General features: G+C 43.4%; 3 protein-coding genes across 8 annotated transcripts; 2 read left to right on the forward strand and 1 right to left on the reverse strand.

Annotated features, from left to right (window-relative positions):
• The first annotated feature begins 8,276 nt into the window (after positions 1 to 8,276).
• On the forward strand, positions 8,277 to 14,118 carry LOC109895961 (C3a anaphylatoxin chemotactic receptor-like). Its single transcript, XM_020490101.2, has 2 exons — positions 8,277 to 8,367; positions 10,933 to 14,118. Exons 1-2 carry the CDS (start codon positions 8,326 to 8,328, stop codon positions 11,983 to 11,985), a joined length of 1,095 nt encoding a protein of 364 aa, XP_020345690.1. The 5' UTR covers positions 8,277 to 8,325; the 3' UTR covers positions 11,986 to 14,118.
• Positions 14,119 to 23,457: 9,339 nt separating this feature from the next.
• LOC109895959 (WSC domain-containing protein 2) lies at positions 23,458 to 115,700 on the reverse strand. 6 transcript variants are annotated; one of them, XM_020490092.2, is made up of 10 exons: positions 115,153 to 115,699; positions 114,782 to 114,798; positions 61,518 to 62,497; positions 52,066 to 52,180; positions 48,913 to 49,097; positions 43,795 to 43,916; positions 38,616 to 38,790; positions 27,886 to 28,050; positions 27,542 to 27,742; positions 23,458 to 24,329 (listed from the first exon to the last, which is right to left on the reverse strand). In XM_020490092.2, the coding sequence occupies exons 3-10, from the start codon at positions 61,912 to 61,914 to the stop codon at positions 23,971 to 23,973; spliced, it is 1,719 nt and encodes a 572-aa protein (XP_020345681.1). In that variant the 5' UTR covers positions 61,915 to 62,497; positions 114,782 to 114,798; positions 115,153 to 115,699; the 3' UTR covers positions 23,458 to 23,970. The 6 variants fall into 6 exon arrangements, with proteins under 6 accessions (XP_020345681.1, XP_020345684.1, XP_020345682.1 ...); XM_020490095.2 differs by having other exon boundaries at positions 114,782 to 114,891; XM_020490093.2 differs by having other exon boundaries at positions 114,782 to 114,896.
• LOC116374743 (extensin-like) lies at positions 97,361 to 101,146 on the forward strand. Its single transcript, XM_031829422.1, has 2 exons — positions 97,361 to 97,451; positions 100,236 to 101,146. The coding sequence occupies exons 1-2, from the start codon at positions 97,361 to 97,363 to the stop codon at positions 101,144 to 101,146; spliced, it is 1,002 nt and encodes a 333-aa protein (XP_031685282.1).
• Positions 115,701 to 142,904: the final 27,204 nt, after the last annotated feature.

Below are 142,904 nucleotides of genomic sequence, written 5' to 3' on the forward strand. Positions count from 1 at the left end.
ATTTCAAAGGGGGGCGGGGTTGTTGGGACATCTTTAGAGGTGCTGTAGCTCGTTGAAGGTTTTTATTTTAAAGCTTGAATCTGTTGACGAAGCTTATAGTTGGGTACCCCCTGAGAGGGGAATGTTGAGGATTGCCAGGGCCTTAAGAAACTGACGCCACCCGGGAGATCTTCTGTCATCGGCAACCTTGGAGGCAGCCGTGGTACTTTTAAGCAAGTCAAGCATATGTAAACCCCTGACAACAGAGCCCTGAAGAATAAACTCTCCTTTGTCATTCCAAGTAGCGGTCCCCTTTGAGTCTTTTATCTTGTTCATAATGTATCTAACATCTTTCCTGTTATGTGCCGGAACATGTGTCAACATGTCATGCATAACTTTATCTTCAACAGGCATTTGATCTTCAGCCGGTAAGCTCGCAGGTACAGGCATTACAGAGGCTTGGCTCTCGCTAGGCTCGTCATCTTTTAAAGGGTCCGGTAGGGAAAGCGTTAAATGGTTGGTCTCTCTCTCACCTTGTTTTACCAAGGCCAAATACCTTTGCAATAGGTTTGTGTATTTTTGGACCTTATCATAGGGGTTCAATCTTTTTCGGTTCAAAATCTCCGTCATGGCCGAATCCAAATAATTTTCTGCTGTTTGTCTGATATTTTCAGGACCCTGCATTTGTTTTTTTAAGTCTATCCAACTCTTGTTGAGGCACCAAATACATTTTATTGGCCATCATACTCTGTGTTCAAACCCCACGTTTGGCAGCAATAAGGCTGGTGATGAAGGGCACGGCTATACTTAGTAAAGGTAGAAGAAAACACTCAGACTGTTATATGCTATGACTTCTCTTTTGAAGACTGGCCCTTTTATTGGCAAAGAGTTTCATCGCTGTCTTTTGTCTCTTGAATTTTTTCAATTGGATCAGGGTGAGTGGAATGCGTCCTTTGAAAAGATTCATAGCAATCTCACATAGGGATAATATGAGATCTGAAGAACAGTGACCCAAGATGGCCTTCCTTTCTTTAGCTGTAGCCCCAACTAGGCTTCTCAAGAGGGGCAGGTTTCTTTTTAAACATAGAGACATAGCGGTTACTTTTTAGGAATGTACGCAGCCGGCCACTCCCATGGGAACAGACCTGTTCGTAGCCTCAGGTGTTCTGGAGTATTTGCTTTTATATCCACGATTAAATAAGAAAATGGTGCTTTGGTAGCGTCCTCGTAGCTCTCCATGAAGTAGGATTTCCTTCCCGGGTACGTCTGCTGAACTAGAGTGTTAATTCGTAGTTTGTCTTTAGGGTTTTTGAACAAAATCATGTAATTGGCATTCAAACTAATGGTGCGGCTATTTTTACCTTGGTGAAACACATTCTGCACCAAGTAAAGCACGGACAGGTTTCTATGATGAGTATATTGGGTAAAAGCTCATGCAATTTCGGGATGTTCGCTACCTGCAAATAGCATATCGTCCAAAACCAGCAGATTGTTTTTATGAGGAGGGAGAAGTTCATCATCAGACAGGGATTCAGGTATTCCTTCAACAATCTTGATTTTTATTTTCTTCAACAATTCATCATACAGAGGTTGATAACACAAATAACTCCACACAATATTATCAGGCTTTTGAGATAACACATGTTCAGAATTCTCTAAAATACTTTTTACAAAACAAGTTTTACCACTATTGGATGGGCCTGCGATTAAGGCTGAAAATGGTAGTTGCAACCGGGGGTCAAAACATTCTACAGCAGTCATTAAAGCTCTTGGAACTCCCTCTCCCGGATCCGGAAGAGAATTGTCATCAACTGACACTAATTAGCATAACGCAATGGACAAAAAATATTACAAGAAAATATTCATATTCATGAAATCACAAGTGAAATATATTGAAACAAAGCTTAGCCTTTTGTTAATCACCCTGTCACCTCAGATTTTGAAATGATGCTTTACAGCCAAAGCAAGATAAGCATTTGTGTAAGTTTATCGATAACCTAGCATAGCATTATGCCTAGCTAGCAGCAGGCAGCTTGGTCATGAAAATCAGAAAAGCAATCAAATTAAATTGTTTCCCTTTGATGAGCTTCGGATGTTTTCACTCACGAGACTCCCAGTTAGACAGAAAATGTTCATTTTGTCCCATAAAGATAATTTTTATAGCCGAAATACCTCCGTTTGTACTTCATGTTTGGTTGAGAAATCCACCGGAAACTGCGGTCACGACAACGCGGAAAAAGATTCCAAATTAGATCCATAATATCGACAGAAACATGGCAAACATTTTTTATAATCAATCCTCAAGGTGTTTTTCAAATATCTATTCGATAATATATCAACCGGGACTGGTGGCTTCTTAGTAGGAAAGAGAGAAACAATGGCCGCATTTGTCTATTACGCACAAAACACTCTGAGAGCCTCCAGCTGACCACTGACGCAATGTTGTCGTTTACTAAATAAAAGCCTGAAACTATGTATTGTGACACTTTCCGGCTACCCGGATAAAGCACTAAATAAACTTCAGTTGCTGCTAAATACGGCTGCTAGAATCCTGACTAGAACCAAAAAATGTGATCATATTACTCCAGTGCTAGCCTCTCTACACTGGCTTCCTGTCAAAGCAAGGGCTGATTTCAAGGTTTTACTGCTAACCTACAAAGCATTACATGGGCTTGCTCCTACCTATCTCTCTGATTTGGTCCGGCCGTACATACCTACACGTACGCTACGGTCACAAGACGCAGGCCTCCTAATTGTCCCTAGAATTTCTAAGCAAACAGCTGGAGGCAGGGCTTTCTCCTATAGAGCTCCATTTTTATGGAACGGTCTGCCTACCCATGTCAGAGACGCAAACTCGGTCTCAACCTTTAAGTCTTTACTGAAGACTCATCTCTTCAGTGGGTCATATGATTGAGTGTAGTCTGGCCCAGGAGTGGGAAGGTGAACGGAAAGGCTCTGGAGCAACGAACCGCCCTTGCTGTCTCTGCCTGGCCGGTTCCCCTCTTTCCACTGGGATTCTCTGCCTCTAACCCTTTTACAGGGGCTGAGTCACTGGCTTACTGGGGCTCTCTCATGCCGTCCCTGGAAGGGGTGCGTCACCTGAGTGGGTTGATTCACTGATGTGGTCATCCTGTCTGGGTTGGCGCCCCCCTTGGGTTGTGCCGTGGCGGAGATCTTTGTGGGCTATACTCAGCCTTGTCTCAGGATGGTAAGTTGGTGGTTGAAGATATCCCTCTAGTGGTGTGGGGGCTGTGCTTTGGCAAAGTGGGTGGGGTTATATCCTTCCTGTTTGGCCCTGTCCGGGGGTGTCCTCGGATGGGGCCACAGTGTCTCCTGACCCCTCCTGTCTCAGCCTCCAGTATTTATGCTGCAGTAGTTTATGTGTCGGGGGCTAGGGTCAGTTTGTTATATCTGGAGTACCTCTCCTGTCCTATTCGGTGTCCTGTGTGAATCTAAGTGTGCGTTCTCTAATTCTCGCTTTCTCTCTCTCTCTCGGAGGACCTGAGCCCTAGGACCATGCCCCAGGACTACCTGACATGGTGACTCCTTGCTGTCCCCAGTCCACCTGGCCATGCTGCTGCTCCAGTTTCAACTGTTCTGCCTTATTATTATTCGACCATGCTGGTCATTTATGAACATTTGAACATCTTGGCCATGTTCTGTTATAATCTCCACCCGGCACACCCACATAGCCTGGTTCCTCTCTAGGTTTCTTCCTAGGTTTTGGCCTTTCTAGGGAGTTTTTCCTAGCCACCGTGCTGCTACACCTGCATTGCTTGCTGTTTGGGGTTTTAGGCTGTACAGCACTTTGAGATATCAGCTCATGTACGAAGGGCTATATAAATACATTTGATTTGATTTTGACACTAGACACATTAGGGAAGCCATAGAAAAAGGAATCTGGTTGATATCCCATTCACTGCTCAATAGGGACGCATAGGAACGCAGAGCTCTCTAAATAAGAGTCACTTCCTGATTGGATTTTTCTCAGGCTTTCGCCTGCAATATCAGTTCTGTTATACTCACAGACAATATTATTACAGTTTTGGAAACTTTAGAGTGTTTTCTATCCTAAGCCGTCAATTATATGCATATTCTAGCATCTTGTCCTGACAAAAAAACAAATTCCTAAAATTCTTCAGGGTCTTTAATGATCGACGTTGTTAGCATATTGCATCTCTGCCGAAAGCTTGCCCCAAAGCGAGTTCAAGTACAATTGACACATTTCTTTTGGTTTTGTTGACCTCTAATCTGTCAGGGTCAAGAAGTATGCCTTCTCTGTCGTGATAGTCTTGAATGTACTTGTCTTTGCTCTCTTGATCTGTGACCGAAACAGGATAGCCTGAAGCCATTTGCTTGCATCTCAAGAAGGTCTTGATGTACTCATTAAAAAGAGTGTCTGATTTCCTGGAAAAGTTCCACACTTCAAAGAGTTTGGCCACACGATACCCCATCTCTAGAGCCTTAGAGAATTCAACTGTGACCCATACACCTGTCAGGGCTCTTTCTTGATCTGAGTGATCACAAGGGTTTTCCTGGTTGTTGTTTTCACTGCAGGTGCGACAAAGGGGAAAGAAAAGTTTTCCTTGAGGTCCCTTGTAAGGCAACACTGGTATAAACAAACCCCTAGGAGGGTAGACAGTTGCTTTGACCAGACCAAAATAGTTTTGGGGTAAGTCAAAGTCTCAGTGAATAATTTCAGGATGCCCCATGGGATAGCATGAGGAACTCATTACATGAGGATAAAGGGATGTAAAATCTACATATCCAATTGTCTCGACAGGGTTGCGCTCCACACCGCAATGTCAAAGCATTGGTACCGCCTCCATACAAGGCCTGTCGTGGTTCCAAGGGTTCTGGTGTGTCAAAGCTGGAAAGGAAGGCTCGAACATGAGGATCAGACTTTTTGAGTGTAATCCATTCACGATCCCACATCACATCCACTTTTAACCCGTAAGTAGCCTGTAAAGAATTCAATTTGTCTTGAAACTCTTGGTACATTTCCCCAAAAGTATTTTGGGTTAAGACACACATGGCCTGGGGCACAAAGCAAGATTTACAACCATGGAAGAAACAACCGTTGGTCTCAACCCCAACAACGTGGTCTCAACCCCGTCAATCTGTGTGTATCCATCTACACAGTAGGGTCCAATATTATTTTCTCCTTTATTCAAAGCATGTTGAATAAAAATGTCTTTATCCTCGGCCAAGTACTCCAACCATTGAATGGACACACTAGAGTATGACTTGAATTGGTGTCGGTAGTTGTCAGGCGAGGGGATAGCTATAGATGCTGTAGGTAGAAAGTGTGTATGATAGGTTTTCATGCATGCCGATGCAATATTTGTACAACTCCAGGGGTCAATGCCTGCATCTTTGATTACCTCTTCTCTGAATCTGAGGCATTCTTCATGAAGTTTAACCTCATCATTGTTACAGTATGATTCCATCTCTTTATGGAAATCAAAGTTGCTATGTCTTACTGTCTCATACCATGTCATGAATCTCTCACGCTCTTTGGGAGACATTTGATCACTCCCGTACATTTTCGGGGCTGGGATAAGATCCAATATAATGTAGATTCTCCTCAGATGTGAAGAAGTGGGGAAACCAGCCTTTCACAGAGTTTTCTCATGGGTAAGAAGCTTAAACTGTCAATGTATCTCTGGTTGAAGGCGGGGTCTACAAAACACACGATTTTACTACCTTGAGCTATGACACTGGATGCAATGCCTTGCTGTATCAAGGGGTTCAGAAGAAGGTAGGAGTCATAGGTTCTAGAATTGTGCACTATAAACGTGAAGGTTCTGTACTGGGGTTTTCTAAAGTGTTTTAGAAAGAGCCGTGCACAATTGGGTCCCTCTGCCGACCACTTTTCACCATTTCAAGTCATGGTAGATACAAAAATAGGCAAATGAACCCGATTGCTGATTTGTCTCAAAATCATAGAACACGTATTTCTCTGAATGTTCATCTTCAGCCAAGGGCTATATAACACTCGTGTGGCACTTCTTGAACCACTTCAGCGTCTCTGCTTTTCAAAGGCCCTTTACAGATTGGACAATGTATGATTCCACACACATGCGGTTTAGGGCTGTCTATTTTAAGGTTGTAATTGCATTGGCATTTTGGACATTTCTTGTTAATGTCACAACTGCTTACAGATTTACAGGCCTTGGGGTGCAATGTTTCAATGTTGTGTTTTTCGTAACAGTAGGCTGAACGACATGTGCGGTGGAAATCTGTACAGGGTGTCTGTCACGGCTGTTGGAAGGACTGGACCAAGGTGCAGCATGGTAAGCGTACATTTTCTCTTTATTCAAAATTGACGCCGACAAAACGAAGAACAAAAACCAAACCGTGAAGCTCGAGCGCAGAGCTGACCCCACCCGTTCTGGCTGGATGCCAGCTTCTCCCCGGCAATACCGGCCTGTGAATAATCAGCCTCGGAACCGTGGCCTGTGAATACTCAGCCTCGGTACCGTGCGCATCACCCATAGCACGGGGCCTGACCAGTCCCATGCTTGCCACGGTAAGCACGGGGAGTTGGCTCAGGTCTGCTTCCTGACTCTGCCACACTCCCCGGGGCTGCCTCTCGGGCTTCCTTGCCAGCAGTGTTCCCACATACCGCTGGTTCCTTTCTCCGGCTGCCTCTGCTCTCCTAGCTGCTTCCACCTGTTCCCATGGAAGGGAATCCCTTCCCGATCCCTTGATGTCACAAAGTTGTCCAGTACTTTAAAAATATCCTCTCCTGGTTTGCAGAAGAGGATGTCTTCCTTAATTGACCCCCTCATAAACGTAACGGGCATATACCAGGAGCTGTGCCAGGCCCGCCACGTCTGTTGACTCATCCAGCTGTAACGCATATAATTCATTGGCTTGTATGCGAAGCAGTAATTGTTTTAAAACATCTCCTGCCATGTCACTGATGCGTCGTGAAACAGTGTTGTTTGATGAAGACATTGTCTGTATAGTTTTTTTGTCCTTTTACCCCAGTATTGTCCCAGCCATATACGCGGCAACAGGAAGAATGAAGTCCTCCACAATAGTATGGGGCTTGCCTGTCTTAGCCACTCGGTAGCTCACCATATAAGATGCTTCTAGCCCCTTCTTATTAACTTTATCTGTTGCTTTTATACATGTCTTACTACTCAAAAGTCTTCTTTATTCTCGCTCAAACTCCTGTGGCTTATTTTTCAAATTGTCATGTATTGCGCGTACCCCTTGGGAATACCTGCTATAGAGGATCTGAGAATTCAGCCTGGTCTTATAGACTAGACATAACATATTAATCGTGAATCCGGTACACTCAAATTAGTATGATATATGTTACGTTTGGTATGGTTACATAGGAAAACGTCGAGCAAACCAAATGTTTGCGAGCTCGAATCTCATCATGGACATCTTTAGCAAATTAGCAACTTTTCAACAACTTACTACTTGTTCAACTACTTTGCATGTTAGCTAACCTTTGCCCTAATGCAAACGTCTAGCAAACCAGAGGTTGCGAGTTCAAATTTCATCACGGACAACTTTTGCATTTTTAGCTAATTAGCTACTTTGCAACTACTTAGCATGTTAGCTAACTCTTCCCCTAATGCAAACGTCTAGCAAACCAAAGGTTACGAGTTCGAATCTCATCACAGACAACTTTAGCATTTTACATAATTAGCATCTTTTATACTACTTACTTATTTTTGCTACTTTGAAACTACTTAGAATGTTAGCTAATTTAGCTAACCCTAACCCTAATTCTGTCCTTAACCATTTAACCTAACTCCTAAACTTAACCCTAACCCCTAGCCAAGCTAACGTTAGCCACCTAACTAAAATCCATAACATATCATGTGTTTTGCAAATTCATAACATATAATATAATAATATATAATTATCATTCGTAACATATCATACGAAATGGGTGATGGACATCCACAAATGAATACATACCATACGAAACGTAACATATCATACAAAATGGAGTATCTTAGATTTACATACAGAATTATACAATATGCTCTGAGACCAGGATGGAGAAAATAATTGGAGACTCCTGTGTTGATATTCAGGTTGAACAATACATGGAAAACACATTTCACACAACCGCTGTGAACTCATTGGAAGTTGGAATTGTTCATGTATTTGTAAAAACACAAGCATTGTGCTGTTCAATCTGCCTGTTTAATTTGTTTCTCTGAAGAAGTTGAATAAGCAACTTGTATTGTATTGCACAATGTTTGTGGTTATTTATGTAAATATTTGGTGTAAACCACAGAAAGAGAAGCTGCTTGTTAAAAGGAAATGAGTACAACAAGCAGAAAAAATATTGTCCCCTACTAAACTGCATTTATGATTCTGCAGCAGGCTGTTTCTGTTGTGTGTGTGTGTGTGGTGAGTGCCTTTTTCTGATTAAATCCAATGTTTTGAGGGACGGAATGTCAATTGATATACACTTATTAGGCTTTATGTTAACTTGGTTACAATATTGTTTATGTTTCATGCATTTTTTATTTATTTATATAATTAAAAGTCATAAATACCTGTAGTTGTGACAGAAACAAATTGTGTCCAACCATCTTTGTGTTGGACACACCAAAGTAAAATAAATAAATAAATCTGATAACTAAAAAGTTATTTTCAAAACATGAACAAACATTTGAAAAGTATTATTTCAAGCTGTGTGAATCCAGGGTGAACAGTGTTTTTGAAAAGTGAGTGTATTTACATTAGTTTATCAAGTTTATCGAGTTACAAAACGAGATTCAGAATATACAGTGCCTTGCGAAAGTATTCGGCCCCCTTGAACTTTGCAACCTTTTGCCACATTTCAGGCTTCAAACATAAAGATATAAAACTGTATTTTTTTGTGAAGAATCAACAACAAGTGGGACACAATCATGAAGTGGAACGACATTTATTGGATATTTCAAACTTTTTTAACAAATCAAAAACTGAAAAATTGGGCGTGCAAAATTATTCAGCCCCTTTACTTTCAGTGCAGCAAACTCTCCAGAAGTTCAGTGAGGATCTCTGAATGATCCAATGTTGACCTAAATGACTAATGATGATAAATACAATCCACCTGTGTGTAATCAAGTCTCCGTATGAATGCACCTGCACTGTGATAGTCTCAGAGGTCCGTTAAAAGCGCAGAGAGCATCATGAAGAACAAGGAACACACCAGGCAGGTCCGAGATACTGTTGTGAAGAAGTTTAAAGCCGGATTTGGATACAAAAAGATTTCCCAAGCTTTAAACATCCCAAGGAGCACTGTGCAAGCGATAATATTGAAATGGAAGGAGTATCAGACCACTGCAAATCTACCAAGACCTGGCCGTCCCTCTAAACTTTCAGCTCATACAAGGAGAAGACTGATCAGAGATGCAGCCAAGAGGCCCATGATCACTCTGGATGAACTGCAGAGATCTACAGCTGATGTGGGAGACTCTGTCCATAGGACAACAATCAGTCGTATATTGCAGAAATCTGGCCTTTATGGAAGAGTGGCAAGAAGAAAGCCATTTCTTAAAGATATCCATAAAAAGTGTTGTTTAAAGTTTGCCACAAGCCACCTGGGAGACACACCAAACATGTGGAAGAAGGTGCTCTGGTCAGATGAAACCAAAATTGAACTTTTTGGCAACAATGCAAAACGTTATGTTTGGCGTAAAAGCAACACAGCTCATCACCCTGAACACACCATCCCCACTGTCAAACATGGTGGTGGCAGCATCATGGTTTGGGCCTGCTTTTCTTCAGCAGGGACAGGGAAGATGGTTAAAATTGATGGGAAGATGGATGGAGCCAAATACAGGACCATTCTGGAAGAAAACCTGATGAAGTCTGCAAAAGACCTGAGACTGGGACGGAGATTTGTCTTCCAACAAGACAATGATCCAAAACATAAAGCAAAATCTACAATGGAATGGTTCAAAAATAAACATATCCAGGTGTTAGAATGGCCAAGTCAAAGTCCAGACCTGAATCCAATCGAGAATCTGCGGAAAGAACTGAAAACTGCTGTTCACAAATGCTCTCCATCCAACCTCACTGAGTTTGAGCTGTTTTGCAAGGAGGAATGGGAAAAAATTTCAGTCTCTCGATGTGCAAAACTGATAGAGACATACCCCAAGTGACTTACAGCTGTAATCACAGCAAAAGGTGGCGCTACAAAGTATTAACTTAAGGGTGCTGAATAATTTTGCACGCCCAATTTTTAAGTTTTTGATTTGTTAAAAAAGTTTGAAATATCCAATAAATGTCGTTCCACTTCATGATTGTGTCCCACTTGTTGTTGATTCTTCACAAAAAAATACAGTTTTATATCTTTATGTTTGAAGCCTGAAATGTGGCAAAAAGGTCGCAAAGTTCAAGGGGGCCGAATACTTTCGCAGGGCACTGTATGAACCTGCAGCCTCTGCAATATCCAAAGGGCCAAAGTCAGTGTTATATTATGGATGCTGTGCCTGACCAGGTTTAGGTGGAAGCTGCAATTCAAGTTGAGGTTTATTTTCGCTTCATTCAAGTTTTGAAATTGCATGTCAATTTCAGTTCCTAAATTTAAATAAATTATAAAGGAACTCCTAAAATAGGTCATTATAAAAGCATAGCTTAAAACAAAGTGCAGATAACTTGTACCTTCAAGTAAATCATGCATTTGTGTCAATGAGAGATTTTCATGACATAGTGTGCCATTTAATGGCACTGTGTTTTTTTATTTGTTTTACCTCACGGACATAAAATGGCATGAATATATTACAATGCAACTAATATTTTATCACTTAGTTAACTTAACAAAATGTTCTGAGTTGACACAGCATAAGCTTTTCAATAACATTCTAAATACTGACATTTCAAACTCAAATCTTAAATTAATGTATTGAATGAAATGATATTCAATGGTCCTGCTGTTTGTTTTCTCTGATGTAGCTGATTTTTATACTTGTGTTTGGACAGAACGAGAGAGCCATGGCAGCAGTGACATTAGAAACAATTCCAACTATTGATTATTATGATTATGATGATAGCAAAGCCCCTCCAACTCAGTCCTCATTTGGCCAACCACCGGATACATCACCCAGTTCACCATTGGACTACATACTCCTTGTGGTCAATGTGGTCATCTTACTGCTGGGGGTTTGTGGGAATGGGGTGGTCATCTGGATAGCTGGTCTCAAGGTGAAAAAGACGGTCAACACCACCTGGTACCTCAGCCTGGCCATCTCCGACTTCATATTTTGTGCCTGTCTCCCCTTCAACATAATCCACATGGTAACAAAGGAGTGGATCCTTGGGCTCTTCATGTGCAAGTTCACCTCTTTTGTGATGTTCCTCAACATGTTCAGTAGCATCTTCCTCCTGGTCGTCATCAGTGTTGACCGTTATCTACTTGTCGTATTCCCAGTTTGGGCCCAGAACCAGCGAACCGTGAGGAGGGCCTCTGCAGTTGTGTTTTTTGCCTGGGCCGTCTCTGTTGCACTGAGCATTCCCTCCACAGTGTTTCGTCAGGTATCCCCAGATGGCATAACGTGCTTTAATCAATACCCACACCTTAACAGTCACATAACTGTAGCTGTCAGTCGATTTATCAGTGGCTTTGTGCTCCCGGTCCTCATCATCATCTTCTGCTACTCTGTCCTCATCCTGCGACTGAGGACCAACAGGATGACCAGGTCCTCCAAAGCCTTCAAGGTCCTGACTGCACTGATAGCCATGTTTTTCATCAGCTGGCTTCCATACCATGTCTTCATCCTTCTGGAATTTAAAGCCGGTGATCAAACTTCTCTAACTGTTATTCATGAAGGGCTAAGAATATCTGCAACTCTGGCTAGTGCAAACAGTTGCCTGAACCCATTTCTGTATGCATTCATGGGCAAAGACTTCAAGCAGAAATTCTTTAACTCTTTCCTTTCTAAGATTGAAAATGCTTTTGATGAGGAGGAACGCTCTTCAAGGAGTAGAGGAACCTCTTTCTCCCAGGTTGATTCAAAAGTTTATACAAATGTCTGATTGCCTTTCAACAAATATTGTAAAACAGGGCAAACTTATGCCCCTTTTAAGTATATTTTATATACAATAACCCATTAAGTTCACATATTAAGGTCCATAGTTGTGACAATATAAGATTTGCTCTGTCTTAGCCAACTGTTATGCAAACTATGCAAATGTTTTAACCCTGAGGAAATAACTCATTTAAAGTTATTTCCTGTAACACACACACAATTGCTGTAACGGTATTGTTTAAATGTAGTTGAATGTCATTTTCATCACCACTCAAGTAACATAAGCAACAATATTGTACTGTATTGTTCTGCATTTCCTGCCATGCATCACCAATCTTTTGGTTGACAGGTTTTTGTGTAATCAGATTTGTACCATGAAATGTAATTCAGCCCACCGTGCCAACATTCATCTGTCAGGTCATCTGCTGTGACACTGAAAGGTCAAGTGTAATTCCATATCCTATAGAGGAGCTGAGAATCTTATTGAAGAGCCCTGTGTTTATACTTCACAAAACCGCTGTTTGTCAACAACTATTTTGGATGAACGTGAAGCCTTTTGGAACTTCATACTGTACTAATATCTCTTACAAATTGTGAAATAGCTTTTTTTCACATGTTAAGCTGAAACTTTCTCATGTGAATCTATATGTTCACATGTATTCAATTTAGAGTTAACAAGTTAACACCACCTTTCACATGTGAGGAGAATAATGTGTTTTCTCCTCCCATGAGTTGCAAGTTTACATGTAAAAAACATTAACATTTGCAGTTTCCCAGGTAAGAATCATTCACATTGTGTAATTGCAAGGTCACATATGGGTCTGAAATAGTGTTATTCTCCTCCCATGTGAAAAAGTGGTGTTAACAGTGGTGTTGCAGTAGCAATTTTTCCACATGGGGGAATTGCAAATTATGTAATGCCATTCTACTTTAATTAAGTAATAATTCAAGTGCATAAAAATTTATTATGGTGCCATCCACTTCATTTTTCCCCCTCCATAGTGTTGCATTGATACACGTATATTTAGTGCTACCACGAGGATGAGGCATGCAGGCGCATGCTCTCTTCATACGTTGGTCCGTGGCTGTTGAAAGTAGCCCGGTGAAAAGAACCGTGAAGCTAGTTAGCTAGCGGTGTCTCCTTATTTTTAATATCCTGTGTTCCGGTTTGTATGCATGGTTACGTTTTCAAAATCTCAAGATAAATTTTTTAACTGAACTGTAATGACTTTTTGGGTCATTTTGATGATTTAATTGTTTTGACAAAGTGAAAAACAAATTAGATTTTTTTCCGTGAACATAAGCATAGCGAGGCTAAGTAACTAGCTAGCTAAATCACTTTTGAATGAAAGTCAATGGTAACATGTTGGCATCTCAGATGATTTAAAACAAATATTTGATACTTTTCGGGTCTCTTAAATGGTAAAGATTTTTACAAACAAGGGCTCATATTGAGTGCATTTGCATGTGTACATATGAACCACGTTAATATGTATTTTAGAATGTAATTTTTTATTTAATCTATATCTAATAGCTGCATGCTAATTTCTAACTGCTAGCTTGCTAGATAGCTTAGTGCTAGGTGCTAGCTAGCCTGCCATTTCATCCCAGCTAGCTAGTTTTAGCTTCCATTACTGTTTGATGTCCATTTGGATTTTGTTAATTTTATGCCGCTGTATTAAATGTATTTGAAAAATTGTGAATGTGTTTGCTATTGGAATTCATGTTAACAGATGCTTTTCTACAAAGAGAGGATTTTGAATTTTAAGAGTCAAGGTTCCGAGATTGAGAGAAATTTGTAATAAATATACATTGGAAGAGAACCCCAGTGAAAATAAGCTTACTCCATGTCTCCTTATTGATCCTGGTTAACATGTTAAAATTGACATTAAAATAGTCACGTGATGAGGTATGCCCACCTGTGACTTCAGCATCAGTATTGACCCTCTTGGTCTGAATACTTTCTGATGGCACTGTATTCCTCACGTGACATTTTTCATGTGATTTGTTCACACGTGTCTGAAAACCACGTTTTTTTACATTTCTTTTTGTAAGGGTAGTCAAATGTGCAAAATGGGAATTAAATACATACTAAGCAACAACTTTGGTGAGTGATTCATAAAACTGGGAATGATGAATATATATGTGTTGTTGATCTCATTACTTTAAAACTGTATGTGTGTATTTAACTGATTAGAACAAACATCACAATCATCCTTCATTGGAGCATTAAGAAACATTTAATACCAGGAATATCCTGGGCATATATTCAGGTCAACATTACACAATATCATGTGTTCCTCATTGATCAACAAAGGAGGGGTGTCGCGCCCTGACCTTAGAGAGCTATTTTATTTCTCTATTTGGTTAGGTCAGGGTGTGATGTGGGGTGGGCATTCTATGTTTTGTTTTCTATGTTTCTTTATTTCTATGTTTTGGCCGGGTATGGTTCTCAATCAGGGACAGCTGTCTATCGTTGTCTCTGATTGGGAATCATACTTAGGTAGCCCTTTTTTTCCCCCCTCCTTTCAGTGTGGGTAGTTAACTTTGTTAGAGGCATTATAGCCGAAGTTAAGCTTCACGGTCGTTTCCTTGGCTGCATTTCTATAAACAAAAGGAATATGTATGCTCACTACGCTGCACTTCTTACGACGCCTGTGACAGGGGGTTTAATCTTTGTCCTTGTCGAGTTTGTACTTTTACTGTCATATTATATATTTTTTCAGATGTTTATTTGGAATCACTGTCCATTACTTCCATTGTATTACCTTATTTTTGGGGGGTGTAATCACATTACATTAATTCCATACAAAATGCATTCAAATGTGACACCCCCTTTCAGATAGTGCCAGCCTGTTAATGAAAGTCATAGCCACTTAAAGTTAAAGTCTGTCCAAAAATTGAAGTAATCATCTGTCCCATAATACTTGTTTGATTTTGTTGCACGTACTATAAAAATATGTGTATATGTATGTATGTATGTATGTGTGTGTGTGTGTGTGTGTATATATGTGTATATATATAATATATATAAATATATATATATACAGTGCCTTGCGAAAGTATTTGGCCCCCTTGAACTTTGCGACCTTTTGCCACATTTCAGGCTTCAAACATAAAGATATAAAACTGTATTTTTTTGTGAAGAATCAACAACAAGTGGGACACAATCATGAAGTGGAACGACATTTATTGGATATTTCAAACTTTTTTAACAAATCAAAAACTTAAAAATTGGGCGTGCAAAATTATTCAGCCCCCTTAAGTTAATACTTTGTAGCGCCACCTTTTGCTGCGATTACAGCTGTAAGTCGCTTGGGGTATGTCTCTATCAGTTTTGCACATCGAGAGACTGAAATGTTTTCCCATTCCTCCTTGCAAAACAGCTCAAACTCAGTGAGGTTGGATGGAGAGCATTTGTGAACAGCAGTTTTCAGTTCCTTCCACAGATTCTCGATTGGATTCAGGTCTGGACTTTGACTTGGCCATTCTAACACCTGGATATGTTTATTTTTGAACCATTCCATTGTAGATTTTGCTTTATGTTTTGGATCATTGTCTTGTTGGAAGACAAATCTCCGTCCCAGTCTCAGGTCTTTTGCAGACTTCATCAGGTTTTCTTCCAGAATGGTCCTGTATTTGGCTCCTTCCATCTTCCCATCAATTTTAACCATCTTCCCTGTCCCTGCTGAAGAAAAGCAGGCCCAAACCATGATGCTGCCACCACCATGTTTGACAGTGGGGATGGTGTGTTCAGGGTGATGAGCTGTGTTGCTTTTACGCCAAACATAACGTTTTGCATTGTTGCCAAAAAGTTCCATTTTGGTTTCATCTGACCAGAGCACCTTCTTCCACATGTTTGGTGTGTCTCCCAGGTGGCTTGTGGCAAACTTTAAACAACACTTTTTATGGATATCTTTAAGAAATGGCTTTCTTCTTGCCACTCTTCCATAAAGGCCAGATTTGTGCAATATACGACTGATTGTTGTCCTATGGACAGAGTCTCCCACCTCAGCTGTAGATCTCTGCAGTTCATCCAGAGTGATCATGGGCCTCTTGGCTGCATCTCTGATCAGTCTTCTCCTTGTATGAGCTGAAAGTTTAGAGGGACGGCCAGGTCTTGGTAGATTTGCAGTGGTCTGATACTCCTTCCATTTCAATATTATCGCTTGCACAGTGCTCCTTGGGATGTTTAAAGCTTGGGAAATCTTTTTGTATCCAAATCCGGCTTTAAACTTCTTCACAACAGTATCTCGGACCTGCCTGGTGTGTTCCTTGTTCTTCATGATGCTCTCTGCGCTTTTAACGGACCTCTGAGACTATCACAGTGCAGGTGCATTTATACGGAGACTTGATTACACACAGGTGGATTGTATTTATCATCATTAGTCATTTAGGTCAACATTGGATCATTCAGAGATCCTCGCTGAACTTCTGGAGAGAGTTTGCTGCACTGAAAGTAAAGGGGCTGAATAATTTTGCACGCCCAATTTTTCAGTTTTGGATTTGTTAAAAAAGTTTGAAATATCCAATAAATGTCGTTCCACTTCATGATTGTGTCCCACTTGTTGTTGATTCTTCACAAAAAAATACAGTTTTATATCTTTATGTTTGAAGCCTGAAATGTGGCAAAAGGTTGCAAAGTTCAAGGGGGCCGAATACTTTCGCAAGGCACTGTATATAGCAAGTAATCTTGTCTTTCATTGCTCTACAGTATGTCTACAATAGAGACATATGCACATTGATCATCAGTTAACATAAAGTGGTGGGTGTATAAAATTGAACCAGAATGCTTCACTTACAGATTATTTGGATTTATTTTAGTTTTTCTATGCTCTTGATGCACAGTACCTACAGTATGGGTGGGACTATTGTATAGCTTGTTCTTCGATACCAAAGCAATCTACAATAGAAAATGGGGTGTGTCACTCAGTATTACTCATAACAATAATCAAGGATCGTATATCAAGTCAAATTAAGTATAGTAGATAACTCTAATCTAAACTAATCTAAGAAAATGCCTTTTCATCCTTTGGAGTAGTAAGCTTTCAGTTACATAATTTACGGTGAAAGGCTTTTTGGGTCATATTCAAATTAAATATGTGAACAAAAATATTGAATCCTTAAGAGTATATTGATGCACCCAATCTAAGAAACATAACCCAAAATATTTCCTGAGCTTTCTTATATCTCCTAGATATAGGCAGTCGTGTGTATTCATGGATGCCAAGGGAAGCCAGGCTTCCCACAAAAAATGTACCAAGAACATTTAGCAAAAACATATCAAATGTAGCTTTCACCTCTCTGTGTTTCATCATTTTTCCTTCAATTCGAAAGAGGCTGAATGCATCTCACCGAAGAAAGCATCAGAGTGAGCAAAACAGCACCCCGCTCTCTCTCTATGTGTAGGCCATCTATCTAATGCTGTCTGGTCCAAACGAGTATGACATTGATACAGGCCATTGCATTGAATAGAGCATTCGTCATTGACAGAAACAACTTCAATTGTTGCATCTCATTGTGTTGTCCGCTGGTGGCTAGCTAGCTAAAATTGTCACTTTCCTAAATTAGCCATGGATGGAGATAGCGATTTTGACTTGTGATTTTACTTATTTCTCCGTACTGGCCAATGATTATAAGGGTGTTTCTGATCCAACCATTAATTCATACATTTTGTGCCCCTGACCTAAGAGGATGGATGTTCAATATGTACCTATAGATGTAGATATAGATTTTTTTTTATTTAAATGAATATTAAACTCCTTGCACACAGAACACCCAGCTAGTGATGGTGATAACTGAGTATACCAATCCTTGAATGGAAGTTCAGCTAGCTAGCAAGCATTTTAGACAGGTAGCCTTGGACAACAAAAAATAAAAGCGTGTACTTTATGACAGAGTGATAAACCGTTTCATCAACATGAAAGAGAGGAGGATGGCATCAGCATATTTCTCTACTTGCACAAACGCGCACACACAGAAATCAGAACCATGGACAGCCACATCATATTTAGTTTACGTAGATTGGACTTAATTGTTTTTGGTATCTTTTAGTTGTCACTGTATTAGACTAAGCAGAGGTGATTTGATGTTTGATTTGAAGTTGAAATGGTGCTGGAATAGTGGAGACAGTTCTTGTTTCCTTTGTAACTTGCTGTAACTCTCTGTGGTTCGAAATCAATAGTTGTTTAGTGGTCCGAAAATGGCGGAAACATGAACTTTCTTGACCATGCTGTCAAGAAGACCATGCTGTAGGTCATGTACTGCTTGTTACATGCAATATGCTCTGTTGACTAAACCGGACAGAGGTTGCTATCCGGTTTTGTGATAAAACAAAGGTGTGATTGAATTTATTCTGCCACTGTGTCTTCTTATTGTCTCAGCCTTTAGGCCTATATACTGTATCACGGTCGCAAGGCAAATGAATGAACAGGTTATAGAGCAAACAATGCAATTATCACATAACATTGGTTGTAATATGACTTTTTCTGGCTTCCACAGTGATTTTACCCACACACCGCTTCTGGATATGGGACAGATACTTCAAAACGTTATTCCTTTTTAGAATAATTCTGACTGTCTTTTTTTGCCGTTCATGAATGTGTTATTCAATGCATTTCTATGGGCTATAGTAGTAAAGGCCAAATTCAATACTTTTATCAAATAATGTCATATTTTCTGCTTATCTAAAGGGGTCCTAAAATGTTTAAACCAATAGCTAAATCATCCATGGTATGACCATCTTAAAACAATGCCATATGTTACAGTAGCTTAGTAGAACCCCTTCCCCCAACACCTTAGACTTTCAGTTAAATAATCAACCTACATTATCTCTTCATTATGAAGTCAATCATACAGACACAAAATGTAAAAATACAGTTACAGTATACTATGTGGGTATGCTTGAGAACTCAACGGCGTTGAATGACATTCCTCGGCAACAAAGTGAGGTGGCATACTATCATTGATTGTAAACCCCAGCCTGTATTGAAATCTACAGTTCTTTCAAAAAGGGGTAGGGTTAGTATTCAACCCATTTGTTATGGCAAGCCAAAATAAGTTCAGGGGTAAAAATGAGCTTAAGTCACTCTGTGTGCAATAATAGGGTTTAACATGATTTTTGAATGACTACATCATCTCTGTACCCCACACATACAATTGTCTGTAACTTAGTTGAGCAGTGAATTTCAAACAGATTCAACCACAAATACCAGGGAGGTGTTCCAATGCCTCGCTAAGGAAGGCACCTATTGGTAGATGGGTACAAAAAAGCAGACAATAGTTCTAAGTTTGAGCATGGTGACATTATTAATTACACTTTGGATGGTGCATCAATACACCCAGAAGATACAGGAGTCCTTCCTAACTCAGTCACCGGAGAGGAAGGAAACCGCTCAGGGATTTCACCATAAGGCCAATGGTGACTTTAAAACAGTTAGAGTTTAATGGCTGTGATAGGAGAAAACTGAGGATGGATCAAGAACATTGTAGTTACACCACAATACTAACCAAATTGGCATAGTGAAAATAAGGAAGCCTGTACAGAATACAAATATTCCAAAACATCCATCATGTTTGTAACAAGGCACTAAAGTAATACTACAAAACAATTGGCAAAGCAATTAACTTTTTATCCGGAATACAAAGTATTATTATTGTGGAAAATCAATACTACACATTACTGAGTACTACTCTCCATATCTTCAAGCATAGTGGTGGCTGCATCTTGTTAAGTGTATGCTTGTAATCGTTAAGGACAGGGGAGCTTTTCAGGATAAAAAGAAATGGAATGGAACTGAGCACATGCAAAATCCTAGAGGAAAACCTGGTTCAGTCTGGTTTCCACCCGACAATGGGAGATTAACTCACCTTTCACCAGGACAATAACCTAAAACTCAAGGCCAAATCTACAATGGAGTTGCTTTACCAAGAAAATAGTTCATGTTCCTGAGTGGCTGAGTTACAGTTTTGATTTAAATCTACTTAGGATCTATGGCAAGCCCTGAAAATGGTGGTCAAACAATGATCTACAACCAATTTGACTGAGCTTGAAGAATTAAAAAAATAATAATGGGCAAATGTTGCACAATCCAGGTGTGGAAAGCACTTAGAGACTTAACCAGGTGTAATTTCCACCAAAGTTGCAATCTACAAAGTGTGAATACTTATGTAAATGAGATATTTCTGTATTTCATTTTCAATAAATTTGCAAAAATTTCTAAAAGCATATTTTCAGTTTGTCATTATGGTGTATTGTGTGTAGATGGGTGAGAAATTAATGTAATCAATTTTGAATTCAGGCAGTAACACAACAAAATGTGGAACAAGTATTAATACTTTCTGAAGGCACTGTATTAGTCCAATGGAAATCTGTTTGAGTTCTCAAGCATTCTATCATTTCAGACACAGCAGTTGCATTAATTGTATAACTAGAACCTTGGTATTTTGTTTTCAGAAGTTAGAACACTCTCAACACTAGTGCGTCTGGTGATGCATTAAGTGACCAGTTTATTAAGCAATAAGGCCACCATTTTGAGAAAAAACTACTGGTTCTGCAGAGTCATTTAGCAGAAGTGGTAGATACGAAATAGAGCTGTTTACAGAAAATAACATTCAATGAATCCACAATAAATTCATTGTGCACAGTGTGGTTAGCTGACCAGCTCTGACGAGACGGATGAACAAGCATTCGATGAGTTGATCAGTAGAATCGAGGCTAGTTATTGAAAGGGCTGTCTTGACAAGAGGCAGTAATGTTCCATTGAGCCTGTTGGTCAAAACAAACTATAGAGGGTTTAATATTCAGTGTTCCAGAGCTGTTGTCAGTAACCAAAAGCACTTCTGTATAATACATCAGTAGGACTGATACAGCACAGTTTTATGTGAGGCCAATGCTCCAGAAAACTAGAGATGCTGTATGATCGAGCTGTATCACCTCAGGCTCTCCTCATAGGAATACTGCTGAAGAATGAGGAGAAGAGTGGGGAGACCTGTCCTCATGGTGTGTCCGCAGGGATGGATGGAGAGACGAGTGTTCAGTCCCATTCACTGCCTCTTCTTCTAGGTTGACTTGGCTCTATTCAATCAGATCCGCTTTAGCCAATATCCAATAGCGGTTAGAGCTGTCAAATCCACTCAGCCAACACAGCCACAAGTGGCTCCTGGCATTATACCTAACACAGACATTGCCATTGGATCGCACTGAGTTGCATTATCAGAAACCCTATGCAGCATTGTTCAAAATATTAGAACACTAATGTGAGATGTAATCTACACCTTCATTAGGATGATAGAAACCCTCAGTATTTTATTTAAAGATTTTTTTACATTTGAAGGTAATTATTTCTTATATAGCCTACACTTTCTCGTTCTGAACTTCTAACTTGAGTGGGGCGGGTGTTTGCTTCATGACAATGATCGCAAGAGCAGCTGCTCACCGATTTGAAGGCTCCAATGCAGTTCCACCTCTGACTTGCCAAATCATCCTCTATTTGGGTGTCTGCTATCACCAGTTAATTCTTTATCTGTTTCAATCTAGGCCTTGTTTGCTTTCGCAAACTTGGTTGGTTGCTTTCTCCAACCAAGTCACGGATCGGATCGGAGTGTTGCAGCCATCTAAGGCACTGGTTTGGACCACATCCTCATTTTAAGTTCAGTAGCTTTCAAATATACAGTATTCAGCAAATGGAAGTATACATATAGTACAGTGCCTTGTGAAAGTATTCGCCCCCCTTGAACTTTGCGACCTTTTGCCACATTTCAGGCTTCAAACATAAAGATATAAAACTGTATTTTTTTGTGAAGAATCAACAACAAGTGGGACACAATCATGAAGTGGAACGACATTTATTGGATATTTCAAACTTTTTTAACAAATCAAAAACTTAAAAATTGGGCGTGCAAAATTATTCAGCCCCCTTAAGTTAATACTTTGTAGCGCCACCTTTTGCTGCGATTACAGCTGTAAGTCACTTGGGGTATGTCTCTATCAGTTTTGCACATCGAGAGACTGACATTTTTTCCCATTCTTCCTTGCAAAACAGCTCGAGCTCAGTGAGGTTGGATGGAGAGGATTTGTGAACAGCAGTTTTCAGTTCTTTCCACAGATTCTCGATTGGATTCAGGTCTGGACTTTGACTTGGCCATTCTAACACCTGGATATGTTTATTTTTGAACCATTCCATTGTAGATTTTGCTTTATGTTTTGGATCATTGTCTTGTTGGAAGACAAATCTCCGTCCCAGTCTCAGGTCTTTTGCAGACTTCATCAGGTTTTCTTCCAGAATGGTCCTGTATTTGACTCCATCCATCTTCCCATCAATTTTAACCATCTTCCCTGTCCCTGCTGAAGAAAAGCAGGCCCAAACCATGATGCTGCCACCACCATGTTTGACAGTGGGGATGGTGTGTTCAGGGTGATGCGCTGTGTTGCTTTTACACCAAATATAACGTTTTGCATTGTTGCCAAAAAGTTCAATTTTGGTTTCATCTGACCAGAGCACCTTCTTCCACATGTTTGGTGTGTCTCCCAGGTGGCTTGTGGCAAACTTTAAACAACACTTTTTATGGATATCTTTAAGAAATGGCTTTCTTCTTGCCACTCTTCCATAAAGGCCAGATTTGTGCAATATACGACTGATTGTTGTCCTATGGACAGAGTCTCCCACCTCAGCTGTAGATCTCTGCAGTTCATCCAGAGTGATCATGGGCCTCTTGGCTGCATCTCTGATCAGTCTTCTCCTTGTATGAGCTGAAAGTTTAGAGGGACGGCCAGGTCTTGGTAGATTTGCAGTGGTCTGATACTCCTTCGATTTCAATATTATCGCTTGCACAGTGCTCCTTGGGATGTTTAAAGCTTGGGAAATATTTTTGTATCCAAATCCGGCTTTAAACTTCTTCACAACAGTATCTCGGACCTGCCTGGTGTGTTCCTTGTTCTTCTCTGCGCTTTTAACGGACCTCTGAGACTATCACAGTGCAGGTGCATTTATACGGAGACTTGATTACACACAGGTGGATTGTATTTATCATTATTAGTCATTTTGGTCAACATTGGATCATTCAGAGATCCTCACTGAACTTCTGGAGAGAGTTTGCTGCACTGAAAGTAAAGGGGCTGAATAATTTTGCACGCCCAATTTTTCAGTTTCTGATTTGTTAAAAAAGTTATCCAATAAATGTCGTTCCACTTCATGATTGTGTCCCACTTGTTGTTGATTCTTCACAAAAAAATACAGTTTTATATCTTTATGTTTGAAGCCTGAAATGTGGCAAAAGGTCGCAAAGTTCAAAGGGGCCGAATACTTTCGCAAGGCACTGTATATTTCAGCTCTAACAAAACAAAACATTTAGTCGGAAAATGACAGCCCATTAAAAGGTTTTGTGACCATTTTTAAACCATTTCATAAAAGAGTATTTGTTATTCTAATCTGTGATAGCAGCAGATCCTGTTCAATAACATACATTATGCATACACATAGACTTCTTACAGTTCTTTTTAATCATCACTTTCAGATTAACAGGAATTTGCTCCTTTTGGTCAGTTGACAGTAATCCAACCATTATGTACTTGGATGTGCTTCCAACACAGCTACTGTACCTTAATGTTAAGTCATAGTGCACAACACATACATGTGCATAGAGGGGGAAGTGCTTCTCATTGGTCCTTATTTGAGTTCCCCAATGAATCCATGTTCATCAGCCAAGTAGCTAAATGTCATTTCTAAAGCAGTATACATCTTGATGCTGTTGTCATAATCAGCCAGTTAAACTAATAAAGAAAAAGGGATGTGAGAAATAAGGAGACAAATAAAGAGGTGGAGGGGAATAGGGAAGTACTTTAAATACAAACGTATTTCCTACACATAGATTTTCAGGTCATGTGAATTTTTGGACATGGATGCCATTGATCCCAGAACAATATGTGCAAAGGGAAGAGATATTATAACAGAGTGAGAAAGAGAGAGAGAGAGGGAAAGGAAAGGAGATCATATCATCTCGAAGTTGGTCGGTACTCCTTGGGCACCCCGGCCATGTTCCTCTTCTTAAGGGCAGCGTCTACAGTCATGACCAGTTCGTCAATGCTAGCACGCATCTCGGGTGTGTACGGGTCGTACTCCAGCTTACGCAGGCCAGAGCGCTTGAAGTTGCCATCCTTCTGTCCCTCTACACAGAGCAGGCGGTCCTCGGCCACCTCCAGGCCCAGAAACAGGACCATGTCCTTGAGCTTGGAGAACAGCTCCCTCTTCAGCTCTTCAAAGTGGACCACGTGGACGTTCCTCCCATAACGCAGCCAGTCCAGTGTGTGGGATGCCCACCAAGGAGCATAGTTCTTCACAAACTCAGGCCACTCTGCAAAACAACACAGGACACAGATTGTTTTGTTTTTTAAGGGTACACAATTGTGCCCCGGATACATCAAAGTGTAAATTATCCTAATAAAAAAATGGAACACCCATAAATGGGGAACTATTGGCTGAATGAACAGCAGTAAAGAATACAATTTGAGAGAAGCAGGTAATTTCTGCAGCTCTAAACATCCCCAGGGATTCCTGGGTAGTGAATTCAACAGAGGAGGCCTCTCTTCTAGCAGGCACATCCTTTTTTTCTAGCAGGAAATTAAGCTGTGAAGAAAGGTACACACCCCCTTCCCCCATCTCCTTTCCCTGCAGAATAATCTTCAAACACTGATGTTATTTCATTTGAGAGGTCTGGTGCAATTCAACTAGTGTAATCACAGCACATTATGCATCCTCTGAGACACGGGCTTCGTTAAGGGGATTCAATTAATGACATGTAGCAAAGCCAGTTTTAGTCCTTTTAGTAGACAGACAGACCTGCTGCAGTCTGGGAGGCTCAGGATTTACCACCAGGGTCAATGGAGAGCTTCATGGGAAAACATACTGTTGAGCAGAGATCTCCTGTTGTGGCACCAGTAGGTCTACCAGCACCCCACAGTCTACACTGTTGTTCAATTGGCTGTTAAGACAGTTCACTTCACCATACAATTTTGGAATACTTTACTGGAGAAACTTTTCAATCATTTATAATCTACAGCTCATAAAGGAATTGGCAGCCAAAACACCACAGCTATTAAATCCCCCTTGAACAAACCTCATGTTTTGTATGCCAAGCCCAGGAAGGTTTGGTTAAATAACTACAGTAGACTCTCCTAATCAGAGCAGGATAGTACAATTCAACCATTTGAATGTAGTATGTGAATGGATAGACGTTTGTTTGCTTGTCAGCTAGTTGGGATTCAGTTAGAAGTCAGAATGTGCAGTTAATTTCTGGCCATTTCTGAGTGAATAACTGAATTATGTAGCCAAGGGACAATTGTTGGTTTTGAGAATGTCGGATAATCTTTTTGACAAATTCAATCATCCACATAATCATTCAGAGACCACTTCCGAATATGACACATAGCCTACTGATACTTATGCATGTGTAGCATTCAAACTCTGGCCAAAATAATTTATGCCCCCAAGGTAATTGTATAAGGCTACAGTGCGTTGAAAGGCAACAGTAACTCTAACGTTCTTACACAATGTCCTGCTGACTCAGATATTCCATCCCAAACTGCACCCTATTCCCTATTTAGTTCAATATGGGCTCTGGTATTGCACTTTATAGGTATTATGGTGTCATTTGGAGCATGCCAGGGACTCTTCTTCCCTCCAGATCACAACTGGCAGCTGTCAGAAAGTATTTTGTCTCTCTAACGCTCCTATCGCTACACCTACAAATAAAAGAGAAACAATCATGGCAGACAGCAGTCTGAATCTGCTGATGGTTTTGAATGCTGGGGTCTGCAAGTCTTCATCTCTCTCCCAGGACAATCTCACTGGAGATTTCAGATAGGAGCCGGTTGCCATGGTTACTGACACACTCGAGTGTATCGAGGGAAAAATACATAATGCGACAACACAACATTTAAAAAATCTGCCTGTTGGAGAAGCTGAAATTGAGAAAATCTTATAACACGATAATCTGTTCAAAAAATAAAATAAAAAAATATCAGAAGACAATTCAAATTGAAAAAGTGATTGTAGAGTCTAGAAAGTGTGCAGAGAAACTGATTACTCAAATTTGTATTTTGGAGAAAACATGCAAAGAGAAGTCTTCCCTCTGAAAGTCTCTTATCGTAAGCCTATTAACTTATCCCTTACTCTTACCAACATATACCAATGTTCATTTCTCAACATGCATACTGAAACAGTATTTAACCTGTCACCCCCCCTTCATCTACACTGATTGAAATGGATTTAACAAATGACATCAATAAGGGCTCATAGCTTTCACCTGGCCAGTCTATGTCATGGAAAGAGCAGGTGTCTTTAATGTTCTGTACACTCACACATGCATTGCACATCTGCTGTACTCATCTCACAAAACCAAGCATAGTTTCTCATATTGCCTAGGCTAAGGTTCACACATCCCAAAACTACATAGTGACAACATACTGGCACTTCCTCAAGGTCCTATCTGATTCTCTCTTAGTGTTAATGCAGAAGGCGAAGTCCAAAACGCCATTCTATCATTTAAATTTATTTTATTTTATTTTACTAGGCAAGTCAGTTAAGAACAAATTCTTATTTTCAACAACAGCCTAGGAACAGTGAGTTAGCTGCCTGTTCAGGGGCAGAAACACAGATATGTACCTTGTCAGCTCGGGGACTTGAACTTGCAACCTTTCGGTTACTAGTCTAACGCTCTAACCACTAGGCTACCCTGCTGCCCCATTACCAGTCAAAAGTTTGGACATGTCTACTCATTCAAGGGTATTTCTTTATTTTTACTTTTTTATACATTGTAGAATAATAGTGAAGACATCAAAACTATGAAATAACACATATGGTATCATGTAGTAACCAAAAAAGTGTTAAACAAATCAAAATAGATTTTAGAATTTTAGATTTTAGGCAAAGGGTGGCTACTTTGAAGAATCTCAAATATAAAATATGTTTTGATTTGTTTAACACTTTTTTGGTTACTACATGATACCATATGTGTTATTTCATAGTTTTGATGTCTTCACTATTATTCTACAATGTAGAAAATAGTAAAAATAAAGAAATACCCTTGAATGAGTAGACATGTCCAAACTTTTTCTGGTACTGTAAATTGAAATCCTCTGTGGTTTATCACATTAGTTGACAAGGAAAGAGCCACTGAACATTGTCACACAGTCGCATAATGGCGGAAGGGCACATCTACATTATACCAACCCTGTTCATATCTGTTGAGTTCACCTAGTCATGACTCATCAATAATGCAGACAATTGGGTAAAACTTTACATTACCCTTATTACTGTACAACTATACTCACGCAATTACTGTGTAACAGTATTGTAACTACACATTGTACTTACACTGTACTTATAGCAGTAACCCTATTAACCGTAGCCCATACCCTAGCCTCTTGTCCACATCCTGGCTCAACCCCAACCCTTAGTACAGTGTAAATAAAGTCATATAAAGAGCAATGACAATAGTTGTTACACTGTAATTACAGCAATAATTACATAGCAATAAGGGCACTGTATCATTGGCTGAAGTCTCACCTTTCCCTCTCCAGTGGGCCTGTGAGGCAAATCCAATATGGCCGCCGTATTTGCGGTTGAACTCAGCCATGAGGGCTTTATAAGGGTTGCGGATCATGACGATGCTGGCGTCAAAGGCTTCAATCTCCTTCTTGCCGCTCTCATGTGTTTTAATGCAGACGTTCCTACCACTCCGCCAATGGTCTCGCTCACCTTTGAAGCCTTTTAAAAGAAGAAACAACAACGACAAAACGTGAACATGCTTAATAGTGTAATTTTGGCTGTTTAAGTGACTGCATGACTTCCCAATGTATAACTATCCAGTTCCCATGTCACCTGTTACCTCCAGGATAGGTCTACAGTACCTTTGTTGTAGAGGGAGCCATCAAAGTAGTAGCTGCCTGTGTAGAAGCCAGTGGCCAGCTCTATGAGGTGGCGGGCCCAGGTGTTGCCAGCCCCGGGGAAGCTGGCCAGGGCCATCAGCTGCTTGGAGCGCGTGGGCAGGAAGTGCCGGTCCATACAACGGTTATCTGAGGAAACACAGGAAAGAACACAGGTCACACATGTGATACACAATAATACATGATACAGAATAATACATGATAATACATGAAATACTCAGAATTAGTTGCGTTCCTTCCAAAAAATGTATTATGAACCAGACACAAACTTGAAATACAATACTAGCTGGACAGTGAGTGAGAATGTCAAAGGGCCTATGTACTTTAGCATGACAGGTGAACATAGAAAGCTATTTCAGGGTCATACATCCTACATTTAACATTTTTTAGAAGGGGGATTATTTAAGATGTTCTTTGAGGAGGTAGGGTTTCAGGTGCTTTTGGAAGATGGACAGGGACTCTGCTGTCTTAGCTTCAGGAAGCTGGTTCTACCATTGGGGTGCCCGGACAGAGAAGAGCTTGGGCTGAGCTGAGTCGGAGCTGCGCTCCCCTCCCGTAAGGGTGGGAGGGCAAATAGACCAGAGGTGGCAGAATGGAGTGCTTGGGTTGGTGTGTAGGGTTTGATCATAGCCTGAAGGTAGGGAGGGTAGTTCCTCTTGCTGCTCCGTAGGCAAGATCCATGGTCTTATAGTGGATGCGCGCTTCGATTGGAAGCCAGTGGAGTGTGCAGAGGAGCGGGTTGACATGGGAGAACTTGTGAAGTTTGAAAACCAGGCGGGCTGCAGCGTTCTGGATAAGTTGCAGGGGTTTAATGGCATAAGCGGGGAGCCCAGCCAACAGCGAGTCGCAGTAGTCCAGGCGGGAGATGACAAGTGCCTAGACCTTGAGCAGACAGGTGCTTCTACTACAGAGAAAGAACTGGGCAAAGGTAATGTATATCGCCATTGAAATCCAGTCATTGCTTCAAATGTCCTGCACTATACAACACAATGACCCTCATGACCTAGAGACTGACTCAGTAGACGTGTAAGCTTTGTGAGTAATGTGGTTGGTGTGGGTGGAGCTCTGTGTAGATTATGATGTTGTAACTCTGGAGGCTGTGAACTCATATGGCAGGTGAAAACCTGAGACAAATCCAACCAGGAAGTGGGAAATCTGAGGTTTGTAGTTTCATTTAAGTGATTGCCTATCCAATATGTGTCTATGGGGCGCAGATTGCACTTCCCAAGGCTTCCAGCAGATGTCAACAGTCTTTAGAAAGTTGTTTGAGGCTTCTATTGTGGAAGGGTGTCGAATAAGAGCTGTTTCAACAAGTGGACTAGGCTGAGGCCAATCAGTTGTTTACTGCGCGGTCACGCGGGAGCGCCGTTCCTTCTTTTTCCTCTGTAATGGATACGCTATTGTCCTGTTGGATTATTATTGAAGATTTATTATAAAAAGACCCTAAGTCTTGATTGTAAACATCGTTTCACATGTTTCTACAAACTGTAATGGAACGCTTTTGACTTTTCGTCTGGATTTTGTGCTCGCGCATTGTGCCTTTGGAATAGTGAACTAAACACGCGAACACAGTGGAGGTATTTGGACATAAATATATATGCAATCAAACAAAACAAACATTTCTTTTGGAATTGGGAGTCCTGGGAGTGCATTCCGACGAAGATCAGCAAAGGTAAGTGAAGATTTATAATGCTATTTATGACTTTTGTTGACTCCACAATTTGGCGGGTAACTGTATGGCTTGCTATTGTGGCTGAACCTGTTCTCAGATTATTGAATATTGTGCTTTTGCCGTAAAGTTGTTTTGAAATCTGAAAATGGCTGAATTCTTTCTGTGACTAGTTTCTGACCTAACATAATGATATGTTCTGCTTTCGTCGAAAAGCCTTTTTGAAATCGGACACTGTGGTTGGATTAACGAGAAGTGTATCTTTAAAATGGTGTAAAATACCTGTATGGTTGAGGAATTTTAATTATGAGATTTCTGTTGTTTTGAATTTGGCGCCCTGCAATTTCACTGGCTGTTGGCGAAGTGGGACGCTAGCGTCCCGAACGATCCCAGAGAGGTCAACCCTTTACACTCGTGGGAATTGGCCTATATGGATAGGGATAAATGTAAATGTTGCATGGTAGCAACTGAAAGGGAACAGTTAGGAGATTATGGTGTTAGGTTCTAATTCTCAGAGTAAAAAACTCAACGGAGACTATGAAAGCTAAGTTAATTCTTCCCAGGGGGTCAATACAGCTGCATTCAGACAAAAACATTTTCACACAAGCACTGATATTTAACCCTTCCTCCTAGGCTGAGTCTCCTCCTACACATCTGAACAAACATTGTATCTTTACTGCTAGGCAGGAAACTAAGTAATAAGGCCATAAACTTTTTTAACATGACTTGAACTCGACCCCCTTCATCACTAATCCACGGCTCTCTCCCCTTATCAATGCCTGCCACATGTGATCGCTTCCCTGCACTCAGCACCTTACAAGTTTAATTGCACACACTATATACCTTCCTTCCACAGGTAACCATTAACTTCTGTTCCAGACCATCTAACCCTAAGTACTCAATCTTTCAATAGGATTCCTGATATAATGTAAATGTTATACATTACTCTCTCTCCCTCAGTGACATGAATAAGCATATTTCATGTTCTCAGAACGCAACAATGGGAAAGTTATAAGATCAAAGTTGAGGACACAACAGTTCACCTGACACAAGACTGAATCCAAACATGACCCTGTTGATTTTATGCATTTTATGTACTTTTCGCCGCCTGCTTTGATAACGAAATCTGAGAATACTCTGGATACATTCAGTAACATGATAAGAATATTCCTGGGAAAATGTGGGGTATGTACAACAAATAGACAAAAAAATGACAAAGGTCTGAGTGAGAGGACTAACTGGTGTCTCCACATGGCCACACATCTCTCCAAAGAGTGCACAGTTCTGCGATATTTGTAAATTATTTTGTACATAATGTTTCTGCAACCGTATCTTACGGCAGAAAAGAGCTTCTAGATATCAGGACAGCGATCATTCACCTCGGATAAGACAAAAAGAAAATCAACAACAACAACAGCAGCAAGCAGGACTCACACGATATTCTCCAAACACCCCACAGGGCAGACATCCCAATTATTCGCAAAAGGAAGCGACGCAGAGGAAGAAGTGCCAGATGCCTCGTCCGGACCCGCAGAAGGCAACTAGGAAAGCTGCCGTTACCATCAAAATGACTCGCCAACGTGCAATCATTGGACAATAAACTAGACGAGGTACGATCACAAATATCCAACCAACGGGACATCAAAACTGGATATTCAGCTAGCGGGATACACGCTGCACCGGCAGGATAGAACAGCACACTCTGGTAAGACGAGGTGGGGTAGTCTGTGCATATTTGTAAACAACAGCTGGTGCACGAAATCTAAGGAAGTCTCTAGATTTTGCTCGCCTGAAGTAGAGTATATTATGATAATTTGCAGGCCACACTACTTGCCTAGAAAGTTCTCAGCTATACTTTTCGTGGCTATTTATTTACCACCACAGACAGTTGCTGGCACTAAGACCGCACTCAGTCAGCTGTATAAAGAAATAAGCAAACAGGACACCACTCACCCAGAGGAGGCGCTCCTAGTGGCCGGAGACTTTAATGCAGGGAAACTTAAATCAGTTCTACCAAATCTCTATCAACATGTTAAATGTGCAACCAGAGGGGGAAAAAATCTAGATCAGCTGTACTCCACACACAGAGACACGTACAAAGCTCTCCCTCAACCTCCATTTGGAAAATCCGACCACAACTCTATCCTCCTGATTCCTGCTTACAAGTAAAAAATTTAAGCAGGAAGAACCAGTGACTCGGTATATAAAAAAATGGTCAGATGAAGCAGATGCTAAACTACAGGACTGTTTTGCTATCACAGACTGGAACATGTTCCGGGATTCTTCCGATGACATTGAGGAATACACCACATCAGTCACTGGCTTTATCAATAAGTGCATTGAGGACGTCGTCCCCACAGTGACTGTACGTACATACCCCAACCAGAAGCCATGGATTACAGGCAAAATTCGCACTGAGCTAAAGGGTAGAGCTGCCGCATTCAAGGTGCGGGACTCTAACCCGGAAGCTTACAAGAAATCCCGCTATACCCTGTGACGAAGGGCAAAGCGTCAATACAGGGCTAAGATTGAATCATACTACACCGGCTCTGATGCTCGTCGGATGTGGCAGGGCTTGCAAACTATTACAGACTACAAAGGGAAGCATAGCCGCGAGCTGCCCAGTGACACGAGCCTACCAGACGAGCTAAATCACTTCTATGCTCGCTTCGAGGCAAGCAACACTGAGGCATGCATGAGAGCATCAGCTGTTTCAGACGACTGTGTGATCCCTCTCTCCGTAGCTGACGTGAGTAAAACCTTTAAACAGTTCAACATTCACAAGGCTGCGGGGCCAGATGGATTACCAAGACGTGTGCTCCGGGCATGTGCTGACCAACTGGCAGGTGTCTTCACTGACATTTTCAACATGTCCCTGTTTGACTCTGTAATATCAACATGCTTCAAGCAGATCACCATAGTCCCTTTGCCCAAGAACACAAAGGCAACCTGCCTAAATGACTACAGACCCGTGGCACTCACGTCCGTAACCATGAAGTGCTTTGAAAGGCTGGTAATGTCTGTATTTTGCCTTGCTACTCTTATTTTCAAAATGTCTTTATACTGTTGTTTTATTTCTTTACTTACCTACACACACACACACACACACACACACACACACTTTTGTTCTCCGCACTATTGGTTAGAGCCTGTAAGTAAGCATTTCACTGTAAGGTCTACCTCTGTTGTATTCGGTGCATGTGACAAATAAACTTTGATTTGATTCCTAAGTCATTTCAAAGCACTCTTATGACTCAAAGAAGAGTCTTTAACTATACGGTTCTTTTTTGAGCTCTCCCAGCTGTGCCGTTGACCACACTTTTAGTTGTTTTGTTTGGAACACAACCCTCCTACCTGACAGTGGCCAATTTAAATCTGCTGTGAATAAGAGCAAATGTCCATTCCGAGAGCAACACTCACACACTATATATAGCAAGAGAGCAGGGAAGGGGTGAAAAAGTAGGCTGTGTCGTTTTGATAGTATCACTTTTACAGTATAGACTCATTTTCACCTCAACTACCTCTTACCCCCAGCACATTGACTTGGTACCGGTAATCCTTGTATATAGCCTCGTTATAGTTAATTTATTGTGTTACTATTTCCTTCTTACATTTTAACTCTGCATTGTTGGGAAAGGGCTCATGAGTAAGCATTTCACGGTAAAGTCTACACCTGTTGTACAGTACCTGTCGAAAGTTTGGACACCTACTCATTCCATGGTTTTTCTTAAGTTTTACTTTTTTCTACATTGTAGAATAATAGTGAAGATATCAAAACTATGAAATAACACATATGGAATCATAACAAAAAAAAGTGTTAAACAAATCAATATATTTTATATTTCAGATTCTTCAAAGCAGCCTTTCCATTGATGACAGCTTTGCACTCTTGGCTTTCTCTCAACCAGCTTCACGAGGTAGTCACTTGTAATAAATGTCAATTAACAGGAATTTCTTTCCTTCTTAAAACCTCTTGAAGCTAGGGGCCACTATTTTTATGTTAGGAAAAATAACGTTCCCAAAGTAAACAGCCTATTTCTCAGGACCAGATGCTAGAATATGCATATAAATGACAGATTAGGATAGAAAACACTCTGAAGTTTCCAAAACTGTCAAAATATTTTCTGTGAGTATAACAGAACTGATACTGCAGGTGAAACCCTGAGGAAAATCAAACCAGGAAGTGGCTTCTATTTCGAAAAATCCATGTTCCATAGCCTGCCTTTGCTCCATTTAAAGGGATATCAACCAGATTCCTTTTCCTATCGCTTCCTCAAGGTGTCAACAGTCTTCAGACATTTCAGGCCTTTTTTTAAAAATGATGGAGAAAGATAACATCGCGTCAGGTGTTCGCATGAGTTTTGCTCGCGCAACAGAGTTTGGGCAGCCATTGCCTCTCCCTCTCCTACTGATAAAGACAGTTGCTGTTTATATATTATCGATTATATATTTTAAAAACAACCTGAGAATTGATTATAAAAAACATTTTACATGTTTCTGTGGACATTGCGGACATTATTTGGAATTTTCATCTGTGTTGTCGTGACCGCTCTTTCCTGTGGATTTCTGAACATAACGCGCCAAACAAACGGAGGTATTTTGGATATAAAAATAATCTTTATGGAACAAAAGGAACATTTATTGTGTAACTGGGAGTCTCGTGAGTGAAAACATCTGAAGATCATCAAAGGTAAACGATTCATTTGATTGCTTTTCTGATTTTCGTGACTAAGCTACTTGATGCCAAGTGTACATAATGTTTTGTCGAGCGATCGATAAACTTACACAAAGGCTTGGATTGCTTTCGCTGTAAAGCATCTTTTCAAAATCTGAGACGACAGGTGGATTAACAAAAAGCTAGGCTGTGTTTTGCAATATTGCACTTGTGATTTCATGAATATAAATATTTTTAGTAATATTATTTGAATGTGGCGCTGTGCAATTCATTGGTTGTTGATGACAATTATCCTGCTAAAGGGATGGGTAGCATCAAGAAGTTGCGTTTGAGCTAATCAGTTGTGTTGTGACAAGGTAGGGGGGTATACAGAAGATAGCCCTATTTGATAAAAGACCACATCTATATTATGGTAAGAACAGCTCAAATAAGCAAAGAGAAACGATCCATCACTAGGTCAGTCAATCTGGAAAAGGTCAAGAACTTTGAAAGTTTCTTCAAGTGCAGTCGCAAAAACCATCAAGCGCTTTGATGAAACTGGATCTCATGAGGACTGTCAGAAAAGGAAGACCCAGAGTTACCTCTGCTGCAGAGGATACGTTCATTAGAGTTGACTGCACCTCAGATTGCATCCCAAATAAATGTTTCACAGAGTTCAAGTAACAGACACCTTTCAACATCAACTCTTCAGAGGAGACTGCCTGAATCAGGCCTTCGTGGTGCAAAGAAACCACTACTAAAGGACACCAATATAAAGAAGAGACTTGCTTGGGCCAAGAACCACGAGCAATGTTCAACTGTGTTGACACAGTTGTTGTTTACGCAATAATAAAAACAGCCCCTTATAAATGCAATCTTGGTCAGGTGGGCATAATTTGAAAGCTTGTTCTTTTGCCAACATGACTAAGTTATAAAATATTATCTTACAGTGTTAGGCTTTAACACATAGAAAGGAGTCATGAGCAATGTTCTCTCTAATTTTGGCGGGCACTGAGGGCATTTTTGGTCTTGTGAGCGGAAACTTGAAGATGTGAGAATTTTGTGCAACTTCCAGGCTGGGTTTACAGTGAACACTGAGGCTGTACCCTTACAGTTTTAGACAGTAGCCAATAGGCTATTGTGGCTATTTCGGTATAATGTAGCCCTACCAACAAAACCAATGGAGCAAATCCAATAATATGTTCACATGGAAATAGCTTTTGATTTCTATGAATAGCCTACAGTTGCCTATATGTGGTGTTCAATGCAGGCCTACATTGCATGACACTTTTAAAAAGGTTTTTACATTATGAAGGGCTTGACATTAATTCATGATTTTTTACTTGGTCTGTAACACCATAGGCCAAATAGTGTAGGTGACTGTAAATTGCATTGTATGGTGCAAGAAACCACTTTACAAACTACAATGAATTATTACTACCATACAGATAATTAGACAATGTAGGCTATCCCTCTACATATTGGCGTATTTGCATATTCAAGCCTGTCTCAAAATACAACACTGCCCCTTTAATTAAGACACAAGCTTTTTACCTGACTGGCTTTTCAAAGACAGCTTGAAATGCAGTCTACACGTTATGTGCTCTTGTAGGAAGAAGCAGTAACTCCCCATTACTGACCTATGCTTATCAAAACTGGGCTAAGAATATCACCCAATGTTCACACGCACCCGCCAATATAATTTTACTCCATTTCCCTCTGGCTCTGCCTACAACAAAAGTACAGACTCAAGCTTGCAAAGTTAGATTTGTTATGGTTTGTTGCATTGAAAAGGAGCTGATATAATGTTGACTAGATCACAGGAAAAACTTGATCTATATAGTGCAAACTAATGGGGCGAACTCACTGAATTTCAATCTCTTGCATCTCTGCACAGCTTGGTATTTCGTCTGCAGGGCAGTCCTGCAGGAGCACGTGCGCAATTTAGAGGGAACATTGGTCATGTGAGGCGGGTGTTCCGTATTGGATTTTCTTCACGATAGACAAATATGGGTTAATTCTGTTCAGAACAACCCAGGGTATGAAGCAATGTCATCTTGTAACTGTACATCAAAGATAGTGATCATAAATGTTGACAAGGTATATAACATGAGTTTTATGAAATGGAAATGTGAAGTGCACATTTGGACTCAGGGGTGTTTGGCTTGCTTGTATGACATCAAAGCTGTATTTATTATAATCCTGAACTTCTTATCTTTCAAAATGCATCTAGTCATCCTAATTTACATTATTTCCCTCACTCAGACAACAAAACGTGCAAAGGTTGCCCAATTAGCAACTTCTTGTTGCATGAGGTGCTTAAGGTCAGGACGGCTGTCAGTCAAACTCGATTCCTCTGATGTAAAATAAAATACAGACCAGTATCACTTTTTTATTTTCTTTCCAAAACACTTGAGTGTGCCATCTTTGACCAACTCTCTAGCGATCTCTCTCATAACGATCTAATTGACCCTTACCAGTCAGGCTTCAAGACGCATCACTCAACCGAGACTGCTCTCCTCTGTGTCAAGGAGGGAGACTGCTCTTCTCTGTGTCATGGAGGCTCTCCACACTGTCAAAGCTAAATCTCTATCCTCTGTTCTCATCCTCCTAGATCTATCTGCTACCTTCGACATAGTGAACCATAAGATCCTCGTCTCTACCTTCTCGGGGCTGGGCGTCTCAGGCTCTACACACTCTTGGATTGCATCCTACCTGGCATGCCGCTCCTACATGGTGTCATGAAGAGGATCTGTGTCTGCTCCACGTATTCTCAAGACTGGTATCCCCCAGGGCTCGGTACTAGACCCTCTCCTCTTCTCTCTATACACCAAGTCACTTGGCTCTGTCATATCCTCATATTGTCTTTCCTAGTATTGCTATGTGGATGACACAACTACTTTTCTCCTTCCCCACTTCTGACACCCAGGCTGCGACACACATCTCTACATGCGTGGCAGATATCTCAGCTTGGATGTCGGTCCACCACCTCAAACTCAACCTCGACAAGACAGAGCTGCTTTTCCTCCATCACAGTTGGCAACTCCACAGTGTCCCCCTCCCAGAGTGAAAAGAACATTGACGTGACCCTGGACAACACAACCCTACCTCACACAGGAACCGGCGCTGGTCCTAATCCAGGCACTTGTCTTATCTCGTCTGGTCTACTGCAACTCGCTGTTGGCTGGGCTCCCCGCTGGTGCCATCAAACTCCTACAACTTATCCGGAACCCTTCAGCCCGCCTGGTGTTCAATCTTCCCAAGTTCTCCTATGTCAACCCGCTCCACCGCACATTTCACTGGCTTCCAGTTGAATCGCGTGTCCACTACAAGACCATGGTACTTGCTTACGGGGCAGCAAAAGGAACTGCCCCTCCCTACCTTCAGGCTATGCTCAAACCCTACACCCCAACCTGAGCACTCCTCTCTGCCAACTCTCTGGTGTTTTGGCCCTCCCACCTCTACAGGAGGGCAGCTGCTGCTCAACCTAGTCCAAGCTCTTCTCAGTTCCACCATTGGGGTGCCAGGACAATCTTTCCCCTGAAGCTAGGACAGCAAAGTCCCTGCCTATTTTACTGAAAACATCTGAAACCCTACCTCTTCAAATAGTATCTTAAATAATCCCACAGCACCCCTTCTCACCATTAGCTTTGACTTTGTACTTACTGTGATATGTGGTTGTCCCACTTAGCTATCTTAACTGTAAGTCTGTAACTGTATGTCAGTCTGGATAAAAGCATCTGCTAAATGACTAAAATGTAAATAAATAAATGTAAAAACCAATACAGCACTGTGAAGCGCAGGGCCTGAGCTCTGACATTATCAATAGCATGTTACTTACAGCCACTGGGCCACGTGTGTAAAGGGCTATGGAAGCAAGAGATGCTACAAGTCAGTAATGTGTGCTGAGACAGCTGGGGATGCACAGACCTTCCTCATACTGGAGCAGAAAATAAAGGTCACATAAAACATGGCCAGTGAATAGTATTAAATACTATTTCTGCTTCTGAATGTAATTAGAGTTGCTACAGCACTAAGGCAGCATCTCTCACAGCCTATCTGAGCAGCCATCAGCAGAAGTGTGATAAAACAGGGGGGGGGGGGGGGGGTGATGGTGTGAAATAAGTGAGCTAGCCATTTCACAAGAACACCCTCCCAACACCAGCTCATGGTCAGAAATACTGCCACTCCTGTACCACTTTCAGCACTCTGCCAATCTGTTCTACTCAAAGAGCATCAATACAAATCTATGGAAATCCATCCTTTAATATGAATGACATTGGTAATAGTAATTGATGTAGGTATATCCAGTCATTACAACTAGAGAGGGCTTAGAATGATGAGGTCAGTGGCACATAGTGACTCGTTTACCTTGGACCTGTGTCTGGTACACCACAAAGTACTTGTCATTCCCACAACTCTCAAACTCTTCACCATGGCAGCGGTACAGGCACATTTCCTCATCCTCCATCTCATGGAGGGAGAAGTGGGGGGTGGGGAACCCACAGAGACACCTGTCTCCAGCTAGAACCGCTAGGGACAGCTCCTTGAGGGCAGGAAGGAGGGAGGAGTGGGATGTCAGAGGGATAAAGATATATGCATATGATACACATGCACACAACACTATAGCTGTGTTTAATACTCATACTAACCGCACTAACCATACTATTTTTGACGTAAATTGAGTATATAGTATGCTTATTGATCATAGTATGCCAAAAGTTCCCGGATGACATAATAAATTCGCCAAAATACGAAGTATACATGCAGTGGACACTATTTCAGTGGTTTTAGGGTCCATAATGCAATTTTTCAGGAAATGGGCATGGCTTCATACATTTTCAGATTGTAAGAAAATTGAGGAAAATATGCAGCCGAAGTCCGATGAGAGCGGATATGTTACGACTTCCACCGAAGTCGGCTCTTCTCCTTGTTCGGGCGGCGTTCGGCGGCCGACGTCACCGGCCTTCTAGCCATTGCCACTCCATTTTTCATTGTTCCATTTGTTTTGTCTTGTTCCCCGCACACCTGGTTTACATTCCCTTATCACATTGTGTATATATATTCCTCTGTTCACCCCATGTCCTTGTGTGGAATTGTTTTGTGTTACGTGTTTTATGTGATGCACCAGGCTGGTTTTCCATGTTCCGTGTTTATTTCACGAAGTATGTTTATTTGGTAACTATAGCTTTTGTGACTGTTTTCGCGCTTTTGATTTTGACGCAGTTGCGTCCGTCTGCTGTTTGCTCCTGCCTAAATAAAGTGTACGCCTGTTCACAACTCTCTGCTCTCCTGCACCTGACTTCGCTACCAGTACGCACACCCGTGACAGAATACCACACCACCCATGGTGTTAGCAGGAGCTGGAATCCCGGTTAGAGGAGTCGAGGAACGCTTCCGAGGACACTCAGGGCACCACATCTTAGCACCACGATGAATCGCGTTGTCCAGACCATGGACCACTGGGAGAGACAGGGAGTCAATCCAGGGCCTCGATCAGCACAACCAGGGGTATCTCTACCCGCCCCTCCTGGATCCGATCCCAGTAGGATGCTTCTCTCTATTCCCAGGGAGTATGATGGGACGGCAGCACGGTGCTAGGGGTTCCTATTACAGCTGGACCTATACCTGGCCACCGTTCACCCAGCTCCATCTGGAAGGGAGAGGGTGTCCGCACTCGTCTCATGCCTCTCAGGGAGAGCTCTGGAGTGGGCAAACACCATGTGGGGAGAAGGAGATGCGGCGTTGGACCACTTCGAAGAGTTCACCCAGTCTTTGACAATCCGCCCGAGGGTAGAGCGGCGGGGGAGCGGCTCTTCCACCTGAGGCAGGGGACGAGGAGCGCCCAGGAGTTCGCCCTCGAATTCCGGTCTTTGGCCGCCGGAACAGGATGGAACGACAAGGCCCTTAACGACCACTAGCGATGCAGCCTGCCCGAGGACGTCCGGCGGGAGCTGGCCTGCAGGGATACCACCATCACCTTTGACCAACTGGTGGATCTGTCCATCCGGTTGGATAACCTGCTGGTCACCAGCGGACGTCCAGAGAGGGCTCAGTCGGTTCCATCTTCCAGCACCCCCGCTCCGGTGCCCATGGAGCTGGGAGAGGCTGCGCTTAGGGAGGCTGGAGGAAGGGCCTTCACGTGCACCATCTGTGGCCGCAGAGGGCACACTGCAGGTCGGTGCCGGGTTGGTCCCTCTGGGAGTCGAGGCAGCAGGCAGGGCTCTCTGGCATCACCCCAGGTGAGTAGGCAACACTCTCATCCAGAGCCCTCTGTTAACCACCTGTTTGTTCATGTTTGTTTTCCTGAGTTTTCCCCGCATAAGGGACTTGTCGATTCAGGCGCGGCTGGGAATTTTATCGACAGAGCGTTCGCCCTTAGTTTAGGAATTCCCATGGTTCCTGTTAGACCTTTCCCGGTACACGCACTGGATAGTCGACCCTTAGGGTCCGGGTTAATTAGGGAAGCCACCATCTCCCTGGCCATGGTGACGCGGGGGAGTCACGAGGAGAGAATCAGTCTTCCTCATTGACTCTCCTGCGTTTCTCGTGGTACTAGGCCTTCCCTGGTTGGCTCGTCATGACCCCACCATTTCATGGCAACAGAGGGCTGGTGGTCGCGAGAGTGCTCGGTGAGGTGTGTAGGGGTTTCTGTTGGTGCTACCACAGTGGAAAGTCCAGACCAGGTCTCCACCGTGTGCATCCCCCCAGAATATGCCGCGCTTCTTCACAAAACTGGATCTCAGGAGCGCTTACAACCTGGTGCGTATCCGGGAGGGAGACTAGTGGAAGACGGCGTTCAGTACCACCTCAGGGCATTATGAGTACCTCTTCATGCCGTACGGGTTAATGAATGCTCCATCAGTCTTCTAATTATTTGTAGAAGAGATTTTCAGGGACCTGCATGGGCAGGGTGTGGTGGTGTATATCGATGACATTCAGATATACTTCGCTACACGCGCCGAGCATGTGTCTTGGTGCGCAGGGTACTTGAACGACTGTTGGAGCATGACCTGTACGTCAAGGCTGAGAAATGCCTGTTCTTCCAGCAGGCCGACTCCTTCCTAGGGTATCGCATTTACACATCAGGGGTGGAGATGGAGAGTGACCGCATTTCAGCCGTACGTAATTGGTCGACTCCCACCACGGTAAAGGAAGTGCAGCGGCTTTTAAGGTTTGCCAATTACTACCAGAGATTTATCCGGGGTTTTGGCCAGGTGGCTGCTCCCATTACCTCACTGCTGAAGGTGGGGTCTTGTTTTGTTTGCAGTGGTCGGCTGAGGCAGACAGGGCTTTTGGGCACCTAAGGGCTCTGTTTACTTCGGCTCCCGTGCTGGCCCATCCGGATCCCTCTTTGGCGTTCATAGTGGGTGGAGGTGGACGCGTCCGAGGCTGGGATAGGAGCCGTGCTCTCTCAGCGCTCGGGCACGCCACCGAAGCTCCGCACCTGTGCCTTCTTCTCGAAGAAGCTCAGCCTGGCGGAGCGGAACTATGATGGGGGGGACCAGGAGTTGTTGGCTGTGGTTAAAGCATTGAAGGCGTGGAGACATTGGCTTGAGGGGGCTAAACACCCTTTCCTCATCTGGACTGACCACCGCAACCTGGAGTATATCCGGGCAGCGAGGAGACTGAATCCTCGTCAGGCAAGGTGGGCCATGTTTTTCTTACCCGTTTTGTGTTTACCCTGTCCTACAGACCAGGTTCCCAAAATGTGAAGGCAGACGCACTGTCCCGGCTGTATGACACAGAGGAGCGGCTCACGGATCACACTCCCATACTACCGGCCTCCTGCCTGGTAGCGCCGATCGTGTGGGAGCTGGACACGGACATTGAGCAGGCGTTACGTACAGAGCCCGCTCCCCTCCAGTGTCCAGCTGGACGTCTGTACGTTCCGTCTGCTGTCCGTGACCGGCTGATCTATTGAGCCCACACATCACCCTCTGGTCATCCTGGTACCGGTCAGACGGTGCGCTGTCGTAGTGGGAAGTACTGGTGGCCCACTTTGGCTAAGGACATGAGGGTTTATGTTTCCTCCTGCTCGGTGCGTGCCCAGTGCAAGGCTCCTAGGCACCTGCCTAGAGGTAAGTTACAACCCTTACCCGTTCCACAACGGTCGTGGTCGCACCTGTCGGTAGATTTCCTGACCGATCTTCCTCCCTCCCATTGTAACACCACGATGTAACACCGTGATCCTGGTCGTTGTGGATTGTCCTGTCGTCTCCTCCCTTTGCCCGTTCTCCCTACGGCCCTACAAACTGAGGAGGCCTTGTTTACACACGTCTTCCGGCACTACGGGGTACCTGAGGATATAGTGTCTGATCAGGGTCCCCAGGTCGCGTCGAGGGCCTGGAAGGCGTTCATGGAACGTCTGGAGGTCTCGGTCAGCCTTACCTCAGGTTTTCACCCTGAGAGTAACGGGAAGGTGGAGAGAATAAACCAGGATGTGGGTAAGTTTCTGAGGTCCTATTGCCAGGACCGGCCGGGGGAGTGGGCAGCGTTCGTGCCCTGGGCAGAAATGGTCTAGAACTCACTCCGCCACTCCGCCACTCCTACACTAACCTCACCCCCTTCCAGTGTGTATTGGGGTATCAGCCTTGGCATCAGAGTCAGACCGAGGCTCCTGCGGTGGACGAATGGTTCTGGAGCGCGGAGGAAACATGGGATGCCGCCCATGTCCACCTTCACTTTCTGGTCTGCGAAATAACAGCAACAGTGTGTGAAGACCTCGTGAAAACCTTCACCTCTGTCATTGCCAACAAAGGGTATATAACAAAGTATTGAGATAAACTTTTGTTACTGACCAAATACTTATTTTCCACCATAATTTGCAAATAATTTCATTAAAAAACCTACAATGTGATTTTCTGGATTTGTCTGTCATAGTTGAAGTGTACCTATGATGAAAATTACAGGCCTCTCTCATCTTTTTAAGTGGGAGAACTTGCACAATTGGTGGCTGACTAAATACTTTTTTGCCCCACTGTATGTTACATGTTTGAGTCATCATGTGCATTAGTATCACAATTTCTAGCTTATTTGCATTCATTTTTACTTACACTTGTGTGTTGACTCCATATTAATGTTGGTTTTAAGTTTTGGCTGACTTTTCTTAGCGGATGTACAATCATCGCGAATTGAATTACGGGGCGTTTCAGGCCCGGAGTGAACATAATTGTACACTCGCAAACTCACTCAAAAAACGAGGGCTGGGGGGATTACGTTGCCAACTTCCCTTGCTTGGCTTATCATTTGGACCAACGACAAAGATGGCCATGGGGATTCCCCCAAGGGCAAAAGGCGAGGGTAAGTGGAGGAGGGTGTGTCTTATGAGTTTGAAACGCAGCCCTAGTAGCTCCTTTGAAAGGATAATGTTTGTTTACAGTATAATAAAATTAAGTAATAGTATATACTATGTAGTATGTACTCATTAAGTATGTAGTATACAGTACGTTAGTATGGGTATTCGAACACAGCTAATCTCTTTCTCTTCCTCAGCAAACAAGCAAACACACATCAAAATCTGACATCACAACAAGTACATTTCCCTCACCTTCTCTGTGCAAAAGTCCACACACTTCTCCACTGACATGTTCTGGATGACAGCGCTGATGGGCAGGGCGAGGGTGACGTTGTCAGGTCTGTGGAAGCACCCCTTAAAGATGGCACTCCCATCTGAACCAAGGATACACAACCAACACAACATACTAGATTAGTATTGATCACTAACCCATTTTTATGTGTGTTCTGACTGAACAAAGCTTTCAGTTTGACCCCTATAGTATCCATCGACCCCTCCCTTGGCCTTGCTAGGAACCTAACACAGAGCAGCCTGCCCTGACCCAGCAGCAGCCTGCCCTGACACAGAAGCGGCCTGCCCTGAGCCGTTGCCATCACACCAGGGACTGCCTGGCTCTCCTGCACTGTCTGTCTCAACAACCTTCCTCCCCAGACTGTCCATATGGGCAACCACAGTGCACACAGGCCCAGCCATACTGTAGAACTGCAAATAACAGGCCCAGCCATACTGTAAATCAGCAAATAACAGGCCCAGCCCTACAGTAAAACAGCAAATAAAAGGCCCAGCCCTACAGTAAAACAGCAAATAACAGGCCCAGCCCTACAGTAAAACAGCAAATAACAGGCCCAGCCCTACAGTAAAACAGCAAATAACAGGCCCAAACCTACAGTAAAACAACAAAAAACAGGCCCAGCCATACTGTAGAACAGCAAATAACAGGCCCAGCCATACTGTAGAACAGCAAATAACAGGCCCAGCCATACATTAAAACAGCAAAAAACAGGCCCAGCCATACAGTAAAACAGCAAATTACAGGCCCAGCCATACTGTAGAACAGCAAAAAACAGGCCCAGCCATACAGTAAAACAGCAAATTACAGGCCCAGCCATACTGTAAAACAGCAAATAACAGGCCCAGCCATACAGTAAAACAGCAAAAAACAGGCCCAGCCATACAGCAAAACAGAAAATAACAGGCCCAGCCCTACAGTAAAACAGCAAATAACAGGCCCAGCCCTGCAGTAAAACAGCAAATTACAGGCCCAGCCATAATGTAAAACAGCAAATAACAGGCCCAGCCCTACAGTAAAACAGCAAATAACAGGCCCAGCTCTACAGTAAAACAGCAAATTACAGGCCCAGCCATACTGTAAAACAGCAAATAACAGGCCCAGCCATACAGTAAAACAGCAAAAAACAGGCCCAGCCATACAGCAAAACAGAAAATAACAGGCCCAGCCCTACAGTAAAACAGCAAATAACAGGCCCAGCCCTGCAGTAAAACAGCAAATAACAGGCCCAGCCATACAGCAAAACAGAAAATAACAGGCCCAGCCCTACAGTAAAACAGCAAATAACAGGCCCAGCTCTACAGTAAAACAGCAAATAACAGGCCCAGCCATACTGTAGAACAGCAAAAAACAGGCACAGCCATACCGTAAAACAGCTAATTACAGGCCCAGCCATACTGTAAAACAGCAAATAACAGGCCCAGCCATACAGTAAAACAGCAAAAAACAGGCCCAGCCATACTGCAAAACAGAAAATAACAGGCCCAGCCCTACAGTAAAACAGCAAATAACAGGCCCAGCTCTACAGTAAAACAGCAAATAACAGGCCCAGCCATACTGTAGAACAGCAAATAACAGGCCCAGCCATACTGTAAAACAGCAAATAACAGGCCCAGTCATACTGTAAAACAGAAAATAACAGGCCCAGCCCTACAGTAAAACAGAAAATAACAGGCCCAGCCCTAAGGTAAAACAGCAAAAAACAGGCCTAGCCATACTGTAGAACAGCAAATAACAGGCCCGGCCATAATGAAGAACAACAAATAACAGGCCCAGCCATACTGTAAAACAGCAAATAACAGGCCCAGCCATACTATAGAACAGCAAATAACAGGCCCAGCCATACAGTAAAACAGCAAAAAAACAGGCCCAGCCATACTGTAAAACAGCAAATAACAGGCCCAGCCATACTGTAAATCAGTAAATAACAGGCCCAGCCATACTATAGAACAGCAAATAACAGGCCCAGCCATACAGTAAAACAGCAAAAAAACAGGCCCAGCCATACTGTAAAACAGCAAATAACAGGCCCAGCCATACTGTAAATCAGTAAATAACAGGCCCAGCCATACTGTAAAACAGCAAATAACAGGCCCAGCCATACTATAGAACAGCAAATAACAGGCCCAGCCATACAGTAAAACAGCAAAAAAACAGGCCCAGCCATACTGTAAAACAGCAAATAACAGGCCCAGCCATACTGTAAATCAGTAAATAACAGGCCCAGCCATACTGTAAAACAGTCAATAACAGGCCCAGTCATACTGTAAAACAGCAAATAACAGGCCCAGCCATACTGTAAAACAGCAAATAACAGCCCAGTCATACTGTAAAACAGCAAATAACAGGCTCAGCCATACTGTAAAACAGCAAATAACAGGCCTAGCCATACTGTAAAACAGCAAATAACAGGCCTAGCCATACAGTAAAACAGCAAATAACAGGCGTAGCCATACAGTAAAACAGCAAATAACAGGCCCAGCCCTACAGTAAAACAGCAAATAACAGGCCCAGCCCTACAGTAAAATAGTAAATAAAAGGCCCAGTCCTACAGTAAAACAGCAAATAACAGGCACAGCCCTACAGTAAAACAGCAAATAACAGGCCCAGCCCTGCAGTAAAACAGCAAATAACAGGCCCAGCCATACTGTAGAACAGCAAATAACAGGCCCAACCATACTGTAAAACAGCAAATAACAGGCCCAGTCATACTGTAAAACAGCAAATAACAGGCCCAGCCATACTGTAAAACAGCAAATAACAGGCCTAGCCATACTGTAAAACAGCAAATAACAGGCCCAGCCATACTGTAAAACAGTAAATAACAGGCCCAGTCATACTGTACAACAGGAAATAACAGGGAAGTGAGCAATCTGTGTAGGTTATGCACCAAGAGATGCAAGAACACTCATTGGTATGTACAGACAGCAGGGCATTACAGCCAATATATTTTCCATGGTAGGTGGTCCATGTGTTGGAGACCTTGAGGAGTTAGTCATAGTGTGTGAGGGACTAAATGTATTTTAGATGTGACTCCTGCCTCCAGAACTCTCACAGCTGCATACAGGGGAGGAGAGACAACCCAGCACCAGCACCCACTCTTTTTCTTACTTTCTCTCTCACTTTTTATCTTTTGTCTTATGCTTTCAATCTCTCTCTCTCTCTCTCTCTCTTTATCCCTCTCTCCCCATCTCTCAGTTTCTCACTCCCTCCTCCCACCTTCTTTAGGTCTTCCTCTATCCCCTCCTCCTGCCTTCACTCACATAAGAAACGATTTCCTTCTTTGGTAATGAAATGCTTAATTGGAGCTTCCTGTGCTAGTTTGTCACGCAACTACAGTATACAGAAAAAAAATACAAACGCAGCATGTGAGGTGTTGGTCCCATGTTTCCTGAGCTGAAGTAAAAGATCCCAGAAATGTTCCATATGCTACACAATGTTTATTTATCTTACATTTTGTTCACAAATTTGTTTACTTCCCTGTTAGTGAGCATATCTCCTTTGCCAAGGTTATCCAGCCACCTGACAGGTGTGGCATATCAATAATCTAATTAAACAGCATGATCATTACACAGTTGCAACTTGTGCTAGGGACAATAAAAAGCCACTCTAAAATGTGCAACTTTGTCACACAACACAATGACACAGATGTCTCAAGTGTTGAGAAAATGTGCAATTGGCATGTTGACCACAGAAATGTCCACCAGAGCTGTTGCCGGGGAATTACTTAATTTTAGAGAATTTGTCAGAACCTCCAACCAGCCTCACAACCTCATAGCATGTGTAACCATGGCAAGTAGCCTCGTGGTTAGAGCATTGGGCCAGTAACCAAAAGGTTGCTAGATTGAATCCCTGAGCTGACAATGCAAAGATCTGTCGTTCTGCCCCTGAACACGACAGTTAACCCATTGTTCCTAGGCCGTCATTGTGAATAATAATTTTTCTTAACTGACTTGCCTAGTTAAATAAAAAATATCCAGCAACTTTGCACAGTCTGATCAACTATGTGTTGGAAGGCATGAGGCAAATGGTGGTCACACCAGATACTGACTGGTTTTCTGATCCACGCACCTAGCTTTTGTTAAGGTATCTGTGACCAACAGATGCATATCTGTATTCCCAGTCATTTGAAATCCATATATTAGGGCCTAAGGTAATTGATTTCCTTCTTTGAACTGCAACTCAGTCAAAACTTTGAAGTTGTTGCATGCTGTGTTTATATTTTTGTTCAGTATATATATTAGCCCAAGGCCATGAGAACCAGAGCACCTTTCTGACATGCACATGGAAATATTTCGCTGCATGAAGTGCAAGTATGTTTGCTTGGGTTTAATGTGTGGGGAGACCTCACATTATGTTTCTGCTTCAGTAACACAGAGGTGTATATTATAGACACGACAATAGTCACGTCTATATTAGGTTTTGAGCTAGCAATGCATGTTAAAGGGAGTTTCTCCCCTTGTCATTTCTCTGTAAATAGAGATTCGGGAAAGGAACATGATAAGTGGAAAAGAAAGGCGGAAAGAGGTGGGAGTTTTTACTCATGTCTCTCCGGTTCTTTAGTATTCTACATACATTCTGAGGGGAAAATGGGTGGCTGCACTGTTTCCCAGGCAATCTGACGATAACAGTCTGCAGTGCAGAGGGCAAAACATCCTCCTTTTCATTTACTATTTTGAAATATGCAGCAGGTACTGAAATCAGCGTCGGATGTGTCATGCATGGATACACACATTGAAAAAGAGAATTGCTCAGCAATCTGCAATCTGCTTTAGCAGACAGGTAAAAAGAGAAATAACAATAACAATGTTGTTATCGTAACTCTGAATATAAACACGCTTGGAGCCTCTTCCCTAAGCAATAGATATACTGCCAAAGATTGCACACTGGTGGCTATGATCTTGGGAGTCGAAGAAGCGGTGGAGAGGGTGGAGCAGCACCCTCCCCTGTGGCCTCTGAACATCCCTTCACACTCAGCGCCCCGTCCCACCGCAGCTCACGACATATCCATTTACCCTCAGAGGGTTACATGGATAAACAGACAACAGCGTTCATTGTGGTGATGGGTGGTTGAGACTCACAACGGCGCGCAGACTCCTGGCTCAGCTCCAGTCTGTAGATTGACAGGCGGTTGGCCCCTCCACACAGGTTGCCCTTCTCGCCCTTACACTCCATGTTGCATTCACTCTCAGATACATTGGGGGCCTGGATCTTGTGGCCACAGTAGCACTCCGCCCCAAACTCTAGGCCTGAATACAGGTATCCCCTAGTGAAAAGGAAATAGAGGGGGTAATGTTAATATCATCATTAATAACAGAGATTCTCAGGCTTGCACACAAATGTTCAGCATTGGTTGCAACTAATGCAGAGAGACTCTCAGGGCTTCTAGTGGGGGGTGGGGGTGGTGGTTACTGCCCACAGTGCTGGTTCCAGGCATAAGCGACAAAAGCTTATATATAATATATATATATATATATATAGAGAGAGATATTTATTTTGGAACTTACTATTGAGAGTAAGTATATAAGAATACACCAGTTGCAATTTCTAAATTTGGTTGTGCATCAGCTGTTTTCTCTTGTTATGTCAGTCAATGACAGTCACGCAATTAGCCATATCCGATACCGACTGGGCATGCAAGTCACATGATTTTGTTAGTCATTTTCACTCCGATATCATCTTAACATGGCATAAATTATTACAAAATGTGTAGAATTGCAGGAAACTAGCTTCAATACTGCATAAAATATCTCTCCATCCCATTGCAAAATGGATAGAATTGCATGAAATTTGTTATAAAATAGAAGTTCTCTCTCCGCCCCATGGCAAAATGTGTAGAATTTGCAGGAAATGTATGTTTCTCTCCACTGTCAAAAGGGGGGCACTAAAATATTTTGCAGTGAGGTGTGGGGGCCCCCTAACCAAATCTTGCTTCAAGCCTCCAAAAGTCTATACCTGGCCCTGACCGCCTGACAACCTGCCAACATCTTGTCTCTGCAATGTCTGACCAGATGGAAGTGGTTTTGTATTTTAGCACTCGATTATTCATGCAACTGCAAGACGCCCATGACCCTCTCTCTCAGCAGCTCTCTCCACAGAGTCAGTCCACTAATAGGGTTGAATGACTCATAGACAGTCAGTTGGGTAACCGGCAGTAACCTCACTCACCCTCTCCAAGATGAAGAGAGCTCTCTGGGTAGACAAGGTCAGTATCAGAGAGAGAGAGTGCATGCATTAATACTGCACCAAGACACCAGAGCTTTTTTTTAGGGTAACGCTGATTATGAGTCCATGCACAGTACAGTATACTGGAAGGCTCTATCCATCAAACACACAAGGCCTGTACACTCCCTGGGGAACAGTAACCTGGCAGTGGCACATGAGGGATGCGCACTTGACTCCTGAGAGGCCTTTATAGTGCCAATAGATTGCCAGCACAACACATTCTTTACCCTGAAGAAATCACACAGACTGCCAATCAAGGAAAGCCCTAGCTAGCTAGTCACAATGGTGCACTTCTCTGCTTCATTGATGTCTGTACAGTGCCTTCAGAAACTATTCATACCCCTTGACTTATTCCACATTTTGTTGTGTTACAGCCTGAATTCAAAATGGATTAAATATATTGGATGAAATATACACACAGTACACCATAATGACAAAGAGAAAACATGTTTTTAGAAATGTTAGCTAATTTATTGAAAATTAAATACAGGACATGACACAGTCAACACCATGCTTGAAAATATGAAGAGTGGTACTCAGTGATGTGTTGTGTTGGATTTGCTCCAAACATAATGCTTTGTATTCAGGACATAAAGTTAATTTCTTTGCCATATTTTTTGCAGTTTTACTTTAGTGCATTATTGCAAACAGGATGCATATTTTCAAATATTTTTATTCCTAACAGGCTTCCTTCTTTTCACCGTATAACTTAGGTTAGTATTGTTGAGTAACTACAATGTTGTTGATCCATCCTCAGTTTTCTCCTATCACAGCCATTAAACTCTGTAACTGTTTTAGAGTCACCATTGGCCTCATGGTGAACTCCCCGAGCGGCTTCCTTCCTCTGAGTTAGGAAGGACGCCTGTATCTTTGTAGTGACTGGGTGTATTGAGACACCATACAAAGTGTAATTAATAACTTCACCATGCTCAAACGGAAATTCAATGTCTGTTTTTTTTACCCATCTACCAATAGGTGCCCTTCTTTGCAAGGCATTGGAAAACATCCCTGATCTTTTTGGTTGAATATGTGGTTGAAATTCACTGCTTGACTGAGGGACCTTACAGATAATTGTATGTGTGGGGTACAGAGATAAGGTAGATATTAAAAAATAATGCTAAATACTATTATTGCACAAAGAGTGAGTCAATCCAACTTATTATCAGTTGGTAGAGCATGGCGCAGGCAACGCCAGGGTTGTGGGTTCGATTCCCAAGGGGGACCAGTACAAAAATGTATGCACTCACTACTGTAAGTCGCTCTGGATAAGAGCATCTACTAAATGACTAAATTGTAAAAATTAAAAAATTAAAAATCTTAAGCAAATTCTTACTACTGAACTTATTTAGGCTTGCCATAGCAAAGGGGTTGACTAAAGACATTTCAGCATTCCATTTTTAATTAAACATTTCTAAAAAGATAATTCCACTTCGACATTATGAGGTATTGTGTGTCGGCCAGTGACACAAAATCTTAATTGAATCCATAAATAATTCAGGCTGTAACACAACAAAATGTGGAAAAAGTCAAGGGGTGTGAATACTTCCTGAAGGCACTGTATATCAGCAGCCTGCTCTGGGAGGGGAGTGGACAGAGAGAGAGAGAGAGGAGCAGAGGAGAAAGATGAAAATGTGCTCTCTACTGCACTTCTCCTCACTCTCGCATATATATATCTTCTCTTTATATACTGTTTATATATATACAGTATATCGCCCTCCTCTCTTTCTCTCCTCTCCTGTGAGTCAGTGGTGAGTGTTGGGCTGGGCCATTTGGCTGAGCCATCCATAGGGTGCGAGAGGGAGAGGAGGAGGCCAGGGGAAACTGGAAAAACAGACTATGTGAAGAAAATATGGTATGAGGAGGAAAGAGGCAGGCAAAGAGAGAAACAGAAAGAGAGAAAGAGATACAGTGAGAGAGAGAGAGTGAAAGAGTTCATCTCCACTCTGGTACACAACCTTTATTCCTCACTCCGATCCTGTGTTTGTGACTTTTTATATTCCCAGGCCTACCTTTCAGCACAGTTGTCCTGGCAACGGAAGACCGTCATTTTCTTGTAGTCAAAAAAGGACACTCCCCTGAGTGCTCTTTTCGCTGTGTTGTCTATATAGCAGCCGATGTAATTCGCTTTAAGAGAGAAGAACAAAACATTTCTCATAACAATTTTTTTTAAATGCACAATTTAAGCAGAGCAATATTATGGGAGATAAGGGGGAGAGGCAATAATACAGTTTTGGGTAGAACACAAAGAAAATTGCTTATCAATAAAAAGTTATTCCAAGTTATGTGAGTATAACATGCACATTTACAGTAGTACATTTTCAATGGTAATTGCTTATAAATAGTCATGGTAAATTATAGTTTTAACAGAAAAAAATTGTATAAACAATTCTGTTGAGACATTCTGTATATTAGTCGAAGAACTTTAAAGTCAAATCCAACATCATCATCCATCTGCTCCATTCAATGCAGACATATTGAGGGCAACGTTGCTGTTCAAGGAATCAACACCAGACGGGCATGTTTATTTATTTATACAGACACACAACCCCTTCTAGTGGCCTATTACTGCAACGGCACTCAATACACTTCCTGACTTATTCAAAGTGAGTAGATAGGGAGGAGGTAAGGCGGGGGGAGGGAGGAAAGGCTGGTAATGTCCTTCTGCAATGGGACTGGATGATCCTCACCCTTCCTTCCTGCTCAAATAAAATACAATTTTATTGGCCACATACACATATTTAGCATGTTATTGTGGGTGTAGTGAAATGCTTGCATTCCTAGATCCAACAGTGCAGTAGTATCTAACAATTCACAACAATACACGCAAATCGAAAGTAAAAGAATGGAATTAATAAATAAATAAATATTAGATCAAGCAATGTCGGAATGGCAATGACTAAAATACAGTAGAATAGAATACAGTATATACATATGAGATGAGTAAAGCAGTATGTCAACATTATTAAAGTGACTAGCATTCCATTATTAAAGTGACCAGTGATTCCAAGTCTATGTATATAGAGCAGCAGCCTCTAAGGTGCAAGGTTAAATAACCGGGTGGTAGCCGGCTAGTGATGGTTATTTAACAATCTGATGGGCTTGAGATAGAAGCTGCTTTTCAGTCTCTCGGTCCCAGGTTTGATGCACCTGTATTGACTTCGCCTTCTGGATGATAGCTGGGTGAACAGGCCATGGCTCGGGTGGTTGATGTCCTTGATCTTTTTGGCCTTCCTGTGACATCGGATGCTGTAGGTGTCCTGGAGGGCAGATAGTTTGCCCCCGATGATGCGTTGGACAGAACACACCACCCTCTGGAGAGCTCTGCCTTGGTTATAGTTGCCATACCAGGCAGTAATACAATCCAACAGGATGCTCTCAATTGTGCATCTGTAAAAGTGTGTGAGGGTTTTAGGGGACAAGACACATTTCTTCAGACTCCTGAGGTTGAAGAAATGTAGAGGTGCTGTTGCGTCTTCTTCACCACACTGTCTGTGGAGGGGTCCCCTTTCAGGTCGTCAGTGATGTGTACGCCATGGAACTTGAAGCTTTCCACCTTCTCCTTCACCTTTTCCCATCGATGTGGATAGGGGTGTGCTCCCTCTGCTGTTTCCTGAAGTCCACGTTCAGCTCCTTGGTTTTGTTGACGTTGAGTGAGAGGGTATGTTCCTGGCACCACACTTCTAGGCCCCTCCCTGTAGGCCGTCTCGTTGTTGTTGGTAATCAAGCCTACCACTGTGGTGTCATCTACAAACTTGATGATTGAGTTGGCGGCGTGCATGGCCACTCATGGGTGAACAGGGAATACAGGAGGGGGCTGAGCACATACCCTTGTGGGGCCCCTGTGTTGAGGATCAGCGAAGTGGAGGTGTTGTTGCCTACCTTCACCACCTAGGTGCGGCCCGTCAGGAAGTCCAGGACCCAGTTTCACAGGGCGGGGTTCAGACCCGGGCGGTAAGCAAAGTGAAGTGGGTCTAGGGTAAGGTAGAAGTGATAGAAGAAGGTGTTTAGCTTGTCCGGACACATCGGTGTCCGTGGTGTGGTTGGTTTTTGCCTTTGTTGTCCGCGTTTGTCTGTAGACCCTGCCACATACGTCTCGTATCTGAGCCGTTGAATTGCGACTTTGTCTCTGTACTGACGTTTTGCCTGTTTTATTGACTTACGCAGGGAATAACTACACTGTTTGTATTCGGCCATATTCCCAGTCACAATGGTTCAAAAACATTTTTTTTAAATTATTTAACCTTTATTTAAATGCAGTGGTTTGCGCATTCAGTTTTGTGCGAATGCTGCATTTTATCTACCGATTCTGGTTTGGATAGGTTTTCATAGTTACAGTGTGTACAACATCTCCTATACACTTCCTGATGAACCATATCCGTGTATTTGTTGATGTTAATCAACATATTCCAGTCTGCGTGATCAAAACAATCTTGAAGCATGGATTCTGATTGGTCAGACCAGAGTTGAATAGACCTTAGTACCGGTACTTCCTGTTTTAGTTTCTGCCTATAGGAAGGGAGGAGCAAAATAGAGTCGTGATCAGATTTGACAGAGGGCCTGGGAGGGCCTTGTAGGCATTTCGAAAAGTTGAGTAGCAGTGGTCCAATGTTTTTCCAAAGTGAATACTACAGTCATTGTGTTTGTAGAACTTCGGTAATGTTTTCTTCAAATTTGCTTTGTTAAAATCACCAGCTACAATAAATACAGCCTCCGGATATGTGGTTTCCAGTTTGCAGTAATCTTCCTCCCAGACATGGTAACGGAGCGGACTGAGCATGATCACTAATCTGCTTTAGGACAAAGGGAAGCGGTGATTTAGCTCAACTGAACTGCGCTTCAATGGCGCTGCCCTTCCGCCTTCCTTTTTTGTGCTTAGTTTATGAAATGAAATAATCAGATCAGAAGCCAGTCGTTCAGGGAAGCAGAGATACACTCGCCTAGGTATTTATTTGGACAACGAAGCTAAACATTTAAATTTGTCTCTATAATCCAGCATTTTGGATATGAGAAAATGTTTCATATGATGCAACAGTACAAAAGGTCACCTTCTATTTGAAAGTATTTTCATACAATACATATCTGTCTTACCATTTAGAAATTAAAGCACGTTATGTATCTAGTCCCTCCATTTGAATGTGTCATAAGTATTTGGACAAATTCACTTACAGTGTATTAAAGTAGTCAAAAGTTTAGTATATTCCTAGCACGCAATGACTACATCAAGCTTGTGACTCTACAAACTTGGAGTTTGTTTTGGTTGTGTTTCGGATTATGTTGTGCCCAATAGAAATGAGGGATAAATATTATGTCATTTTGGAGTCCCCTTTATAGTAAATCAAATAGAATACGTTTCGGGAAACGTTCACATTAATGTGGATGCTGCCATAATTACGGATAATCATGAATGAATCGTGAATAATGAGTGAGAAAGTTACAAAGGCATAAATATCATACCTCCAAAACAATGCCAACCTCGCTTGTTATTGTAATGGTGAGAGGTTAGCATGTCTTGGGGGTATAATATGTGTGCCTCTGTAACTTTCTCACTCATCATTATTTATCATTATCCATAATCATATTAGCATCCACAGATGACGCAATCTCAAACATAATCCAGACTGCCCTTTCCCACCTGCACAAAAGGAACACCTATGTGAGAATGCTGTTCATTGACTACAGCTCAGCGTTCAACAACATTGTTTTTACACTGCTGCTACTCACTGTTTATTATCTATGGATAGTCACATTACCCCTACCTACACTAACGTTCAAAGGTTTGGGGTCACTTAGAAATTTCCTTGTCTTTGAAAGAAAATAACATTTTTTGTCCATTAAAATAACTTCAAATTGATCAGAAATACAGTGTAGACATTGATAATGTTGTAATTTACTATTGTAGCTGGAAAAGGCAGATTTTTTTATGGGACATCTACATATGCATTCAGAGGCCCATTATCAGCACCACTCCTGTGTTCCAATGGCACGTTGTGTTAGCTAATTAAAAGGCTAATTGATCATTAGAAAACCATTTTGCAATTATGTTAGCACAGATGAAAACTGTTGTTCTGATTAAAGAAGCATAAAACCGGCCTTCGTTAGACAATTTTTATTTATTTTATTTTTATTTCACCTTTATTTAACCAGGTAGGTCAGTTGAGAACAAGTTCTCATTTACAACTGCGACCTGGCCAAGATAAAGCATAGCAGTGCGACCAAAACAACAACACAGAGTTAGACATAAACAAACGTACAGTCAAGCTACTGCAGGGGGTGCTGAGATGTTGACCGGGTAGGGGTAGCCAGATGGAAAGCATGGCCAGCGGTGGAAAAATGCTTATTGAAATGATCGATTATCGTATATTTATCAGTAGTAACAGTGTTTCCTATGCTCTTATTCTCCATGGACTTTACAGTGTCCCAAAACTTTTTGGAATTAGTGCTACAGGAAAAAAACTTCTGTTTGAAAAAGCTAGCCTTAGCTTTCATAACTGACTGAGTATATTGGTTCCTGACTTCCCTGAAAAGTTGCATATCGTGGGGGCTATTCGATGCTAATGCAGAAGGCCACAGGATGTTTTTGTGCTGGTCAAGGGCAGCCAAGTCTGGAGTGAACCAAGGGCTACATCTGTTCTTAGTTCTTCTTGAATGGGGCATGCTTATTTAAGATGGAGAGGAAAGCCCTTTTGAAGAGCATCCAGGCATCCTCTACTGACGGGATGAGGTCAATATCCTTCCAGGATACCCAGGCCAGGTCGAGTGGAAAGGCCTGCTCGCTGATGTGTTTTAGGGAGCGTTTGACAGTTTGACAGATTGAGATTGAGGGCATCCAGCTTGGATTGTAGGATGGCCGGGGTGTTAAGTATATCCCAGTTTAGGTCACCTAACAGTACGAGCTCTGAAGATAGGGGCGATCAATTCACATATGGTGTCCAGGGCACAACCGGGGGCCGAGGGGGGATCTATAACAAGCAGCAACGGTGAGAGACTTGTTTCTAGAAAGGTGGATTTTTAAAAGTAGAAGCTAGAATTGTTTGGACACAGACCTGGATAGTATGACTGAACTCTGCAGGCTATCGCAGCAGTAGATTGCAACTCCACCCCCTGTGGCAGTTCTACCTTGTCGGAAAAAGTTATAGTTAGGGGTGGAAATTTCCTAAGCCAGGATTCAGAGTGGAGTGTGCTAAATCAGTGAATAAAACAAACTTAGGGAGGAGGCTTCTAATGTTAACATGCATGAAACCAATGCTTTTATGGTTACAGAAGTCAACAAATGAGAGTGCCTGGAGAATGGGAGTGATGCTGGGGGCTGCAGGGCCTGGGTTAACCTCTACATCACCAGAGGAACTAAGGAGGAGTAGGATAAGAGTACGGTTAAAGGCTAAAATAACTGGTTGTCTAGTGCGTTCGGGGCAGAGAGTAAAAGAAGCAGGTTTCTGGGCGCGGAAGAATAGATTCAAGGCATGATGTACAAACAAGGGTATGTTAGGATGTGAGTACAGTGGAGGTAAGCCTAGGCATTGAGTAATGATGGGAGAGGTTTTGTCTCTAGAGGCACCATTTAAGCCAGGTGCGGTCACCACATGTGTGGGGGGTGGAACATAAGGTCTAGCTAAGGCATATTGAGCTTGGCTGGAGGCTCTACAGAGAAAGAAGACAAAGATTACTAGGCATATTGACATTAGGGAGAGGCATGTGTAGCCGAGTGATCATAGGCGAGCTAGGCGAGCTGGAGGCACGGCGATTCAGAGAGCGAGCAGGCCGGGGCTAGCAGCAGGCTAGCAGATGGGCGTCAGGGGGACGTCGCAAATGGAGAGCCTGTTGAAACACCCTCGGACGGTTACATCGGCAGACCAGTCGTGATGGATCGGTGGGGCTCCATGTCGGCAGCAAAGGGTCCAGGCCAATTTGCAGAAGAGGTACTGAAGCCCAGGAATTATCTGATGGATCTCTTCAGTTGGGAGATGGGAGATGGGCCTAGTTCGAGGCTAGCTCCAGGCTAACTGCTGCTTGCGTCGGGACAGAGATGTTAGACAGGAGTAGCCACCCGGATAGCAGCTAGCTAGCTGTGGTGATCCGGAGTAAAGGTTCAGAGCTTGCAGTAGGAATCCGGAGATGTGGTAGAGAAAAGCAGTCCGATATGCTCTGGGTAGATATCGCGCTGTGCAGGCTGGCAGGAGTTGCCCGGGCTGAGGCTGGCAGTCCAAGATAACGGTGATGACCGCTAGCAGTGGCTAACTGACTACTAGCTAGTAGCTAGTTAGCTGGCTAGCTACTGAAGGGGGTTCCGGTTCAAAAGTGTAAAAATAGCAGATCCATACCACATTGGATGAGGCGGGTTGCAGGAGAGTATGTTCAGCCGTAGATAAGAAAATGAGATTAAAAATAATAAAAATATATACGAAGAAAAACAATATTTACAAGGGACAGGACAAGACAATCAAAACAGACAACCCACTGCTACGCCATCTTGGACTAGTGGAGTATCTGGAGCATCAGCATTTGTGGGTTCGATTACAGGCTCAAAATGGCCAGAAACAAAGTACTTTCTTCTGAAACTTGTCAGTCTATACTTGTTCTGAGAAATGAAGGCTATTCCATGCGAAAAATTGCCAAGAAACTGAAAATCCCGTACAACGCTGTGTGAGCCAATCCGTTGTGTTGTGACAAGGTAGGGTGGTATACTGAATGTAGGGGTGGTATACCTATTTGGTAAAAGACCAAGTCCATATTATGGCAAGAACATCTGACCTTGATTGGGAGTCCCATAGAGCGGCGCACAATTGTCCCAGCGTCATCCAGGTTTGACTGGGGTAGGCAATCATTGTAAATAAGAATTTGTTCTTAACTGACTTGTCTAGGTCAAATAAAGGTTCAATTTAAAAAAAATACAAATAAAAAAACAGCTCAAATAAGCAGAGAGAAATGACAGTCCATCGTTACTCTAAGACATGAAGGTCAATCAATTTGGAAAATTTCAAAAACCTGTGCAGTTGCACCTCTGAAATTGCAGCCCAAAAATGCTTCACCGAGTTCAAGTAAAGGACACATCTCATCTCAACATCAACTGTTCAGAGGAGACTACGTGAATCAGGCCTTCATTTAATGTAAAAAATAATTCATTTATCCTTTATTTTACCAGGTAAATTGACTGAGAACACGTTCTCATTTGCAGCAACGACCTGGGGAATAGTTACAGGGGAGAGGAGGGGGATGAATGAGCCAATTGTAAACTGGGGATTATTAGGTGACATGGTGGATTTGCTGCAAAGAAACCACTACTAAAGGACACCAATAAGAAGACGAGACTTGCTTGGGTCAAGAAACACAAGCAATGGACAATAGAACAGTTGAAATGTGTCCTTTGGTCTGAAATCTGTGCTTTAGATGATCTGCTTCTCTGAGTTTGACGCCACAGTATGAGCTTACTGTCTCCATTCTCGTATCATGTTATTATCTGATCATATAATCCTGTTATATGTACAGTAATGCTCTGGCCTCATGAGGGATGTTAACACATAGCATTAATCTGTACTGGATAACAACAATACACTTGCTGGATTATTCCTTAAAACAGGGTAGATGAAGAGGTTGGATACAGGGGACGACAGTATTTGCTTCAAGTTTATTTCAGACAGTGTGTGTGTTTTCTCTGTGTGTGTGCATGTGTGTGCATGCATGCATGTGTCTATAGTGGGGAGCAGGCTGGGTGTGGATGCTCTTGAAGAGAACATGACAAGGGCCTGGCACTGAGGGACAGAAGAGTCATGGATGAAAGGGAGCTGCGCTGCTTTGAAACCACTAATCACGACGGCAGGTCGCCTAGCTCTTAGAGGGTTGTGCCAGTAACAGAAAGGCCGCTGGTTCTAATCCAATGTGAATAATCTGTCAATGTGCCATTGAGCAAGACATTTAAAGCTAATTGCTCCAGGGTCGCCATTGATAATGGCTGAGCTTGTTTGTGACCCCACTCTCCGAGTGTGTCTCAGGGGGAGTTGCAATATGCTAAAAAGCACATTTCCAATTCACACATGCGTATGATACACACTTGTACATGAGTGAAATAGGACAAATATAAGCACCCACCAAATGAGTATTATTATTATACATACTAGGTAGAGATCTTTTAATCCATAGCTCTATTACATGTACTACATAAAGCATGTTTGTGCTTCTCTCCATCCGAATGCCACAAAAACAATCACTGTGCAAATCAATTCCAATCAGGAAGTGCTTGTGCTTGTAATACATATTTCTCTAATGCATATTCTTACTATAAGTAGCTAGTTATCCTCGTACTACAAAGGATAATATTATATTTCTATGACTATACAGTTAACTGCTGTCCTCTGGTATAAATTCTACTATATACTTTATTGTCCAGTATGGGAAGTGTAAAGATCAATGTGGAGGATAACATGATTAGATGCGAGCGAATCAGGGCACTGTGCTGTGCTGCGCTGTGCTGTGCACTCCTGACACTGCCAGCTGTTCAAAGCAGCCAGCCATGCGGAGTCCAGGCTAAATGAATCCTCATCACTTTACTGGAGCTCAAGCCAGTTCTTTTTGGGAAAGGTTAATTGCCATGGACATGCAATATAAGGCCAATGAAAACAAGCTGTGCAGGATTTGACCAAAGATCTATACTTAGAAACCTTCTGTTGGGAGTTGGAACCCTTCAAACATCAGCCCGGATTAGCCTAGTGGGCAGGTATGGAGACAATCCTCAAATCATTTAAATTCTTATTTTTTATTTTATATTTTTTATTTTGTGGTTTGGTTCCAAGTCACTTGTCTGTGGCATCTGGGTACCTAGTAAATATATACAATGTCACACAAGGTGTTGCTAGGGAAAGCTCTATGATATGGGTAAACGTATTTGGGGAAAACCTGCTATCACGGTGAGATGAATCTGTACGTTCTCAATATCACCCCAAATAACCATGTTTATGGCCTGCTGGTGGGTATTGCCTGACTGTGGCTAAGGAGGACCAGGGTGGGTGGGACCACTGAACTAACTAAGCCTCTGGTTCCAGATCTCCCTGGGAGAGAGAGAGGAGTTACTCTGTTCACACAGGCTCTTCATCTCTCTGGAGAGGCATCACCTGAAGTGCCAATTGCCTCTTAAATATACAATCACAATATCGAAGCACATTAACCTGGAGCAACACTGAGTGTGAATGTGTATGTGCCTATCCACACGTGTCTGTGTGTATAATGGAATATCTTTCATAATGAACAGCGAATATTCAAGGTGAAACTTAGGTATGATAGTCACTAAAATTGACAGTTTATTTCTTCAGGCTGTTTATTTCTTCAGGCTATCTATAAAACAAATTAACTGTAGTCAGTAGTGTTTTTAAGAGATACTGATTGTTATGTGTAAAATCAAGTTAAGAGTCCCAACAGTACAAACCATCTAGGTACTATCCAACTAGTACATCTCGACAAACTTTTAACTCACCCCGTCCGTCGTCCAGATCTTTGGCATTGCGTCCTTTGAGGGCGCGGTTCCAGCTGCTTGTGTAGTCTCCTCCCCGGGCCCTCCAATCATGGCTGTCCTTCCCAGCAGCTCCTTTCATCCATGGAGGGCCGTACCTCCTTGGGGTGGGTCTGCGGTTCTCCTTGAACACCCTTCCCATCATCCCTACCCGCCGGCCATCTGAGGAGGCCACCCTGTTCCCCATCTCAGATGCCACCAGGGGGTCCCGGCCCCCATTGGCCCCTGTGGAGTTGTCCCCTACGAAGCCAGAGTGCAGGAACACCAGGCTCCCGGCTGTCAGGTAGAGGAGGATGAAGGAGAAGAAGCGCACAGGTTTCCTCCGGAAGTAACGCTGAATCTTCAGCAAAGGCCTAGCCATGCTGGCTCTACCTGCCGCTCAGTCACAACGTCCCAGAGAGACACAACCATAAAGCAGCAGGACAACAACCCTAAAGCTTCTGAGAGGTCCAATCAAACAGCAGAGAGAGTCACAATATAAAATCTTAATCCAATTCTGGGAAGGGACAAATAATGTCCTATCAGGCTAAATCATACAACAAAGGTGTGTTGTGCTCCTGAGTGTGTGTGTGTGTATGAGATCTCTGCATGAGGTCTGTCCACACTCCTCGTGGAGGTGTGTGGGTGTGTGTGGAGCTGGAGAGTGTGTCTCCAGTGTGTGTCTCTCTACGTTCCCACTGAGAGAGCATCAGGAGGACAGAGAGCTGACCGTAGCGCCATGGCAGGAAAGGTGAGTGGCTCAGACTGAAAGACAATCACCGAAGCAGCATTACTTCTCTCTCGCTATCGACCTCTGGCTTGTGCCTTCCCGGCTCCACAGAGGCCCTTTCCCCCGCTGTGCAGATGGAAGAGGCTTTAATTCACTCTCTGAGCTGAGATCCTTGTGCCTTTGTGTGTCCATCCATTCACCGTGACGGTCTGTGAAGGAGGTCGAGGCTCGCCATCTGAAAGTATAATAAGACACATTAATCCTCTCTGTGGGCTCCTACAACACACACACCACCTCCCCACCTCCTCAGCAACACTCAACCATCATGCACCAGAAGGTAAAGAAAAAAACTCAATCTTAACACAATCAAGGCAGAAGCAGTAGCAAACAAGCACATTAGGGTGAATGAAAATCCTTGGGCTGTGGTTGTTGTTTTCTTCAGTTCATAAACCCAATGTGGGTGGTCCTCTGTTCCAACCAGCTCTGAGCTCTACAGGCTTCTTTATCTCTGCTAAATGAAGCTGGAATGAGAACATTGGAAGGGGAAGGGAAACAAGAGTTCTACCCTGTAGCATCTCCACTGGTTCTATTTCTGTTAATCAAGGTGTTTCAGTAGGTAATAAAAAACGGCCACCAATAGAGTCTAGCAGTATAGGTAACATCCTCTTCGTTATGGATGGTATGAGTTGCTGAATTGGAGAAAATATTTGATTGTCATTATTCTTTCTGTTTCAGTGGTCTCAGATCAGGATCTGGCTACATTCTTTGTCTTAAATTAAAATAACTTGGAGTTTATTTCCTGGTGTGTTTATTTAATTTATTATTATTTTTCCCAGAAAACTTGGGGGGCCAAATAAAACCATGCGAGGGACAAATTTGGCCCACGGGCCGCCTGTTGGGGAACCCTGCTGTAGCGGCTGAGTGCCCACTCCCCAGGTCCTCTATCCCTGTGAAAGGCCTCTCTGTTCTGTTCTGTCCAGGGCCACAGCGGCACTTGGCTGGGAGGGGATTCACACCGAGGTGGTAACAGAACACCGTCCAAAGGCCCATGGAATTTTTCAGAAGCCCCATGGTGACACTCGCCCCTGTGCCTTGCTGTCTGGTTCAAGACAAATCAACAAAGCACCTGTGTCACCTGAAACCCCCAGCAACCCCGAACAACCCAATCTCCCTGTCTGCATTACCCCCGTGGTGGTCTGGGTACGATCCAGGACTGTCCTGGGGGAGTGGAGCACATCCAGGTGTGGATAGAAACCACAAGATTAATACCAGCAATGTGTCCTATTACCTTTTTTGTGCATAACCCTCGACCAGGACCCATTAGGTTCAAAAGTAGTGCAGTATAGGGAATAGGGTGCTATTTGGGATGCACACCAGGCACCTCTGGGTTACTATGAGTGGGACTCTTCTGAGCTCTGTCTTTCTGTAAGCTGATGAGTACTGAGAGGAACCAGGAACAGTCCATATGTTAGTTTGTTGGCATGGACTTTATTTAGCTTACAGCTATCACTTACTCAGATATTAAGCTCTGGTATCAAGATAGATCATGAATCAGCTCAGGTCAAATTAAGTTTAGACACACACACATGTCCCAACTCTCTCCACACAGTATGAATGATAGTTCCTCAGTGACAAGGCAGGGCATGGTTGTGTTTGACTGAACCATTTGGGTGATGAGGTTAGTGAAATGTGAGTACATGGTCGAAGTGAAGTGCAGGCTATGTCATGCTATTGTCCTTATAAGGCATGTGTTTACACCCAATGGTTTGTGGAATTAAGGTGTAGAGGTCCGAGCAGGTTTTCAGGGGGGGGGGGGGGGGTCGCAGAACGGTCGCAGAACACTCCTGTTGATGGGTGGTTGGGTAGAAAGATAAATGGCACACATCTGATGGCAGAATGTTACAGGTCACACGCGCAATGCACCTGTCATGAAATGACGAAGGCTGAACTAGAACAAGGACATGTTATTGCACATTCCACCATAGGTTTTACTGTTTACTCGCAGGAGCATCGCTGTCAACATTGGAGTGTTACTATGGAGGGAATACTTGTCCAAATGCCGGCAACATTGCAGTATTCAGTCGTTTCGTCTTCCCGTTTAAAGGCAGTGTACAGTATGCCGGTTCGTACCTAATACATTCTCCATTCAGATTGCAAAGGCATCTATTTCCTCCTTATCACGATTGAATGGCAAAGACTAAAAATAAATTGGGAAAATATGCACACTTACTTTCTTAAACACCATTTTACACCACCATGCTAGAGTGGCTTAAGCCTAGGAATGCTAGTCCCGGATGTTGCGTATTGCGTTTAGCCATTCAGGTCGCAGCAGTCTGTTGTTTACCCCTGGCTGAACATGGGGCACAACTTTCACAAACTTGCACCATTGAGAGCATTCTGTCGGGCTGCATCACCACCTGACACGGCAACTGCACCGCACGCAACCACATGACTCTCCAGAGAGTGGTGCGGTCAGCCCAACTCATCACTGAGGGCACACTGCCTGCCCTCCAGGACATCTACAGCACCCGGTGTCATAGGAAGTTCAAGAAGATCATCAAGGACCTCAGCCACCCGAGTCACGGCCTGTTCACCCTGCTACCATCTAGCAGACGGAGACAGTACAGGTGTATCAAAGCCAGGCCCGAGACACTGAAAAACTGTTTCTATCTCTGGACCATCAGACTGAACATCCATCACTAGCCGGCTATCGCCCGGTAATCTGCCCGGCACCTTAGAGACTGCTGCCTCATGTATACAGAGACATTGAACACTGGTCACTTTAACAATGTTTACATATTGGTTTTTTTACCCACTTGATATGTATTTACTATATTTTAGTCATGACCCATGGCTCATCCTATACAACTATTGCTGTACACACCTTTTCTATTCATGTACTCTCCATACTGTCTATACACACCATGTATGTATATATTTATATTCCGGACTCTGACATTGCTCTGACATATTTCTTATATTTTTGTGATTATGTGTGTATTGTTATTGTATTGATAGATATTGCTGTACTGTTGGAGCTAGAAACCTATGCAATTCGCTGCAACTGCAATAACATCTGCAAATCTGTGTACGCAACCAGTAAACTTTGATTTGATTTGAAATGGTAAAAATAAGAGAGGTTTAGCCATTATTATGACTTTGTGGCTGTAGTAACTAGTGACGACGAAGTGTCATCAAACGGTTAACCAGCAAATTCTGGACTGTATCACAAACTGAACAGGGAAGTGAAACATTTTAAATGCTTTTACTGGACTGTTGAAGGACCGATATTGCTGGCTTTTAATCTCACTCCTTTTTAATTTACCAGCTATACACGGCTCACTGCTTTTAAACAATGGACACATATTTTTGAAAGATTGGAGAACTGCTTTTAAAGTATTGATAATTGATGCTGAAGTTTGGCTTATTACTGCTGTCTATTGATTTGAAGAGATGACTATCATGACAGCAACCATTCCTGAACCTTGTGAGCAAACAGTTGAGACCAGAGAAGGCTGCTGGGAGGAGCTATAGGAGGATGGGCTCATTGTAATGGCTGGAATGAAATAAATGGATTGGTATCAAACACACTTCGTTCCATTTATACTATTCCAGCAATTGCAATGAGCCCATCCTCCTATAGCTCATCCCACCAGCCTCCTCTGGTTGAGACATATTTACTGTTCCCTGTTGTTTTGTGCCACAGGACCATTTGAAAGAGCCGGATCTGGGCTCTATCTACTAGAAGGAGCAGGAGTAAAAGAAGGATTGGAGTGGTCTGGGTAGGCTGCCTGATTTCACCCACAATTTAAAGCATGAGAAACTATTTTTCCCTTTTGTGGAATTGATTTCACCCTGACCCCTTTATATGGCCTTTTTTACATTTTCCAAACTACCTACTTTTTTATTAAATCTTGCCTCCTTGTGTTTCATGGTTACTCTGGTTCCCAACTGGTCACTACAACTTTTACATTTTAACATAAAACATACAATACATGACAAAGTGACAAAGTACAGAACATGAATAAAATAAATCCAAATTTAAGTAAAATAAGACAACAAAAATACTATTTACACACTATTCATATATACATATTCATTCTTATATACAGTACAGTTAAAGTAGATCTTTAGAAAGAGGAGAGATGCTGTGATATTACGTAATTTATCGCCTTGTGATGTCACTAGGCAGTCCAAAACTCCATCCCACCAAAACAGCCTGAAATTTCAGGGGGTCTTTTCAAACCGCTCTTACACTAAAAGGGCATTATCATAATTTTCACAATTACACAGTATTAATCCAACCTCTTAGTGTGGAAGTACAGTATATATAAAACACATTGCAAATCATGTTTTTGATCGCACTGGGGCTTTAAGGGTACTGGTGCTCCAAACCTCCACCAGGTGCCGTAGTCGCGTACTTTATGGCACACACACAGACACACAGACAATCACCGTACTTTATGGCACACACACAGACACACAGACAATCACCGTACTTTATGGCACACACACAGACACACAGACAATCACCGTACTTTATGGCACACACACAGACAATCACCGTACTTTATGGCACACACACAGACACACAGACAATCACCGTACTTTATGGCACACACACAGACACACAGACAATCACCGTACTTTATGGTACACACACAGACACACAGACAATCACCGTACTTTATGGCACACACACAGACACACAGACTATCACCGTACTTTATGGCACACACACAGACACACAGACAATCACCGTACTTTATGGCACACACACAGACACACAGACAGTCACCCTATTAATCATTTATAAGCATGTCATGGAAAAAATGAAATTGAACTTCAAACTTCACTTGATAAGAGCATTTCTACATTTGCAAGGTCAAATTATTTTATTAAGAGTGGTCACTGACTTCAAAAGTAGACATTGAAACAGATTTTGGATGGCTTCGACAGTAGGCTCTATTTAAACAAACCTAACACAATGTTAAATCTTAGTGCTGGCAGGGGTGTGTTAGAAATATATTAGCTATTTTCAGAAATGTAATTATTGGCACAGTAGCCGGCGGTGGTGCAAAAGGGATGTGTTTTTATGAATAAACATGTTATTGTGTGTAGAAGCTTGGCCCTTCACTGGCCAATCAGAACGTGCTCCATAGCTAAATATGTGTTTTGTGTATTTATGGCCTTTTATGTATTGCACCGTCATCAACTTCAATTAGAATGTTAGTCCATTATAGCCTAGTTCGTTAAATAGCCTGCCCCATATTTGCTAAATATGTTGAACATTTTTACAGTCCACATTGTTCTAATTGTATTGCTTCAATATGAAAATACATTGTTAAATGTTGGCTATAACATTCGCACTGATGTAGGGGTTAGGCCTGTAAATTGCAGTCTGTCTAATACAGTTACAGGCACCACAATTGCTGGATAAAGATCCAATATAAAGGAAAGGGGGAATGTCCACTCACCATTGTACTGCTCACAGATGTAAACATCATGGAACCATCTTACAGATCATATTTGCCCTTCTCCAGAAAAAGCAGACGAAATTGCAATGCATTCGAGCAATGTACATTCTCACCATAAACCCATGGATGTTGAGTCTTTCTAATAAGTTCGATTTTTTTATTAAATTAAATGAAAAACAACCAATCTGCTTTACTAACAACAATATTTCTAAATAGGATTGGGTCAGAAGCATTATATCATAAATCCAGTGGAGGCTGTTGAGGGGAGGACGGCTCATAATAATGTCTGGAATAGAGCAAATGGAATGGCATCAAAACATGTTTGATGTATTTGATACCCTTCCATGAATTCCGCTCCAGCCATTACCACGAGCCGGTCTCCCCAATTACCTCCTGTGCCTAAATCGCTTCTCTTGTTCCATGGTAGTGTGTGCACATGTACTGCAGGCCTCAATGTCTTTATGTATACAAAATACTAGACTCCTGTCAATTGTATCGCTGCCGATGTGCCAGGCGAATAAAACAATGAATCTGCTGTTGATATGGCATTAAACGATGGGATAGTTTGGAGGACCACACTTTTCTATTAATTGGATGAGGGGCGCTCTTTGAAAATGATTGTTTTCTATTCAAATGGTCCAAAAGAAACAAAAATAGATTCTTAGCAAAGAGAAATTGTATAGCCTACTCTGAAACAGGCAAAATGAAGTATAAGGTATGGGAATAATGAAAAAATACAGGCTGTATCACATCCGGCCGTGATTGGGAGTCCCATGGGGTGGCGCACAATTGAGCCAGCATCGTCCGGGTTTGGCAGGGGTAGGCCGTCATTGTAAATAAGAATTTGCTCTTAACTGACTTGCCTAGTTAAATAAAGGTTCAATAAAATTAAATTAAATTTAAAAAGCATGAGGGCAAAAAACCCAAACAAATATTGTTTAGGGCCCGCTAAAGGCGAGAGCCCGCCCTGGCTGCGCTTCTCCTCTCGAAATCCATGCCATTATCAACTACGTTACCTTTTTCTGGGTCTTAAAACTTCCCATTAGCGCTGCATGAAATTGTCACTTTTGGACTTGTTTTTAAGGACACACCAAAAATATTGCAACCCCTCCTACCTCAGGGCAAGTGATCTGATGTTAGACAGATAAATTGTCGGGCCTGGCATTAGGGCTGGAAAATGCCAGTGCGCCAGTTTTTACATGACCAAACTGCAAACTAAGGTGCGTTTGACACTTGCGTCTCCTTAGCGCCAGCCGGAAGTAGAGCCGGTGAGCCAGAGGAGATAGGAGGGGGTAGAGAGCGACAGGTGTCCTCATTCTGTTTACAATTACAATGGTTATATGAGCTACAAGAGGCCCTTGTTGCTGCACTCTCTGAACCTCCTCCAGTATTATCCAGAAATGATTGAGAAAAATGGAAGCATGACTTTTTGTGGAGAGCAGTTGAGGAGGTTAAGGGAGGAGAGAGGGGAGGGTGGTAGTGGTGAGAGTGGCGAATCTGTCAGCCAAGTCATTGCTGAGCCATCAGTCATACAGGACAGGCGCTAGCCCTCTGATTGGCCATTAATTCACATTCATATTAAATGAGCCAGCAAATATTTAATCAGAGCGGATTCTTGGAGGAGAAATGTCAGAGTTAATCGTTGAGCTCAGCGCGTGCAGTGGACCATGACGCTGCAGGACACTCCCTAAATATATTTCATATCTGCCCTGGGACTCATTGAGCACTAGGCACAGAGCCATCCTGCAGTGTGGCGGTAGTCCCCTCCCTCTGTGACACCTCACTCAGGGAACAAATCTACTGGGACCACCTGCCCTGAACACTGGCTTGTCTGTCCTACCCAGTCCTACTTTGCCGGCTTTCTGACAGCTCTGTCACAACCTATTATATATCTTCCCCATATGACACTCAGTTATCAATTTCATATAGCTTCCCCACTGTGCAGATTCAAAATGGATTGGAATGACTGGATGGATACAGTTTTCTTCCACTAGGTTTTAGAGACAGGATTGGGGTTTTAGAGACAGTATTGGGTTTTAGAGACATTGAATTGGGTTTTAGAGACATTGTATTGGGTTTTAGAGACAGGATTGGGTTTTAGAGACATTGTATTGGGTTTTAGAGACAGGATTGGGTGGTTTTAGAGACATTGTATTGGGTTTTAGAGACAGGATTGGGGTTTAGAGACATTGTATTGGGTTTTAGAGACAGGATTGGGGTTTTAGAGATAGTAGCTCGAGTGGCAGTGTGAGCATTGTTTGTAGAGGAGTGGAGTGGTTAAAGCTGTTAAAGAAGGCGAGGGAGAGAGAAAGGCAGTAGCAGCCTGAGGAGTGTTTGTCTTTTGGAGAGGTGGCTGAGTTAGTCCTGTTTAAATGCCATGTATTTGGCCCCAGATGAGGATAATACAGACCACTTATATATAATTCAACTGGAACTACTTATTAAATCTGTTTTCATTCATTATCCTTATTTGTCTATGTAAGGTTATTGAATTATCTTTCGTTTAAATCATGTACAGAGTGTTAAGGCTGTGTAAGGGAGGCGAAGTCAGGTGCAGGAGAGCAGAGTAAACAGGCGCACTTTTATTCCGTTCAACAATAGGCACAAAAAATTACATAAGTGCCCAAAAACACGGAACATAAACTATAAAAATATTGAGCGTGAACATACACCGTTAACAATGAACAATTACACACAAAGACATGATGGGGAACAGAGGACTAAATACATGTAGATTGATTGGGGAATGAAAACCAGGTGTGTATGGAACAAGACAAAACAAATGGACATATGAAAAATGGTTCGGCGATGGCTAGAAAGCCGGTGGTATCGATCGCCAAACGCCGCACGAACAAGGAAAGGAGCCGACTTCAGCGGAAGTTGTGACAAAGAGATACCTTTCTCTAGATATTATTTTCATGATTTCATGCATCATGAAGGGACAGTCCAGCATTATTCCCATAAATGTCTTTAAAGATTTATCATGTTCCAATGCCAAGAAAACAAATTATGTGGAAATATTCCTAGTAAGGAATGACATTTTGATGAGAGGGAATTGGAGAACTGTGTGCAGTACATCAATAAAATAAAACAAATCAGTCCCAGAAAATAACATTCTCCCATGGTCAAACAACTACAACATGAAACGTGGTTTGGCTTGGACCTTACAGTACATATGTGTCCAATTTCCGATATTATGTATTTTCTTTGCCAAGAAACCTATTCCACTCCTGAATTCTTGGGAAACATGGAGAGGCTCTTAAACAGTTAGACCAAGGCTTGCATCTCAAATGGCACCCTAAAGGCAACTCACTCCTATGGACCCTTGTCAAAAGCAGTGCACAATATACTGTAGGGAGGGAATAGGGTGCATTTTTGGAAACAGTTGACAACAGCTGAGTTGTATTTATTTTAATCGATCCTCTCCCTTGTTTGTGTTGGGCTTGGCTGTGACTGCTTTCCTCTCTCATGAGATTGTGGTCTACAGCAGAGATAACAGCATAATAACATGGCTGAGCAGGGGCTGATGAGAGAACTGTGTGGGCTTGACGAGAGGACTGACAAGAGGACTGTGTGGGGCTGACGTGAGGACTGTGTGGGGCTGGCGAGAGGACTGTGTGGGGCTGACGAGAGGACTGTGTGGGGCTGACGAAAAGACTGTGTGGGACTGACGAGAAGACTGTGTGGGACTGACGAGAAGACTGTGTGGGGCTGACGAGAGGACTGTGGGGGCCTGACAAGAGGACTGTGTGGGGCTGACGAGAAAACTGTGTGGGGCTGGCGAGAGGACTGTGTGGGGCTGGCGAGAGGATTGTGTGGGCCTGACGAGAGGACTGTGTGGGGCTGGCGTGAAGCCTTTTTTTTCTACTGTGTTATTGACTTGTTAATTGTTTACTCCATGTGTAACTCTGTGTTGTCTGTTCACACTGCTATGCTTTATCTTGGCCAGGTCGCAGTTGCAAATGAGAACTTGTTCTCAACTTACCTACCTGGTTAAATAAAGGTGAAATAAAAAAAATTATAAAAAAGGGAATTTTTATCAATGATAACTAATTATGTATACATTTCAATCAGGACTGACTAATCAGAATACTAGTATGTTACTATATATGTACTAATCCGAATACTATTGTATATATGTATGAGTTTTATTTCTTGATCCCAGTACTGAAAATAATGTGTGTGAACGTGGGCAAAAGTTAGAACAATGACTGTCTGTTCCTTGGTACAAATCTTCAGACTGCTATTTGAATGCTTATCTACTCGAGAAGGCCTTGAGTCATAAATTATATTAAATTGGTAGGGAGGCGGATGTGGGAAGGCTGGAGAGACAGCCTTTGTACTGGAACGGATATGGCATGGATTGGGGCTGGAACTAAGGACGTCATTTTCAGTTTATAACCTGTGGTAAACCTGTATTGTGGAAGTACTCTCTTGAATAAAGGCTGTTACTTGACTTTTAAGACCGGGCTCTGTCCATTCCTATAAAATAAGGGTCTTACAAATTCTTATGAATTGACAGAGTGTTTAGTTTTAATTGGGAATTAAAACACAGGAATTAAATTCCTTCAACAGTGGGGCTGGCGAGAGGACTGTGTGAGGCTGATGAGAGGACTGTGTGGGACTGACGAGAGGACTGTGTGGGGCTGATGGGATAACTGTGCGGACCTGACGTGAGGACTGTGCGGGCCTGACGAGAGGACTGTGCGGGGCTGAAGAGAGGACTGTGCGGGCCTGACAAGAGGACTGTGCGAGCCTGACGAGAGGACTGTGGGGGCCTGACGAGAGGACTGTGCGGGCCTGACAAGATGACTGTGCGGGCCTGATGAGAGGACTGTGCGGGCCTGACAAGAGGACTGTGCAAGCCTGACAAGAGGACTGTGGGGGCCTGACGAGAGGACTGTGCGGGGCTGAAGAGAGGACTGTGCGGGCCTGACAAGAGGACTGTGCGAGCCTGACGAGAGGACTGTGTGGGGCTGACGAGAGGACTGTGCGGGCCTGACGAGAGGACTGTGCGGGCCTGATGAGAGGACTGTGCGGGCCTGACAAGAGGACTGTGCAAGCCTGACAAGAGGACTGTGGGGGCCTGACGAGAGGACTGTGCGGGCTTGACGAGAGGACTGTGTGCCTGACGAGAGAGAGGACTGTGTCAGGCTGGCGAGAGAACTGTGTGGGGCTGACGAGAGAACTGTGTGGTCTTGATGAGAGGTCTGTGTTGGCCAAACGAGTGTACTATGTGGGGCTGGCAAGGGGCAGTGTGACGAGAGAACTGTGTCGGCCTAACGAGTGTACTATGTCGGGCTGTCAAGGGGCAGTGTGACGAGAGTACTGTGTGGGGCTGACGAGAGGCCTGTGTGGGGCTGACGAGAGGAATGTGTGGGGCTGACGAGAGGAATGTGTGGGGCTGACGAGAGGAATGTGTGGGGCTGACGAGAGAACTGTATGGGGTTGACGAGAGAACTGTATGGGGCTGACGAGAGAACTGTGTGGGGTTGACGAGAGAACTGTGTGGGGTTGACGAGGGGCCAGTGTGGGGCTAACGAGAGAAATGTATGGGGCTGACGAGGGGCCAGTGTGGGGCTAATGAGAGAACTGTATGGGGCTGACGAGAGGACTGTATGGGGCTGACGAGAGGACTGTATGGGGCTGACGAGAGGACTGTATGGGGCTGACGAGAGGACTGTATGGGGCTGACGAGAGAACTGTATGGGGCTGACGAGAGGACTGTATGGGGCTGACGAGAGAACTGTGTGGTGCTGATGAGAGGTCTGTGTTGGCCAAACGAGTGTACTATGTCGGGCTGTCAAGGGGCAGTGTGACGAGAGGACTGTGTGGGGCTGACGAGAGGCCTGTGTGGGGCTGACGAGAGGAAAGTGTGGGGCTGACGAGAGGAAAGTGTGGGGCTGACGAGAGGAATGTGTGGGGCTAACGAGAGAAATGTATGGGGCTGACGAGGGGCCAGTGTGGGGCTAATGAGAGAACTGTATGGGGCTGACGAGAGGACTGTATGGGGCTGACGAGAGGACTGTATGGGGCTGACGAGAGGACTGTATGGGGCTGACGAGAGGACTGTATGGGGCTGATGAGAGGACTGTATGGGGCTGACGAGAGAACTGTATGGGGCTGACGAGAGGACTGTATGGGGCTGACGAGAGGACTGTATGGGGCTGACGAGAGAACTGTATGGGGCTGACGAGAGGACTGTATGAGGCTGACGAGAGAACTGTGTGGGGTTGACGAGGGGCCAGTGTGGGGCTAACTAGAGAACTGTATGGGGCTGACGAGAGGACTGTATGGGGCTAACGAGAGAACTGTATGGGGCTGACGAGAGGACTGTATGGGGCTGACGAGAGAACTGTGTGGGGTTGACAAGGGGCCAGTGTGGGGCTAACGAGAGAACTGTATGGGGCTGACGAGGGGCCAGTGTGGGGCTGACGAGAGGAATGTATGGGGCTGACGAGAGGACTGTATGGGGCTGACGAGAGGACTGTATGGGGCTGACGAGAGGACTGTATGGGGCTGACGAGGGACCAGTGTGGGGCTGACAAGAGAACTGTGTGGGGTTGACGAGGGGCCAGTGTGGGGCTGACGAGAGGACTGTGTGGGGTTGACGAGGGGCCAGTGTGGGGCTGGAGGGGGGCTAGTGTGGGGCTGGAGAGGGGCTAGTGTGGGGCCATGGAAAGGACTGTCTGGGGCCATAGAGAGGATTTTGAGACCAACCCTCCTTAAGGCCCCTTCTTGTCCAAGGAGACTGCTAGCAGAACTGATAGCAGTCATTAACAATAATAGAGAATAGACACAGACATATTACTACAGCACTCTAGTATTCAGCACTACCATCGCCAAAAACAACGGGGTGTCATGTGCACTGGCACCACTATGCAACAGAGGAATTTGTTTGTGAGTGCCTCTGTGTATACGTGTGAGCCTGTGTGCCTGTGTGTTTGTGTGCATGTGAAGAAAATATGCATGTGAACAAAGCCCACCTCCATCTATCCCTACATTGCATAATTGTCCATCAGGCACTAAATTGGTTAAAAGCATTATCTCCTGTTAAACAGGCACAACAAACCCCTTTCCTCAGGGGCCCCTCTTTCCTCTCTCCTCTCCCGATATATTTACCCTGCTAGCTGCCAGTATGCATCAGTCATGGCTCTCAAACCAAATCACACTAAAGACCTCAACCCTCCTCCAGTGATAACAATGACCATGTTTACTTTAGAACCTTGTGCAGTGATTGCACGTCCCCTACCTCCCACTCTCATAGTGAATTCAATCACTTTGGGTGCATGGCTGATGGGGGCCTGCTTCATAGTAATGCTAGCACAGACACCTGTGGAAATCATGTTCTAAAGAGCACTGCACTGATTGAGTGTTAAAACAACCCTTTTTTTAAAGCTACCATTTTTTGGTCAATGCATTGGATTTAATTTGGGATTGTTAAAGCATTGTCATTTGGTGAGCAGAAGATCATAAAAGTACCATCGAAGGAGGAGTAAATGCTTATATATATATACTCACTCAGCAACAAAAAAAACGTCCTCTCACTGCCAACTGCGTTAATCTTCAGCAAAAGTTACAGTATCTGGTGTGGCCACCAGCTGCATTAAGTACTGCAGTACATCTCCTCCTCATGGACTGCACCAGATTTTCCAGTTCTTGCTGTGAGATGTTACCCCACTCTTCCACCAAGGCACATGCAAGTTCCCGGACATTTCTGGGGGGAATGGCCCTAGCCCTCACCCTCCGATCCAACAGGTCCCAAACGTGCTCAATGGGATTGAGATCTGGGCTCTTTGCTGGCCATGGCAGAACACTGACATTCCTGTCTTGCAGGATATCATGCACAGAACGAGCAGTATGGCTGGTGGCATTGTCATGCTGGAGGGTCATGTCAGGATGAGCCTGCAGGAAGGGTACCACATGAGGGAGGAGGATGGCTTCCTTGTAACGCACAGCGTTGAGATTGCCTTCAATGACAACAAGCTCAGTCCGATGACGCTGTGACACACCGCCCCAGACCATGACGGACCCTCCACCTCCAAATCGATCCCGCTCCAGAGCACAGGCCTCGGTGTAACGCTCATTCCTTCGACGAAAAACGAGAATCCGACCATCACCCCAGGTGAGATAAAACCACGAATCGTCAGGGAAGAGCACTTTTGTTGTCAGTAGAGGCCTCTTTAGTGTCCATAATTAAGTTTTCATAACTGTGACCTTAATTGCCTACCGTCGTAAGCTGTTCGTGTCTAAATGACTGTTCCACAGGTGCATGTTCATTAGTTGTTTATGGTTCATTGAACAAGCATGGGAAACAGTGTTTAAACCCTTTACAATGAAGATCTGTGAAGTTATTTGGATTTTTTACGAAGTTTCTTTTTTTGCTGAGTTTATATATACAGTGCCTTGCGAAAGTATTCGGCCCCCTTGAACTTTGCGACCTTTTGCCACATTTCAGGCTTCAAACATAAAGATATAAAACTGTATTTTTTTTGCGAAGAATCAACAACAAGTGGGACACAATCATGAAGTGGAACGACATTTATTGGATATTTCAAACTTTTTTAACAAATCAGAAACTGAAAAATTGGGCGTGCAAAATTATTCAGCCCCTTTACTTTCAGTGCAGCAAACTCTCTCCAGAAGTTCAGTGAGGATCTCTGAATGATCCAATGTTGACCTAAATGACTAATGATGATAAATACAATCCACCTGTGTGTAATCAAGTCTCCGTATGAATGCACCTGCACTGTGATAGTCTCAGAGGTCCGTTAAAAGCGCAGAGAGCATCATGAAGAACAAGGAACACACCAGGCAGGTCCGAGATACTGTTGTGAAGAAGTTTAAAGCCGGATTTGGATACAAAAAGATGTCCCAAGCTTTAAACATCCCAAGGAGCACTGTGCAATTGATAATATTGAAATGGAAGGAGTATCAGACCACTGCAAATCTACCAAGACCTGGCCGTCCCTCTAAACTTTCAGCTCATACAAGGAGAAGACTGATCAGAGATGCAGCCAAGAGGCCCATGATCACTCTGGATGAACTGCAGAGATCTACAGCTGAGGTGGGAGACTCTGTCCATAGGACAACAATCAGTCGTATATTGCACAAATCTGGCCTTTATGGAAGAGTGGCAAGAAGAAAGCCATTTCTTAAAGATATCCATAAAAAGTGTTGTTTAAAGTTTGTCACAAGCCACCTGGGAGACACACCAAACATGTGGAAGAAGGTGCTCTGGTCAGATGAAACCAAAATTGAACTTTTTGGCAACAATGCAAAACGTTATGTTTGGCGTAAAAGCAACACAGCTCATCACCCTGAACACACCATCCCCACTGTCAAACATGGTGGTGGCAGCATCATGGTTTTGGCCTGCTTTTCTTCAGCAGGGACAGGGAAGATGGTTAAAATTGATGGGAAGATGGATGGAGCCAAATACAGGACCATTCTGGAAGAAAACCTGATGGAGTCTGCAAAAGACCTGAGACTGGGACGGAGATTTGTCTTCCAACAAGACAATGATCCAAAACATAAAGCAAAATCTACAATGGAATGGTTCAAAAATAAACATATCCATGTGTTAAGAATGGCCAAGTCAAAGTCCAGACCTGAATCCAAAACTTTAAAAAGTTTGAAATATCCAATAAATGTCGTTCCACTTCATGATTGTGTCCCACTTGTTGTTGATTCTTCACAAAAAAAGACAGTTTTATATCTTTATGTTTGAAGCCTGAAATGTGGCAAAAGGTCGCAAAGTTCAAGGGGGCCGAATAATTTCGCAAGGCACTGTATATATCAAAAATTAAATAAAACACCTAAACCAAGCACTTCGTGAATCTGTTGATACAGTATCCCAAGACAATGCTTTAACTGAGGTTTGAACATGAAAACCCATTCGAGGCTTACTTCCTCAGTGACACAGCTCTTTCTACAGATTACCACAAATGGTGCCTTTTCAGTGTTTTACAGGAGCCTTGAAAACTGCTGTGCCCAGGATGTCCCTGCAATATAAGTATTGAGGGGCAGTGGGGCCAGAGCTCGGGAGACGCTCTGTTTGCTCTGTGTCTCTGGCAGTGGTGCAGTGGTATCCAGCCACACAGTTTCACATCTTCGTGCCAACCATTTTAATTAGACCCCATGTTTGATCCTAGAGTGTGCCGCCCGGCCTCAGTGATTGGCTCAATTCCAAATACAATTAATTAATGGTAGCCACTCAAAGGCTGTGGAAGCTCGTCAGTGAGGCTGTGTGGGAGAATCCCCAGACATTTCCTGTGTCGTTCGATGGTCCTCTGAAGCTAACAAAAGAGGTTGACACCACTAGTGCTCCTTTATTATCTATCCGTCTCTCATAAAGTAGCACAAGGAAATATGTTGTCCCTGGCAACTGGCGAAACACTGGTTAAGGTGTTTAAGGTTAGTGACATGACAGAAGTTGTACAGATGTGTCGCACACCAGCTGTATTTGGGTACAGTGTCTAACACTAGCTGTAGTAGGGTCCAGTGTCTAACAATAGCTGAGTAGGGTGCAGTCTAACACTAGCTGTAGTAGGGTACAGTGTCTAACACTAGCTGTAGTAGGGTACAGTGTCTAGCACTAACTGTAGTAGGGTACAGTGTCTAACACTAACTGTAGTAGGGTACAGTGTCTAACACTAACTGTAGTAGGGTACAGAGTCTAACACTAGCTGTAGTAGGGTACAGTGTCTAACGCTAGCTGTAGTAGGCTACAGTTTAACACTAGCTGTAGTAGGGTACAGTGTCTAACACTAGCTGTAGTAGGGTACAGTGTCTAACACTAGCTGTAGTAGGGTACAGTCTAACACTAGCTGTAGTAGGGTACAGTCTAACACTAGCTGTAGTAGGGTACAGTCTAACACTAGCTGTCGTACGGTACAGTCTAACACTAGCTGTAGTAGGGTATAGTCTAACACTAGCTGTAGTAGGGTACAGTGTCTAAAACTAGCTGTAGTAGGGTACAGTCTAACACGAGCTGTAGAAGGGTACAGTGTCTAACACTAGCTGTAGTAGGGTACAGTCTAACACTAGCTGTAGTAGGGTACAGTCTAACACTAGCTGTAGTAGGGTACAGTCTAACACTAGCTGTAGTAGGGTACCGTGTCTAACACTAGCTGTAGTAGGGTACAGTGTCTAACACTAGCTGTAGTAGGGTACAGTGTCTAAAACTAGCTGTAGTAGGGTACAGTGTATAACACTAACTGTAGTAGGGTACAGTGTCTAACACTAACTGTAGTAGGGTACAGTGTCTAACACTACTTGTGGTAGGGTACGGTGTCTAACATTAGCTGTAGTAGGGTACAGTGTCTAACACTAGCTGTAGTAGGGTACAGTGTCTAACACTAGCGATTAGGGTGCAGTCTAACACTAGCTGTAGTAGGGTACAGTGTCTAACACTAGCTGTAGTAGGGTACAGTGTCTAGCACTAACTGTAATAGGGTACAGTGTCTAACACTAACTGTAGTAGGGTACAGTGTCTAACACTAACTGTAGTAGGGTACAGTGTCTAACACTAGCTGTAGTAGGGTACAGTCTAACACTAGCTGTAGTAGGGTACAGTCTAACACTAGATGTAGTAGGGTACAGTCTAACACTAGCTGTAGTAGGGTACAGTCTAACACTAGCTGTCGTGCGGTACAGTCTAACACTAGCTGTAGTAGGGTATAGTCTAACACTAGCTGTAGTAGGGTACAGTATCTAACACTAGCTGTAGTAGGCTACAGTTTAACACTAGCTGTAGTAGGGTACAGTGTCTAACACTAGCTGTAGTAGGGTACAGTGTCTAACACTAGCTGTAGTAGGGTATAGTCTAACACTAGCTGTAGTAGGGTACAGTGTCTAACGCTAGCTGTAGTAGGCTACAGTTTAACACTAGCTGTAGTAGGGTACAGTGTCTAACACTAGCTGTAGTAGGGTACAGTGTCTAACACTAGCTGTAGTAGGGTACAGTCTAACACTAGCTGTAGTAGGGTACAGTCTAACACTAGCTGTAGTAGGGTACAGTCTAACACTAGCTGTAGTAGGGTACAGTCTAACACTAGCTGAAGTAGGGTACAGTGTCTAAAACTAGCTATAGTAGGGTACAGTGTATAACACTAACTGTAGTAGGGTACAGTGTCTAACACTAGCTGTAGTAGGGTACAGTGTCTAACACTAGCTGTAGTAGGGTACAGTGTATAACACTAGCTGTAGTAGGGTACAGTGTCTATCACTAGCTGTAGTAGGGTACAGTGTCTAACCCTAGCTGTAGTAGGGTACAGTGTCTAACACTAGCTGTAGTAGGGTACAGTGTATAATACTAGCTGTAGTAGGGTACAGTGTCTATCACTTGCTGTAGTAGGGTACAGTGTCTAACCCTAGCTGTAGTAGGGTACAGTGTCTAACACTAGCTGTAGTCGGGTACAGTGTCTATCACTAGCTGTAGTAGGGTACAGTGTCTAACACTAGCTGTAGTAGGGTACAGTGTCTAACACTAGCTGTAGTAGGGTACAGTGTCTAACACTAGCTGTAGTAGGGTACAGTCTAACACTAGCTTTAGTAGGGTACAGTGTCTAACACTAGCTGTAGTAGGGTACAGTGTCTATCACTAGCTGTAGTAGGGTACAGTGTATATCACTGGCTGTAGTAGGGTACAGTGTCTAACACTAGCTGAGCTAGGGTACAGTGTCTAACACTAGCTGTAGTAGGGTACAGTGTCTAACACTAGCTGTAGTAGGGTACAGTGTCTAACACTAGCTGTAGTAGGGTACAGTGTCTAACACTAGCTGTAGTAGGGTACAGTGTCTAACACTAGCTGTAGTAGGGTACAGTGTCTAACACTAGCTGTAGTAGGGTACAGTGTCTAACACTAGCTGTAGTAGGGTACATTGTCTAACACTAGCTGTAGTAGGGTACAGTCTAACACTAGCTGTAGTAGGGTACAGTGTCAAACACTAGCTGTAGTAGGGTACAGTGTCTAACACTAGCTGAGCTAGGGTACAGTGTCTAACACTAGCTGTAGTAGGGTACAGTGTCTAACACTAGCTGTAGTAGGGTACAGTGTCTAACACTAGCTGTAGTAGGGTACAGTCTAACACTAGCTGTAGTAGGGTACAGTGTCTAACACTAGCTGTAGTAGGGTACAGTGTCTAACACTAGCTGTAGTAGGGTACAGTGTCTACCACTAGCTGTAGTAGGGTACAGTGTCTACCACTAGCTGTAGTAGGGTACAGTGTCTAACACTAGCTGTAGTAGGGTACAGTGTCTAACACTAGCTGTAGTGGGGTACAGTGTCTAACACTAGCTGTAGTAGGGTACAGTGTCTAACACTAGCTGTAGTAGGGTACAGTGTCTATCACTAGCTGTAGTAGGGTACAGTGTCTAACCCTAGCTGTAGTAGGGTACAGTGTCTAACACTAGCTGTAGTAGGGTACAGTGTATAACACTAGCTGTAGTAGGGTACAGTGTCTAACCCTAGCTGTAGTAGGGTACAGTGTCTAACACTAGCTGTAGTCGGGTACAGTGTCTATCACTAGCTGTAGTAGGGTACAGTGTCTAACACTAGCTGTAGTAGGGTACAGTCTAACACTAGCTGTAGGAGGGTACAGTGTCTAACACAAACTGTAGTAGGGTACAGTGTCTAACACTAGCTGTAGTAGGGTACAGTGTCTAACACTAGCTGTAGTAGGGTACAGTGTCTAACACTAGCTGTAGTAGGGTACAGTCTAACACTAGCTGTAGGAGGGTACAGTGTCTAACACTAGCTGTAGTAGGGTACAGTGTCTAACACTAGCTGTAGTAGGGTACAGTGTCTAACACTAGCTGTAGTAGGGTACAGTGTCTAACACTAGCTGTAGTAGGGTACAGTGTCTAACACTAGCTGTAGTAGGGTACAGTGTATAACACTAGCTGTAGTAGGGTACAGTGTCTATCACTAGCTGTAGTAGGGTACAGTGTCTAACCCTAGCTGTAGTAGGGTACAGTGTCTAACACTAGCTGTAGTCGGGTACAGTGTCTATCACTAGCTGTAGTAGGGTACAGTGTCTATCACTAGCTGTAGTAGTGTACAGTGTCTAACACTAGCTGTAGTAGGGTACAGTGTCTAACACTAGCTGTAGTAGGGTACAGTGTCTAACACTAGCTGTAGTAGGGTACAGTCTAACACTAGCTGTAGTAGGGTACAGTGTCTAACACTAGCTGTAGTAGGGTACAGTGTCTATCACTAGCTGTAGTAGGGTACAGTGTATATCACTGGCTGTAGTAGGGTACAGTGTCTAACACTAGCTGAGCTAGGGTACAGTGTCTAACACTAGCTGTAGTAGGGTACAGTGTCTAACACTAGCTGTAGTAGGGTACAGTGTCTAACACTAGCTGTAGTAGGGTACAGTGTCTAACACTAGCTGTAGTAGGGTACAGTGTCTAACACTAGCTGTAGTAGGGTACAGTGTCTATCACTGGCTGTAGTAGGGTACAGTGTCTAACACTAGCTGAGGTAGGGTACAGTGTCTAACACTAGCTGTAGTAGCGAACAGTGTCTAACACTGGCTGTAGTAGGGTACAGTGTCTATCACTGGCTGTAGTAGGGTACAGTGTCTAACACTAGCTGTAGTAGGGTACAGTGTCTAACACTAGCTGTAGTAGGGTACAGTGTCTATCACTGGCTGTAGTAGGGTACAGTGTCTATCACTAGCTGTAGTAGTGTACAGTGTCTAACATTAGCTGTAGTAGGGTACAGTGTCTAACACTAGCTGTAGTAGGGTACAGTGTCTAACACTAGCTGTAGTAGGGTACAGTGTCTAACACTAGCTGTAGTAGGGTACAGTGTCTAACCCTAGCTGTAGTAGGGTACAGTGTCTATCACTAGCTGTAGTAGGGTACAGTGTCTAACACTAGCTGTAGTACGGTACAGTCTAACACTAGCTGTAGTAGGGTATAGTCTAACACTAGCTGTAGTAGGGTACAGTGTCTAAAACTAGCTGTAGTAGGGTACAGTCTAACACGAGCTGTAGAAGGGTACAGTGTCTAACACTAGCTGTAGTAGGGTACAGTCTAACACTAGCTGTAGTAGGGTACAGTCTAACACTAGCTGTAGTAGGGTACAGTCTAACACTAGCTCTAGTAGGGTAACGTGTCTAACACTAGCTGTAGTAGGGTACAGTGTCTAACACTAGCTGTAGTAGGGTACAGTGTCTAAAACTAGCTGTAGTAGGGTACAGTGTATAACACTAACTGTAGTAGGGTACAGTGTCTAACACTAACTGTAGTAGGGTAAAGTGTCTAACACTACTTGTGGTAGGGTACGGTGTCTAACATTAGCTGTAGTAGGGTACAGTGTCTAACACTAGCTGTAGTAGGGTACAGTGTCTAACACTAGCGATTAGGGTGCAGTAAAACACTAGCTGTAGTAGGGTACAGTGTCTAACACTAGCTGTAGTAGGGTACAGTGTCTAGCACTAACTGTAATAGGGTACAGTGTCTAACACTAACTGTAGTAGGGTACAGTGTCTAACACTAACTGTAGTAGGGTACAGTGTCTAACACTAGCTGTAGTAGGGTACAGTCTAACACTAGCTGTAGTAGGGTACAGTCTAACACTAGATGTAGTAGGGTACAGTCTAACACTAGCTGTAGTAGGGTACAGTCTAACACTAGCTGTCGTGCGGTACAGTCTAACACTAGCTGTAGTAGGGTATAGTCTAACACTAGCTGTAGTAGGGTACAGTATCTAACACTAGCTGTAGTAGGCTACAGTTTAACACTAGCTGTAGTAGGGTACAGTGTCTAACACTAGCTGTAGTAGGGTACAGTGTCTAACACTAGCTGTAGTAGGGTACAGTGTCTAACGCTAGCTGTAGTAGGCTACAGTTTAACACTAGCTGTAGTAGGGTACAGTCTAACACTAGCTGTAGTAGGGTACAGTCTAACACTAGCTGTAGTAGGGTACAGTCTAACACTAGCTGTAGTAGGGTACAGTCTAACACTAGCTGAAGTAGGGTACAGTGTCTAAAACTAGCTGTAGTAGGGTACAGTGTATAACACTAACTGTAGTAGGGTACAGTGTCTAACACTAGCTGTAGTAGGGTACAGTGTCTAACACTAGCTGTAGTAGGGTACAGTGTATAACACTAGCTGTAGTAGGGTACAGTGTCTATCACTAGCTGTAGTAGGGTACAGTGTCTAACCCTAGCTGTAGTAGGGTACAGTGTCTAACACTAGCTGTAGTAGGATACAGTGTATAATACTAGCTGTAGTAGGGTACAGTGTCTATCACTTGCTGTAGTAGGGTACAGTGTCTAACCCTAGCTGTAGTAGGGTACAGTGTCTAACACTAGCTGTAGTCGGGTACAGTGTCTATCACTAGCTGTAGTAGGGTACAGTGTCTAACACTAGCTGTAGTAGGGTACAGTGTCTAACACTAGCTGTAGTAGGGTACAGTGTCTAACACTAGCTGTAGTAGGGTACAGTCTAACACTAGCTTTAGTAGGGTACAGTGTCTAACACTAGCTGTAGTAGGGTACAGTGTCTATCACTAGCTGTAGTAGGGTACAGTGTCTAACACTAGCTGTAGTAGGGTACAGTGTATAACACTAGCTGTAGTAGGGTACAGTGTCTATCACTAGCTGTAGTAGGGTACAGTGTCTAACCCTAGCTGTAGTAGGGTACAGTGTCTAACACTAGCTGTAGTAGGGTACAGTGTATAATACTAGCTGTAGTAGGGTACAGTGTCTATCACTTGCTGTAGTAGGGTACAGTGTCTAACCCTAGCTGTAGTAGGGTACAGTGTCTAACACTAGCTGTAGTCGGGTACAGTGTCTATCACTAGCTGTAGTAGGGTACAGTGTCTAACACTAGCTGTAGTAGGGTACAGTGTATATCACTGGCTGTAGTAGGGTACAGTGTCTAACACTAGCTGAGCTAGGGTACAGTGTCTAACACTAGCTGTAGTAGGGTACAGTGTCTAACACTAGCTGTAGTAGGGTACAGTGTCTAACACTAGCTGTAGTAGGGTACAGTGTCTAACACTAGCTGTAGTAGGGTACAGTGTCTAACACTAGCTGTAGTAGGGTACAGTCTAACACTAGCTGTAGTAGGGTACATTGTCTAACACTAGCTGTAGTAGGGTACAGTCTAACACTAGCTGTAGTAGGGTACAGTGTCAAACACTAGCTGTAGTAGGGTACAGTGTCTAACACTAGCTGAGCTAGGGTACAGTGTCTAACACTAGCTGTAGTAGGGTACAGTGTCTAACACTAGCTGTAGTAGGGTACAGTGTCTAACACTAGCTGTAGTAGGGTACAGTCTAACACTAGCTGTAGTAGGGTACAGTGTCTAACACTAGCTGTAGTAGGGTACAGTGTCTAACACTAGCTGTAGTAGGGTACAGTGTCTACCACTAGCTGTAGTAGGGTACAGTGTCTACCACTAGCTGTAGTAGGGTACAGTGTCTAACACTAGCTGTAGTAGGGTACAGTGTCTAACACTAGCTGTAGTGGGGTACAGTGTCTAACACTAGCTGTAGTAGGGTACAGTGTCTAACACTAGCTGTAGTAGGGTACAGTGTCTATCACTAGCTGTAGTAGGGTACAGTGTCTAACCCTAGCTGTAGTAGGGTACAGTGTCTAACACTAGCTGTAGTAGGGTACAGTGTATAACACTAGCTGTAGTAGGGAACAGTGTCTAACCCTAGCTGTAGTAGGGTACAGTGTCTAACACTAGCTGTAGTCGGGTACAGTGTCTATCACTAGCTGTAGTAGGGTACAGTGTCTAACACTAGCTGTAGTAGGGTACAGTCTAACACTAGCTGTAGGAGGGTACAGTGTCTAACACAAACTGTAGTAGGGTACAGTGTCTAACACTAGCTGTAGTAGGGTACAGGGTCTAACACTAGCTGTAGTAGGGTACAGTGTCTAACACTAGCTGTAGTAGGGTACAGTCTAACACTAGCTGTAGGAGGGTACAGTGTCTAACACTAGCTGTAGTAGGGTATAGTGTCTAACACTAGCTGTAGTAGGGTACAGTGTCTAACACTAGCTGTAGTAGGGTACAGTGTCTAACACTAGCTGTAGTAGGGTACAGTGTCTAACACTAGCTGTAGTAGGGTACAGTGTATAACACTAGCTGTAGTAGGGTACAGTGTCTATCACTAGCTGTAGTAGGGTACAGTGTCTAACCCTAGCTGTAGTAGGGTACAGTGTCTAACACTAGCTGTAGTCGGGTACAGTGTCTATCACTAGCTGTAGTAGGGTACAGTGTCTATCACTAGCTGTAGTAGTGTACAGTGTCTAACACTAGCTGTAGTAGGGTACAGTGTCTAACACTAGCTGTAGTAGGGTACAGTGTCTAACACTAGCTGTAGTAGGGTACAGTCTAACACTAGCTGTAGTAGGGTACAGTGTCTAACACTAGCTGTAGTAGGGTACAGTGTCTATCACTAGCTGTAGTAGGGTACAGTGTATATCACTGGCTGTAGTAGGGTACAGTGTCTAACACTAGCTGAGCTAGGGTACAGTGTCTAACACTAGCTGTAGTAGGGTACAGTGTCTAACACTAGCTGTAGTAGGGTACAGTGTCTAACACTAGCTGTAGTAGGGTACAGTGTCTAACACTAGCTGTAGTAGGGTACAGTGTCTAACACTAGCTGTAGTAGGGTACAGTGTCTATCACTGGCTGTAGTAGGGTACAGTGTCTAACACTAGCTGAGGTAGGGTACAGTGTCTAACACTAGCTGTAGTAGCGAACAGTGTCTAACACTGGCTGTAGTAGGGTACAGTGTCTATCACTGGCTGTAGTAGGGTACAGTGTCTAACACTAGCTGTAGTAGGGTACAGTGTCTAACACTAGCTGTAGTAGGGTACAGTGTCTATCACTGGCTGTAGTAGGGTACAGTGTCTATCACTAGCTGTAGTAGTGTACAGTGTCTAACATTAGCTGTAGTAGGGTACAGTGTCTAACACTAGCTGTAGTAGGGTACAGTGTCTAACACTAGCTGTAGTAGGGTACAGTGTCTAACCCTAGCTGTAGTAGGGTACGGTGTCTATCACTAGCTGTAGTAGGGTACAGTGTCTAACCCTAGCTGTAGTCGGGTACAGTGTCTAACACTAGCTGTAGTAGGGTACAGTGTATAATACTAGCTGTAGTAGGGTACAGTGTCTATCACTAGCTGTAGTAGGGTACAGTGTCTAACACTAGCTGTAGTAGGGTACAGTGTCTAACACTAGCTGTAGTAGGGTACAGTGTCTATCACTAGCTGTAGTAGGGTACAGAGTCTAACACTAGCTGTAGTACGGTACAGTCTAACACTAGCTGTAGTAGGGTATAGTCTAACACTAGCTGTAGTAGGGTACAGTGTCTAAAACTAGCTGTAGTAGGGTACAGTCTAACACGAGCTGTAGAAGGGTACAGTGTCTAACACTAGCTGTAGTAGGGTACAGTGTCTAACCCTAGCTGTAGTAGGGTGTCTAACACTAGCGATTAGGGTGCAGTAAAACACTAGCTGTAGTAGGGTACAGTGTCTAACACTAGCTGTAGTAGGGTACAGTGTCTAGCACTAACTGTAATAGGGTACAGTGTCTAACACTAACTGTAGTAGGGTACAGTGTCTAACACTAACTGTAGTAGGCTACAGTTTAACACTAGCTGTAGTAGGGTACAGTGTCTAACACTAGCTGTAGTAGGGTACAGTGTCTAACACTAGCTGTAGTAGGGTACAGTGTCTAACGCTAGCTGTAGTAGGCTACAGTTTAACACTAGCTGTAGTAGGGTACAGTGTCTAACACTAGCTGTAGTAGGGTACAGTGTCTAACACTAGCTGTAGTAGGGTACAGTCTAACACTAGCTGTAGTAGGGTACAGTCTAACACTAGCTGTAGTAGGGTACAGTCTAACACTAGCTGAAGTAGGGTACAGTGTCTAAAACTAGCTGTAGTAGGGTACAGTGTATAACACTAACTGTAGTAGGGTACAGTGTCTAACACTAGCTGTAGTAGGGTACAGTGTCTAACACTAGCTGTAGTAGGGTACAGTGTATAACACTAGCTGTAGTAGGGTACAGTGTCTATCACTAGCTGTAGTAGGGTACAGTGTCTAACCCTAGCTGTAGTAGGGTACAGTGTCTAACACTAGCTGTAGTAGGATACAGTGTATAATACTAGCTGTAGTAGGGTACAGTGTCTATCACTTGCTGTAGTAGGGTACAGTGTCTAACCCTAGCTGTAGTAGGGTACAGTGTCTAACACTAGCTGTAGTCGGGTACAGTGTCTATCACTAGCTGTAGTAGGGTACAGTGTCTAACACTAGCTGTAGTAGGGTACAGTGTCTAACACTAGCTGTAGTAGGGTACAGTGTCTAACACTAGCTGTAGTAGGGTACAGTCTAACACTAGCTTTAGTAGGGTACAGTGTCTAACACTAGCTGTAGTAGGGTACAGTGTCTATCACTAGCTTGTAGTAGGGTACAGTGTATATCACTGGCTGTAGTAGGGTACAGTGTCTAACACTAGCTGAGCTAGGGTACAGTGTCTAACACTAGCTGTAGTAGGGTACAGTGTCTAACACTAGCTGTAGTAGGGTACAGTGGTCTAACACTAGCTGAGCTAGGGTACAGTGTCTAACACTAGCTGTAGTAGGGTACAGTGTCTAACACTAGCTGTAGTAGGGTACAGTGTCTAACACTAGCTGTAGTAGGGTACAGTGTCTACACTAGCTGTAGTAGGGTACAGTGTCTAACACTAGCTGTAGTAGGGTACAGTCTAACACTAGCTGTAGTAGGGTACATTGTCTAACACTAGCTGTAGTAGGGTACAGTCTAACACTAGCTGTAGTAGGGTACAGTGTCAAACACTGCTGTAGTAGGTACAGTGTCTAACACTAGCTGTAGTAGGGTACAGTGTATAATCACTAGCTGTAGTAGGGTCACATTGGTGTCTATCACTAGCTGTAGTAGGGGTAACAGTGTCTAACACTAGCTGTAGTAGGGTACAGTGTCTATCACTAGCTGTAGTAGGGTACAGTGTATATCACTAGCCTGTATAGGGTAAGTGTCCTATCACTAGCTCTGTAGTAGGGGTATCAGTGTCTAACACTAGCTGTAGTAGGGGTAACAGTGTCTATGCACTAGCTGTACGTAGGTACAGTGTCTAACACCATCTGTAGTAGGTACAGTGTCTAACACTAAGCTGTAGTAGGTACAGTGTCTATCACTAGCTGTAGTAGGGTACAGTGTATATCACTGGCTGTAGTAGGGTACAGTGTCTAACACTAGCTGTAGTAGGGTACAGTGTCTAACACTAGCTGAGCTAGGGTACAGTGTCTAACACTAGCTGTAGTAGGGTACAGTGTCTAACACTAGCTGTAGTAGGGTACAGTGTCTACACTAGCTGTAGTAGGGTACAGTCTACACTAGCTGTAGTAGGGTACAGTGTCTAACACTAGCTGTAGTAGGGTACAGTGTCTAACACTAGCTGTAGTAGGGTACAGTGTCTACCACTAGCTGTAGTAGGGTACAGTGTCTAACCACTAGCTGTAGTAGGGTACAGTGTCTATCACTAGCTGTAGTAGGGTACAGTGTCTAACACTAGCTGTAGTAGGGTACAGTGTCTACACTAGCTGTAGTAGGGTACAGTGTCTACACTAGCTGTAGTAGGGTACAGTGTCTAACACTAGCTGTAGTAGGGTACAGTGTCTAACACTAGCTGTAGTAGGGTACAGTGGTCTATCACTAGCTGTAGTAGGGTACAAGTGTCTAACACTAGCTGTAGTAGGGTACAGTGTCCTAACACTAGCTGTAGTAGGGTACAGTGTTAACACTAGCTGTAGTAGGTACAGTGTCTAACACTAGCTGTAGTAGGGTACAGTGTCTAACACTAGCTGTAGTAGGGTACAGTGTCTAACACTAGCTGTAGTAGGGTACAGTGTCTAACACTAGCTGTAGTAGGGTACAGTGTCTAACACTAGCTGTAGTAGGGTACAGTGTCTAACACTAGCTGTAGTAGGGTACAGTGTCTAACACTAGCTGTAGTAGGGTACAGTGTCTAACACTAGCTGTAGTAGGGTACAGTGTCTAACACTAGCTGTAGTAGGGTACAGTGTCTAACACTAGCTGTAGTAGGGTACAGTGTCTAACACTAGCTGTAGTAGGGTACAGTGTCTAACACTAGCTGTAGTAGGGTACAGTGTCTAACACTAGCTGTGTAGGGTACAGTGTCTAACCTAGCTGTAGTAGGGTACAGTGTCTAACACTAGCTGTAGTAGGGTTACAGTGTCTAACACTAGCTGTAGTAGGGTACAGTGTCTAACACTAGCTGTAGTAGTTAGTGTCACCTAGCTGTAGTAGGTACAGGTGTCTAACACTAGCTGTAGTAGGGTACAGTGTCTATCACTAGCTGTAGTAGGGTACAGTGTCTAACACTAGCTGTAGTAGGGTACAGTGTCTATCACTAGCTGTAGTAGGGTACAGTGTCTAACACATAGCTGTAGTAGGGTACAGTGTCTAACACTAGCTGTAGTAGGGTACAGTGTATACACTAGCTGTAGTAGGGTACAGTGTCTAACACTAGCTGTAGTAGGGTACAGTGTTATACACTAGCTGTAGTAGGGTACAGTGTATAACACTAGCTGTAGTAGGGTACAGTGTCTAACACTAGCTGTAGTAAGGGTACAGTGTCTAACACTAGCTGTAGTGGGTACAGTGTCTACACTAGCTGTAGTAGGGTACAGTGTCTAACACTAGCTGTAGTAGGGTACAGTGTCTAACACTAGCTGTAGTAGGGTACAGTGTCTATCACTAGCGGTAGTAGGGGTAAAGTGTCTAACACTCAGCTGTAGTAGGGTACAGTGTCTAACACTAGCTGTAGTAGGGTACAGTGTCTAACACTAGCTGTAGTAGGGTACAGTGTCTAACACTAGCTGTAGTAGGGGTACAGTGTCTAACACTAGCTGTAGTAGGGTACAGTGTCTAACACTAGCTGTAGTAGGGTACAGTGTCTAACACTAGCTGTAGTAGGGTACAGTGTCTAACACTAGCTGTATAAGGGTACAGTGTATAACACTAGCTGTAGTAGGTACAGTGTCTATCACTAGCTGTAGTAGGGTACAGTGTCTTAACCCTAGCTGTAGTAGGGTACAGTGTCTAACACTAGCTGTAGTCGGGTACGTGTCTATCACTAGCTGTAGTAGGGTACAGTGTCTATCACTAGCTGTAGTAGTGTACAGGTCTAACACTAGCTGTAGTAGGGTACAGTGTCTAACACTAGCTGTAGAAGGGTACAGTGTCTATCACTGGCTGTAGTAGGGTACAGTCTAACACTAGCTGTAGTAGGGTACAGTGTCTATCACTGGCTGTAGTAGGGTACAGTGTCTAACACTAGCTGTAGTAGGTACAGTGTCTAACACTAGCTGTAGTAGGGTACAGTGTCTAACACTAGCTGTAGTAGGTACAGGTCTAACACTAGCTGTAGTAGGGTACAGTGTCTACACTAGCTGTAGTAGGGTACAGTGTCTATCACTAGCTGTAGTAGGGTACAGTGTATATCACTGCTGTAGTAGGGTACAGTGTCTAACACTAGCTGTAGCTAGGGTACAGTGTCTAACACTAGCTGTAGTAGGGTACAGTGTCTAACACTAGCTGTAAGTAGGGTACAGTGTCTAACACTAGCTGTAGTAGGGTACAGTGTCTACACTAGCTGTAGTAGGGTACAGTGTCTATCACTGCTGTAGTAGGGTACAGTGTCTAACACTAGCTGTAGGAGGGTACAGTGTCTAACACTAGCTGTAGTAGGGTACAGTGTCTAACACTAGCTGAGCTAGGGTACAGTGTCTAACACGAGCTGTAATACGGGTACAGTGTCTAACACTAGCTGTAGTAGGTACAGTGGTCTAGCTGTAGTAGGTACAGTCTACACTAGCTGTAGTAGGGTACAGTGTCTAACACTAGCTGTAGTAGGGTACAGTGTCTAACACTAGCGGTAGTAGGGTACAGTGTCTAACACTAGCTGTAGTAGGGTACAGTCTAAACACTAGCTGTAGTAGGGTACAGTGTCTAACACTAGCTGTAGTAGGGTACAGTGTCTATCACTAGCTGTAGTAGGGTACAGTGTATATCACTGGCTGTAGTAGGGTACAGTGTCTAACACTAGCTGAGCTAGGGTACAGTGTCTAACACTAGCTGTAGTAGGGTACAGTGTCTAACACTAGCTGTAGTAGGGTACAGTGTCTAACACTAGCTGTAGTAGGGTACAGTGTCTAACACTAGCTGTAGTAGGGTACAGTGTCTAACACTAGCTGTAGTAGGGGTACAGGGTCTATCACTGGCTGTAGTAGGGTACAGTGTCTATCACTAGCTGTAGTAGTGTACAGTGTCTAACATTAGCTGTAGTAGGGTACAGTGTCTAACACTAGCTGTAGTAGGGTACAGTGTCTAACACTAGCTGTAGTAGGGTACAGTGTCTAACACTAGCTGTAGTAGGGTACAGTGTCTAACCCTAGCTGTAGTAGGGTACAGTGTCTATCACTAGCTGTAGTAGGGTACAGTGTCTAACCCTAGCTGTAGTCGGGTACAGTGTCTAACACTAGCTGTAGTAGGGTACAGTGTATAATACTAGCTGTAGTAGGGTACAGTGTCTATCACTAGCTGTAGTAGGGTACAGTGTCTAACACTAGCTGTAGTAGGGTACAGTGTCTAACACTAGCTGTAGTAGGGTACAGTGTCTAACACTAGCTCTAGTAGGGTACAGTGTCTAACACTAGCTGAGCTAGGGTACAGTGTCTAACACTAGCTGTAGTAGGGTACAGTGTCTAACACTAGCTGTAGTAGGGTACAGTGTCTATCACTAGCTGTAGTAGGGTACAGTGTCTAACACTATCTGTAGTAGGGTACAGTGTCTAACACTAGCTGTAGTAGGGTACAGTGTCTATCACTGGCTGTAGTAGGGTACAGTGTCTAACACTAGCTGTAGTAGGGTACAGTGTCTAACACTAGCTGTAGTAGGGTACAGTGTCTAACACTAGCTGAGCTAGGGTACAGTGTCTAACACTAGCTGTAGTAGGGTACAGTGTCTAACACTAGCTGTAGTAGGGTACAGTGTCTAACACTAGCTGTAGTAGGGTACAGTCTAACACTAGCTGTAGTAGGGTACAGTGTCTAACACTAGCTGTAGTAGGGTACAGTGTCTAACACTAGCTGTAGTAGGGTACAGTGTCTAACACTAGCTTTAGTAGGGTACAGTCTAACACTAGCTGTAGTAGGGTACAGTGTCTAACACTAGCTGTAGTAGGGTACAGTGTCTATCACTAGCTGTAGTAGGGTACAGTGTATATCACTGGCTGTAGTAGGGTACAGTGTCTAACACTAGCTGAGCTAGGGTACAGTGTCTAACACTAGCTGTAGTAGGGTACAGTGTCTAACACTAGCTGTAGTAGGGTACAGTGTCTAACACTAGCTGTAGTAGGGTACAGTCTAACACTAGCTGTAGTAGGGTACATTGTCTAACACTAGCTGTAGTAGGGTACAGTCTAACACTAGCTGTAGTAGGGTACAGTGTCAAACACTAGCTGTAGTAGGGTACAGTGTCTAACACTAGCTGTAGTAGGGTACAGTGTATATCACTAGCTGTAGTAGGGTACAGTGTCTATCACTAGCTGTAGTAGGGTACAGTGTCTAACACTAGCTGTAGTAGGGTACAGTCTAACACTAGCTGTAGGAGGGTACAGTGTCTAACACTAGCTGTAGTAGGGTACAGTGTCTAACACTAGCTGTAGTAGGGTACAGTGTCTAACACTAGCTGTAGTAGGGTACAGTGTCTAACACTAGCTGTAGTAGGGTACAGTGTCTAACACTAGCTGTAGTAGGGTACAGTGTCTATCACTAGCTGTAGTAGGGTACAGTGTCTAACCCTAGCTGTAGTAGGGTACAGTGTCTAACACTAGCTGTAGTCGGGGTACAGTGTCTATCACTAGCTGTAGTAGGGTACAGTGTCTATCACTAGCTGTAGTAGTGTACAGTGTCTAACACTAGCTGTAGTAGGGTACAGTGTCTAACACTAGCTGTAGAAGGATACAGTGTCTATCACTGGCTGTAGTAGGGTACAGTCTAACACTAGCTGTAGTAGGGTACAGTGTCTATCACTGGCTGTAGTAGGGTACAGTGTCTAACACTAGCTGTAGTAGGGTACAGTGTCTAACACTAGCTGTAGTAGGGTACAGTGTCTAACACTAGCTGTAGTAGGGTACAGTGTCTAACACTAGCTGTAGTAGGGTACAGTGTCTAACACTAGCTGTAGTAGGGTACAGTGTCTAACACTAGCTGTAGTAGGGTACAGTGTCTATCGCTAGCTGTAGTAGGGTACAGTGTCTATCACTGGCTGTAGTAGGGTACAGTCTAACACTAGCTGTTGTAGGGTAAAGTGTCTATCACTAGCTGTAGTAGGGTACAGTGTCTAACACTAGCTGTAGTAGGGTACAGTGTCTAACACTAGCTGTAGTAGGGTACAGTGTCTATCACTAGCTGTAGTAGGGTACAGTGTCTATCACTAGCTGTAGTAGGGTACAGTGTCTAACACTAGCTGTAGTAGGGTACAGTGTCTATCACTAGCTGTAGTAGGGTACAGTGTATATCACTGGCTGTAGTAGGGTACAGTGTCTAACACTAGCTGTAGTAGGGTACAGTGTCTAACACTAGCTGAGCTAGGGTACAGTGTCTAACACTAGCTGTAGTAGGGTACAGTGTCTAACACTAGCTGTAGTAGGGTACAGTGTCTAACACTAGCTGTAGTAGGGTACAGTCTAACACTAGCTGTAGTAGGGTACAGTGTCTAACACTAGCTGTAGTAGGGTACAGTCTAACACTAGCTGTAGTAGGGTACAGTGTCTAACACTAGCTGTAGTAGGGTACAGTGTATATCACTGGCTGTAGTAGGGTACAGTGTCTAACACTAGCTGTAGTAGGGTACAGTGTCTAACACTAGCTGAGCTAGGGTACAGAGTCTAACACTAGCTGTAGTAGGGTACAGTGTATATCACTAGCTGTAGTAGGGTACAGTGTCTATCACTAGCTGTAGTAGGTACAGTGTCTAACACTAGCTGTAGTAGGGTACAGTCTAACACTAGCTGTAGGAGGGTACAGTGTCTAACACTAGCTGTAGTAGGGTACAGTGTCTAACACTGGCTGTAGTAGGGTACAGTGTCTAACACTGGCTGTAGTAGGGTACAGTGTCGAACACTAGCTGTAGTAGGGTACAGTGTCTAACACTAGCTGTAGTAGGGTACAGTCTAACACTAGCTGTAGTAGGGTACATTGTCTAACACTAGCTGTAGTAGGGTACAGTCTAACACTAGCTGTAGTAGGGTACAGTGTCAAACACTAGCTGTAGTAGGGTACAGTGTCTAACACTAGCTGTAGTAGGGTACACTGTATAACACTAGCTGTAGTAGGGTACAGTGTATATCACTAGCTGTAGTAGGGTACAGTGTCTAACACTAGCTGTAGTAGGGTACAGTCTAACACTAGCTGTAGGAGGGTACAGTGTCTAACACTAGCTGTAGTAGGGTACAGTGTCTAACACTGGCTGTAGTAGGGTACAGTGTCTAACACTGGCTGTAGTAGGGTACAGTGTCTAACACTAGCCGTAGTAGGGTACAGTGTCTATCACTAGCTGTAGTAGGGTACAGTGTCTAACACTAGCTGTAGTAGGGTACAGTCTAACACTAGCTGTAGTAGTGTACAGTGTCTAACACTAGCTGTATTTGGGTACAGTGTCTAACACTAGCTGTAGTAGGGTACAGTGTCTAACACTAGCTGTAGTAGGGTACAGTCTAACACTAGCTGTAGTAGGGTACAGTGTCTAACACTGGCTGTAGTAGGGTACAGTGTCTAACACTAGCTGTAGTAGGGTACAGTCTAACACTAGCTGTAGTAGGGTACAGTGTCTATCACTAGCTGTAGTAGGGTACAGTGTCTAACACTAGCTGTAGTAGGGTACAGTGTCTAACACTAGCTGTAGTAGGGTACAGTGTCTAACACTGGCTGTAGTAGGGTGCAGTGTCTAACACTAGCTGTAGTAGGGTACAGTGTCTAACACTAGCTGTAGTAGGGTACAGTGTCTATCACTAGCTGTAGTAGGGTGGTGTCTAACACTAGCTGTAGCAGGGTACAGTGTCTAACACTAGCTGTAGTAGGGTACAGTGTCTATCACTAGCTGTAGTAGGGTACAGTGTCTATCACTAGCTGTAGTAGGGTACAGTGTCTATCACTAGCTGTAGTAGGGTACAGTGTCTAACACTAGCTGTAGTAGGGTACAGTGTCTAACACTAGCTGTAGTAGGGTACAGTGTCTATCACTGGCTGTAGTAGGGTACAGTGTCTATCACTAGCTGTAGTAGGGTACAGTGTCTAACACTAGCTGTAGTAGGGTACAGTGTCTATCACTGGCTGTAGTAGGGTACAGTGTATAACACTAGCTGTAGTAGGGTACAGTGTCTAACACTAGCTGTAGTAGGGTACAGTGTCTATCACTAGCTGTATTTGTGTCCCACAAACTATCCAGAGGCAGTGCTGCAATTACCACAAGACAGTGAACAGCAGCCAGACAGTAGATATATTGAACACCAGTCATAGTTTGAATACCTACAACTCTTCAGATGAGCCATAATTGTCAACATCTGTCTATGGGAGAGAGATACAGTATATAGCCTATAGATATTTGGTGGAAGATACAGTGCTGTTCTGACTGGGAAAGTATTCAACACCTCTCTTGGTGAGGTTTGCAAAGAAATGTTCTTTACTGCTACCAAGGGAAGGAGGAAAACAAAAATAGACATGTTAGACGGGTGAAAAATGACGGATGTGCATTACGCAAAATCACATTTTGAACGTTTGTAAACAAGTGAATTCTTACACAGTTGCACGCATTGAAGTGGCAGATCCCAATAATTCCCCTGTATTTGGCCCAAAAAGGATGGGGTTTTAGGTCAGCCATATAAAGCTTAGAAATTAAGCTTATGGGTGGCAGGGAATAGGCTCATTGTAATCCTTAAAATACTCAATGGACCATTAAGCTCATTGGTGTCCTTTTTACAGTGAAAGAGAAGAGGTAAATAAAAGACCCCCAAAATAATGTAATTCTATACTGTAGCAACTGGCCCTGTACAGTAGCCTTAGCTGAGTGTGGTGTAATGGAGTCACTACAGTGGTGATGAGAACCATTTTCTGAACATTTGGTGCCATGGAAACTACAGAGTACAAAGAAATGGGCAGAAAGGGATAATAGCTTTCCTTTGATTATGGAAAGTGCCCAAGAGCAGTGAGGTGCAATTAAGCAAATCAAAATTAGACTGTACAGGTTCCACCTAGCATTTCCACAAAAGCTGAATCAGCTTTCTTTTTGTTCCACAGGACAATAGGCTGTGTGAAACATAATCTATCCATGAAGCTTTCCGCTTTAGAGGGAGAGGGAGGGAAGGAAGAAAGGAGTGAGAGAGAGAAATAGGGAGCGAGTGTGAGTGAAAAAGGGACAGAGAGAATGAATAAAACAGTGCAGCAGCCCCTTCACCTTTACAGGTTGAGAGGAACCAAAACTAGAGAAGGAGCCATTGATGGGCCCAACAGAGGAGGTTCTGTCATCCTGTCCTCCTTACCCATGTGTCACCCATACCTCAGATTCCTCAACTCCTCTGAGCCTCTGGCCCCCCACGCAGTCTCTCCACCCAGCCCACCCAGCACTCTGTCCGGTAGCCATAGACAGACATTTGAAAAACAATTGAGTGAATTGGCCCTCTCTGATGGCTCCCTAAAATAAGTAATTATGTGCAATACTGCTGAATGGGGAAGCTCTGTCAATGGGAGATCAAATGATGTCTTCCACTCACCAGCCTGAACAAAGCGATCATTCAGGGCCCACAGAATATCTGTATTTCTCCTCTGGCTGGAAATGCTGCTCCTTGGTTCCAGCATTCCCACTCGCAGGATCCCGTGGCTTTAATTACGAAATAAATCTCATAGCTATGGCACTGATCCAATGAATGTGTTTATTTTCTAACCCAACGGCATGAAATTATTACATTGTCTTAACCTGTATATTTTCAACCTAGCCAGAGAGGGGGAGGCAACTACCACTCTCTCCCAGCTCCTACATTACACCATATCTCACATCAGTCTTCCTGCCCTTTGACTCAGATCTGAATCTATTCCAGGAAAAGATTAGCATCTCAGCAAAGCGTGCACGCCTGAAACAGGACACCGCAGACTGGCTCCTTTTCACCAGCAAGGCAGGCAGACACAGAGAGCGAGAGAGAGAGAGAGAGAGAGAGAGAGAGAGGGAGAGAGAGAGAGAGAGAGACATGTTGTTGTGGAATAAATACTAAATTACCATTACTTCCTTGATAGCAGATTCACTTAGTGTGAGAGGCTCATTACTCAACATGTTCCATACTATCTGATACAGCTTTGTACATACTATACCCAAAACCATACTATCTGATACAGCTTTGTACATACTATACCCAAACCCATACTATCTGATACAGCTTTGTACATACTATACCCAAACCCATACTATCTGATACAGCTTTGTACACACTGTACCCAAAACCATACTATCTAATACATCTTTGTACACACTGTACCCAAAACCATACTATCTAATACATCTTTGTACACACTGTACCCAAAACCATACTATCTAATACATCTTTGTACACACTGTACCCAAAACCAAATCACTTGTGGCCTGATCATAGATTCCAAATACACTGAGAACAGAACCTGTAACTAATGTTGTAAATTTTTGTTACTAATCCAACATCCTGGCCAGGCATTACTCCACACCACCATTCACCCCAGCCTTACCTTCACTCTACTTAGCAAGCTAATCAGACGGCAACAAACACATTGATCCAATCAGAGCCTGCTGCTATTGACTGAGTGGGAGAAAGAGAGAGAGCGATGTTGGTGTATTTACAAGCAAACCAATGTGACGGTGCTCAATGCATGTCAAGTAATGGTAAATTGAAAGAGCTTATGCTGTAGAGTACCTGTAGTTTTACCTGTACCTGTGGTTTTACCTGTACCTGTGGTTTTACCTGTATCTATGATTTTACCTGTACCTGCGGTTATATTATCTCTTCATTTGGCTATATTGTCTCTTCTGGCATGTTCTTTTGAATGCAGATTTCAGATTTTAGAAATGACAGAGTGCACCTTTGGATGAAATTCAAATGTGAAAACCTGAATGACAAACTGAAACCTGACTTCACCAGCAGCCAAGGATACCCTAAAGCCCAGATTCAGATAAAGAGCCAAGCAGCCAGCTCGCGTATGGGCTCACCTGACCTCTGACTCCTGTTTATCTAAATATAGTAGCTGTTTATTTCTGGACAGAATTAGTCACCAAACCCCCATCCTGTCCTGTCCATTGGCACACACACACACACACACACACACACACACACACACACACACACACACACACACACACACACACACACACACACACACACACACACACACACACACACACACACACACACACACTGTAGATAATGTCAAGAAGGTGGCATGAACAGGTTTCAGATGGACGGCAGTTGAATCTGAATTGTGTAAAGCGTTAACCTGCTTCCCCTTGTGGAAAAAACACATGAATTTCACATGTGATCACATATGATCTTATGTGGAGTTAATGTGATAGCATGTGACAACATGTAAAGCAACATGTGATAACATGCCTCCAGTATTTATGCTGCAGTAGTTTATGTGTCGGAGTGCTTGGGTCAGTCTGTTATATCTGGAGTATTTCTCCTGTCTTATCCGGTGTCCTGTGTGAATTTAAGTATGCTCTCTCTAATTCTCTCTCTTTCTCTCTTTCTCTCTCTCTCTCTCTCTGAGGATCTGAGCCCTAGGACCATGCCTCAGGACTACCTGGCCTGATGACTCCTTGCTGTCCCCAGTCCACCTGGCCGTGCTGCTGCTCCAGTTTCAACTGTTCTGCCTGCGGCTATGGAACCCTGAGCTGTTCACTGGACGTGCTACCTGTCCCAGACCTGCTGTTTTCAACTCTCTAGAGACAACTGGAGCGGTAGAGATACTCTGAATGATCGGCTATGAAAAGCCAACTGACATTTACTCCTGAGGTCCCTCACCCCTGTTGCACCTTCGACAACCACTGTGATTATTATTATTTGACCCTGCTGGTCATCTATGAACATTTGAACATCTTGTCCATGTTCTGTTATAATCTCCACCCGGCACAGCCAGAACATGACTGGCCACCCCTCATAGCCTGGTTCCTCTCTAGGTTTCTTTCTATGTTCTGGCGTTTCTAAGGAGTTTTTCCTAGCCGCCATGCTTCTACACCTGCATTGCTTGCTGTTTGGGTTTTTTGGCTGGATTTCTGTACAGCACTTTGTGACATAAGCTGATGTAAGAAGGGCTTTATAAATAAATGTGATTGATTGATTGATAACATGAAACTAAACATGTGAAGTGTTCCATGTGAAATCATGTGGTTTTTCTGTAAGGGTCCCACTCCCATCCCCCGTCCCTCACCCCCGTCCACCATCCAACGTCCCTCACCCCAGTCCACCATCACCTGTCCCTCACCCCCGTCCACCATCCCCCGTCCCTCACCCCCGTCCACCATCCCCCGTCCCTCACCCCAGTCCACCATCCCCCGTCCACATCCCCCGTCCCTCACCCCCGTCCACCATCCACCGTCCCTCACCCCCGTCCACCATCCCCTGTCCACCATCCCCCGTCCCTCACCCCCGTCCACCATCCCCCGTCCCTCACCCCCGTCCACCCTCCCCCATCCCTCACCCCCGTCCACCCTCCCCCGTCCACCATCCCCCGTCCCTCACCCCCGTCCACCATCCCCCGTCCCTCACCCTCGTCCACCATCCCCCAGCCACTATCCCCCCGGCCACCATCCCCCGGCCACCATCCCCCGGCCCTCACCCTCGTCCACCATCCCCCGTCCCTCACCCCCGTCCACCATCCCCCATCCCTCACCCCCGTCCACCATCCCCCGTCCACCATCCTCCGTCCCTCACCCCCGTCCACCATCCCCCGTCCACCATCCACCGTCCACCATCCACCGTCCACCATCCCCCGTCCACCGTCCACCATCCCCCGTCCACCATCCCCCGTCCACCATCCCCCGTCCACCATCCCCCATCCCCCGTCCACCGTCCCCCGTCCCCCGTCCCCCGTCCACCATCCCCCGTCCACCGTCCCCCGTCCACCATCCCCCGTCCACCATCCCCCGTCCACCATCCCCCGTCCCTCACCCCCGTCCCTCACGCCCGTCCACCATCCGGCAAAGCCGTCTCCTCCTTTTAGCATCAACACCTCAGCTACAGGGAGCATAATGAGATTCCACATGAACAAAACAGCCTCTCTGAGCTGCCGCACCAGCATGATGATGGAATGATAATTCTTTACCTTTGCCTTATCAAGTAGGATGTCTAATGGCCTTAACCTTTAGGTGCTTCCTACTGAACATTAACGTCTATGTATATTAACGTCTATTAATGTCTAATATCTCCCCTTTCAACATTCAATATGCAATACTCCTCTTGGCTGTGTGACAATGTCTCAAGGCCAATTCAGATAGGATGACACATGATTAGGGGGGAACAGAAAGTTGTCTGTCTGCCAGTCTGACTCTAGACCAGTATGTGCTTATATCGTGAGGGGCTCAAGGAACAAACAGTTTCTTGTTTTAACAGCCTGGGAGTCTAATGAAACTAAAAGGCACATTCAAATTGGCACATTTCACTATGCAGCAGAACATGGCTGCATATTACACTATACTGTACATTAGACGTCGACCGATTATGATTTTTCAACGCCGATACCGATTATTGGAGGACCAAAAAAATCTGATACTGATTACTTGGACGATTTTTATTTATTTATATATATATATTTATATATATATATATATATATATATATATATATATATATATATATATATATATATATATATATATATATATATATATATATATATATATATATATATATATTTGTAATAATGACAGTTACAACAATCCTGAATGAACAATTAACATTTATTTTAACTTAATATAATACATCAATAAAATCAATTTAGTCTCAAATAAATAATGAAACATGTTCAATTTGGTTTTAATAATGCAAAAACAAAGTGTTGGAGAAGAAAGTAAAAGTGCAATATGTGTCATGTAAAAAAGCTAACGTTTAAGTTCCTTGCTCAGAACATGAGAACATATGAAAGCTGGTGGTTCCTTTTAACATGAGTCTTCAATATTCCCAGGTAAGAAGTTTTAGGTTGTAGTTATTATAGGACTATTACTCTCTATACCATTTGTATTTCATATACCTTTGACTATTGGATGTTCTAATAGGTACTTTAGTATTGCCAGCCTAATCTCTGGAGTTGATAGGCTTGAAGTCATAAACAGCTGCTGGCAAATGCAGTAAAGTACTGTTTGAATGAATGCTTACGAGCCTGCTGCTGCCTACCACCACTCAGCCAGACTGCACTATCAAATCATAGACTTAATTATAATATAATAACACACAGAAATACGAGCCTTAGGTCATTAATATGATCAAATCCATATCATTTCGAAAACAAAACGTTTATTCTTTCAGTGAAATACGGAACCGTTCCGTATTTTATCTAACGGGTGGCATCCGTAAGTGTAAATATTGCTGTTACATTGTACAACCTTCAATGTCATGTCATAATTACGTAAAATTCGGTCAAATTAGTTCGCAACGAGCCAGGCGGCCCAAACTGATGCATATACTCTGACTCTGCGTGCAATGATCGCAAGGGAAGTGAAACAATTTCCCTAGTTTAATATTGCCTGCTAACCTGAATTTCTTTTAACTAAATATGCAGGTTTAAAAATACATACTTCTGTGTATTGATTTTAAGAAAGGCTAGGTTATGGTTAGGAATGGTTAGGTACATTCGTGCAAAGATTGTACTTTTCCGCAAATGCGCTTTTGTTAAATCATCCCCCATTTGGCGAAATTGGCTGTCTTTGTTAGGAAACACAGTTTCGCAACGAGCCAGGCGGCCCAAACTGCTGCATATACCCTGACTCTGTTGCACAGAACGCAAGAGAAGTGACACAATTTCCCTAGTTAAAATACATTCATGTTAGCAGGCAATATTAACTAAATATGCAGGTTTAAAAATATATACTTGTGTATTGATTTTAAGAAATCAATACATACCTTGGCTCCTTGCTGCACTTGCATAACAGGTAGTCAGCCTGCCATGCAGTCTCCTCGTGGAGTGCAATGTAATCGGCTGTGATCGATGTCCAAAAATGCCGATTACCGATTGTTATGAAAACTTGAAATCGTCCCTAATTAATCGGCCATTCCGATTAATCGGTCGACCTCTACTGTGCATGTATCATTAGCAAGAGCATAGATTTACTGAGCTACATTTCAGATTTCCAAATAGTCCTTCATTGTGGACTGCTTTTAAGGCATTATTTTCTATTCAGAAAGCATTTCTAGGTGCAGAAAGCTCAATGTCCTCACAATGTCCATGGACTCTACACTGTTTCTAGTTCTCCTCAGGAAAACCTGAACAGCCTGATGACTATTTTGAGCCATGGAGATTGAGCAGACTCCAGAGGCCTTGTCCTGAACCTTAGCACACCAAGAGAGGGTATGATGAGGATGGGAAGAGAAGCGTGTGAACCTGCTTCTCACCCTGATGAACACTGCTTTACCACTGCAGTGGATCGCCTCCGAAAGCCCAGGGCACTTCGTCTTTTCATCAGAGCTCTGCAACAGTGAGCAGTCATGTCAGGTAGTGGCCAGGACTCACAGGGCTGGATGTACTTGTTTTGGGGAAGAGAGAGGGTGATGGGGTGGTGTGGGGTAAGGTTGGGGTTGAGAGTTCTGTGAGCATGCCTCCTCTTGCGGAACGGCCAATGAACCATGGGCCTACTCATCACGCCAATCTGCCTGAAAAGGCTGAGTAGCACCGGCAGCCAGATATCATCACAGCCACATTAATTAAAGAGGAGCCATCGTTAGAGGGATTCCCAGTTGCTCACTGCTGTTTCTATTTCTGGAATACTGATGTTGTTGTTATTGTTGATGCTCTTTTTGCCTCTTCACTCAGACAGGAAGGAAGAAGCTAATGAAGGTGTGTAGCCCTAAAGGGTTGATGGATAATGAAGAGGAGCATGTTGGAATCTACTGTAACCTCAATCTCCTATCCAACAGTGGAGGTCAAGATTTTTTTTAAAGTGCATTCCTGTTGCACATCACTAATTAGTGATTCCAGATTCTTAGTAAACTGATTAAACAAAAGGAAAAGGTGCAACTCTGTTAAGAATCAGTATCATTGCTTTTCAGGTCTCAGAATGCACTGCCTTTTGTGTCCATGCAATCAGAATATCACATGACATAGGATTGAGGAAAAGGAAATCAAACTGCAGCTTTTGTATTTTATGGGGAGGTATACATGTGTTGTGTGTCCAGTGGAGAGTGGTGTGATATGAGTGTGTGCTGCTGCCGCAGAAGGGAGAATACATGCAGCTGGGCTGCAGACAGTATGACAGCTGCCGAGACGTGCTCTGGGCTCACAGGACTGAGGAAGCCTCTGTACTGCAGCCTCTCACTCACAGGATGAATAAAATATGAAGTGCACAAAGCACTCAAGTCCCAGCTGAAATGGAGAGAGGGAGAGATTCTCTCTCATTCTCTCTCTCCTTCTCAGGGGAAGTGGCCATGCAGAGTTGTAGTAGAGACTTGGAGGAAAATGTAATAAAACTGATGAAGAGGAAGAGAGAAAAGAGGGGGGTAGAGGAAGGCAAGGAGGAAATTGTATGAGCCATGAAGGTTGCTAAGGGAAAATAGTAGTAATAAATCCTAATTCAAACATTGCTTTAAATATGGGTACAATGAGGGGAGTAGTGTATTCAGGGGCAAGCACAGAATAATAGTATAACACCCACTTAGGATTTGAAGCATCATTCATCTACAGAAGTCACACAGCCTTTTCCCAGCCTAGGTACAATCATACCAGCAACACTTAAGGTTATGTTCTCCATGAATAAGTCATAGCTACATACTGTAGTAGCAGCAATATAGCATTCCCAACCCTGGCCTCAATCTAACCTTTCAGCAAGACCTTGTTTACGTCCATGTGGCTGCATGGGGAAATGTTTCCACCGGGGAGTCAGTGAGGGACTGAGTGAGCTGAGTCATCCTCAGGCACATCTATAAGAGACCTGGTACTGACACATGCTGTCAACACAGAGTAGACACAGGAGATAATGGGAGCTGACATGGCATGGGCCCTGCCACGTGGATGACCAGGCACTGTGTAAAAATGTGACACCACACATCTCACCAGACCTATGTGACTTCACTGACAGATGGAGAATGAATGAGCGTGCTTACTGCTTATCACCAGACTAGAAACAATGCCAGGCTAATACTTAAAAGGTCCAATGCATATGTTTTTATCTCAATATCAAATCATTTCTGGGTAACAATTAAGTACCTTACTGTGATTGTTTAAAAAAAAAAAAAAGAGCAAAGAGCAATTTATCAAGCAAGAATTTTGCTAAGACTGTCTGAGAGTGGTCCTAGTGGCCGGGGAAAACCTAAAACTAGCTGTTACTGGCAGAGAGGTTTGGCTCTCTTTCTTATTGGTCTATTAACTAATTTACCATCTGGTGATGTCACCAGGCAGGCTAAAACTCCATCCCACCAAAACAGACTGACATTTCAGGCAGCCCTTTCAAACAGCTCTTACACTAAAACGGCATTATCATCATTTCACAGTATTATTCCAATCTCCTAGTGTGGAACTATATATTAAAGACAGGAAATCGTGTTTTTGACTGTACTGGGTCTTTAAGACATCCTATTTGATGCTTGTAGTGCAGGAGCCAACTCTTTGAATTAAAACATTGTAGAACGGTAACAATTGCAGGTCTTATAGTAAAAAGACAGAGCTTGGCTACTGCATTACATTACATTACAAAATCCTAGTCACAAAGAGCAGAAAACATATTGTAAGAACATTTAAGGTTCATCCTTCATGTAATTGTTCCCAACGGTGCATAACCAACTGTGGGTCCCTCATTAGTACTCGTTTAACCACTTATTCCATGATAATAGTTTTTTCCTTGTGTTATTACTTTTCTACTATTTATCTTTTTTTCTCTCTCTACACTGTTGGGAAGGGCCCGTAAGTAAGCATTTCATTGTTAGTCACCTGCTGTTTACGAAATGTGAAAAATAAAATTTGATTTGATTTGAATTACACAGCAGTAACATGCCTGTTGTATGTAGCGACTTCTAGCAGGAACAGTGGGATGCACCCTGTGATTTTGCGAGGAACTTCACTTCACAGCATTCTGACAAATCTGCATGGCAGGTGTGACAGCCCAATTAGGGTCCAACAAGAAGAGGAGAGAGGAGAGGAGATCTGATAGGCTGCTGCCTCTCCCTGTAAACAGACAGACAGACCCCACAGGGGATCTCTCTTCTCATATCCTTTATCAGACCAACAACTGGTGCTGCATTGGAGGGAGGAAGGAGAATTAAGATGAAATATCTCTTCCCTTTCCTCTTTTAAGTGAAGCCTGTCTGATTCTTCACAGAGCTTTCTGAATATGGGTTTGGATCCCGTGTGTCAGTCCATTTCCTATTTCCTACTGTCCCATGCAGTGCAGATTCACCATACATAACTAGGCCTTAAATTGGTAAACTAGATTATTGTGCAAGAAGATTGTTGTGAATATTAGGTATGTGTAACTACAGACCATACTATAGTTGCATTCTTCTACCAGCAAGGGGAAGATCTGGGTAATATCTGCAACTTGTTAACCAAACAGAGCCTGAATTCATCAGTCAGAAACTGCAGCTCAAAACAAAAAGATAAATTATGAAATAAATGGTGTGTTTATCTTTCTTCCCACATGTTCCAACGCTCATCAGCCTAAGGAGGCATTAATTACTTTAATATGGGAATTAATTTGCAGAATGGAATATAATAGCGTGGAAATCTCCAGGCTTTGGAAGTTGTGTGTTAAATATCAATGGGGCTTTAGTTTAAGGCTCAGGATTAACCCAAGATAAATGGCTCTCTGAGTTACACACTGGCGCCAGTAACTACATCTCTCTGCTTTAAGACGTGCTGAAAGTGGAACCAGAGAACTAAAAGGCTGTGTTTTAGGAGGATGGGTGTTGGCAGGTAGTGCCCTTTTGGTAAACCAGGAAGAGAAAACATGATCCAGTAGTTTGATGCATACAAAGGGTTGTTTGTGTATCAGCAACCAAGTTCAAGAATGAACAAGAGGGTCTGTTATTGTAGGTCAGCAATTACAGTTGGCTGATACTCTAATCCCTATGACTGGCCGTATCTCAAGGTCAGCCATTGACTACATAATGGACTATTCTTTCTCTCTTTTTCCCCTCACTCTCTAATTCTCTAGTGTCCACACTCTTTCTCTCCGTCACACACATACACACACACCCCCCCACACACACCCCCGCACCCACACACACCCACACTCACACACACCCACACACAAGGGGAGAGTAGAGTAGTGTTAGAGTTAGAGTTATTATTGATGAGGGAATCACGTGATTAGGCCTTGGGAAGGTTCTTCTACAGTGGTCAGACGATCAGACCTAATCAGCCATTTTGAGTTAATAACCATGTGTGTGTGTTTAATAGCATATGCGTTATCTACTTCAACTCTGCCAACTGAGAAGACCTGGTATCAACCTTTCAAAACCAGTTGATTGATAGATGATGTGAATGCTGGGTATGATGAGCATACAGGTACTGGCCTGTTCTGATGACTTCCTCTGCAATACAATAAATAAATGACTGACAAAGCCAACTGAATACATTTAAATCATCAAAACACAACATCAATTCAAGTTCAAGGATACAATAAGGACCGAGGGTATGACGGTATGAGCCCGCTGTTGATAACCACATTACAGTATATAAACAAGCCACCTCTAAACACAACCGCCATTATAGAGTGGATTCACACACTGACTAGCAGTGTTACAGTAATGACCTTGGCTAATGACGGGACTGATGACAAGTCATCTCCTTGTTTCTGTGACGGTGCTGATAGTGGCCAGCCCTTTCTATGGCGTCCCGCAGTCATCCATCGCCATTGGGACGCCTTTAACACAGCTGATCCATCATCCTTCCTCCTCGGTGGGCAGACCCCACAGCTAATGGCCAGGCAGACGCCGTTAGAGATTGTGGTTGCCGAATTTTCCATAACAACATGTTAACAGTGACAGACTCTACAGCGTGCAGGGAAACACACTGGTGATTCACTGACAGCTGCATCCCAGCATGCTGAACCCCCCAGCCACCCACACACACCAGTACCAGCCCACCACCACCTTCCTAAAACTGTACACAGGGTGCCTTGCTCTATGTGCTGTCTGCTGGAGGAGGCCCATCGGAGGAGTATTCACATCCTTCCAAGAGGAACATCTGTCCACAGGCTGGCTCTTAAAACTCCTCAAGAATAACAACATCAGCATAAACAAAACATGAAAGTGTTCGATGAGGATGAAGTGAATGGAATGCATAACAGCGACATACACACAAACACATGTAACTATATAAGCACGCACACACACCCACACTCGTGCACACACACAATGTCAATGTTATACCAAATTAGGACATCATCTTGATACTTAAGTCTCATATTTGAGGGCTTTCCCATAGTCTGGCCTTTCTCCACACAATGTTAATTTACCATTTTCAGGCAGTTATTACTTGAGTATTATTTACTGAAAAATCACACTGTTACAGATTATCCCGGTCTGAGCAAAACATCTGTCTGAGATATGAATACAGCAAAGCCAACCCTCCTTGGGCCTTCCCAGGAACTGATCAAAGAGTCTTGCAGATAATTCCCACTCCAAAATCATCTTGTCCTTTAAGGAAATATTATCAGACAAATAGAGCATTTTCCTCTGTGCCACAAAGGAGAACATGAAACATATAGTCATACTTACTTATACTAGAAACAATCCCAGAGCTGTAAGAGTACGTATATGTTTCTGTCATTTCCCTCAGAAAAACATATGACTGAGCCATCACTATATACATATAAGTCCTGTGTCTCACTGTTTATAGAGGTCATAGATGAGACAATGCCTAACTAACCTGTCTGAATTTGGAGGCTTTATACTATTTGCATTGAGATGATGGGCGTGTATTATTCACTGTTCTTTACTTCAACCCCTGATTCAACTCCTTATAACTGACAGGTTAGAGATCTGCTGTTCTGTCTGTCTATGATTATTCCTGGTCTGAAACATTCAGCCTTCTTCTGCTCCAAAACAGCATTTGACAATGAGTACAGAAAACCATCAACTCCCTCTGTCTAATGTACCATTTCACTGAAACACTGCACTGACGAAGCCCAGGGAACAGTGAGGAGCCATTGTCCACATGCCAGAGCTTAAGCACTCAACACTGATTCTCAGTTTTTTATAGCCAGGCTATTTCTGTATACACTCTAATGAGAATCTTGGCATCCATTCATGACGATGAAATATCGATAGAGAAAGCACATCATCAAACATACATACAGTAAAGTACAGTGCCTCCCCATAAAGCAGCAGGGTTCAGAGGGTTTCAATGCTATGACAAGCTCAGACATGGATGTTCTCCTTCAAGTCAGCTCCCCTGGTTATCTTCACAGACCAGAGCCACTGGTTCCGATCCATGAGGAGTCGCTGAGAGGTCAACAAGAGGATAAAGAGATAAGGAAGCAACATAAATGCTGAAGAAATTCAAAGCCTTCATCACTGTGATTCTGGACACTGTGCTGCTCTGGTCATGGCTCTGCAGAGGGCTGCATATCTGAGAGGCTTTAAAGTGCTCCATTGGGCTGGGTGCTAAGCCTGCTAGCAATAAACCCCTCTGAAATACTACAGGTAACTGTCGAAATAAAGGAAACACTGACATAAAGTGTCTTAATAGGGCATTGGGCACCACGAGCCACCTGAACAGCTTCAATGCACCTTGGCATAGATTCTACAAGTGTCTGGAACTCATTGGAGGAATGTGACACCGTTCTTCCATGAGAAAATTCCATAATTTGGTGATTTGTTGATGGTGGTGGAAAACACTCTCAGGCGCCGCTCCAGAATTTCCCAAAAGTGTTCAATTGGGTTGAGATCTAGTGACTGAGACACACCCTTTAAGCACCTTATGATTCTTTGAGAGCCCGCTTTCAAAGTCAATGGGATCTCTTCTTCTAGCCATGGTAGCCAAAACAATGGGAAACTGGGAGTTTTTATACATGACCCAAAGCATGATGCGTAATTAACTCAGGGACTACACCTGTGTGGGCAGTTACCTTTACATACTGTATTTTGAAAAAGTGTTCTTTGAAAGATTCTTGTAAGGTTGACAGGAATGAGCACCCACAACGAACGTGTCAGCTGCCCTGGTGTATAATTGGAATGAATGAATTCTCAGTATTCTCCTGAGAATGCTGAGAATTCAATCGTTTTGATAAGAACGAATGGGTAATACTACAAAATACTGTACCATGCATCAGTTTTCCCCATGGTTAGTTAACATTCCAATAACAGTCATTGAGAGCACCTGGCTGCCTCTTGTTCCAAGCTAACTGTGAGGGGGCTAGAGGAACATTATTTAGATATCCTGTTGCTGCTTGGCACAGCCTCACTCAGAATTGAATCCCCCTTGAGCGTTCATGTCACTAGCCTAGTCTGTCAGCTACAGTAAAGATAATGATGTTTTTTTAAATGTACATAAAGTGTGAAGTATTTTGTTTGTAATGTATTTTTGGTTATATGTTGGACCCCAGTAAGACTAGCTGTTGTCGTTGGCGTCGACTAATGGGGATGCTAATAAATCAAATCAAAATGTAATTTCTCAAAATGTGTGACTTATAATTAATCCATCTGACTTAAAAGTAGAAGGTGTTGACACTTATATAATACACTGCTCAAAAAAATAAAGGGAACACTTAAACAACACAATGTAGCTCCAAGTCAATAACACTTCTGTGAAATCAAACTGTCCACTTAGGAAGCAGCACTGATTGACAATAAATTTCACATGCTGTTGTGCAAATGGAATAGACAACAGGTGGAAATGATAGGCATTTAGCAAGACACCCCCAATAAAGGAGTGGTTCTGCAGGTGGGGACCACAGACCACTTCTCAGTTCCTATGCTTCCCGGCTGATGTTTTGGTCACTTTTGAATGCTGGCGGTGCTTTCTACAACCCACACAAGTGGCTCAGTTAGTGCAGCTCATCCAGGATGGCACATCAATGCGAGCTGTGGCAAGAAGGTTTGCTGTGTCTGTCAGCGTAGTCCCGAGCATGGAGGCGCTACCAGGAGACAGCCCAGTACATCAGGAGACGTGGAGGAGGCCGTAGGAGGGCAACAACCCAGCAGCAGGACCGCTACCTCCGCCTTTGTGCAAAGAGGAGCAGGAGGAGCACTGCCAGAGCCCTGCAAAATGACCTCCAGCAGGCCACAAATGTGCATGTGTCTGCTCAAACGGTCAGAAACAGACTCCATGAGGGTGGTATGAGGGCCCGACGTCCATAGGTGGGGGTTGTGCTTACAGCCCAACACCGTGCAGGACGTTTGGCATTTGCCAGAGAACACCAAGATCGGCAAATTCGCCACTGGTGCCCTGTGCTCTTCACAGATGAAAGCAGGTTCACACTGAGCACATGTGACAGACGTGACAGTCTGGAGACGCCGTGGAGAACGTTCTGCTGCCTGCAACATCCTCCAGCATGACCGGTTTGGTAGTGGGTCAGTCATGGTGTGGGGTGGCATTTCTTTGTGGGGCCGCACAGCCCTCCATGTGCTCGCCAGAGGTAGCCTGACTGCCATTAGGTACCGAGATGAGATCCTCAGACCCCTTGTGAGACCATATGCTGGTGTGGTTGGCCCTGGGCTCCTCCTAATGCAAGACAATGCTAGACCTCATGTGGCTGGGTGTGTCAGCAGATCCTGCAAGAGGTAGGCATTGATGCTATGGACTGGCCCGCCCGCCTCATTTTGACTTGTTTTAAGGACATTACATCAAAGTTGGATCAGCCTGTAGTGTGGTTTTCCACTTTAATTTTGAGTGTGACTCCAAATCCAGACCTCCATGGGTTGATACATTTTGATTTCCATTGATCATTTTTGTGTGATTTTGTTGTCAGCACATTCAACTATGTAAAGAAAAAAGTATTTAATAAGAATATTTCATTCATTCAGATCTAGGATGTGTTATTTTAGTGTTCCCTTTATTTTTTTTGAGCAGTGTATATACGACCTGCCATTAATAGTGGGTACTGGGTTTTATACCCTTTTATCCCGAGAGCGTGATGACAACGGGTATTTCCATGGAAAAGGACCCATGAGGAACAAATGTCAAATGAAAGCTAAGACTCTATATTTTTGGGAAATGAAGGCATAGATACATTTTTCAACCATTTTCCATCTTAAAAATTAGACATGCATAAGTAAAGGCTTTGATTTATGGATGGAAAAGAGGTCTTAAAAAACATCAACAAGAAAAAGTCTTAAAGGGTATCAGAAATACATCAAAGGGCAATCATGTTGACGTAAACACCCCTGTCAACTAATACCAACACTTATATTTAGTTTTGGAGATATTGTTTACCTTCTGTAAGTTTAAGAAATATTGCCTCCAAAAAATTCTCATTTGTCATGAGCGACGATAATGAAAGTTCACAGAAGCAACGTGTAAAGATAGACCTACCAATTAGTTATAGTGATTTGTCCTCCCTTCCACTGGTGTACTGTTATGTTCAACTGATAACTGTTTTTTGTCTTTCTGTTGATCACTCACTCACTCACTCACTCACTCACCAGTTAATGCCAGCTCTTACTGACACCTACCCATGAGCCCCTCTCTTTCCATTTACTGTAACCAGCATCCTCACCCACTGAGCACCGACCAACACCGGACATCCATAGACGTTGAAGTCATTGAAATTTGGTCAGTCCACTCTGGCCTTCATGTTGACGTCCACAGATGGACTGGACTAGACCAAATCTGAACCTATCATAGACATATGTTTCCCAAGTTTAGATAGTACAGTACAATACAGTACATTGAGTAGAGTACAGTGTAATACAGTATATTGAGTAGAGCACAGTAGAGTACAGTACAATGCAGGACAGTAAATAAAAGTATAGTATAGTACAGTATATTGTACTGTATACTGTACTGAACTATACTCTAGTTTACTGTACTGTACTGCACTGTACTAAACTCTACTCTGCATTGCTGTGCTATATTCTACTGTGCTGTATTCTACTGTGCCCTGCAATTCTCAGCTGTGATGTCCAAACTTGTGAAACAGAGAATGACATTCATATCCATAATTATGCATTTCTGTGTTGTACAGATCAGGGACCCATAATGTAATTTCGTTACCGGGTGTAAATTCACCCCACTTACTGTAGTTCAATAAACAAACTCAAGGTGCCATGTCATAGCTGACACCCCTATCTTTCTGCAGAGTGTTTGGAAAACGTGGTTACATAAAACCCTGAGGGGGATTTTACTGTAATTACATTTCCCAAGTAATGTATCCTTGTGCATAGAGTATCCTTGTGCATAGAGTATCCTTGTGCATAGAGTATCCTTGTGCATAGAGTTGTATGGTTTGTTAAACTTTCAAATCAATGGTTTTTGTTTGTCATACATTTCTGTTACTGTGGAATTGCCCATAGGCTACTGTACAATGGCAACAGTCCTAGCATTAATAACTGGGCATTTGTTGTCATTTTACAGACTTAAGATATTGCTATTTTGTTATTCTGACCCAAGAAAGCTATTAAATGTGGGAATGTTTGCTTACCTCCAGTCCTTACTGACAGATGATGATGTTTCATGATAAATACCACTGAATATCACTTCAGTCAATTGCCCCATTACTGAGCTGCCACAAAGGAGAATAAATCTCCTAACATATATCTAAGCATGTCATTAGCTCTAGTAACAGAACAACAGTGGATGAAGGAAGTGAAAGAAGAAAGTCAGGAAGGCAGAGAGACAGGCAGGTCTCCTCTGCTCTCTGAGGTGGATCTGCAAATCATTATGCTAGTTAAACATTAGCATGAGGGCTCTAAAGAAAGTCCAGCTACTTCACACTTTGGGTCAAGTGAGAGTGGCGATGTGTTGATTCAAGGCCACATGATATTTACATAAAGCCAGCCCTCCAGAACAGTCAGGGGAATAATTACATGCAGCCTAGCTGAGCCACTGACTTGGCATGATGAGTTGGCTACTGGTGGATACTAGGGCGCTCTCACATTCCCATTAGCATTTAAATAATCCAAATAAACCCTGCATGTATCACAAGGTGTTGTTGTGAGATCCACACTGTGTTCAGTGCTGGCAGTCACAAATTAAACAAATTGATCTTATTTGAGGTTGAGGTGAATCAGATAGATATAGATAGCATCACATACCAGTCCAAAATCAAATAACTTGCTAATGGGACTATTGTTTTACCCTCTTTCTGGAACTATTGTTTTGACCTCTTTCTTTGTAATATATGTAGAACATATGCAAGAAAATGAATTAAATAAAACTATTCTTGCGTTTAGAGTCTGTTAGAATAAATAAAGCAGGCATCCTGGTCCGGTAATGGTAGGCCCATCTGTTATGTTTTCCATGTCAGCTCAGTGATAATGACTCTTTCCACCATTAACTACCAGTGATCATTTGGTTTTTTGATTTTTATTTAGTTTCCCATCAGCTGACGCCAATGGCGACAGCTAGTTATACTGGGGTCCGACACGTAACGGAAAAGACATGGCAGACAAAAGACTTTACAATTGACGTACATTAAGATGTAGTGTGTGTGTGTACGCATCTATCAGTTACAAATACATGTACATATAGTAAACACAACAAGTAGGTCTCTCACCACAACCTTCAGCAGGCTGCAAAAATAATGGTCTACTTTTAATAAGCTATAGGCTGTAGGCTACATTCTGATGTTTGTATTACTTACATTTATGTCAGAGCCCACTGCAGCATACATAAAGATCCAAGGGGAGAGAAGAGGACCAATGATGAGTAGTGAACAAGTTGTATCACTGCATGGGGTTTGCTGAAATTACACTACACTGTCTGAAAGTCAACAATTGTGATGGGGGCACATTTCTCAGATATTATACTGTAGAAACCAGCTGATAGAACCAGATTTGATACATTAGAAATATGCTGATAGACGTTATAGAGTACAATACATTTACATGTAAAATGTTCATCTGCTTATAGAAAACGCCCATAATAGCCTACAATTTCATATCTGGCAAAAAATAATAATTGTTTGACAACTTTCATTTAAATAAATAAAATATGATAAGGTGCATAACCTACCTCAAATAGGAGTCATAAGAGAGTAATCCAAGGGAGAGTCGAATACAATCCGTTACCGCATATACGGAAATATTTGTCTGAACCTAATGGAAAGACGCAACTCTGAAATAAGAATCGGTCTGATACAGCTCTCATTCACAATCTTGGCTTCTCACAAAATGAAGAGTATAGATCCAGTGGTAGTCTAAATGTTGCGATAGGGTTTCTAATTCATGTATTCACCATAACGTCCGTGCGTCTGTGCTCTGTCACTGCGATTCTCAATCCCGTTACAAACCAATCTCTGTCTACTTCAATACAGCATTCTGTGGATGCTGCCACAAGCTTATTTACATGGACATAATAAGGCAGAATAGCATATGGTCCTTGAAGCAAACTCAATTATGTTGATGACGGTATGCAGGAGACGATAATTTCCGTACCCCGTAATCTGCTGTTAGGTCAAAGTCGGTATGATGCAGCCAGCGTGTCACGGTGAGGCGACTTGTCTCTCTGTGTCCAGAGTGCCTGTCAAACAGCCCTGCGGGTCGTGCACACCACAGCCGTAACTGCGCTCTGCGCTCCACACAGGCCGACAGCACTGCCTACTGTATTTAAAGAGACACAGCATAAAAGACGCGCAACCAAGGGCGCAGTGACTGTGGATTTCCATATATGAAACATTATAAACCATATAGGCCACCCTGCACGTCAAACGAATCATGTTACATTTATCCTACAGTTTGAGCTATTTATGTACGTTCGTGTCTTGAATTAATTATATGGGGCAGGGGCAGGTCTGAGCATGGTCACCTTGACAAGATGACAGATTAGCTTCGAATATGTAATGTCACAACAATGCACCAAAACATTCTACCTCTAATTCTGTTTTCATGAAAACAGGATTAAGTTCTCCAACATGGAATCTCTACAGTTTACAGCAGTTGGCTTGAGAATCATACTAGCCTAATGAAAGTCTCTCACTCTTTCTCTCTCCCTATTTCTTTCCCTCTCATTTATTTATTTCTCTCTCTCCTTCTTTCTCTCTCTCTTCATCTACTTACATATTGAGGGGTGTTGCTGCCTTGAACCACAATGTTCACATTTTTACTTCTCTTGAATTGAGTATTTTTCACCCACTCTCATCTGTCTCCATAACTACAATTTCAGCCATATGGCCCTGACTATAAATTGGATGTATTGGATAGAGCAGATACCTTCACTGCTGTTCATCTCATTTGAAGAAGCCTATACAGAGCACCACACAATCCTTGCCTCCGCCTTCTCAAATCCATGTCCAGCTGTTCAGCTGCTGCATGCTTAACCGGCACACACAAGGATCTCTTAACTTAATGGCTAGAGCTATCATATGCTCTGCTCAGAAACAAATCTTCCTCGAGTGTAAAACACTCTCGCTGATCACAGTTTGATCAGTCTCCCACTGCAAATGATGACATTGGAATCAATAGCACAGAAACAGCATTAAGCAGGCTTTTAAAGGCCAGCATGCACCCACTCTCACCCCCCCCCCCAAACACACACACAAACACATCATGAAAAGCAGACACAGACACTCACAGAACCAAAACATAAGTCGAATGAAATACCCCCTGAGCCAATAAGACCAGGTAAGCAGAAATTCAGGCACCCCATGCACATGAGTCATCCACAATACATGAAAATGAAAACAAATAGCTTGTGTAAGCAAACCTGTTTGTTAATCAGAGTTGAGCTGAGTAATGCAAAGTATGAATATTCTATGCTCTAAAAATATCTCAAAACATTTTCACTTGTTTTAGACATCAAAAATCACACCTCTCGAATAGAAATATGACACGTTTTCCATGTAACCGACACATACAGTAAAAATGTCTCGGTAGTTGAATAGTTAACCCAAGACCATCGCTGGACAATGAAATTGTTGAAATTGAGCTTAAAGAGCATTCCACTTCACAGCATGTCAACAGTCAACACATTGCACTTGTGTCACGACTTCTGCCGACGTCACCGGTCTTCTAGCCATCGCCGATCCACCTTTCATTTATTTTTTATTTTTTGTTGTTGTTGAATTTTACCCCTTTTTCTCCTCAATTTCATGGTATCCAATTGTTTAGTAGCTACTATCTTGTCTCATCGCTACAACTCCCGTACGGACTCGGGAGAGACGAAGGTTGAAAGTCATGCGTCCTCCGATACACAACCCAACCAAGCCACACTGCTTCTTAACACAGCACCATCCAACCCGGAAGCCAGCCACACCAATGATTCGGAGGAAACACTGTGCACCTGGCAACCTTGGTTAGCGCGCCCGCCACAGGAGTCGCTGGTGCACAATGAGACAAGGATTTCCCTACCGGCCAAACCCTCCCTAACCCGGACGACGCTAGGCCAATTGTGCGTCACCCCACGGACCTCCCGGTCGCGGCCGGTTACGACAGAGCATGGTCGCGAACTACCGGAGGTTTATCCGGGGTTTTTGGCCAGGCTCCCATTACCTCACTGCTGAAGGGGGGCCCGGTGCGTTTGCGGTGGTCAGCAGAGGCGGACAGAGCCTTCAATAGGTTGAAAAAAGAAAGCCGTGCTATCACAGCGCTCGGGTATGCCACAAAAACTCTGCCCCTGCGCTTTCTTTTCGAGGAAGCTCAGTCCAAGGGGGGGGCCTATGATGTGGGGGACTGGAAGTTGTTAGCGGTGGTCAGGGCTCTGAGAGTGTGGAGACACTGGCTTGAGGGGGTTAAGCACCCCTTTCTCATCTGGACCGACCACCAGAATCTGGAGTATATTCGGGCATCTAGGAGACTGAACCCACGTCAGGCAAGGTGGGCCATGTTCTTCACCCGATTCCGGTTTCATCTGTCATATAGACCAGGCTCCCAGAACGTAAATGCTGACGCACTGTCCCGCCTTTATGACACGGAGGATCGGTCCACCGAGCCTACTCCCATCCTTCCTGCCTCGAGGCTGATGGCACCAGTGGTATGGGAGGTGGACTCGGACTTAGAGCGGGCGTTCCTCATCTTTTAATGAAAGTGAAACCGAAATAACCAACAAACAAACAGGTAAACAACAAAGAACCTGATGCAACCGAGGTACACACAAACACACGGAAAAATAATTACCCACAAAACACAGGTGGGAAAAGGCTACCTAAGTATTGACAGCTGCCTCTGATTGGGAACCATACCAGGCCAAACACATAGAAATAGAAAACATAGAAAAAACACATAGAATGCCCACCCCAACTCACGCCCTGACCAAACCAAAATAGAGACATAAAAAGGAACTAAGGTCAGGACGTGGCAGTACCCCCCCCCCCCCCCCCCCCCACCAAAGGTGCAGACTCCGGCCGCAAAACCTGAACCTATAGGGGAGGGTCTGGGTGGGCATTTCACCGCGGTGGTGGCTCTGGTGCGGGACGTGGACCCAACTCCACCTTAGTCTTGGCCCACTTAGGTGGCGCTTCTGGAGTGGCGACCCTCTCCACCGACCCCGAACTGGGGACCCTTACCACAGGCCCCGAACAGACGGGAGACTCTGAAGGCACAGGACAGGTGGGAGACTCTGGCGGCGCCGGACAGATGGGAGACTCTGGCCGATCCGGAGTGAAGGGCAGCTCTGGCAGCTCCTGACTGACGGGCGGCTCTGGCAGCTCCTGACTGACGGGCGGCTCTGGCAGCTCCTGACTGACGGGCGGCTCTGGCAGCTCCTGACTGATGGGAGAACCTGGTGGCAGGAGACGGAGAGACTGCCTGGTGCGTGGGGCTGCCACAGGACCCACCAGGCTGGGGAGATCTACAGGAGGCCTGGTGCGTGGAGGAGGCACCGAATACACAGGGCCGTGGAGGCGCACTGGCGGTCTCGACCGCATAGCTGCCCCCCAAAGCGCAGCGTGCATGTAGTTCCACATCTTTTAATGAAAGTGAAACCGAAATAAACAAAAAACAAACAGGTAAACAGCAAAGAACAGGAGGTGCACACAAACACACACGGAAAAATAATTACCCACAAAACACAGGTGGGAAAAGGCTACCTAAATATGGTTCTCAATCAGAGACAACAATTGACAGCTACCTCTGATTGGGAACCATACCAGGCCAAACACATAGAAACAGAAAAAAGACATAGAATGCCCACCCCAACTCACTCCCTGACCAAACCAAAATAGAGACATTAAAAAGGAACTAAGGTCAGGATGTGACAGTGCACCTTTAACTGCCCTCTTGGACATGGTCAAGGAAGGTGTCCGTTTTTTGGGGGGGACAAATCTGACCTGACAACCATCCGTCAGACAGAAACTCACTACTGCGGGGAAACAGTTTCCATCCTTTACCCCTAAATGTGCTGCCCTTTCAACTTAATTATGTATAGACCGCGCTAATCGCTACTTGTCTTATGTTTATAAATGTGGGTGTGGTGAACTTCCGGTAAAATTGGTGAACTTCCGGGAAAATGACCTGAGCAAGATCCTTGTAGGATCAAAATGCTGTTTGTTTATTTATAAAGGTACAGAATCTAGTCTCAGAGCATTCAACATTATTCTGTACTTAAATCTGACACACTCCATTTAGTATGATATGTTATGTTTCGTATGTATTCAGTTGTGGATGTCTATCACCCATTTCGTATGATCTGTTCATAGCAGCAGGAAGTAGTTTGGAGGTGTGGCGATTTTTTTCGTCACCACTGCAGACGGCTATATCGGTCAGCTAGTACAGGACTATTAAAGGCCAGTGCACTAATTTTGTGAATAAATATTTATTTTCATTTTTATTTATTATTAATATAAAGATTTTTCAGGGGGTACTGCAACACCCTCAGCACCCCTACTTCCAGTGGCTAAGGATATGCTATGAATTATATGTTACAAATTTGCAAAACATACAATTTGTTACAAATTTGCAAACGTACTATGATTTATGAATTTGCAAAATACATGATACGTTACAAATTCCAGCTAAGTGGCTAGGTGCCTAACGTTAGCTAGCTGGCTAACGTTAGCTAGGCTAGGGTTAAGGTTAGGGTTAAGGTTAAGTTTAAGAGTTAGGTTAACTTCTTGGTGCACCCATCCCGTTAGCGGGATCATTTTCGTCAACATCCGCTGAATTGCAGAGCGCCAAATTCAAATTAAATTACTAAAAATATTTAATTTTCATGAAATCACAAGTGCAATATAGCAAAACACAGCTTAGCTTGTTGTTAATCCACCTGGCATGTCAGATTTCAAAAAAGCTTTACGGCGAAAGCAAACCAAGCGTTTATGTAAGGACATCTCTCTCAGCAGACAAAACATTACAAACAGCTAGCAGCAAAGTAGATCGGTCACGAAAGTCAGAAAAGCAATCAAATTAATCGCTTACCTTTGATGATCTTCGGATGTTTGCACTCACAAGACTCCCAGTTACACAATAAATGTTTATTTTGTTCCATAAAGATTATTTTTATATCCAAAATACCTCCATTTGTTTGGCGCGTTATGTTCAGTAATCCACAGGCTCGAGCGGTCACGACGGGGCAGACGAAAATTACAAATAGTATCCGTAAAGTTCGTAGAAACATGTTGAATGTTTTTTATAATCAATCTTCATGTTGTTTTTACAATAAACAATCAATAATTTTTAACCGGACCGTAGCTTTTTCAATAGGAGAGAGAGAGAAAATGTCTGCTCCAAACTGTTGGCTCATGCAAAACTCTGCTGACACCCAGCCATCCACTGACGCGATGTTATCGTTCTGGCTCATTTTTCAAAATAAAAGGCTGGTTGATATCCCTTTAAATGGAGGGAAGGCATGCAATGGAACAGGGAGGTTTCAAAATAAGAGGCACTTCCTAGTTGGATTTTCCTCAGGTTTTCGCCTGCAATATAAATTCTGTTTTACTCACAGACAATATTTTGACAGTTTAGGAAACTTTAGAGGGTTTTCTATCCTAATCTGACAATTATATGCATATTCTAGCTTCTGGGCCTGAGAAATAGTTTCATTTGGGTACATTTTTCATCCAAACATCAAAATACTGCCCCCTACACTCAACAGGTTAAAGGGTTAAGGTTAGGCTTAGGCTTAGGAGAAGGGTTAAGGTTAGGGTTAGGGGAAGGGTTAGCTAACAGGCTAAGTAGTTGCAAAGTTGCTAATTAGCTAAAATACTAGTTATCCATGACGAGATTCAAACTCAAACTTTGGGTTGCTAGAAGTTCGTGTTATACACCCACCCATCCACCACGACCAACCACCCTACTTTTGTTTTTTGTTAAGTAAACATTGTTCTCATGTAACCATACCAAATTAAACATATCATACTAATTTGAGTGTCCCGGTGTTTACATAGACTAAACGCAACATAGTAAACACTATGAGACCAGGCTGAGGTACGTGGTGGAGCTCATGAGTGTGCGGGCACTATTTCTTTTATACCGACTTGTTCACCCATCTACAAGGAGCAGTCAGTCTGCTGACACGACATAACAGACATGACAGTGCACATTCCAAGCCAAAGCATCATCATCATCTAAGGGTATGCAGGAGGACAATGGTTTCTCCCTGCACTATGGCCCCTGGTACTGTCACCACCCATTAACATCACCTAGCTCTGCGGTGACCGGGAAGACTGTGGTTAACATACAGGAAGACCTTGACCTGTCCACTGAGTCCCAGTCAGATTACTCATGCTGAAGCAGACAGGGTCATGCCTCTGTCTCATCTAATGTATGTCAAAAGCCTCTGGGACTAGACACCATCTTGCGTTTATGTGCATGCTTGTTTGATATGCCAAAGGTAAAGTTTCATTCTGTAAATGTTTTGTCCATCAACAGCACAGGTCACATACTGCAAACCTGGGTTGATCTGCAAGAGGTTGTGAAATGTCATACTGTTAGTTTAATACCTTTACAGGAGATGACCCAGGGAGCGTCCCAAATTGCACCCTATTCCCTATAGAGCACTACTTTTGACCAGAGCCCTATGGGCCCTAACCAAAGTAGTGCACTATATAGGAAATAGTTCCATTTGGGATGCAGACCCAGAATGGAGTAAAGGGCTGTGTCTGTCCTCCTCTCCCAGAACCCCTCTTCTTAATGGATGAGGCCATAGAGCCATTGGGAGAGGGCCCTCTAGCCAGAGATAAGGAGCCAGGTCAGGTCAGAGGTCAGGCCCCAATGGCCCACCCATGGATGGTCAAGTGGTACCTCATAAGTCAGCAGTCAAAGCATTCAGTCAGCTGGTTGTGTGTGACCCACAATTTGTCTGCCCCTCTGATACATAGACAGAGGAAAACGACAAAGAATCCATTGTTTAGAAATCTGTTCACTCTAAAATGGGATTAGTGGAAAGGCAGGGTTGGACAGATTTTTCCTGCTCACTCTTTTGTCTAATGCAATCAATCATATTGTTCAGAGGCCATTACCTCCGCCTTGATTCATTCAGGGTTATGTCTGTTCCTATGTCCAGCCTGTGAAGAAAGGGTCTAAACCATCTGACCCAGATGTTCTTTTGGGGTCAAGTTTAAGGAGCTCCTTTAGCACCTCAGACTCAGTAACTGCCTGCAGGGAGAAACTTTGTAGCGGGGCAAGGGAAAATAATCGGGGATAGTCACATTAGAAAGGGTGGGAGATGAGGAGATGGACGGGCAAGGAGGCATGGCTGAGTCAAACAGGAATCCTGACTTAATTAAGTGGTGATTAAAGAGCTCAGCCATGTGCTTCTTGTCAGTAACAACCACATCAACATTAAGGGACATGGGCAGCTGTGAGAAGGAGTGTTTATTCTCCAGGTCTTTAACTGTTTTACCAGAACTTCTTGGGGTTAGACCCACAGAGAGAGACCTGCTCCTTAAAGTAACTAACTTTGGCCTTCTGGATAGCCTGAGTGCACTTATTTCTCATTTACCTGAACGATAGCCAGTCAGCCTCAGTATGTGTGTGCCGAGCCTTTCGCCAAATGCATTTCTTGAGGTGGAGTAACTCTGCAAGATCACAGTCAAAACAGGGACTGAACCTATGGGGGTGTGTTTGTTAACAATACCACTGAAAATATAAAAAAAGAAGGTCCAAGCTGATTCTATACCATTTTACAGAGGCCAGGTCATGAAGGAAGGCTTGATCATAATTTTTTTTTAGCAAGCGTCTATGACAAATCAGGACAGGTCGTTTCACTGAGCAGCCATTACGAACACAGGCTGTAAAACAGTGAACACTAAGGTCATTACAGAAAACACCAGACTGATACCTATCAGGATTATTTATGAGGATAACATCAAGAAGAGTAGCCTTTTCTGGGTGTTTGGAGTCATACCTTGTGGGATTGGAAATAATCTGAGAAAGATGTAGGGAGCCCCATTGTTTTAGGACTTGGTCAGGTGGTTTAAGCATGTCCCCGTTTAGGTCACCTAGCAGGACAATTCAGACTTGGTGTCAGGGGCCAGGAGAGAGCTTAGGACAGGTAGGGTACAGCTGATGGAGGATGATAGCATCCAGCAACAGTCAACAAAGAGCTTTTTGAAAGTTTAATGCTTAAAACCTGCAAATCAAATTGTTTGGGGACAGACCTGGTGGTGTTACGGCTGTGTACAGGAGGTGAAGTCAGGTGCAGGAGAGCAGAGTAGATTTAACAGGTGCAAGAAATAGGCACAAAATGACATCAAAGTGCCCAAAAGAAAACACGGAACATGTACAAAAGTATAGCGCGTGAACATCTCACATAACAATAAACAATTACACACAAAGACATGGAGGGGAACAGAGGGATAAATACAAGCAGTGTGATTAGATAATGAGAACCAGGTGTGTATGGAAACAAGACAAAACAAATAGAAATATGAAAATGGAGCAGCGATGGCTAGAAAGCCGGTGACGTTGATCCCCGAACACCCCCCCGAACAAGGAGAGGAGCTGACTTCGGTGGAAGTCGTGACAGGTGGAGCAACCGAGCACTGAAGGTGATCCTTGGTAAAGATTGCCACTCCCCCATCTTTGGAAGATCTGTCATGCCGAATTTTTAAAATAAAAGGTTATAACCATAAAGGTTAACATTAGCATTCAAAACACCCTTTCTTAACCACGTCTCAGTAATGACCAACACATCTGGATTGAAGCTGTGAACCCACACTATGAATTTATCCATTTTAAGTAATAAGCTTCTAGTGTTAAAGTGAAGAAAACCCAGGCTTTTACGAGAGCAGAAATCAGTGAAGCCGATATCAGAGCACAAGTTAGAACATTTCCAGATATCATCAATCAAGGCACAGCATAGTACAGGGAGAGCTCTGACTTATGACATCTGAATGTGCATCAGATGGCAACAAGATCATATTGTACAGCAATTTCATCAGGTAACATGAATACAAAGCCGGCGAGAGGTGGTTAGAATAGGATGGAAGGCCAAAAGTCTGTGTAACCAATAATGGGATTACAGCCTCGAGTCTTCTTGGGTATGACGCTACAAACTTGGCATACCTGTATTTGGGGAGTTTCTCCCATTCTTCTCTGCAGATCCTCTCAAGCTATTTCAGGTTGGATGGGGAGTGTTGCTGCACAGCTATATTCAGGTCTCTCCAGAGATGTTCGATCGGGTTCAAGTGGCTTGGCCACTCAAGGACTTTCAGAGACTTGTCTTGTCATTCCCAAAGCATGATGCTGCCACCACGATTCACCGTAGGGATGATGCCAGGTTTCCTCCAGATGTGACGCTTGGCATTCAGGCCAAATAATTCAATCTTGGTTTCATCAGACCAGAGAATCTTGTTTCTCATGGTCCGAGAGTCCTTTAGGTGCCTTTTGGCAAACTCCAAGCGGGCTGTTATGTGCCTTTTACTGAGGAGTGGCTTCCGTCTGGCCAATCTTCCATAAATGTCTGATTGGTGGAGTGCTGCAGAGATGGTTGTCCTTCTGGAAGCTTCTCCGGAACTCTGTCAGAGTTACCATCGTGTTCTTGGTCACCTCAATTACCAAGGCTCTTCTCCCCCTGATTGCTCAGTTTGGCCGGGAGGCAGGCTTTAGGAAGAGTCTTGGTGGTTCCAAACTTCTTCAATTTAAGAATGATGGAGGCCACTGTGTTCTTGGGGACCTTCAATGCTGCAGACATTTTTTGGTACTCTTCTCTAGATCTGTGCCTTGACACAATCCTCTCTGTCCTATGGACAATTCCTTCGATCTTATGGCTTGTATTTTGCTCTGCCATATGCTGTCAACTGTGGGAACTTATATAGACAGGTGTGTGCCTTTCCAAATCATGTCCAATCAATTGAATTTACCACAGGTGGACTCCAATCAGGTGGTGGAAACATCTCAAGGATGATCAATGGAAACAGGATGCACCTGAGCTCAATTTCAAGTCTCATAGCAAAGGGTCTGAATTCTTTTCCTTTCTTCTTTTCGTAGACATGCGATGTGTTGGCAAAATGTTCTGCTGCTTGTGCTGTAAAATGAAAGAGAATATACAAAATGTCAGTAAACCAGAATACACATATTATTTTTAAATATAAAAGATGTAATGATTTCATGATCGTATTTTACTTGCAAGACACTTGGAAGGCACATTCACACTCATAATAATGGCATAATGTTTTACACATTTTCACTGTGCATATTGTAACGGCAGATCTCCTCTTTGTCTGAAGAGAAGTAAGAATCGGACCAAGATGCAGCTTGGTAAGTGTCCATAACTTTAATCAAAGAAAGCACTGAAATACAAATTAACAAAAGAAACGTGACGAAACGAAACCGAAACAGTACCGTGTGGCGACAAACACTGACACGGAAACAAACACCCACAAACCAACAGTGAAACCCAGGCTACCTAAGTATGATTCTCAATCAGAGACAACTAACAACACCTGCCTCTGATTGAGAACCATACTAGGCCGAAACAGAAACCAAACATAGAAAAACAAACATAGACTGCCTACCCCAACTCACGCCCCCCCCCAAAAGGTGCGGACTCCGGCCGCAAAACCTGAACCGTCCCCGTGGCCTCTTATGAGCGGCGACCCTCGCCGCCGACCTCCAACTGGGGACCCTATCCATGGGTCCCAAATGGACGGGAGATTCCGGCAGCGCCGGCGGATGGGAGACTCCGGCAGCGCCGGACAGGCGGGAGGAGACTGACTGACGGCTCTGGCGGCTCCTGGCTGGCTGACGGCTTTGGCGGCTCCTGGCTGGCTGGCGGCTCCTGGCGGCTCCTGGCTGGCTGGCGGCTCTGGCGGCTCCTGGCTGGCTGGCGGCTCAGGACAGACGGGCGGCTCTGGCGGCTCCTGACTGGCTGGCGGCTCTGGCGGCTCAGGACAGACGGGCGGCTCTGGCGGCTCAGGACAGACGGGCGGCTCTGGCGGCTCAGGACAGACGGGAGACTCTGGCGGCTCAGGACAGACGGGAGACTCTGGCGGCTCAGGACAGACGGGAGACTCTGGCGGCTCAGGACAGACGGGAGACTCTGGCGGCTCAGGACAGACGGGAGACTCTGGCGGCTCAGGACAGACGGGAGACTCTGGCGGCTCAGGACAGACGGGAGACTCTGGCGGCTCAGGACAGACGGGAGACTCTGGCGGCTCAGGACAGACGGGAGACTCTGGCGGCTCAGGACAGACGGGAGACTCTGGCGGCTCAGGACAGACGGGAGACTCTGGCGGCTCAGGACAGACGGGAGACTCTGGCGGCTCAGGACAGACGGGAGACTCTGGCGGCTCAGGACAGACGGGAGACTCTGGCGGCTCAGGACAGACGGGAGACTCTGGCGGCACTGGAGAGGAGGAAGGCTCTAGCAGCGCTGGACAGGTGGGAACACCTGGTGATACAGCCTGGTGCGGAGAGACAGCCTGGTGCGGGGTCTGCCACCGGAGGGCTGGTTCGTGGAGCTGGCACTGGGTAGACCAGACCGTGCAGGCGCACTGGAGCTCTTGAGCACCGAGCCTGCCCAACCTTACCTGGTTGAATACTCCCGTGTGGCGAGGTGGAATAGCCCGCACTGGGCTGTGCTGGCGAACCGGGGACACCATGCGTAAGGCTGGTGCCATGTACGCCGGCCCAAGGTGATGCACTGGAGACCAGATGCGTAGAGCCGGCTTCATGGCACCAGGCTCGATGCCCACTCTAGCCCGGCCGATACGAGGAGCTGGAATGTACCGCACCGGGCTATGCACATGCACTGGGGAAACTGTGCGCTCCACCGCATAACACGGTGCCTGCCCGGTCCCTCTCTCTCTCCGGTAAGTACGGGAAGTTGGCGCAGGTCTCCTACCTGGCTTCACCACACTCCCCGTGTGCCCCCCCCCATTACATTTTTAGGGCTGCCTCTCAGGCTTCCAGCCACGCTGCCGTGCTGCCTCCTCATACCAGCGCCTCTCTGCCTTCGCTGCCTCCAGCTCTGCCTTGGGATGGCGATATTCCCCTGGCCGAGTCCAGGGTCCTTTGCCGTTCAGATTCTTCTCCCATGTCCAGGAGTCCTGTGTACTTTGCCGCTGCTGCTGTCCTTTACCACGCTGCTTGGTCCTTGGTTGGCGGGTGTTTCTGTAACGGCAGATCTCCTCTTCGTCTGAAGAGGAGTAAGGATCGGACCAAGATGCAGCGTGGTAAGTGTCCATAACTTTAATCAAAGAAAGCACTGAACACTGAATACAAAAATAACAAAAGAAACGTGGAGAAACGAAACCGAAACAGTACAGTGTGGCGACAAACACTGACACGGAAACAAACACCCACAAACCAACAGTGAAACCCAGGCTACCTAAGTATGATTCTCAATCAGAGACAACTAACGACACCTGCCTCTGATTGAGAACCATACTAGGCCAAAACAGAAACCAAACATAGAAAAACAAACATAGACTGCCCACCCCAACTCACGCCCTGACCATACTAAATAAAGACAAAACAAAGGAAATAAAGGTGAGAACATGACACATATTCCGCTCAACCACAATACAAATAAGGCCTTGAAAGCCAATACAAACCTTTGTCAAATTCTGAAAAAATGATATGTATGATTTTATATCCCATTAATATTAGTATTCATAGAGGGGTCCCCATCAACAACCCAGCTCTGCTTTTATCCTGTAAACAAGGGTCTCAGGGGAAATCTAAGGCTACAGCTATGGTGTAGCTCTCTACATACAGCATGCAAATGCCTCTTTGTCTCGCTATGAGAAAGACAAAGGGCACCTCATCTGTCATTGAATACCTTTAGAACAGTAAACATGTATTCCATATGACCATTACCCCAGAACACTGGGCTGCTGCTCGTCTTTTCTGATCATGAGTAATAGTCCTCTGGGTTAGATGTCACATCGAATGCCAGGTGCGAGAAACCTGATATTTATGTGAACAACCATCTTAATGGTAGCTCTCCTCTTAATGGTAGCTCTCATAGTATGAAAACAAACCATTTTACCCTACCTTCATAGTGAGCTGTGAAATAGACCAAGAATTCAACCCGATTTGTGACTGCACCTTTCAAAAGCCCCATTGTCAGGGAGCCATTGTTTTTGTCTGTTCTTAATCCATTTTTGGAATTGTTAAACCTGGATTGATAATCATGTAAGATCCAGTTAAGGTAAAGGTCCTGGGTGGGAACCTCCAGAACCATAGTAACAAAACCAGTTCAGTAACTCTACCACCTCATACAGCTGTAGGATCTTAATTTGATCACCCTGATGCAGGAGAACTTTCCTGCAAAGCAAGACCTTTTTTTGTGTATTTCAACTTTTACATTTCAGACTTGATTTACCCTTACGAAAAATGTATCAACCCCTACAAAAACTTCTATGAATTATAATCCACATAATAATTCACATTTGGTGTAGGATTATTTTCCTGCTGTAGCAAACTGACTTAAATTAAGATCCTACATCTGTATGAAAGGTGTACATGTTTTGCATAAAAGCAATCTCTCTCCTTGGAGAAGGTACTGTCAACATCACATCAATATTATTCACAGGAATCCCTACCTAACAAACAAGGCACTGTTAAATAAATTTGGCCTAAATTAATTATTCCACACATAAGATGTCTTCTACTGACAGTTGCTGGAACAGAGAGACAGTGTCATGTGTCATTGTAATGCTGGCCCAAAACAACATATTCTCTTTGTACTCTGAACACCATATCCTTTGCCCTCTCTTAGATGTGTTCTGGAATCCATTCGTAACATAATATTCTATAAAACATTTATTCATAGACCACTTTCATCTCTTACTCCATTGTCTATCCCTATAACCAGTACAGTAGTTATGGTATTCTGTCTGAGGGGGAAGGGGTCGGATGGAGAATAACAGTCACTATTGATGCCTCTTTTCCCATAAGTCACTCTGTTCCCCTGTGTTAAATGGTAGCAGAGAGAGAGAGAGAGCGAGAGAGGGAGAGAGAGAGAGAGAGAAAGAAAGATAGTATACTAAGTGGTATGTGGTGGTAGTGAAAATGCTTGAAGGTCTACAGCGATGTTTTAATTTAATATGTGCTGTTTCCCTATTAAAAATAATCAACAAACATACAATGTGCGTGTGGGACTCCCGACTATCCGTGTCGTCAGACCAACAGGGATTATTTACAATGGGGATCTAAGAGGTGCAATCGTCTAATGGATTCCAGGAGGCCATGGCTTTGATAAGGCTGTAATGTCCCGTCCATAACCCCCTTCTCTTCCCACGTACACTCATCCAACACAAATAGACATCCGCGGACATCAGGAAAATTAAGTTACTTGTCACAATACATTTCATACAACATAAAAAACGTAATTCCAGTACAGGAAATACAGTAAGCACAGGCAAATCAAGAGATTACAGAGACCATTAAGAACTCATCTTTTCACATGGCAAAAATGACCCATCCATAAGCAAATAATAATTTGTTTGACATTTGGAATACCAGGTTATGGATATCCCACAATGAAATCACATTGAAGCAGTCCAGAATTGTGCAATTTTGGGACAACTCTGATGAGCCACTTATGTAAATTGGTGTCCTGAATGAATGAACCCTTCCTTTGTCATCCTCCATGATGATGTTGCTGGAACTGATCGTTGCTCTTTTCAGTCCCAGCTGATTATCAATCAAATTCAATCAATAAAACTTTTTTTTAAATCAGAAATTGTCACAAAATGCTTCACATAATCATATGTTGTGTTTATTGATTAGCTGTATTGTCATTTGTCTGTTGGCGTGTTTCCCTCTGTGCCAGTCAGGCCAATTGGGGCCAATCAGGCCCCAATACTAAATAAATACTAAGTGTCGCTCACTGGGACCTGCTGTGTAGTAGCAAACCTCCAGTCAGGTCTAACAGGATGTGGATGTATGATGATGTCTTTGGTTTTGTCCCAAATGGCATCTTATTCTCTATATAGAGAACAGGGTGCCATTTTGCATGTACAGTATGAGTCTGAATGGGTCAGAGGAATGAAGAGGATAGTCTCTAGAGGAGGAAACTATATTTCACCATATTTTGCCTTCAGCATCACTTAGGGAGTATGTTGTAACCTTGTGTAGAATACTGAGATGGGTTGCATTCGTTCATCAGATATCTCATTTCCCCTAGTTCCTTCCTCTCCCAGAATAGCACCCATTGATTCAAAACAAGCAGAATATCGGCTGTGGAAAAAAACTCAATCACCCGGTTGTCAGCTTCGGTGTTATTTGACCTTTGGGAATGGCATTGCACTGACAATGGCATTGCACTGTTGTGCAACCATCAAGAAAATAATAGATTACCTCTATGAAATGCTTTCGATCCTCCTCAATTATTTTGGTGGCAGAATTACTACTTGCCTATACTAATGACTTCAAAACATAAAAAGTACATATTTTCCTAAGCAAACTAGTTTCATGAGAGTGTGTACAGTGTGTTCACATATGAATAATTTTGTTGACATAATGCCACCGCCATTTTAAACCCTTTCTTCCACCCTCTAGTTCATGAATGTGAGTGGTCAGTTGCTCATGCATAACAATGTCAGACACTTGATGCACCCTATTTTCTTCATAGTGCACTGCTCTGGTCAAAAGCAGTGCACTGTAAAGGGAATATGGTGCCATTAGGAAAGCATCCACTGTTGAATATTAAGCATCATTAGTGAACCCGGCATCTGAATCCTAACAAGGCAAGGGGCTATAAATAAAAGCCCATTTTCCTCTGGTGGCTCCAGGCTATGAGGAGCTGCCATGGAGCTGTTATAGTTTATCATCACTCTCACCTTGACAGTGCTCCCAGCAGGGGTACAGAGAGGGGTCGGACTGAGAGAACACAATGAACCAACACACACATGTATCACACTCACAATGTTGTCTAAGGAGCACAGAGTCAGCCCTTAGATTACTGTCAAACAGAACTATACACCACTGTACACCACTAATGGCAGTAAACAGATATCAATAAACTAGAAACAGAGTTAGAAAGAGAGACACACTGCTGTTAGTCTTGTGACAGGAGTTGAGGTTTAAAGTGAACTGATGTTTTGATGAGGACAATGCCAACTCCTGTGTATCCTGATAAAATTGTCTTTATAGTGCATCAAAGCTTGGAGTCAAGGGGATAGTTGATTTAGAAATTATCCTCAGGCACTTAAGAACACAACACATAGCTGAGCGGACTACAACTGTGTCCTGATGGATGCCATCCCAGTCATCCACGCTTGTAAGATACATTTTGGGGGTTTCACTTCCCATTTGTGTTCCTCTCTTTCTCCATACATGTAGGTTGATAATAATATGTACTGCTTGCATGAACAAGCAGACTAACCGAGTGATATCCCAGACCCAATTCCTTTCATAGCATGCCATTAAGGAAGGCTGTGGAGGCTGCAGGGTAGAATGCCCTAAGCACAGCTCTCTGCTAAGCTGCTCTTATCTCCTGAAGCACAAACAAAAGATCATGTGCTTAGTTGCATAAAAACTTTTCTCTTAATCGACATCAACTGTTAGAGGGCATCTTCTGTTCTGGGAGAAATGGCCAGTCCCTACAAGTTTAAAGTTCTCTCATAAGCATAGCCTACAGTACGTATTTAGCTGTCCTTAATGGCACAGCAGCATAACAACATGGTTATAATGTTAATGGCATGCCAGTCAATCAAGCAACCTGTTAATGCTAAACTGAAATAGAAGCTAAATACAGTACACATAAATATGCCCCCATCACCAGGCTTTAACTAGGCAGTTGGGAGTGAGTAAGTCATGACTGAAGCAGGAGGAGAACTGAACTGAAATAGCAACCTATATTTATTAGATCTGGTGAATGATGTTATCAATAATTCACCAGGCTCTCTCTGAAAACTATGAAAAATAGACCCTGCATTATTAACAGGACATGCAGATTTAATTAGCAGGGTTCTGAATTAATAAGGAGATTATCCTAAGCGCTCCGCTACAATCCGTGGCTATTTTTTTTAATTTAATTTTTTAATTTCACCTTTATTTAACCAGGTAGGCAAGTTGAGAACAAGTTCTCATTTACAATTGCGACCTGGCCAAGATAAAGCAAAGCAGTTCAACACATACAACGACACAGAGTTACACATGGAGTAAAACAAACATACAGTCAATAATACAGTACAAACAAGTCTATATACGATGTGAGCAAATGAGGTGAGTTAAGGGAGGTAAAGGCAAAAAAGGACATGGTGGCAAAGTAAATACAATATAGCAAGTAAAACACTGGAATGGTAGATTTGCAGTGGAAGAATGTGCAAAGTAGAATTAAAAATAATGGGGTGCAAAGGAGCAAAATAAATAAATAAATAAAATAAATAAATACAGTAGGGAAAGAGGTAGTTGTTTGGGCTAAATTATAGATGGGCTATGTACAGGTGCAGTAATCTGTGAGCTGCTCTGACAGCTGGTGCTTAAAGCTAGTGAGGGAGATAAGTGTTTCCAGTTTCAGAGATTTTTGTAGTTCGTTCCAGTCATTGGCAGAAGAGAACTGGAAGGAGAGGCGGCCAAAGAAAGAATTGGTTTTGGGGGTGACCAGAGAGATATACCTGCTGGAGCGCATGCTACAGGTGGGTGATGCTATGGTGACCAGCGAGCTGAGATAAGGGGGGACTTTACTTAGCAGGGTCTTGTAGATGACATGGAGTCAGTGGGTTTGGCGACGAGTATGAAGCGAGGGCCAGCCAACGAGAGCGTACAGGTCGCAATGGTGGGTAGTATATGGGGCTTTGGTGACAAAACGGATGACACTGTGATAGACTGCATCCAATTGGTTGAGTAGGGTATTGGAGGCTATTTTGTAAATGACATCGCCGAAGTCAAGTATTGGTAGGATGGTCAGTTTTACAAGGGTATGTTTGGCAGCATGGGTGAAGGATGCTTTGTTGCGAAATAGCAAGCCAATTCTAGATTTAACTTTGGATTGGAGATGTTTGATGTGGGTCTGGAAGGAGAGTTTACAGTCTAAACAGACACCTAGGTATTTGTAGTTGTCCACATATTCTAAGTCAGAGCCGTCCAGAGTAGTGATGTTGGACAGGCGGGCAGGTGCAGGCAGCGATCGGTTGAAGAGCATGCATTTAGTTTAGCTATAACACTGGGGCAATCAACAGACCAAAGATCAGGCATTTATTTTACTTGGTGGAAAGTGTTGATACAGTATGAAGACTAGTAAAGATGTATGTGAATCCAATCTTCATTCAGGGAGTGTCTCTCGGGAATGCACCCTCAGCTGACATTACTGTACATATTTTTGACAAGGTTGTGTGATGATCCCTAGAAATTATAATTATATATTTCAGTGAGTATCAGTAGGCACATTTCCTGGGTACTGCGGCTACTGCACTGTAGCCCTTGCTGCTAAATGTACCCTCATTGGGTTAACTCTTAACAGGGAAAGAAAAAAGGGCACAGGCAGTGTACAGTACATGATGTCTAGTTTCATCATCATTGATCCATGAGTGCTCTGAGACCTTGTGTTTGGTGCATGAACCTGAGAAGGACTGGCTGCCTAATGTAGTCCAGATGGGTCTTGTTGCTCAGGATGCTAACGGTGGGAGTGCAGAGAGCTGTTTCAGGTCTGCTTTCTAAATGGCTCCATATTCCCAACATAGTGCACGTTGGCTATGGGCCCTGGTCAAAAGTAGTGCACTACAGTATATATGGAATAGGGGGCCATTTGGAACTCAGCCCAGGTCTCAGAGATTCAGCTCACATGTTGAGCCTACCACATTAGGAAAACACTGGAGCAGAGAGAATCCTGGGAAGATTGTCTCAGCCATAAACATCACAGCTGAAAGTTAATTGGTGCAGAATGAGAATATGCACAATGTACAAAACATTAGGAACACCTTAATATTGAGTTGCTCTGACAAGTAATTTTGAACTCTGACAAGTAATTTTTTAAACTCTGAAAAGTAATTTTAGACAATCAATCTTAACTGATGGAATATTCAGTTCTCTAAAAGCCCAGTGTCAGCTTCTGGAAATGTTATCTGACCAGATAACACTGTGGGAATTCTTTATGGCTCTTGTGTCCTACAGTAGCATCATGACCTACTGGGGAGGCAGGCAGTCTAGCAGTTAAGAGTGTTTGGCCAGTAACCAAAAGGTTGCTGGTTAAATCCCTGAGCTGGCACAGCCTGGTCTCAGACTAGACATAGAAACGTAAATCCGGAACATTCAAATTAGTATGCTATGTTACGTTTGGTTAAATAAGACAGATGGTTGCATAAGGCAAAAACAAAAGTAGGGTGTCGTTCGGGGTGGAAAGCTACTTTGCAACTACTTAGCATGTTAGCTAACTCTTTTAGCTAATCTTACTTCTAAACTTAACCCTAACCCCTAGCCTAACTAACATTAGCTAGCTAGTTAGAATTCGTAAGAAAATAGACATCAACCAACTGAGCCACTGTATAACGGCACAGGGCGAGACCCAGATGCAGACACGGGAGGCAGATGGTTTGAGTCTGATATGTATTATAATCCAAGGGGCAGGCAAGAGAATGGTCGTGGACAGACAGCACTGCATATTTTTTTGTTGACCAGTTGTTTTTTGTTTTGTTGACCAATGACCAGTTGTCATTTTCTGCAAATAAATGCTCTAAAGGACAATATTAGTACTTGGAATTTGGAAGAAATGTTGTCAGTAGTTTATAGAATAAAACAAAAATGTTAATTTTACCCAAACACAATAGTAAAACCAGAGAAACTGATAATTTTGCAGTGGTCTCCTAATTTTTTCCAGAGCTGTATAATACATCTGAATAGTATGTGGATATAATGGTATATATATATATTCAGTAATTGTTGAATAGGATGGAATTGACTGGAATACAGTATTTACATATGAAATGGGTAAAACAGTATGTAAACATTATTAAAGAGACCAGTGTTCCATTATTAAAGTGACCAGTGTTCCTTGTCTATCTACATAGGACAGCAGCCTCTAAAGTGCAGGGATGAGTAACCGGGTGGTAGCCGGCTAGTGATGGCTATTTAAAAGTGTGATGGCTTTGAGATAGAAGCTGTTTTTCAGTCTCTCTGTCCCAGCTTTGATGCACCTGTACCGACCTCGCCTTCTGGATGATAGCGGGGTGAACAGGCCTTGGCTGGGGTAGTTGATGATGATATTCTTGGCCTTCCTTTGGCACCGGATGCTGTAGATGTCCTGAAGGGCAGGCAATGTGCTCCTGGTGATGTGTTGTTGGGTTGCAGATGGTGCAGTTGCTGTACCAGGCGGTGATGCAGCCTGATAGGATGCTCTCAATTGTGCATCTGGAAAAGTTTGTGAGGGTCTTAGGGGCCAAGCCAAATGTCTTTAGCCTTAGTTCTTCACCACCCTCCGTCTGTGTAGGTGGACACAGCTAGGAATGTCGCAACCTTGCGAGGTTTAACACGCTTAAATGTCTCATTCATGTCAGCCACGGAGAACGAGAGGACCCAGTCCTCGGGAGTGGCCCATGTCGGTGGCACTCTGATATCCTCTAAGCAGGTAAAGAAGGTGTTTAGCGTGTACGGGAGGAAAACGTCGGTGTCCACGATGTGGCTGATTTTCCCTATATAATCCGTGATTGTTTGTAGACGTCTCAAGCCGTTGAATTGAGACTCCACTTTGTCTCTGTACTGACGTTTTGCCTGTTTGATTGTCTTACGGAGGTCATAACTGGACTGTTTCTATTCTATCATATTCCCAGTCACCTTGCTGTGGTTAAATGCGAAGGTTCACAATTTCAGTTTTGCCATCTATCCACGGTTTTTGGTTTGGATAGGTTTTAATTGTCACAGTGGGACCAACATCCTCTATACACTTCTTTATGAACACGGTCACTGTGTCAGTGATTTACCAAAGGGAGGTCAGGGGAGGGCCTTGTAGCCATCCTGGAAGGAAGAGTAACAATGGTTGAGAGTCTACCCTACCCACAGCTACCAAACACATCACAGCTATGTCTACCTACACCAACCAAACACATCACAGCTATGTCTACCATACCCTCACCTACCAAACACAGCTATGTCTACCAGGGACGCAACTTTCACTGGGGACAGGGTGGGGACATGACCCCCTCCACATTCTGAAATTGCATGTTTGTCCCCCCCAGTTTTATCATTGCACCATGATACAAAACGTGGCACCGGTGTGCGTTAGGACAATGCAGGTGCCTCAGAGCGGTCGGGTAGGCTGTTTTCCGGTTTCAGCTGGCTGGATTTAGGACCACAGGGACACCACAGAGCGTGCTGACAGACTGTGTGAAGGCAAAGCTTCTGAAAAGCTGGTGTATAGGACCAACACAGGAGAGATGAACAGAGCCAGCTGATGTCTGTGTTGCACTTTTTCTCAGAGTTTTAGAAGCAAGCAGAGCAGAAACCGGCGACACATTATTTGACAGACATTAGCTAGAGCTACTTAGCTAGCTAATACCTACCACAGCCAGTTCAGCTCTAGCTAGCCTCTAGCTATCTTTCAGGCAGCAGTCTCTAACAGCTGTTGTGTGTATGGAAATGTCTTGTAGCCTGTGTTGTGTCCCGTTTCAACAGAAGTAATTTGATTATGTACCATTAGCTAGAGCTAGCCAAAATTTGGCTAACATTAGCTAGCTCACCAACTTTAGCTATTATTTTTGCTCAATCACACGAGACCTGAATCAAACGATGAAACCAGCTGCTAAATGATTGAAGACCGATATTGTGAGTTTTTTTCAGCGCAATGTTCGTTTTTATTAGTCAGTGTAGTAATGTAGCATTGTTGATCTATCAGTTTCCCTAGCTAATTCCCTACTTTTCGCACTGACACGGTATAAACAGCTCTACAGGCTTTACTGTCATGGTCAATACACAACACTACGCTCATCATGTCTTAGCAGGATCAGATGGTGACAGGTGTCCTTGCAGGGTCAGACAGCCAGGGAAGACCAATCTACGGAGCTCAGGTGAATTTTGCAGTCTATTATTAGTGAATTGATACAAAGTTCCATCTTGAGTTTATGGGTAGGCTACAGTCTGGGATCTGGGAATAATGGTAACTTAATTTATTTAACCACTGATTCTATTCACAGAGTATAAATGTACACCAAGGTAATTCTTTGTCATGCCCTATCTGAGCAAGATCAGTTGGTGACAGGGGTCTCATCAGGGTCAGGCAGCCAGGGAAGACCAGTCTGTGACAACACAGAGATGAACGTTTGCCAATACAACACTTTTTTTCTCTCTTTGCAGCAAACACTGGACAAGCAAGAAGCTTCAAAGATTTGAACTATTTTAAGGCAGTCTGAAAAACCTCTAAAGTTGATTTCCAAACTGGGTTCATAGAGGCTTTAACAGCTGACACAAAACATGTCAAACCAAAATGTGAGGAAGACCTGGGAGACGCTATTGATGATGATGATGAATGGACACATATGTTAAAAATGCCCAGTCATGTTCACATAATTGCAGAAATAAATTACTGCAGTTTAAGACCATCCGTAGAACGTACTATATGCAAGTGAAACTGAATATCATGCACTCAGAAAATGTATTATTCTGCTGGAGATGTAAAGCACAAAAGGGGAAATATTTGCATATGTTTTGGTCTTGTGAAGGCTGCCTGAATTCTGGCAAACAGTATGTTCGTTTGTCTCCGCATGTCTAAAACCAAAGTTGCACCCGATGTCTACCCACACCTACCAAACACATCACAGCTATGCCTACCCACACATACCAAACACATTACAGCTATGCCTACCCACACATACCAAACACATCACACATAATTTTCTCTGTTTTAAACCCATCATGTCTTTTTATATAATCCTTCTTTGAAGACTTCTTTGAGGATGGCTGGTAGATTCACACCCACACTTCACCAAAGTTCTTATTATTTGGAGACCCATCAATCGGGCTCCTCCAGAGTTCATGCATATTCAGCTGCTGCCGCCTGCCTGGCTGGCTCCAGGCTCCAAATAGAACCCCAGCCTCCCGCTCAATCAGCGGGAACAAGAAAAACACATTAATCTGATGGCCCTTAAGAGCACTCATTCACTCTCAGGACTGTTAGCAGCAAACAGCCAATATGCTGTCTCAAGGATGCATGGAGAGGACTGGAGAGGACACCTCCCATCACCATATAGCCAATAGGAAAATGTGGGTACTTGTGGTAAAGTAGCTTAAAATGTCAAATGCAGCATTGCTTTGCAGACACGTGGAACCTCAGCCTGTAAAAGCCCATGTAAAGTGTTGATATATGCATGTTGGGCTTAGCCATACATTCAAAAGTGAGCTACCTTTGTTTTTTTCTGTCTCACATACAAACCACTCTTCCTGTTTACTTGGGCATACACACAACAGCATCCTCAGCAGGGACTCATGGGAATTGTCACTACAAAAGAATCTGAAGACAATGCATTTCTTGTAGAAGAAAGGAAGTCCTAGTGAAGCCTTGATCTTTGCCCTCATTATCTGTTGGGAGGTGAGCTCTATTTTGGGCTCGGCTCGTTTGTTACCAAAATGAAAACAACAACCCTTAAACTAAAGGGGAACGAACAAACGTGCCACAGGAGCTCACTGTAGAATTTACATATCTGTAGAATCTGCAATCTGTAGAATCTGGCGGCAGGTAGCCTGGTGGTTAGAGTGCTGGACTAATAACCGAAAGGTTGCAAGGTCAAATCCCTGAGCCGACAAGGTAAAAATCTGTTGTTCTGAACAAGACAGTTAACCCGCTGTCATTGTAAATAAGAATTTGTTCTTAACTGACTTGAATAGTTGTTATAGTTACTGTTTTAAAAGGTAGAAAATATAAATAATGAAAAAATGCAAGATTAAAGGTGTGTAGGCCTACATGAGAACAGAGGGATCCCGGAGGATTATTTTCAAATAAACTGAGCATATGCTCCTGGTCTACTGAATTCAGCCACTACCTGGCACTACAAATAGTAGAGCACCAAGTCTCAAACTAGCACCTCTCCTCTCCTCCTCCACTTTGTCAACCCAGGTCTCTAATTAGCACCAAGCTTTGGTCTGGATGTTTTCTTAGCTAATTGCACTTCTCATTTCTCCAATGGTAACTGCATCCTCAAATTGCTTTCCAACCAAGGAGTTTACAATTAATTACACATGAAAATTAACAGTGGTTACATTAACCAGCTAAGGTAAGCAATGTACTTTGTCATCGACATCAAACCCAAACAATGTTTCCCATAGAATAAAATATGTTTTAAAAAAAGTGTCACAGGGTCAGACATTGTAGTACAGCACCCCTGGAGCATATTAGGGTTAAGTGTCTTGCTCAAAGGCACAACAGATTTCTAACCTAGTCGGTTCAGGTATTCGAACCAGCGACCTTTCGCAACCTCAACTGGTGTTGTACATGGAAAGAACAAGTCAGATGATGACATCAATTTACCTCCCCATCCATGTCCAAACTGTCAGATATATTTGTTTCCAAAGGGTGGAGGGCTGAAATGTGACATCAGAACATGGATCCATCGGTCAGCGCCACATCAGCAGCCTCACTCACTCTGCCAACAGGAAGTCCCTGACATTTACTTTAGCCCAGCAAATGGTTTGCTCTTTTGAAGGACAAGAAAATAAATTGAGATTAATTGCCTTTGCCATCGGAGATTAGGGGAGCATCACAAACAAATGAGAGAATAAAAGGCTATTTCAATCATTTAATGTTCTTATCTGTATAGTTTAGCTACAATTGGACACATCATAGTCAACACAGAACCAAGCCTCAACATTGCAACTAACAGCATATCAATGTAGCCATACTATCACTCAGCAAACGTTATGGGTTATGACTTTGTAGATCTGAAGGCTGTGATGATCCTCAGCCACAACCACCCCCAAATTCACATCTTAACTGACATTTGTAAATGTTTCTAAATAATGATTTAGTGAACATTAATCATTCTAAATATATGTTTTTAATAGTCTTTCACTATAATGGCAAACATACAGAATGAGTGAGAGAATATACTGTAGCAATGCTGCTCTGCCTGTGTAAGTCTGTCAGAGCCGGGGAAAGAGAAGTTTTAATTTCCCATGATTGCTGATCTCGTCTTTCACAGGCACTGAACCCCGTTCGGCACACAAACACAGTGCTTCTCAAATACCTGCAGTGTTGCTGGGAGTCTGAGGCCATGCTAATCAGATGGGCTGAGAAAGCAGATGTGCTCTGAAGTATTCAAGAATACCAGTGTGCTAGTTGATTTTTTCCTCCCAGATGCCATTCCACTTTTACCAGAGGCGCATCGTTTAAAAACCTCTTCCATCACACCAGACAGTCCCACATACAATACTGTCCACCCTTTCCTGCCCCATTGGCTGCAGAAGTCTATGGCCATTGATCTAGCAGCCCCGCCAGCAGTAATTTAGTGACTGCCATACATTTATGTCACGAAGGGGGCAGGAAGGGGGGGGGGGGGGTATCGATCATATTGCAGGCCTATGGTACTGACCCTGCTCACTGCTCTACTGTGAGGCTAATTAACTACCTACCTCCAAAGGCATTACAGTCAAATAGGCTCTGCTCTGACTCCCGCTCTCCATGCACAGATCTGTCCCTGTGGGATTCCTGCAGTGTGCAATAAAACATTCTCAAATGAAGAATGGACATGGATTTGTGCTTAATTATGCCAATAATTCTTCACAATGACTAATTAGATCAATTAAAAATAAGATTAGGTGAGTGCATAACTGCAAGCAGGAAACCAGATTAATTCAGCTGTCTGTTTGCACGCCAAATTATAACTATAGTATACAATATTTGTCTAAAGTGCTGAAAGATGTCCACTAGTTGAGGTAGGGTATACTATAGGATTGCGGTCTGTTAAAAATGTGTAACGAGCGTATTAGTACTAGCTTGTAGTTATCACCTCCTGTATACAAGTGACTAAAAAAGCTTGAATTCGTTTTTAGGAATACCACAACTAAAAATGATACATTTTCAAAATTGTATTAACATAAGCTGATGTACATAGAAATTCTTGTTAAGAATAATCATAGACATTTGTACTGGCCTGGATGGCAACATGCCCCTGAGCTGCATATTATTACTGTCTGTACATTGCTGCCATCTACTGTTAAATTATGCTCTTCAGAAGAGACACATTGATGAATTGAAAGGGCTCCTAAAAATCCAAACATATTTGCCAATAATGTTCTTTATTTGACACAAATAGCTCTGCGTGATAAACAGGTATTATGAATCAAATTGTATTTTTCAACGTTTCAGATATAAAAAAATAAGTCAAACTGAAAGTACACTTTAAACAAGATACATGTAAATTAAAAAAAGAAATTATTAAATGCTAAATCAATTTTTAAAAAGGAGAAAGTTGCTATTTTAAAAGCGTAATATGAGCATAAACATTTCTACCATTAAAGTAGTACCACCATGGAGAACTTAATGGAGAAATAGTAACAGTGTGTTTGTTATTTCATAAACCATTTTGTTTGATACAACAAAAAACATTTGAAAATAAATAAAATGTATAAAATATTTGGTATGAATGTATGAGAATAATGAATTAAAAAAAACAACCAGCAGCAGTAACCCCGTATTTTGTGACAACCATACAATTGCATAGAATAACAAAAGTGTATCAGGCATGATTATATTTTTAACCCATTATTGTGGTTTGTGCAATGATAGAAATATACGATTGTCATCATAAACAAATTAGTCAAAACTAAATGCTGTTTGATAAACGGACACAAAATGCATCTAAACAGCTAACTAAATGGGAATTTGATCTTGTTTTATATCAAAAGAGAGTTAACACTAAATTATAATTGTGTGAATGTTTTAATGATCCTTAAGATGGGTTGGTAATAATCTCTATATTTTGGTTATTTTCATCAAAGTATTGACAATCCAAAATCAATATTTTTGATACATGGCACTCTTGGCAGGTGGCAAATGTATCTTCACGTAGTCACATATTTATGTGACCCCTCAAAAGACCCCATTTCATACATTTTACCATCTAAATCATGTCTAATCATATTTATTTCTTTGAGCCTTTCAGTCCGATAGTCCATGACAATTCCAATGTCATTGGATCTTTTAATGATAAAAGGCACTCCTTGTAAAGCTGAGATCTAGTTGTCATTGTTGTAACAAACACGAAGACACACAACTGAGGCACACACTTTGGCAGAGCAAGTAAAATAGAAAACTCCAACCAGAACCCCAAAATTTCAAAGTCCATTCAAGTGTAAAAACTGCTGATGAATGATGTCAGAACATTGGACTCTCCCCACTAACAGATGTCATAGCAGCACTGCAGTAGTTTCCTTCCTCACAGTTAACCTCTATACATCTAATTGCATATATTAAAAAAAAAAAAACTTTATTTAACTAGGCAAGTCAGTTTTAAGAACAAA

Source organism: Oncorhynchus kisutch, linkage group LG8, assembly GCF_002021735.2.
Source record: "Oncorhynchus kisutch isolate 150728-3 linkage group LG8, Okis_V2, whole genome shotgun sequence".
NCBI classification, from domain to species: domain Eukaryota; kingdom Metazoa; phylum Chordata; class Actinopteri; order Salmoniformes; family Salmonidae; genus Oncorhynchus; species Oncorhynchus kisutch.

What these genes read in the sequence shown, in the direction of transcription:
- LOC109895961 (XM_020490101.2), top strand. Translation starts at nt 8,326, where the DNA reads ATGATTCTGCAGCAGGCTGTTTCTGTTGTGTGTGTGTGTGTG. An exon ending in CTGTTGTGTGTGTGTGTGTG is followed by an intron (nt 8,368 to 10,932) that starts GTGAGTGCCTTT and finishes GTGTTTGGACAG; the next exon opens with AACGAGAGAGCCATGGCAGC.
- LOC116374743 (XM_031829422.1), top strand. Translation starts at nt 97,361, where the DNA reads ATGTGTCACCCATACCTCAGATTCCTCAACTCCTCTGAGCCTCTGGCC. An exon ending in CCCACCCAGCACTCTGTCCG is followed by an intron (nt 97,452 to 100,235) that starts GTAGCCATAGAC and finishes TTTTTCTGTAAG; the next exon opens with GGTCCCACTCCCATCCCCCG.
- LOC109895959 (XM_020490096.2), bottom strand. Translation starts at nt 61,914, where the DNA reads ATGGCTAGGCCTTTGCTGAAGATTCAGCGTTACTTCCGGAGGAAACCT. An exon ending in CAGGACAACTGTGCTGAAAG is followed by an intron (nt 49,098 to 52,065) that starts GTAGGCCTGGGA and finishes CCTTTTCACTAG; the next exon opens with GGGATACCTGTATTCAGGCC. An exon ending in TGGACTTTTGCACAGAGAAG is followed by an intron (nt 38,791 to 43,794) that starts GTGAGGGAAATG and finishes CCTGCCCTCAAG; the next exon opens with GAGCTGTCCCTAGCGGTTCT.